The 102568-nt window shown below is 34.2% G+C and overlaps 3 protein-coding genes across 5 annotated transcripts; 2 read left to right on the top strand and 1 right to left on the bottom strand.

Moving 5' to 3' along the window:
• Positions 1-5832: 5832 nt before the first annotated feature.
• On the bottom strand, positions 5833-18472 carry LOC121371230 (centromere/kinetochore protein zw10 homolog). The gene is made up of 7 exons (XM_041496965.1): positions 18383-18472; positions 13844-14046; positions 11767-12887; positions 11116-11291; positions 9642-9842; positions 8557-8691; positions 5833-6311 (listed from the first exon to the last, which is right to left on the bottom strand). Exons 1-7 carry the CDS (start codon positions 18441-18443, stop codon positions 5938-5940), a joined length of 2271 nt encoding a protein of 756 aa, XP_041352899.1. The 5' UTR covers positions 18444-18472; the 3' UTR covers positions 5833-5937.
• Positions 18473-20074: 1602 nt separating this feature from the next.
• Positions 20075-30471, top strand: LOC121371229 (mitochondrial import receptor subunit TOM20 homolog). Its single transcript, XM_041496964.1, has 5 exons — positions 20075-20273; positions 22553-22599; positions 23519-23600; positions 26700-26842; positions 30052-30471. Exons 1-5 carry the CDS (start codon positions 20150-20152, stop codon positions 30118-30120), a joined length of 465 nt encoding a protein of 154 aa, XP_041352898.1. The 5' UTR covers positions 20075-20149; the 3' UTR covers positions 30121-30471.
• A 5130-nt stretch (positions 30472-35601) lies between these two features.
• On the top strand, positions 35602-96303 carry LOC121371227 (serine/threonine-protein phosphatase 2A 56 kDa regulatory subunit epsilon isoform-like). 3 transcript variants are annotated; one of them, XM_041496961.1, is made up of 12 exons: positions 35602-36059; positions 51984-52180; positions 65016-65117; positions 65926-66018; positions 66454-66584; positions 78703-78762; positions 86164-86272; positions 92215-92268; positions 92822-92872; positions 93752-93871; positions 94489-94718; positions 95953-96303. In XM_041496961.1, exons 1-12 carry the CDS (start codon positions 35918-35920, stop codon positions 96047-96049), a joined length of 1386 nt encoding a protein of 461 aa, XP_041352895.1. In that variant the 5' UTR covers positions 35602-35917; the 3' UTR covers positions 96050-96303. The 3 variants fall into 3 exon arrangements, with proteins under 3 accessions (XP_041352895.1, XP_041352896.1, XP_041352897.1); XM_041496962.1 differs by lacking the exon at positions 86164-86272 and adding an exon at positions 86007-86115; XM_041496963.1 differs by lacking the exon at positions 35602-36059 and adding an exon at positions 43663-43762.
• Positions 96304-102568: the final 6265 nt, after the last annotated feature.

Below are 102568 nucleotides of genomic sequence, written 5' to 3'. Positions count from 1 at the left end.
CCATGGCATTTGTTGAACCAGTTATGGATCACTGGTCGGTGCAAGTGGTTTACACCTACCCATTGAGCCTTGCGGAGCACTCACCTAGGGTTTGGGGTCTGTATCTGGATAAAAAATCCCATGCCTCGACTGGGATCCGAACCCAGTACCTACCAGCCTGTAGACCGATGGCCTAACCACGACGCCACCGAGGTCGGTCATAAGTAACAATGCTAGATAAATTTTTAAAAAAGTAAAAAAAAAAAAGAAGAAAAAAAAAGGTTTTGTTTAACAGCAACACTAGAGCACATTGATTAATTAATCATCGGCTATTGGATATAAAACATGGTAATTCCAACACGTAGTCATCAGAGGAAACCCGCTATTCTCGGAACCGGCGTGACGTCACACGGCCTAGTTACCGATCATCCGGGTCTTTGGGTGAAGCAAAGCCTTAGTGATTACTGGTTTACATAGAATAAAGTTATTATATTAACTTTTTACATGCCTTACATATTGTCATTTATTTTCTGTAGCTAACACATAGTTGCAATACGCCTTATGTGTATTATAACAGCTTGGGTTGCCATATAAGAGAAACGAACAACGGGAATCTGAATTAATATAATCTATATTTAGTACCGATGTGTTTCCGTGTACTTTGAATGTGGAGGGGACAGGGCAGGTTGGGCAGAATATAATTTTTGTTGATGCAATTTTCAGGTAATGTTAATTATAAATTTTAACAATTTTGAAATGATAAGATAATTATTAATATAATAATTATGATATGGGCTACAAAATATATAATTTGTATTTATAAAATTTGTATGCATGATTAACTTAATTATTTTTATGATTTAATAATTATTTTATTTCCAAGTAATATGTAATAATTAAACAATGGCAAAGTTGTTACTTTACAACTTCAAAATTACAATAGTATTAATTTATTATTAGTCATATCTTATATAGATGTATTGGCAATAGTATAATGTTCCACTGAATACATTCTTTTATTCTTAAAACAAAATACAGTTTCTTGAAATAATGAAATGCTTTTGTTTTTACAGATTGCAAAATTACCACATGATGTTGCCCTTCCTTACCGGTTGAATGCAGGCAACAAAAAATAGCAATAATAAAATATAGCCATCCTCAGACCTTGACATCTAGGGGGAACAATATCTCTCTACTTACCCATCACACCTGAGATTAGTTCAAGGAGAATGGACAGATTCGGCGGGGGGTATATATAGTTTCCTTTGGCATGTGAAGGGCTTTATATACATGTAGTATCAATATGGTAATACGGATTTTTCACAAACTGCTCCCCATAAACTACATTAGGGAGCAAATAATCAGTTCCCTCAGTTATTTTCATGTCGAGGTCTACAACCTAATAAAACATAAGTGTTACCTCGTCGAAAAAATATGCAAATGTTTTAATAATAGGGTTTAACCTGGTATATTTAGTAATAAAACACAAAAACTTACCTGAGTAAATAATGGTTTTATATATATATATATATATATATATATATATATATATATATATATATATATATATATATATATATCTTCAAAAAAAGAAACGCAAAAGGGTACAAATGGGTTATAACTCCGATTTTATGTTTCCTACCGGTTCATGCTTTGTGAATATAAGGTCATTGCATGTCCCAAACACATTCCCACGGTTACATTCGATAAAACGCAGCTACTGTACAATAAAGTTCCAAAATGTGAATATTCGCAAAAACGCAGCCACGTGCAAACCATGTCACCACTGCACGTGCGTTGTCTGCACGTGCAACATGAACACCGACAGTATAAAAGTGCAGGGTGTTCGCTTGCCTGGCCTCTGTATCTGGCCGACAGTTGACAATCCAGGACATGCCACGTCTCAGTGAACCGCAGAGAAACAATGCCATCGGCCGACTAGACGCAGGCGAATCCAGAACGGCCGTTGCCAGGGCATTCCATGTGTCCCCAAGCACCATCTCCAGACTGTGGGACCGTTACCAGCAACATGGATCAACACGTGACCTCCCTAGATCCGGTCGACCACGGGTCACTACCCCCGGGCAGGACCGCTACATCCGGGTACGCCACCTTCGGGAACGATTGACTACTGCCACCTCCACAGCCGCAGCAATACCAGGTTTGCGCAGGATATCCGACCAGACCGTACGGAACCGCCTACGTGAGGTAGGAATTCGTGCCAGACGTCCAGTTCGAGGTGTCATCTTAACACCACAACACCGTCGACTCCGACTGCAGTGGTGCCAGATTCATCGACAATGGCCTCAACTGCGATGGAGACAGGTGTGGTTCAGTGACGAGTCCCGATTTCTGCTCCGACGTCATGATGGAAGATGTCGCGTGTATAGGCGTCGTGGTGAACGTTATGCGGCAAACTGCGTGCAGGAAGTGGACAGATTCGGCGGGGGTAGTGTCATGGTGTGGGCAGCCATCTCACACACTGGCAGAACTGACCTGGTCCACGTGCAGGGCAACCTGAATGGCCAGGGCTACATCGACCAGATCCTCCGGCCACACATCGTTCCAGTTATGGCCAACGCCAACGCAGTGTTCCAACATGACAACGCCAGGCCTCACACAGCACATCTCACAACGGCTTTCCTACAGAACAACATAAATCACCTTCCTTGGCCATCGATATCACCGGATTTGAACCCAATTGAGCATCTATGGGACGAGTTGGACCGACGCCTCCGACAGCGACAACCACAGCCCCAGACCCTGCCCGAGCTGGCAGCAGCCTTGCAGGCTGAGTGGGCCACCATCCCCCGGGACGTCATCCGTACTCTGGTTGCTTCAATGGGCAGGCGGTGCCAGGCAGTTGTCAACACACACGGAGGCCACACCCGGTATTGACTCCAGATGACCTTGACCTTGGTGGTGTGTCCTATCACTTACTCACAATGGACTAGAGTGAATTGTGAACAATCCTGCAACATTTGGTAATTATCGGACTCACCATTCAATAATTAAATCAATTCTCCAAATGTTACGACAATGTGGTTTTGCGTTTCTTCTTTTGAAGAGTATATATATATATAAATATTGGTGTTGTTTTATATCTAGTCACAATGGATATTGCAGATATTTTCTTGTTCAATCTTGTGCTGTATTGGAATTGTTATTGCAGTTCAATTTAAGTAATATCTACAAAACTAATTTTTAATAGTATACAATGTACAGCTGGAGAATGGAGGCAAATATGGTTGTTAATAAACTGATCTATATCGGTATGCCTTCTACTAGACTACACATATTTAACCTAAGTTGCTTTTAACCCGGGTTAAATTACCTCCTGTAGATGCACTTATATAGCATATTCAAGGAAAATATATGAATGAGATGGTTAAATGCTATATTCTTCATGTCAAACAGTATTTTCAAAATGGAAAACAAATATCAGATATGGCAGTTGACCATTCATTTTATTGCAGGTAATTGCTAAAGCAGATTACACGCACACACTGAACTGTAGAATACCATGAAACTACATATATGTAAAAAGGTAAGTCCTCTAACTTGAACAAGCAAAATGTACCACAACCACCAAATTATATTGATCCACAATACAATAGATTTTTATGTATTTTTAGATTTATGTATATGTATGTGTGTGTGTGTGTGTATATATATATATATATATATATATATATATATATATGTATGTGTGTATGTGTGTATGTGTGTATGTGTGTATGTGTGTATGTATGTATGTATGTATACATATATATATTGTATGTATGTATATGTATACATATATATATATATAGATATATATATACCACAAAGGCAGAATGAGTATGAAGTATCACTTGACAATATTTCTTAAAATGATTTTATGTGTTACCAATATTAAACATTCACTATCCTGTAAACAGACCCAAACAGGACATTGGCTGTGCTATTAGTTGTGTTTGCGTTATATCAATGCTTGAATACAACACATAGAAGAAAGGAAAAAATAAATGTCTTATTTAACAATGCACTCAACACGTATCAGACATATGGTTACGGTCCAGTGATAATTTGAGGAAAGCTACTGCCACTACTCCTTTGTATTAATTAGCAGCTAGGGATTTTTTTACATGCACTATCCCACAGACAGGACGGTACACACCACAGTCAACGAGAACACATGCTAGGAGTACTGCCATTCAGCTATATAGGGTTGCAAACTAATCACTACACATTTTTACATGAATTACAACTAATTTTGAGGGTAGAATGATGGAAATACACGGTAAAAGATGTCTGGTTTTCACATTTTGCCCGAATTTGAGGTTTTGCTCCAGCACGGGGGGGGGGGGGGGGGGGGGGGTGGGGAGGGGCATTCCCCACTCCCGCACCCCTGCCTCTACACTTATGATTGCTTTACTGCTCAACACACTCCTTTTGGTAGACAGCATTATGGATTGGAATTCAGGTTGGGCAAAGAACTGATTTTGTTTTAATCAACAGCTATTAGGTGTTTAAAACTTTTGATTTTTTTATATTTTGAAAGGGGTCAGTAAAAAATGCTACAGATCTATTGAAAGGCTTATTTTTTATTATTAAAAAACCAGAAGAAATAGGGATGAGCTGCATCAGATTAGTTTGTTGTAGGTTGGATCGAATGTATGGTATAATATCATGAAATCACTGGTTTAACAAGTATTCGGAGAGTACTGCTAAAGCAATACATGAAAATTGGGTAAATCACCATTAAAGTCAAACTTAATCTGTAACAGTGTCGGAACTTAATAAAGCTATCAACAAAATTTCAGCTCAATATCTTGAGGCATTGAAGAAAAAAGTCCAGAAAATATCTCCTAGGTTCAACTATTTTAAAACATAATTTATTAGCTGTTGGATGGTACAGTGTACGACTGAAAACACATTTTGATACAATCTCAAATTTAACATTGTTTAAATACTTTAGTATACTGGGAAACACTGGATGAAGTTGGTATGCAATACAGGGTTCATACACCACATGAAGCAAATGTGATTACTACCTATTACAATCTTTGAAAACAACCAAGCAATTCTAAATAACGTACCAGGATTTCTCGTATTTAAGCCCTGGGTTTAAATACAGAAGATATCACCTTAAAGATAACATTTTATCTGTAATTAGGCCCAGGGCTTAAATTAAGAAGTTGACAAAAAATTGTACTATAATAAAAATAAAAGATGCAACTAGGATAGTATCCGAGTATAATAATTATCGTTCCATGACAACCTTAGTCACAAGCAAAATACATTTCAATATCAGAGGAGGTGGCAGTTATTAATTCTAATTTCAGTTAAGGTGGGGCAATGCATACATGCATTCTAATCACCTCAGTGAGAAGAGGGGAATGCTTCCAATGACTATTAATATGTTGTCGACTAACAGAGCCTTTTTAATGATTGTAATTACATATCAAATATAGTTTTCTGCATAAAACATTAGTGGCTGTACATTAAACATGTTTGTGATTGTTCTAATATTTTTACTGTTAAATTTCATTTTATTTCCTAAAATATAACTTTTTCGTATGTACGAAATTATTTGAAGACCGAATTCAGTTTGGTCTTCTTACAAATATTAAGACTACCAGAAACACATTGAATATACAGACACTAATATTCTAAACAAGAAAAGATATTTAATATGTAAGTTTAATCGCAGAAATATTTTATGAGCCAGAAACATCTTACAATGCAACAAACTCAGGATTGTCCCTTTAATATATATGTCATCTGGGGTTATTGAAAAACTATACCAAAAGGTCTTTGCAAGTCAGAAAATGTGCACATGAGATTAAAAGTAAATATCAAACACTGATAAACGTAATAATATATTTATTTCAGATGTTTTTCTTGTAACAAATGAGTTTAATCTGTGATAATATGCATAGTTATTTTATACATTCAGTGTCATTAGACATTAACTTATCGGATCTTGGCAAGTACTGCTGCTCTTCTGTCAGTGTTTTGGAACAGAGCCCTGATCAGTTGTTTCAGTTCATTGGCAGAAAACACATCTGCTAGTGGACCCTTCTTCTCAGCCCATCTATCAACAATTTCATGCAAACTGCCATTTATAACCAATTGCAGTTCCTTAAACTTTCTCCAGTTTGGTACATTCCTTTGGAGTTCAACATCAGCATTGCTGGCTTTTTCGTCAGTGGTATCAAACATCGGTCCGACTTTTCCTACCACACCAGAGAGAATAAGTGAGAGCTGTCTGGCATCATCAGATGAAATGTCTTCCAGGGCTATGATGCTTTCTGTGATTTCTTCAACAAAAACATTCACCAGCATACCTAAAATACAAATTTACTTACAAAAACATACAAATATACTTGCATACATATGCATGTACCTTCTTTACAAATAAACTTAAACAATCAAATGTAATTTGATTGTGTTGGCTCAAATAAATAAAAGAGGCCTACAAGTCTAAACGGTCACCTGAGTAAATTATTTACCCACCAACCATATTCATGGAGTATATAACACTTATTTTCCTGGAGAGTCAGAATGATTTAGTTTCTCAATGGGTTTAAGAGAGCTACCCTTAGACTAGTAATTGCGAACGAATTTCCATTTAAATGTAATTTCTCCATACAACTCTTGTAAAGTTCACCCTCCTTAGGCACAAACCCAGGACTTAACATTACTGAAATTCACTTCAATATACCATCTAATGACTTTTATATATGAAGACTACTCGGTTATCGCATTTTTTAAAGTATACCAAATTTTATTTTTATTTTTTTAAATTGCTTAATCTTTCTTTTGGGCCCTGCCACTCATAGGTGGGGGGGGGGGGGGGGGGGGGGGGGAAAGTGGGGAAGGGGAGTCAGAATTTGAAATTCAAACATTTATTTCTCCATGTGCCCATGTTAAGACATTTATGGAAGAAAAGAAGATTAAAAAAAATTGTCTTCGTTTTCCCCCTTTTGGGCCCCACCCTTTAGGTGCTTGGGGATCAGAAAGAAGTGTTTTATTTAACGACGCACTCAACACATTTTATTTACGGTTATATGGCATCAGACATATGGTTAAGGACCACACAGATTTTGAGAGGAAACCCGCTGTCGCTACTACATGGGCTACTCTTCGGATTGGCAGCAAGGGTTCTTTTATTTGCACTTCCCACAGGCAGGATAGCACAAACCATGGCCTTTGTTGAACCAGTTATGGATCACTGGTCGGTGCAAGTGGTTTACACCTACCCATTGAGCTTTGCGGAGCACTCAGGGTTTGGAATCGGTATCTGGATTAAAAATCCCATGCCTCGACTGGGATCCAAACCCAGTACCTAGCAGCCTGTAGACCGATGGCCTGCCACGAAGACACCAAGGCCGGTTTGGGGATCAGAATGACAAAATTCATAATTTGTTTTTCCATGGGTTAAGGAAGCTTCCCATCAAATGGTCTAGTACATCTGTGGTAATTTGAGCTCTGCCCCTTAGACCCGACCCCTGGGGGTCAGAATGACTAAATTCTTGTTTTCAACTTTCTCTACAGGAGGGAATTATTCTTCGGGAATTAAGTATGCAATCAAATCACAACTTCACAAATTTTGCATTAATGTTTTCCTGCTAACATATTTTCCATTATGGGATGTATTTATATTTCTACTAGGTCTACTACTAAAGCACCAATCATCTTGAGAAAACCACTACATGGATCTTCATGTTTGCAGTACACCATTTCACAATATTTAGTCACAAAAAACCCCACTTGATGATATAGTCTCATGGCTGGCTCTAACTTAAGATTTCGTCACCCACAGCATTTATTTTTTAATTGCCGTGGGTGAAACAGCACACGGGCGGCAATTTTGAGCCTGCCTATGGCAATTTTTATTTAAAAGTTACTTTTGCATCAAGTAAATATAACTGAAAGGTTAGTTTGTTGCAAGTAGACCTATTTCAATTGTACAAATGTCAAATACTGGCAGATATATACACCATTTTGCTTTCATTGAAGAGTTTTACTGACGGCAGTAAAGCACCATCAGTGATGTTCCCGACCCACAGCAATTTATGTCTTGACTACGGCAAATGCTGTCGGTGCCGTGTAGTCTTCGAGGCTTGAGTACTGTTTATGAGTTGCAGGGGCGTAGCGTGATCTGGACCGGGGGGCCGGGGGGGGGGGGGGTGGGTGGTGGTGGTGGTGGTGGTGTTTCGAATATGAACCAAGTGGACATTTTTCTATTTTGTTTTTGCACCACCAGAAACACCATATGTATAAACCTGTATGTTTTAATTCTGAAAGCGGACCATTTTATTCAGCGGGTATGTGTGTGTGTGTGTGTATGTGTGTGTGTGTGTGTATGTGTGTGGTCATCCGAACCTCCCGAACCCCCCTAGCCTACACCCTTGAGTTACTAGACAGATCTTATCAATGGCCTTTCTGTAGACACTGATGGGTAGCACATCTTGCCACACGTTCTGCAGGTGATTCAGCAGGTGTGTGTGTGTGTGTGTGTGTGTGGTCGTCCGAACCTCCCATACCCTCCTAGCCTACACCCCTGAGTTACTAGACAGGAGATCTTACCAATGGCCTTTCTGTAGACACTGATGGGTAGCACATCTTGCCACACGTTCTGCAGGTGATTCAGCAGATGTAAAACCTGCTTGATGGCCCTCTCCACCGCAAACAGACGTTCATTGTCAGCAACATTTGCGAAACCTACAGGAAAGAAATAAAGTATTTTCAGGGCTTTAGATTGCACCACAGCATAGGTGATAAAGGTGTGACAAAAATAAGCAAGCCCAAATTAAGTACAAACATGCTAACCTCAAAACATTGCATCTCAAAACCAATGGATAATCAGATTAAAATAACTTGAAATGCATTTCTGTTTATGTACTTTCTTTACCAGAAATTATTAACATTACTGCACTAAAAAAGACATTGGTGTGCTCAGAACAGACAAAAAACGTGTTGTGCTCAAATTAGTGTCATCTAAAGCCCTGGTTTTGGAGAAATAATTGATGCCATTGCAGAAATGTTTTCAACTAAATCTATTCATATCTTTGGCCATTTACCAAATTCAATGTAATGAATTAATTGCAGTATTTCCGTATGTTGAAAAAGGGTGTTAAAATACATTTCCTTTCCACTGGCCCAGAGTGAAAACCTTAGTCAAGCTGTTCAAAGGACCGATTTATTTTAATAGACTATGTTCTTATTCTAACGCTCCACAACTGGCATACATTTTTTTTAAATCAAAGGCACCCTTGCTCCTTATTGAAATCTTGAAGACTAGATTTTTGTGTGTCTTTCTCTCATACTCTACACTAGTGCATCTTTAACACAATACAAGTATATCGTACAAGAATAGCACATTGTGACAAGACATTACGATTTCATCAGTTGATATACAATCGGCTATTCTCATATGAGACACTTGTATCATGTGACATCATCGCCTGTATGGGTGCAGCCTTAAAACTACAGGGGAAATGAGACTACTTCAGTGAGACAGTGGTCAACAAAAACTGCAGGTATACAGAACAGAACTATGTAAAATGGTATAAAAACCAATACTCTAGACCATGTATCACAATGACAATGCTCGATTCACAATGGCCATCAATTAAAAAAAAAAATTGGTAGGTCACAAAACCCTTCCTTACCATCAGCACCATGAAGATATTCTAAGAGCTGTTCCTTCTGAAGGTTCATCTGGTGAATGAAACTCTCTGTGCCTATTCTTCGTATTTTCGGAACCATGTCAAGAAAGGTTGTGTTAAGCGCTGGAGGCAGCTTACTCTTGAACTGATGCCCCAGTGTCATCAAGTGGTGGGCTATGAACATGCAGTTGTTGTGATGGAGTGCTGAAAGTAATAAAAAATAATTAAATTTCCATTACATTCAGCCGTAGCAACAGGAATTTGTTAATTTCTCAATGATCGTAAACATTACGTTGTCAGGGAACGTCATATCTGATGTCACTTTATATTGGTACTTTGTTTTATATTTATTTATAAAAAATTTAATTTTTTTTTGTCCTGATTGTTATTGTTTATGGACACAAAATAATTCGAAATAAAATTTGAAATTTTAATGTTCTTATTAGTAAGTATGTTTTAAATTTAATTAAAAGTATTGTCTGTTATTTCTTTAACACTCATTGGAGTATGAACAAAAATAATCATCATAAAAATTATGTGAGAATGGCTGCACCAATTCACACAGTTGATGAATATTTTTTTTTCATACCCCAATAAAACGTAAAAGAAATAACAGACAATCCTCAAATGAATTTAATACATACAACTTAGCCAACATCAGACCTCGATATCAAACAAAATTGAGAGAAGTTATTGTGGGCCCACCAGTGCACCACGACTGGTATATCAAAGGCTGTGGTATGTGCTATCCTGTTTGTGGAATGGTGCATATAAAAGATCTCTTGCTACTAATAAAAAAAATGCTAATCCAGATTATCGGAAGCCATTTAAGATATTACCATATTGATACCCATATAAGTGTCCAATCCTTTTGTTATTTATGAAATAAAATATGTTTGCAATCAATTAAAAATTGTTCACAAACATTCTGTTATTTATTTATACACTGTTCTCATTATATTAATACAATAAGTTTGTATGTGTAGCTTATACTGGAATAAAACATAATTTATTAAGTTCACTGCTGTTTTTGTTTCATAATTTTTTTTATGAAGAATGTAGTATCTGACATGATCCTGGATACCTGAAGATCGATGGTGTTGGTAACTTAACAATTTCAGCTGGTCTGGCCCACGGCACTAACAACCGCTGGTAGTATAGTAGGTGGTTAACAATGCCAGAAGTCCATAGCTAAATCTGATGGGAATTGGAAGGTGTGTGGCACGGATAGCCACAAGAGACAAACATATGTCATAGCTGGAGAGACACGGACTGGGAGGTGGAGAGCAAAATAAGTTGAAAGATCATGAAGAAATGAGATGAAAGTCAAGAAAAAAGACGAAATGGGGCAATGGGATAAAAAAAATAAAAATTAAATTAAAAACAAACTTTTAGCAATTCTCGTATTAAAATTATTTTATCTATTTTCTTTACAGCATATCAGTAATTGTCATTATTTCTGTAGAAGAATCATTACCTGCAAGCTGTGGAAGGGTCTCCAAATTATGTTTGTGGTAGATTGGAAATACACTGCAGAAAATCTCAAACATGTTTCGCACAGCATAGAACAACTGTATAGCACATTGTACTGAACTGCCAGTAGCCTCATGCAGTGTTTCGTATGCCAGTTCCATCACTTTATTAATGGTCAAACTGTAAAAACAAAAGTAGAAAGCTTTTAACTACATGTTTTGCTTCCACAAGATTAATATAATCCTTATGGCTGTTTGTTTGGGTTTTTTGTAGCTAAAGTGATAAAAATTGGGTTATACCATTTTTTACTGGTTTTCTGTAAATTTTCAGGGCTTGAATTTAATGACGGCACTGACAGCAATTACATGCAAGTAGGTCAGGGGCCGCTGGGTAAAAATGATTGCTGGCCGTTGAAGGGATTAGGTTTGGTTTTTACATTTTTCTAATAAAAAACCCAAACATAAACATATACATATACATATACATATATATGACTAGTAAAACAATCAGTCATTATTACACAAAAAAATTCTTTAGTTGGTTGGTCTCACCAAGTTATTCTGGTCTCTTTAAATACATTTTAAAGCTGCAATTTCAAGTGTATTTTTTTTATTATTTAACTCTTTACAAGTGTCAAAATGGGTACAAAACAAACCTTATTCGGCATCTAGGTAACTTGAATGTTTCCTCACTCAGTTCCATTTCACAGCACATCTCTAAAGCAGTTTTCTTACTTTTTGGACCAGAGTCTAACTGCGGCAATTCACCATGTTGTTTTCCCTCTCCAAGTGCTATAGTATCATGAATTTCTGACGTCATCAATGCCCGTGCCTGCTCTATTATATCCTGACATTTTTTGTTGGCAAAAAGGACATTAACATTCTGTACGTAGCTAATTAACGCTGTGTTATCCTTCTGAAGAAAATTGCAATCAAGCAAAAGCTTCTGGAATCCTTCGGTTTTACAAACCACACTATCAAACTGGTCAAGATCTTTGCTGTTGCTTGGTATAGCCATGGAAAGACAATTCTTTACGACCATATCAACAACTGTAGCTGATATCTCCCTACCCAGCATCTCAAAAAGGGTGACTGACGATTTCTTGTCATTATCTGTTGACATATACATGAAACTGGATGACAGGAACTCCAGGACACTGTTTATGTTTTTAAATGCTGTTTCGTGATCAGCTGAATGGTGCTCACTGCCTTTGAGAGCAACGTGCAGAGTACTGGCTTGCTTGGAAGACTTCACTTTCAGCTCACAATCTTTCTGAAGTGCCGGTGTTATCAGATACTTCAAGACCTTTTCACTGAATGCCTTGATCTTAGGATCCAGTACACCCAAGATGTTCATGGCAGCAACAGCTTCTTGCAGTATGGTTGCATTATCCCCACAAGTCAACAGTTTCAACTCGGACCACTTGAGATCTGCCGGAGAAACATCAGACACAGCCCAGACGATGTCCTCTTTCCACAGATCGGACAACAGAGCTATCAGACTCTGTTGCTGAACCATGCACTCTGTACGCAGGGCTGAGATGATTTTTATTTCATGCTCTTTCGCATGCAAGGGTTGTGACAGCAGATCCTTCATGGAAAGCAGAGCTGCAGCAGCCTTGGAATATTGTTTATTCTCTATTGCCGAGGAGGCTTCGTCAAAGCAGTCTTGAAGTTTGACGAAAGCTTTCAGGACTGCCAACACGCTGGTGAGTTCCTGAAGGCTTTGTTTAAGAAACTGAAACTCTCCAGTCGACACATTCAGTTGTCCACGAATCTGAGAAAAACAAGTATTTAAACAAAATTTAACAAGAATTTTGAATATCATTTTTGAATGTCCTGCTTTGCAATGTCTTCTTTTGACTGTGACTTTCTAAATTAAATTAAATATTTTAACATGTTTGTTGACAGCTGTGAATTATTCTAGGGTTAAGATTCATAAATATCAAAACTTTAATCTAGGAATTGTTTATTATGAATATTTTGCTCAAATGAAACTTTTATCTTTTTTTCTTTACATAGGCCACAAATAAGACACAAATAATAAATTGCAAATATTAATTTAAGAGATTTATGGCAAACTGTCCAAACCAACAAAATAAACTTATAACTTCCAGGCTTTTAAAAAATATATACAGTGAACTGTCGAAACAAGCATCTGTGTAATGAATCCAGATTTTTTTGTAACCAGGCATGGTCAGATATTTCTGTCTAAAACCAGCATCTGTGTAATTAATCCACTTTTTTGTGTGTCTTATTCAGTGACAATAACTTGCTAGAAATCTATCTAACAGGGGTGGGAATTGGTGAACTGTAAAAAAAAGAGGAAATCTAGAGGGGTCCCGGAAATTTGTGAAATCCTAGGTTAAAATCTGTGCCATCTGACACATTTTTTGTTGGAAAGGACGATTAAAATGCGAGGAAACACAAGGTTCCATAAGAGGAAAACAACTGATCCGAGGAGAATTCCCACCCCTGATCTAATCAGGCACTCTGTATATACCAACAGTTTTTGCCAGTCTCTCTCTAATCTGGTCCAGTCTATAACAAAATGCATTCCAATTAAAAAGGTTGTCGGGGTGTCCAATGACAAAACTATATTGAAAAGAGCTGCATTTCCAAAATCAATCTCAACCAAACCAAAAGAATATTACTACCCAAGAACCTTATGAAAATTAATTACAAATTAGTGTACAGTATTCAGTAAAATGAAAAGTAAAATGAAATGTAAACCTCAGTTTCAATTCTCTCTTTAACAGCCTCTATTTCACTGGAAACCGTCTTTGATCTGAAGGTAAGGTCTCTGGTCATATCGTATGTTGGGCAAAAATCTACATATTTGTTAGCAGTCAACTCATAGATGTCCATCTTTGTCTGGTCAATTCTTTTAGCAAGAGCTTCAAGCTGACTACGGATTTCTTCTTTTTCCATTTGGCCTGTTAGAGGAGGAAAAATGAAATAATAATTTGGAAACATAAATACCAAGAGAAATCTAGTTTTTCTCTCAACATCTGTTATTGAAATTAATTGGACATAAATGCGCTGATGGACAAACCTAGTAATTATGACAAATCAGATTGATTTTCTGACTGATAAAAATTTATGATCAATTGTCTAAAAAAAAGTACTCATTTTATTTTAAAAAACATACAAGGCCCATTCCATGGTATCTGTCTTTTTCTGACTAATTATTATTACAGTTCAGAATGATGAAATACACAATTATACATGTATTGCATTGATAATAGATGACTTCAGAGTTCCAATCTGCGTCATCAGAACATTCCAGAAACAAATCCAGTCAAAGTTCAATACTTTCTAGAAATGGCTTGTTGAAAGTATGTTGCCAGTGTGTTTTAAATCAATTTTTCTGTTAAACACATGCGGGATGTCACTTGAATTTTGTAAATCTATAGGATTTTTTTTGTTTAAACTGCCTTTATCAGAATATTTTAAAATTTATTGATTAGTCAATCAAGGTTTTGATCATGATTTCGTTTGCCACATGATGTTGATCACTTACAAAATATTCTTTTAAATAATATTTTGGTCTTAATATATAATATATTGTTCTATAGGCTGGCAGACTAGTAGAAATTATGGTAGGCTAGTAAATTTTAGTTGGTTCTGGTCCAGGGGGCTAGTGAAATATTTTCCACTTCTGCACCCCTATGTAGAGTCACCGGCCTCGGTGGTGTCATGGTTAGGCCATCGGTCTACAGGCTGGCAGGTACTGGGTTCGGAACCCAGTGGAGGCATGGGATTTTTAATCCAGATACTGACTCCAAACCCCAAGTGAGTGTTCCGCAAGGCTCAATGGGTAGGTGTAAACCACTTGCACTGACCAGCGATCCATAACTGGTTCAACAAAGGCCATGGTTTGTGCTATCCTGCCTGTGGGAAGCGCAAATAAAAGATCCCTTGCTGCTAATCGGAAAGAGTAGCCCATGTAGTGGCGACAGCGGGTTTCCTCTCAAAATCTGTGTGGTCCTTAACAATATGTCTGACACCATATAACCGTAAATAAAATGTGTTGAGTGCGTCGTTAAATAAAACATTTCTTTCTTTTTTCCTATGTGGGGTCATTTCCCCCTATTTTTTATTTTGATAATAAATAAGATTTATTCTTTGATTTGTACTATATCTATTGATTTTTAAGAGCTCACTCATTGCCGGCAATAGCCCTTCTACCCATGTCACAGAGATCAGTCTAAATCGTGGAATAAATTAAGGTACTTATTTAATATGATACAAGTCAAAACCATTTTGTCTAGTATTATGAACAGAAAAAAAGAACATAAAATATAATAAATATCTTTTAATTTTACATCTGGGTGTCTAATGAACTCACTTTTAAGGCAAGTTGTTATGGGATTTATAGTCCGTCCCATCATACTATTAAATTGTTTTTGGCAACATTTCCGTTCGTTCCAGCATTCAGGCTTAGGGTTAACCTAGGGTTAGTGATAGTATTAGTGTAGCAGAATGTGTATATATAGTTTTTATAAACAACCTAGTTAGGTTTTAACATACAAACACCAAAGTTAGGTTTTTAACACTTTTATTGTCATAAAATATTATAAACTAATTCTAAATACAAGCCTAAATTTAAACTCAGTATCCAAGCTTTAAGTTTTAACTTATTTATTCTTCCGTTTCTTCTCAATCTGGCTATGATAGCTTGTCTTTCTATTGTTTTCTGCATCACCAAGATAAAAGCTGATCTGCGGGTGTCTTTCTTCTTACTGGTTGTTTCAGCTTGATAAAAGAGCCTTTATTTTATTTCAAACACCCAAACTGCTCGAACTCTTGAGTTCACTTATGATGAAGACGGACGTGTGTCTATGCTGTCTTGAGCTGCCCCCCACCCTCCACTTGGGGCACTAGTTGAGTACCAAGTCACGTACAACGGGTTACAGACTTCCATGATCTTGGTGTACGGCGAACATGTACAACAGAAGAAAGGAAGGATTAGGAAGAGGAAATGTGCGCCAAAGGCGGTACAGGGGGGAGGGCCAAAACCGGAGGCTAAACCACCAGCAGCGGCTCCTTCTGTGTCGGCTCCCCCAGCCCAGCCTGAAGCAGACCAGAAGAGGAAGGACAAGAGCCGACCAGACACTGCTCTGCTGACTACGCCTCTCTTGACAAAGCGATGTGCCAAGAACCAACAAAGACCTCCCCCCCCCCCATCCCGCTTCATCGGCTGCGACATTAATACCCATTACACAAGAACAGTATGTCGAGGCTATGGCCCATGTGGCCATTGGGAAGAGAAAGGCGAAGGCGCAGTCAGATACCATCACCAGCAGCAAACTGCCTCAGCCACCTCCGCCAGGCGGGCCTCACATGATTAGGGTTTGACCTGCCCAACGCTATTTTGATTCGCCATGGGCGATCGGCACATGTACTTAATAATATATTTGTTTCATTTATAGGGTTTTATAATAGTCTGGATCATCATATCCAAGACTGGGGCTAACAGTTCTGAATAAACGAATCCGGGTCGTTTCGCCCTTATTCCTATTCGACCCCGAGTCGTTTCGCCCGTATTCCCGTTCGCCCCGAGTCATTTCGCCCTTAGAATGAGTCGTTTCGTCCTCTATTATGAGTCGTTTCGCCCCTATGTATTGGGGTGGTACTAGTATATGCAAAATTTGGTATATAAAAATAATTTTGTTGTAATAGTCACCTAACAGGCAACAAGGTTGTAGACTTAAACGTAAAGTCCGAAACAAAATGTGGACAACTACAATAAATTGCTCCTACCTTTATTTTTCGTTAGATTTTACCCCCATTTTGTCCAGACAGAAATCTTAAAAAAACAATTACAATGGCATGGATTCCACATACTAGATGATAACCATGTCACCTGTATCGACTTCGCCGAGATCGCATAGGGCAAAAAATATGTAATTTTGTGCCAGCTGCCATTTTGACTTTTTATGGAATATTCTACAAGAGGGGTGAAAGGATATGACTTAATCTAACAACCGTTGAATGCAATAACATGTTATGATATAAATACAAATGTGATGACATCATATTATTTTATTATTAATATTATTTGATTGTTTACAATGTTTAAAGATACCACTAGAGATCATTGATTTTATATTAATATTTTAGAGTCTTTCACCCCACTTGAAGAGTATTCCATAAAAAAACAAAATGGCAGACAGCAGAAAACTGCATGTATTTAAATGTAAACTGAAGCAAATGCTCCTTTTAATATTTCATCATAAATCTTCTTCAGCATAGATATAAACATGACACGTCAATGGATATTAGAGGCCAATTTCGCAAATTTGCAGAAAAGCGCCCCCCCCCCCCCCCCCACACACACACACACACACACACCAAAACACTTTATAACTAGTATGTCCTATCGACAATATCATTGTGTAGGCTAGTCTTTGTACTTATTAATATAAAATACATCAGGCCCGTAGGAACTGGGATGGTGTGAGGGGAGGGGTTCTTTAAAATATTCCACATAATAACATATACATATAAATGGTGTTTATGGTTGATAAAGGGTTACAAATTGATAACCTATATCTGATTTGCAACTAGAGTCACGTAAACAAATTTATTCATCATTCACAAACATAAACATGAGGGCGAAACGACCCTGTATAGAGGGCGAAACGAACCGGGATGGGGGCGAAACGACACGGGGCGATCGGGAATAAGGGCGAAACGACCTGATACCGAATAAACATCTTTGAACCAAATCACAGACTTGTATTGCACAAGATAAAAAAAATACAACCTGCGTTACATTAGCATGCTGAACATTCGGAAGTCTTTGCAAAAGGCGTTCCCTGTAGGACGGACTATAGGGCATAACGACCCTGAGCAAATGGGGCAAAACTACTTTGGGTGTGAATTGGTATGACATGGCTCTGTGAATGGCAACAGTTCTTGGACGCCTTTCAGCCCCTTTGTCTAAAAGCTTTGGAAGTTTGGTTTTCATTTGATACAAGAAATAATAAAAAGTTAGCTATTTGCATAACTGTCTGTTCTGCTAGCACAATAGTTCATCAAGATTAACCTCGAATGCAAGCGCACTTGTCAGATTTGAGGTTAATCTTGAATCTTGATTAACAACCATTACAAATGTACTGCACTCGAACAGAGCCAGTAGCCTATCTATCGATTCATATATAGTTATCGGTTAGTAGTTGCAAACTAAAAACAATAAATTGGTTAATGCTGTTTTCTATTACCAGCAGCTTTAATTAAACAAACGATGTTCTGTTATTAATATACCTGCTGTGACCAAAATTTCAGTCACAAATGAAGTCATTGCGCCAAATTGGCAAACGTGCATGTATCAAAATTGTACTGCTAGGAGTTAATAGAAAACCGCAAACTGTGCTTGATCAAAGTTAGTAAACGAACGGTATATAATTACCACTGCGTACATCGTAAAACCGTAAACCGATCGTAATTTCCACTAAAGTTACTCAAATGTATACACACATGTATTTATTTTTTATATATTCAAGTATAATAAATATAGATTATTGCATGAGCGGGAGTGTGATACGGAATTTATAAAACGAGTTTAGGAATTTTTTATTTCCCCGAGTAAGAGCGAAGGGATTAAAACAATTTCCAAACGAGTTTCATAAATTTTATTATCCACAAACTGTGTTTTATAACAAACATTAAATGTGATTGTCACAGTTAAGGTTAATATAATTCAGCGATGTCCATTAGTGACGCGGAATGATGTCAATATCATAGTCGAGACCATCGTAAGTTTGCAGCTACTATGGCAATTTTAGTGACGTCAGAAGTGTGCTATAACAGTTTTTAATGTATTATTATAGCCCAGGCTATAAAAATAAAGTGGGGAAATACGATATTTATGTGACCGTTTATTATAGACCATATGGGTAATAAAACTGGCGAATAGCCCGAGTACTCTGACCGTAAGACAGACATGTGGACAGGTATAACGTTTTTACGCGGTCAGAGAAAACTATATCAAAAGTGCGCAATCTGTGCCTACCAAACGGTAGTCAAACATTCTTGCTTTAATACAACAACAATCCTATACCTGGATAATTTTTTAGTTCGCTGATAACAGATATTTGACATATTAATCACTAATATAGAAAATGTAAATATGAAATAAATCTTTACAGAGAGAGAAATATTCGGTCTAGAGAATTCTTAATTGTCTGTCTGTCTTTCTCTTTTTAAAATTTGTGTTAGGTAATTACGAATTCATCTGTCTGATTTTGAACAAAAGTTATAAGTTAAAGGTGCAGACCATAATTTCAGCCGGTGAAAATGAACACTAAGTTTAGTTAATCTGCAAACCTGCAACACACATTTTGGATGAGGTTATAACAGAGAGAAGCTATAAAGTCTGTGATGTTTAAACAGGGAAATGTCGTCTAAAAATAATTATAGCTTGTCTCGATAACCATTACTTCTCAGACCAATGTGCGTTTTTAGAATTATGAAAAAGTGCATTTTGGGTTATTGCAAAAATCAGGATGACCAGAACCACTTCAGGTGTACAAACATTAATGTTCTAAATAATAAAATGATCAAAACAGCTTTGAAAAATATGTTGTAGTGTTTAAAAACTAGGGTCATTTTAAATGTTGTACTATTTGCTAAAACATGGATCTGACATATAATAAAAAAAATATTTAAAATTGATTGTATTCGAAGCCAAAACGATGATGCCACGATGTCCTTGCATTCATTCTTTTCTTTGAGTCAATCTGTGAGATAATGACACACAGACGGACAAGCGGGCGGAACAGAGCTTGGGTGGTATGGGAAGACAGACAGAATACACAGGATTGGGGGGGGGGGGGGAGACAAATGAGATAGACAAAACTTCATACGTTCATACGTTCATCTCAGGACTATAACAAAGAGGAATTGGTTATGCTTATTATTACTAGTATGTGTATGTGATGTAAATTATCTCACGTTTGAAGAGTTAATTTCGTTACAAACAACTCGTGGTAGCATGTACAGTTCACCTAACCTTGTAAAATAACCTTAATTATGATTTCAAAATCAACATTTAGTATAGCAGCAGCGGGAGCTGGTCTCTGCTTCCTTGGCTATTGCATTTATTTTGATCATAAGAGAAGAAGTGATCCTAAGTTTAAACAAAAATTGCGGGAAAGTAAGTATAGTTTCCCAACCATAGGCATAGATATTTTCGATGGTCTGGTGTTGTTGGTTCTCCAGGAAGTGTATGCAGTAACAACAGTATTTAAGTCAAAAGTGCATACAATGTCAACTAAGCCAAATCTTCCTCAGTTCTGTAATATCTTTGGAGCTCATCAGACAGATTAATAACGTCTTTGCTGATTGGATGAATTTGACCTCCATCTATAGTCCACCCTAGCCGAGTACTCTGACTGTAAGAGAGCTAGACAGACATTTGGACATAAATACGCTCTCATTACAGTCGGAGACCAAGCTATGTATTTTTTTGGCAATTGCCGACAACCAAAAAGTTTGCAAAGATTTCCGCTCTAATACCACAACAATCCTATGTTTGATGACATGAAATACCTTTACATCGATAATTTTCGAGTTGATTGATTAAAAGAAATTCAGATATTAATCACTAATACACACACTACAGAAAGAAACCCGACAGCACTCATTCAGCTAAGCTTCGGCAAACTCCGGACAGCAGAATTCTAAGTTCGCCGACCTATATCGTGACGATGCGTCACATGATCGCCCACTCAGCCATTCTGTCTTCCAGGGGCCGTCTCAAAATGACAAGTGCCCGACAATCACCAAAAAAAGTTTGTTTTGTGTAACGACACCACTACAGCACATTGATTCATTAATCATCGGCTATTGGTAGTCAAATATTTGGTAATTTTATCACTGTGTTAGAGAGGAAACCATTAGCCAACTCTTCCATGTTATAACGTCGCTTGGTATGAGACGGCCCCTGTAACTGTTGCACAAGGCGGAATCGCCCAGTGGGCGATCACATGATCTACGTCACGAAATAGGTCACCGAGCTTTGTAATTCTTGCGACGGAGTGTCACGAAGCGTAGCTGAATGTGGGTGCTGTCGGATTTCTTTCTGTAGTAATACTAGTATGTGTATTAGTGATTAATGTGTGGATTTTTTTTAATCAGTTAACTCGAAAATGATCGATGTAAAGGTATTTGACGTCAAACATAGGATTGTTGTGGTATTAGAGCGGAAATCTTTGCCAACTTTTTGGTTGTCGGAAATTGCCAAAAAAATACATGAGTACCATGAGTGTATCAAGGGGGAATTCACTGCTACTTCCCAACTGCCAGGCCCCTTCATCCCCAAGAGTTGGAGACCAACACCATCTGGTATGGGGCAGTACCAGTTCCAGTACGTCGAGAAGAGTTTCACTTTCTACTTGACGTCTGAGCGGAACGGGGTGTATCGGCAAGGACTGCTTAAATCAGACATGGATAATCCAATCGTGCATATGATTATCAGGCTGATACTTCCAGAAGATTGCCCAGCCCTACTTCGGGGAGAGTGCTACATTGACCTGCCTCACTTCTTCCCGAGGTTCCGGGCCGATCACCCCAACATCTTGCCATGAGTTCCGCCAAACCTCTCCTAGGACAGAAACCTCCTTTTTGGGGCTTAGTTGGACTTTAAATCTTTTGGCCATGGTTCAAAATTTTATGTTTATTTTTTTGTAAACAGTCCGACACACTTTACTTAGGCAGACCCTCTTAATTGCTCAAATCACCCTAACAACTTTTTGGCCGATTACTCTAATATTATTTTTTGGATTTTAAATTTTATCCAGACATGAGTCGAATGTAGCAGCTCCTTTTGGTTTTAGGTCCCTTGACCTAACTACTAAATTCGTATTCCAAATTCCTCCCACCTTAAACTCACCCCCCTCCCCCCCCGGCCCAGACTATATATATATATAGATTGGACTTTAAACTTTTAGACCTCTGTTCAAAATTTTATGACAAAATTACTTCTTTTTTTTTTTAATACTATTAAATAGTCCGATCCTCTCTTCTTTCTCTTATTTATTTTGGGACTGTCCTAAAATACTCCAAATTATATAAATATTCGGCCGAGCGGTCAATTCTTTTTATTTTTGGCTTGTAACTTTTTATTTAATTTCTTTTTAATTCTGTTAACTTTTTTTACTAATTGCTATTTTTAAAATTCTGCCCATTTTCAATTTCATAGCGCCATATCCAAAAATGTCTTTCTGGCAGAAACATCATACAGATTTGTCCAGCGTCTGCCCCCAAGTCTGTTGAGGTTTTGATTAGGTAGTTCTCAAAATTAGCACGGATTCTTATGGGCAGTGTCTAGATTTTGTAAATTTAATTTTTAAATAAAATTTTAACCAATATAATATATATATATATATATATATATATATATATATATATATATATATTGATTTTTCATTATAGAACGCAAGAAGGCCAGAACAGAAAAGTCAACAAAATCTTCAACACCGGTAAATAACATATTGGAGGTTGTGAAAAGAAAAGAATATTTGTTTAGCGTTACTTCAGCATATTTTTATCTGTTATCTGTTATCTGTATGCTATTGTTTTGTACCTAACACAGGGCTTGAACAATATGCTATTCTGAAATTAGTGATTTTCCTAAAAACAAATCTTTCAGTATTTCATCATGAATAGTTGCAACAAACCACGGAAGAGCAGAATCCCCATGTGTCTATTCTGTCTTTGTGTTTTTGGCTCCAACAGTACTAGTATTCTGGCTCAACAAAAGCTTGGATCATTTGTACAATATGTACAGTAACATTAAGAACTTGGTGAACAAGACTTATGCTGTGTTCTGAATATTCTAGACTTAGCTATAGCGTGTATATCAATTAAGTATGCCCGTCTCTCCATAAACTAAATGAGGCCCCCCGCATCTCCAGATGGCACCAGCTGGCTATGGATCAGTTCCCAATTTCACAAAACATCGTAAACATAAATTTATGACTAAACCACAATTATTATTACTATTAAACTACAACAAATTTAATTAGAAGTACACATTTTTCATTTTCTTTTGTCCTTGAAAAGCTCCATCTTCCATAATGATGTAATTTTCTATGTGAAATAGATGCTATATATCACTGCTAGTGATAGACTTAAACATAAAATGTTTTGTGAAATTAGCCCCTGGGATTCTAGTTCCAAATATGTAGACTAGTAGATATGCTATTGCATCATATTATCCTTATATGCACATTCCCATAGGTAGGACAATACATCCAGGATTGAAATAATATATATATTCTATACCCCATTATTATTAATTCTTTATATATACTATTTTTTACATTGTGTATGTGTTTGACTGTAAAATCAGGTATGATGCTAAAATATTATAAATTGTGTTTTCGTTTACATTTTTAGTTTCCTGATTTGAGTAATCCAGAAGCAATGCAAAAGTTCTTTTTGCAAGAAGTACAGCAAGGGGAAGAACTCTTGGCAACAGGTTATTTCTGTGTATTGTTTTTAGAGAGAATATTGATAAGCCAGCATTAATTGTTAAAATGAGAAAATGTTACTTATTATTATTATTTTAATATTTTTGTCTACTTCCAGAAATGTTATGGCCAAATAGTCTTCTTATATGTAAAAGTCATTAGATGGTTCATCATAGTTATGAATTTCATTAATGTAGGGTCCTGGGTTTGTGCTTAGGGAGGGGTAAACTTTGTTGTATAGAGAATTATTTAAATTATAATTTCTTCACAACTACTAGTTTAAGACCATTTGAAGGCATTTCCAACTAAATTTGGAAGCATCCTTAACCCAATGAAAACAAAATCATGAATTTGGTAAATCTGAGCCAGCAGGAAAATGGGTGTTGTGCACTTCACTAGTATGGTAGGTTGGATCAGCAATTTATTCGCGTGACTGTGTAGGCTCATTATCCTCTTGTTGTGAAAAGGTACATAAAAGTAATGGAAATTTAACAAGTAAGTGTGAAGTAATCATTAATGAGGTTTTTTATTTTTTACAAACCCTCAGTTTTGAGTTCATTCTCCAACTTAATCCATTCTTCATTTAAAATGTAAAACTATTTTCCATATATCAAGACCATAACTATATGATTTAAAGCAAAATTTGTATGGAAACATTAGCTAGTGTCATAAAACTAATAATCCCAAACAACATTAAAAAAATCCACTCTTGGCCCTGAATTGAACAATTTAGCTGCTAATTCTATAGAAGTGAATATGCTCCTTAGAGCTTGTTCCAATTATATAAATGCATAGCACATATAAGGTGTTGCATCTTTTATGATGTACAAGTTCTGTTAGTTACCATTTTGAATCCACGGAAAGGGGGCGGGATGTAGCTCAGTGGTACAGCGCTCGTCTTCTGCGTGATCGATCTAGGATCGATCCCTGTCAGTGGGCCCATTGGGCTATTTCCCATTCCAGCCAGTGCTCCACAACTGGTGTAACAAAGGCTGTTGTATGTACTGTCCTGTCTGTGGGATGGTGCATATAAAAGGTCCATTGCTGTTAATCGAAAAGAGTAGCCCATGAAGTGGCAACAGCAGGTTTCCTCTGTCAGTATCTGTGTGGTCCTTAACCAAAATGTGTTAAGTGTGTCATTAAATAAAACATTTCCTTCTTCCTTCACAGAAAAATGTCCAGTCACATTGTTCATAAAATAATGTAAATTATAGTCACAGCAAAAATAATCTACAATTAACATGATGTTGTGACATCACAGTAATGGATTAAATTAAAAACTGCAATCAGGTTTAGTATATTTTTAGATCTCTCACAGAATAGATTTTTACTTCGTCAATTTGTGCAGTAGCAAACAATCTTTGGTTGACAAATTTTATTTTTGAAAGAAATGCTAGAAATTGAGACAGTTCTAATCCACACGTATTGATATAAACTTGTTTGTAATGATAACAAAAAACTGCTTGTGAACCTGATTATCAGAAAGGATATGTCAATTTCAAGCCTTGTTAATACAAAATGCTAGAGCACCTCAGCAATGTAATGTAGACTAGTATACAACTTGTGACAAGTGATTTCTTATTTTATAGGGGACATTGAAGGTGGCATAGAGCACTGCAGCAATGTAATGTAGACTAGTATACAACTTGTGACAAGTGATTTCTTATTTTATAGGGGACATGAAAGGTGGTATAGAGCACCTCAGTAATATATTGTAGATTGATGTACAACTTGTGACAAGTGATTTCTTATTTTATAGGGGACATTGAAGGTGGTGTAGAGCACCTCAGTAATGTAATGTAGACTAGTATACAACTTGTGACAAGTGATTTCTTATTTTATAGGGGACATTGAAGGTGGTGTAGAGCACCTCAGTAATGTAATGTAGACTAGTATACAACTTGTGACAAGTGATTTCTTATGTTATAGGAGACATTGAAGGTGGTGTAGAGCACCTCAGTAATGTATTGTAGATTGATGTATGACTTGTGACAAGTGATTTGTTATTTGATAGGGGACATTGAAGGTGGTGTACTTGCACCGACCAGTGATCCATAACTGGTTCAACAAAGGCCATGGTTTGTGCTATTTTGCCTGTGGGAAGCGCAAATAAAAGATCCCTTGCTGCTAATCAAAAAGAGTAGCCCATGTAGTGGCAACAGCGGGTTTCCTCTCAAAATCTGTGTGGTCCTTAACCATATGTCTGACACCATATAACCGTAAATAAAATGTGTTGAATGCGTCGTTAAATAAAACATTTCTTTCTTTCTTTTGAAGGTGGTGTAGAGCACCTCAGTAATGTAATGTAGACTAGTACACAACTTATGACAAGCGATTTCTTATTTTATAGGGGACATTAAAGGTGGTGTAGATCACCTCAGTAATGTATTGTAGATTGATGTATGACTTGTGACAAGTGATTTCATATTTTATAGGAGACATTGAAGGTGGTGTAGAGCACCTCAGCAATGTAATGTAGACTAGTATACAACTTGTGACAAGTGATTTTATAGGAGACATTGAAGGTGGTGTAGACCACCTCAGTAATGTAATGTAGACTAGTATACAACTTGTGACAAAGTGATTTCTTATTTTATAGGAGACATTGAAGGTGGTGTAGAGCACCTCAGTAATGTAATGTAGACTAGTATACGACTTGTGACAAAGTGATTTCTTATGTTATAAGGGACATTGAAGGTGGTGTAGAGCACCTCAGCATTGTAATGTAGACTAGTATACAACTTGTTGACAAATGATTTCATATTTTATAGGAGACATTGAAGGTGGTGTAGAGCACCTCAGCAATGTAATGTAGACTAGTATACAACTTGTGACAAGTGATTTTATAGGAGACATTGAAGGTGGTGTAGACCACCTCAGTAATGTAATGTAGACTAGTATACAACTTGTGACAAAGTGATTTCTTATTTTATAGGAGACATTGAAGGTGGTGTAGAGCACCTCAGTAATGTAATGTAGACTAGTATACGACTTGTGACAAAGTGATTTCTTATGTTATAAGGGACATTGAAGGTGGTGTAGAGCACCTCAGCATTGTAATGTAGACTAGTATACAACTTGTTGACAAATGATTTCTTATTTTATAGGAGACATTGAAGGTGGTGTAGAGCACCTCAGCAATGCTGTTGCTGTGTGTGGACAGCCGCAGCAGCTTCTACAAGTTCTACAGCAGACGTTACCCCCACAAGTGTTTCAGCTGCTTATACAGAAACTTCCGTCAGTCAGCCAGGTAATGAGCCGTACAGTTAACATATAATTTTAAATTTAGATACCTGTCTTCAAGGTGTGCACTTGGACTTGCCATTCGGGCGAGTTATGTCAGCACTTTGACTTGCCCGAGCAATGTTTGAGTAGCCCGAACTTTATTTTGTTTTTAAAAGTATTGTATTTGGCATAGGAGATCCGTTTCAATGAGTATACACAACTCAGTTCTAAAATATATTCATGTGTATAATGAGGCAGTTGTTATGCAAATAGCGTCAAGAATCACAGCATCAGCAATAAATATAGTTGGAAATCTGCAATTGCAGTATTTAACAGTATTGAGTAGAATGTCGAAATTATGTTTTCATTGCTCTACTGTGCATGTTCGTAAGTTCGTAAATTTCTGCTCCAGCTTTTTTACAAAAAAATATTAAAACATGAATGCATCGTATTGTATCGCAATACAGCTGTCCTGAATCAGTGTATCGTATCGTGGCCCTTGTGTTACAAAATGATACTGTATCGCTGTATCGTTACAACTGTATTGTAAACTGAATAGTTTTTCTGTGGAACTAATTGTATATTTGGTATTTATTTTTATAAATACCTGGCTACAATTTAACTGTAGACCCTTGAACCGTCAACTTAGCCTATTCCAATTGCTAATGATGTCACTTTTAATGACGTCATTAGCTTTCCGGGTGTTATTTTCTTTTGATCCAGGAAAAATAATGTAGTTAACCAATCACAATACAGAACACTCACCATCAGTTTACAATGGTATATACCCTCAACAGGCAACAGTGAATAGATACAGATTGTGGTATCGAAGTGAAAACAACATATCGCCAGACTTTTTCTGGTACCACTTGAATAGCCCGTGCCCAAATAATGAGTTCAAAAAGAGAAATGTACTACTGTATCGCTTAAAGATCATATTAATTTATTACCAGCAGAGTAATTTAATAAATGCAACATATGTTTCAATCTTTACAAAACGGTTTTTGTTTGTTCGAGGCATCATTTTGAACAGATACATAGCACCTTGACACCCTGAGTTGTCTCCCCTAGCCTTTAAGTAACATTGCAACAAGAAAAGCTTGGACTTGAAACTACATAAAAACCCATACTTTCAAGAATGGATAAAAAGACATTGAGTCCAACATTTGGTGAATTTGTTCCTGTAGTATATTCTTTTAATAACACTCTTCAGAGTTTAGGAAAATATATGTTAGTTGCGTAGATATTACAATGGACCCACAATGTTTTTTTAACATTTTTTTTTATTACTGTTACTGTGTCTACATGGGCTGTTTTAACCCAGATAAAAAAACTATTCTTGGAGTTCCATAATTATTTTTAAATCTTCTGTTTGTGAATATGGTAATTTTCAGATTCCACTGCTGTGAATGGCATTTCTGTACCTACAGAAAACCCACAATGTGACAAGCTGAAATAATAGGATAATTTAGTTTGATGGGTTTACATTTTTATACTTTAAGAAATTATCATATAACATACTTGAAAAGAAAGAAAAAAAGCACCAGTTGTTAATAATAATAATATGGGAAATCACTAATTTCATATTTTCATATCTATTATTATTATTATAATAACCAACATATTTATTCAACCAAAAATGGTCATGCTTCGTTAACTTTGACCATGATTTGATTAAATACAAATTTAAGTCCAGTTAGGGATCAGTTAGGAGCCAAAGGTGATTATCACTACTTTTTCTAGGCATCTACTTAAAAATGTGGTCGCCATTGACTACCAGGATACAAATTATTTCAAACCCTGGTTAATGACCTAGATGTTAATTTTAACCTGTGAAAGTTATTGCAACCTCCCGCAAGAACAGGATGAATCTTGTTTCGCTTCAGACCATGATATATATCAAACACAAAAAAAAAAGAAAAAAAAAGTTAAAGTTAAAAAAATAAAACTTAGTATTTGTTTATTACTTAAAATATCTTTATTTGATTAAATAGGAGGAAGTTCTTTTAGCTTCAAACCAATATATCAGTTTTTGTCGGAAATTAATTAAAAAAAACAAAAAAAATACGTAAAATTACATTTTGTTTATTAATTGCTTGAAATAATTTATTTTTTGGTTAAATGGGAGGAATCTGTTTTAGTTTCAAAGCATTATACCAATTACTTTTTAAAAAAACAAATGTTTTAAAACAGAAAAATTGGTATTTTGCTAATTACTGAAATCCACTGACCCTAGTTTGTGAAATACATAACAGTTTTTGTTTTATATAAAATTAATTTTGAGCTACTATAAACACCAAGACAACTAAAAACACATTGGGTCGATTTCATTTGTATGGGTTATTGGTGGGTTTTGGAAACCTATGGGTTAAACCTAGGTTAAACCCTGTGTCATCTTTACTGTGCATTTCACGTCTGGTTTTCAATAACTCTAGTTTAACACTGTGTTACAATTGTATTGCTGGTTTAAGCCTACCCTTGAGGTGGTTTTTCACTGGGTTTGCTCAAAGTAACATTTCTACATGGATCATTTCTGCAGCAAAATCGTGTTTTTCATCAGTATCGCAGAGCCATGAAATGTAAACATATTTTTAGAGACCATTTGAACCCACTAGATTGTAATTACGACGTGTATTTTGTAAAATGTTATATTACTGTTTTAGTCGTAAAACGGCCTTACAATTGAGGTCCATGACATGTGCATTTCTCTAGTCCGAATTGGACCTAGAAGATGGGGATTTCTAGTTTGGCTTTTTTGTCAGTCCTATTATAAACTATATAAACAACAACAAAATATTTGTACCTCCCCCCTCATACACACTTGGATGTGTTCCACCCCATCGCTTCACATAATGTTCCTACAGACCGGCGACATTGTTGTATAGACCGCTGACATTGTATATCATATTCACAATATTTCAAAATAAGAAACAAACAATATTATTTTATATATATAATGGATTAAACTGTGCTTATGATGTTAAATGTTTGCTGGATAGCCTTAGTCTTCGGGGGTTTGGTTGATTCAGTATTATGTTTTGTGTTGTTTACTATATACATGTATTAAATAACATATGCTGGACCAAGTTAACTTTAAATAGTAGTTGCTAATCAATTTTCAATTGATTAGAAATGTTACTAATCTAAAAAAAAAAAAAAAGTTCCCTGAGTTCTGTTTGAGATGACTAATCAAAGTTTTAACTACATATATTTTTTGTTTTTTATTTATTACAGAGACTAGTTGGATCAGCAGCACAATCAATGCCAACATCTGCCGGCCTTGCTGAGGATGACATAGAATAGTTCTACCAAAGTCACTGTTTATAAACAGTGGGTTCGGGGGTTGTTTTTTTTTGGGGGGGGGGGGTGTATTTCATTTCGAAACCATCTTGATTTACATAAGTTTTAATATATTTTAAATAAACATCATCCATTTCATTCAAAAGTCGAGCATTTACTAGTGGATCAGAAATGGGACTTCATCAGTATGCTTTATGTGCTAAAAGTATGTCAGTAATGTTTATGAATAAAATAATATTATTGCTGTGGCATTCGTTATTCATGATGAACAAGTGAACCTCTTTTAGAATGGCGTCATTTAAAGTATTTGTTATGTTGACACTCACTTGTCTTATTAAATATGTTTCCACTGCATTTTTGGTTCCATTATTATTGACACGGAATGGTATATTTCGTGTGATGTGTTATTTCGACACTTAGTTGAGACATTTAAAGAAAACCTGGCCTGGTGCTTATAAAACTTTTAGAGTCTAGACTTGAGACTAATAGTCTGAGACGTGAACGTCATGGCAATGCCATACAAATTGTATGCATGTGACATCATTAGAGATTGAGTCTGGACTAAAAGTTTTATAAGTAAGGGCCCTTGTGTTATCACATAAGCTAATTCTTTTTATCAAATGAACAGCAAGGGATATTTTATATATGCATTTTCTTATAGATAAAAGTAGGACAGTACACATAAAACAGCCTTTAATGTTTAGGTCATGGGGAAATTGATAACAAAAACACAAATTTATTAAAACTAGATTACAGCTTTAAAATGTTTAGAGTGTATCCATTTCCCACTCCAAAAATACACACAAAAAACCCTCCATATGAACAGAAACACCTTATGAGAATGTTTGGGGCCACAAAGCAAAATAATTTGAATGCACTTGACAACTATAAGCTGTGCTTATGACCGGTGGTACCAAGGGAGTGGGACATCCTCAAGTTTTCCAAATACCGAATATTATAACTTTTTGACACAACTAGTAGTCCATTTAACCACACTCTCTTGTGCAGGTTTAGATGTATTAAACCAGTCTTTTGGTATGTCAATTCTCCTACACAGTAGAAAGGACGTATTGTCCTGGGTAGTCATGGTATTCCTATAGGTGGTGTACCTTGTAGTGATTCATGGGAGCAAACATGGCTTTCACAAAGTGTCACTTAAGACTGTTTTGTGCAGAGATAGTGATTTTGTCATTTAGATAAGATTATTTGCAGTCGACAAACCTGTAAGCATAAAATATTTTCTGGAATAAATGAAAAAAGCAACAAGAGCCTAATAATTTTTCTGAATAAACTTAATCTTTCGTCATCCATTAATAGAAATTTAACACCACCAATATTTTGTGTACAGGGAATACCATCAAGAATATTTGAACCAATCTAAATGGAAAGTTTTAGATTCTAGAGTAATAGAATGGGACGTGAAGTGAACGTCATGGCAACGTCATACAAATTGTATGTGTGAGATGTTATTAGAGATTGATTCTGGACTCTTAAAAGTTTTATAAGCACGGGCCCTGAAGTGTTCAGATGGTTCTTATGCCAGTTATTAAGTGCAAAACAAGGTGTCATTATCTATTCTTTGATGTTTCAGATGTAGGATGATAAAACAAAGGTATTTTTTTATTGTTATTTGAAAATGCCACATGGACAAACAAATGCACATTCTGTGTGTATTTTTTGCCACCTCTTTGTAATACATTTTCAGATGTAACCACTGCTTTTAAAGCTAGTCACCCTTTCCTATTCTTTATTATAGGTTACAAATTATAAGACAAACAACAGTTTTAATAAAGTTGGTGTTTTCACTTTCAACAGACAAGTATCATTTTTTGGGGGTAATTGATGTTGACGTGGATAGGCCATTATGGACACAAAAATCAGGAACATTTTACAGGGACTTTGTAAAACAGATAGGTGTTTTTCATCAAGGAACAAGAACAAAAAGAAATTTCAGGTAGTACTAAAATCCATAATCCAAAAAAATCTGGAGAATTTTAACCAGTGGCATGTTTAGGAGGCAGAGCACACAAAAACAATTTTTTTATCATATGCACATGGGCACAATTCATCACTTCATTTTTGCATGACCATAGTTAGCCCAATAGCTGATGCATTTTTCATGCTGGGTTGTAGTTAAACATTCATTCATTAGGAACAAACACAAGTCTAGTGGGTGATTGCTCACCCTTCTGAATGGTGTGCTGACATATTGTCAATGGTCAAAATGTCTACCATTATTTAATGTGGTATCTGGTTCAAAATGTCAACCTCTGTGTGTGTGTTGTGTGTGTGTGTGTGTGTGTACATACTGTATTATGACGAGAGAGAGAGAGAGCAGTGTTTGATTGGTCAAATGAAAGGTTATACAACAATAGTAAGTTTTCTTAATTTTTTGGGGTGGGGTGTGGGGGGCATAGCCCAGTGGTAAAGAGTTCACTTGATGTGCGGTCGGTTTAGGATCAGTCCTTGTCGATTGGTCCATTGGATTATTTCTCGTTTTAGCCAGTGCGCCATGACTGGTATATCAAATGCTGTGGTATGTGCTATCTTGTCTGTGGGATGGTGTATATAAAAGATTCCTGGAAAAATGTGGCGGGTTTCCTCTAAGACTATATCAAGGAACAAATGGTGACCATTCAATAATTATGTAATGCCAAATTTTGCTGCTCTTTTTTTTTTTTTATACCCACTCCCCCATGTAATGCTTGGTAATACTGAGTTCACCCCCTCTAAAAATTATTTGATGTTTGTTAATGTGCCCCCCCCCCCCCATTTTCTTTTTATAATGACTTAATTTTACCAATACTAATTATATTTTCTGTGTGTATTGCATTTTCATTTAATTCAGGCTAAAATCAGTCTGTTCCCACAACAAAAACATAACCCTGTATGCCTATGAAGATATATATTATAAATTTAGTGTCTGCGTACTTATGTAGTCCCCTATATGTACCAGTATATATAAAAGATTACCTCTTTTTTTTTAAAGCATTTGATGAAAAGTATACAAAGATAAAAAAAATAATAACATTAGTAGCCTTTACAACTTATTGCTATCTTATCAGTTGCCTTAAAGAGACATACCCTAGTTTTTAAACACTACAGCATATTTTTCACTATTGGAGCTGTTTATGATCACTACAATCAAACATTACTTATATTTTATTCTTTAGATTATCCATTTCCATAGAACCGAAGTGTTTCTGGTCATCCTGGTGTTTGTAGTACCAAAAATTGCATTTTTTTATATTTGTAAAAATGCAATTTTTGGTGTCCGAGAAGTAGGGGTTTATTGATTCGAGTTCTAGTCTATTTTTAAGTATATTTCCTGTTTTAACATCACAGACTCTTCTTTCACTCTATTGTAACTTTATGCAAATGAGTTACAGATTTGTAAATTAATTAAACTTGGTGTCCTTTTTTTATGGCTTAAAACTAGGGTCTGCACTTTTAATGTAGGACTGTTAGTGTTGTCAATTTTTCTGAATATAATTTCATACCGGGCAATATGCCTTCAAGTAACTTTTAAATATTAAATCTTTAGTAACAACAAAAATTACATCAGTACAATAGTAAATCATTGTTTCTATTTAATCTAAGAACCAAAAGATTTCTTCACAAGAAATACAGGTGTAGTTATACCAGCTGATCTCACTGGTCTTGCCAGGATTTTATATTGGGGAGGCGTACCCACATTGGAGGGGTGGGGGCAACCACATTGTCGTGACATAAAAAATATATGGTGGTGGGAGGGGGGATGGGTATGATTGCCTTTCTATGCCCCTCCCCATCTATGTCAGTGGCTTAACTAAATTTAAGCCAAAACAGATTGTGTCACTGACCAACATAAATGAGTCATAATTCTTGATAAACATCCTCCCTCTCCTATGTTTCCTACACATCTGGTGATACACTACCAGTGTTTCTGCCAGAAAGACATTTTTGGGTATGGTGCTATGAAATTCAATACAACTGTATTTACAATGTGTGTGCTGAATGCAACCGAAGTCGATAGAGGGTATGGGGAGGGCCTCCCCCAGAAGGAAAATGGGTTAGGGTTAGGGTTAAGAAAATCATACAGTAATGATAAGAGTGATTAATTTTGTCAAAAGGTCAACTTAAACAAAATGTATTCTGCCAGAAAATTGGGGTATGTTGCCATACCCATATTATCCAGAAACCCTGACTACCTTGAGCATTATGTAATTGTTGAATGGCCAAAAATAATGGCTGTTTTTTTTGGTTTTTTGCATCCCTGTCCCGAGTCAGACTCCCGATCCTATCGGAGGCCGGACTCGGGATAGGCGTGTTCGAAACCTTAGTGGTATATGGACACGTTAAACAAGTTACTAAGCTAAGCTAAGCTGTTTTTGCTAATAAATTTAGCAATAGGATGTAGCAGACCAGACTCAAGCCCCCACCCCCCCCCCCCCCCCCCCCCACAATTCTGAATAAAAAATATTATTGGTAGTAAATCTTAAGTTAGAGATGAATTTTGCTTGTAGAATGCAGGAAATTGCATTTCGGGACATCTAGTTTTCAAACCTTTCCGAAGCAGCATACCACCAAATCCCCTAGAACTTTGCTTTGCATCTTCGATTTCAGTCTCTCCACCCCCACTGTGCTTGTGTAGCAGACTAAGAACTAAGAACAAGTTTGTTTTGTTTAACAAAACCACTAGAGCACACTGATTTATTAATCATCAGCTATATATCAAACTTTTGATATATAGTCTTAGAGAGAAAACCTGCTACATTAGTGGCAAGGGCTCTTTTATCTGCACCATCCCAAAGACAGGATAGCACATACCACGGTCTTTGATATAGCAGTTGTGGTGCACTGGCTGGAATGAGAAATAGCCCAATGTGCCCACTGATGGGGATTGATCCCAAACCGACACCTCAAGCAAGCATTTTACCACTGGCTACATTCCACTCCATGAAGACTACTTCAAAACTATCGTTGTAACTTTCTTCACATGGTTTACATGCATGTTATCTCAATTCTGAAGATACATTCCATTACGGGCTTGTGGTGTTCAGCCAGGTGTTGTCTATTTCACTAAATGTTCATTTAAATGTGACCTAATTTTTTTTAATGTTTAGATAAAATCGAAATACGAGGCATCAAAGGGAAAAAATGGATACTCTGTTGTAAATGCTTCATTTAAATAAAATACACAACACTGCAGGTTTTGGGTTTGGCAACTTCGGGGTTTTTTGTGGGGTGGGTGAGAATGAAGGTTAATACCTAAAATATGCAGGGTTCTTTAACATGTTCGTTCATAAATTATTTTTAGTTTTCTAGGTCAGGGTATATTTATAAATTTTAATAATCAGTTTTTTAAAAAGTTTTTACATAAATAGATTCATAATTAAGTACACTGATAGCTCGTGCATGTCTTCGTGACCTCGTGACCTCAAATCTAGATTGAGGTCGACAACATCTCGTTGAAATCTCACACACTTGCCACAGGACGAGATTTCAAGGAAACCATTAGTAGCAACCCTGTGATAATCTGTTTGTGAATGGAAAACGCCAAAAATAACACCGTTTCAGGATTTTCACTCTGGAGTATATATTCTGCTGTTAACTGATCGGAATAATTGTGTATGGAGTAGGGCAAAGGAATATTCGCGGCTAAACTTTTAAGCGATACGCGCTGTCAAGTGTATCTACGGATTTATCGATGACTGAGCTGGAGCCATGTTCGGACTTCAGAGATTGTATTTATGAAAAAAGAATCACAACAACTGTGTAAACACCGTGGCGAATTCGCCAACCATTTGTTGGGTGCACGATGTCGGCAAAAGTAACGGATCGAATCGATCCTTTCTCCACCAAAGCGTCCATTAAGTCTAAAAAGCAAAAACGTTCTCAGGGTTCATCACATTATCGGACTAAAAATGCACCAGAATTACAGGCTTTGCCTCATCTTAAAGGTATGTCAGTTATAAATATACCCCAGTGGGTAGTTAAAAAGATGCATACTTATAACATAATCTTATTATTAGCACCAGTTAAGCCCAACGAAAATGGGACATAACTGATCGCGATTGACGTAATGTAACAACCGGTGAAATTGGCATGGCTGGTTATAGTCTGTTCCAAAGTAGTTGTCCATATCTGGTGTTTATATTTTGCAACAAAAGTTTTAGTGAAAACGTAAATAATTGTTTATTACATTTATTTGTAAGATAGATTTAGTTGTAAAATAATGAAGCTTAGTTCATTAGAAAATCTTTTAAAACAAAAAAACCAACAAAAAGCTAGTGCTGTCTGTCAGTTTCACAGCACTGTCGGCTTTCATTCCATTGACACTGAATTAAATTTTCAAACAAGTTTTATTTACTAACACATTGCTTACTAACAAATATTTTTTAAACATTTCCTAAATTATATGAGTACTGACTTTATGGCACAGGTCACCTAGATATGAATGACATATGTTCATGTTAGATTTAACGAGACCAAGACAGAGTGACAACAAGATCTTATTTCAGTAAGATTGACCTGGAAATAATATACCATTGGGTTTCTTACTTATCAGTGTAAATTAATGATGTATTGTGGATCTTAAGACCTGATTCACAGAACAGTTAAATTATAATCAACAAATTTACTGTCATTGACAGTCACTTCCCGCACCATTAATTTATGTTTTTATTCACTTTGACAATAATTTTACTTAATATTTATATTTTGTAAATGGTACAATTTTTGTTAGGCCTCCTTATAGTATTAAAAAAACAAAAAAAACACTGAGATTTATCAATTATTTTCATACAAATTTAGTTTACAGGGTGTCAGATTTCGGGGTGGTAGGGATGGTGGTGGCCGCCCCAATAGTTTGTAATAATTTGATAATTTGTACTTAATTTTTAATTTTTTTATTAGGCCGGATTTTTTTTTTTACTTGTTTCCTATTACATGCTGGAAAAATATATGGTAGGTAGGTAGGAAAAACATTTTGTTTTGAAAAATAATTTTATTTATGGATATTAAATAAAGGTGTTGACTACCGGTACCCAAAATAACCTCTGCATTTATAGAAATGCATTATGCAAACCAACAATACCATTCATCACAGTGTTTTCCCTAGAAATGAAGTAAGGCATCGTAAAGTGACGTTTTGGGGGCATATTTTATGTGTAGTTTTAAATATAAGGTTTTTTTCCCCATTAAATACAATTTTCAAAAGGACAAAAACCTTATGGCCATTTTATTTTTTATATCTATTTCATAATTTAATTAAAAAAAAGAAATATGTAGTACTATCCACGTAGGTGTGTTTAAAGGCATCTTTTTACATGGGCAACTTATAAATTTATAAAAGGCTAGGCATTTTGATTTTGAAGGCAACATGGTGCTAACCTATCTGTGGGAGAGTACATACAAAAGACCCCTTGCTGTTTAATAATAGGCAGACGGTTTACTCTCATACTAACACTTAACTCAAAATTTTCCTTAAAACAAAAAAAACTTTCCCACTATTGCTAATTGTGGAAGTTTATTGGATATTGTGTTTTAGCTAGCTGCAAACATTAGTATAAAATATAGACAAGTTTGCAACAAGGAATTTCAACTTTTAGAAAAGTCTAGGTTTGCTAACTGCACCACAACTGGTACACCAAAGGCCGTGGTATGTGCTATCATGTCTATGGGTGTCTAAAAGATCCCTTGTTGCTAATTGAAAAGAGTAGCCCATGAAGTGGCGACAGTGGGTTTCCTCCATCAATATCTGTGTGGTCCTTAACGATATATGTCCGACGCCATATAACCATAAAATAAAATGTGTTGAGTGTGTCGTTAAATAAACCACTTCCTTTCCACTAGAGCAAATTTATTAATTAATTGTAGGCTATTGGATGTCAAGCGTTTTGGTAATTAAATGACATGTAGTCATCAGAGGAAACCCACTACATTTTTCCTAATGCAGCTAGGGATCTTTTATATGCACTTTCCCAGAGACTAGAAAGCACATACCACAGCCTTTACCATTTGTGGCACACTTTTTGGAGGCAAGGGTTCCTTATTTTCCCCCATAACAATTTTAAAGAAATATTTGTTAGAATTAGGTTAGGGTTAGCGATAGTTATATACAATACCTTTTAAAACAATTTGTTATATTTCGTAATCCAGTATTGCTATGTTTTACCTTTGAAAAATTAGACATTTTGACTATTCTGTGTAAAATTTCCTCCACAAGGGTGCTATTGATGGTGCTTTTGAAAGAAATATAGCACAGAAGACAGAATGAGGCATTATGGGACTAAATCTTTGTTTTATTCCGTAGACATTTGGTTCATTCCGTCAAAATACACCCTATGAGATTTATAAGTATTAACCTTTAGACTACTGGATTAATTTTTGACAAAAATCATGTTGAGTGAATACATGTTTATAATTTTTACTTACATATATTCATTTAAATGTTTTATAAATACATAAAATAAAGTTCATATTTTAATCGGTAAGTATTATCGTGTATTTTTCTAATTTTTATGTTATTTTAGATCAGTTATTGTTGCATTTACTTACGAGCAGTTGCGGCCAGCTGTCCAGTATTTATGTACATTATTCCCAATAACAGTGGCTTCCTGACCAGAATTAAAAAAAAAAAAAAACGAACTACGATTCATATCCCAATATATCGTGATTTTCGTTGTTGGTAAAACGATCAAATTTATTATCAAAATAGCTGTCACACTCAGCTATCGATCCCTGAAAATGACCGCGACATGCCGCCATTGCTGTTAAGATATCTCGCCTGCAGTACTCAGAAGGTTAAAATGCAGTTTCACTTGTTGATCCACTGCGTGGTCGAGTGGTTGGAGTACTCGACTACGTCATTTGTAGTGTTTAGTGCAATACCCAGTTGATATGGCTAATTCAATACCCCAAATAGGGGGAAAATACCGAGCACTCAAACATCTGAGCTAACTCCTGCTCCTCTTCTCCCCTCCCACCCCCCCCCCCCCCCCCCCCCCCCACATGAACGGTACATACTTATATACTTAATTCAGTGTTCTTTCTGTTTAAAATTAAGCAATAATGTGCATTAAATATTGTTGAATATGCATGTAATTAACTATACCAGTCCAAAAGCCTTGCCCAAGCATCCCTTTAAAATATGACAGAATCATGAGCTAAATACCAGATTAGTTAATTGTAAATACATAGATCTGTCTCTTAAAAAATTACCTGCAATATTTTTTGATTGTTTACCAGGTGAATTTTTATTTCATCTGCTAGGTCTAGTAAATGGACTACTTTTCACTGGCCAGTATTTTGTTTTTCGTACCATTTTTGTCAAATATATCATTTCAAAAAGTTATTGTTTAATATATGTTATATATTATACAAAGCGAAAATGATGGTTGCGGCCTGTGGTCGACCTCAGTTGATGCAGTTCATAGCACAATGGACACTGAGCTGAGATTGTGTCAGGTGGTGGAGTCAAATGTCAGCTTGTGATAATAAATGTGAATATAATTATATTGGATTAAACAGTATGATCAACAGTGCTAACATAATGTCCTTTCATGGTATAATGATACTTAGTTTAATTCTACAAAAATAGTTTGTATTACATAAGAGAAAGGCCTTCTGTACACTTAAATTTATTTTAAATTTTAATGTGAAAAACTAATATTTTAAAGGGACAGACCCTAGTTTTTAAACACTTACAGCATATTTTTCACTATTAAAGCCGTTTATGATCACTGAAATCAAACATTATTAAAGCCGTTTATGATCACTGAAATCAAACATTACTTATTCTTTAGATTATCCATTTCCGTAGAACTGTTTCTGGTCATCCTGGTGTTTGTAATACCAAAAATAGCATTTTTCATATATAAAAAAATGCATACATGTGTGTCTGAAAAGTAACGGTGTATTGATTCAAGTTCTGTGTCTATTTTTAAGGATATTTCCTGTTTTAACATCACAGACTCTTATTGTAACTTTATCCAAATGAGATACAGCTTTGTAAATTAACTAAACTTAGTGTCCATTTTTTACAGGTTAAAACTAGGGTCTGCACCTATAAAGGTGTAATTCTTAAATCTTAATTGACATTTTATGCCAATGTATGTGTGTAGATCTAGTACATGTATACAACTGCTAGACTACAGAAAATAGTTTATATGTGCACACACACGCGCCCTTAAAATGACAATTTTTTACCTCTTGCTGCTAATCGAAAAGTGTAGCCCATGAAGTGGCGACAGCAGATTTCCCCTCTCAATATCTTGTGTGGTCCTTAACCATATGTCTGCCGCCATATAACCGTAAATAAAATGTGTTGAGTGCGTCGTTAAATAAAACATTTCTTTCTCTTATAATCATTTGAAACAAAATTTCTGTTCCGTAATTTTACTGATACGGTACCAGAAACGATTGTTTCTGTGAAATCTGTGGGCCTGTAATATCCATTAATTTTAAATCATAGCCATCTCAAAATCCTTCAAAAATAGCCTTCTGAAAAGTGTTACTATATTAATGAATGATTTTTCCAGAAATTATATCAGTTTGTAGATTGCCTCAAGAGTAAAAAGGCTAGAGTGTCAAAAAGATTACAGTGACTGTGGCAGTGTTCTCGCTGGGTGAATATTAAAGGAGGGCGGCCGAGCGGCACCACACTCTTACCATATTGTTGTGTGTTGGTAGACTTTGTAGAAAGACATACTCCTTATTTTGCCTACAAAAAAGTGCACAAAAGTTTATACGAAATACAAACAGACTCGTCTTTTAATTGAACCAAACATGTTATCGGTCTGACATTCATGGGCAGTTCCGGTTTTGCTGAACCGATCAAAGTTTTAACATTATTTTAATAAAGATTTCAAGATATACAAAAAACAATAAAGATGTTTGTAAAGTGATCCCCTAATGTCGGATACATTTTTTGTTATTTCCATCTTCATTGAATGAATCGATCGCTGTGATAAAATATTAACGCCAGCTGATAAAAAGTAGTTTCGTTTTTGTAAAGGCGGTGTATATATTATTTGGCACCCAAGATAAATGATTTTAATGATAAACACTACCACTTCCGTCGTTTTTATAAGCGGTGGTATACCCCCAAAATGAAAAGTTTACAATATTTCATAAAGAACTGCTGAATAAACAGAAATGACAGGAAGTAAAAATCATCCATTACAACCAATTATATCTGCAATTGAGGACAAAATATCATACGATAGTTAGTGGAAACAAAAGACAGAATGACCGTTCTGATCACGTGACAAATTTGGCGCTAAATAAGTGGAGGGGTTTTTCAATCGGAGATTGCTGAATCCGTAAAAAGTAAAAATGTTTTCATTGTTCAAATAAAATATAACTTTTATTGTGTGTATTAAACATACAAATGGATACAGGTATCGGACAAAATAGAGGCTGTTAAAAATACTGTTAAATTACGTTAAGATAACTATCGTAAAATTTAATGTTTCGTCAATTGCTACTTTGTACACAACGCGGTTTGTTTTCTTTCATGTCCAGTGTGCAGACTGATCGTTGTGGGTTTTTTATGTGTGGAAAAAAGTGTGCATTTGGAAATAGCGGAGATAGGTGCTGGAAAATAAAGAGGGGCGCAGAAAAATAAAGGAGGGCTGAGAACATGAAAGGACGGGGTGGGCCGCCCATTTAAATGGACCAACGAGAACACTGTGTGGTACAAACTGGCTTTCCACAAATGTGGTACAATAAGACTATTACATGTGCAAAATTATTAAGATACGAAATGACTATGACTGGCCCATACGCAGGGGGATGCGTATGCACCCCCCATAGTCTGCCGAGGTCTGTCAGTGGATGTGTAAAAAAATAATAATAATAGTCCGACGATGTGAACTGAGGCAAAGAAACATTTCAAATTTACCTCCCAGAATGCAGGAAAATGCATCTCCTGCATTCTAGATTTTAAAAAATTGGGGGGGAGGGCATGTCCCCGGACCCCCCTAGCAACTCCAGCCCTTTGGGCCATCAATTACGCACCCTCCATAAAAATTTCTGCGTACGGGCCTGTATGATCTGATTACAGTATTTTGTTTAATACTGAGAGTAATTGTTCCATTTATGTATTAACCAGTCCAGCCAGTATTGTGTCATATAAGACTATTACTTTTGTACATGGACAAGGTGCATAATTTTTATGCAAGATCGGGGGCCCCTATACTTGCGAGTATCATGTTGGATTCTAACCTTTATTTAGAATTGACACCTGACTATTTGAATAAGGTAACATGTTATTATTATCTTTTAAATGTCTTGCAGGTGTATATATATGAAGAGTTTCATCGCAAAACGCGATAAATGCCATATTAAAAACCATTATGCGAACACCACTTAAACACTGTTCACATGTAGACAAACACACTTTTTATCAAAACGCGATACTATTGTCTAAGGATATATCGCAGATTGCAGAGAAACTGGCATAGTGTTTATAGTGGTTGGGAATTAAAAGTTTTTAGGATTGGGTGTGTATAGTGCTGTTTATCACATTTTGCGATGAAACTCTTTATATATATATATATATATATATATATATATATATATATATACTGTAGATACTGAAATTAATGCATCCCTAAATTAATGCAAGTGCCAGTGGGAAGACTAAAATGTGACACAGAAGTAATGCTAGTGCCCCCCCCCCCCTTGAAAGATTACTTTCCTAACAAGTCTTGTCATACATACAATAAAACCAAAAAACCCCACCCCAAAATGCTCACTGAATTACTGCTTTTTTCAGGGATGTAATTTTGATTTTTTGAATTTTCATTCATACATGTGACAAAATTGGAAAAATAGTTTGAATTGAAAGTCGGACATAAACATTTATAACTTTGGTTTTAAGATTGTTCTGTTAACTGGCAAAATTATACACCATATATACTAGGCTCATGTATTTAACAAAAAATGGGGGGGGGGGGGGGGGGAAGATGCAAAATTTGTGACATAAATTGTAATGACTTAAATTGAACAATAATACAAATATTTTTCAAAATGAAATTTTATTAATTAGTGAAATTTGGTAGGGTTCACTGGATTGGTGTTGTTGGACTCTTTGTATAGATCTATGAACATTGTGTCCTTTTAACACTTTAATATTTCATGTCCCTGAATCAAGTTTTTGTCATAAGCAAAATCAATGAAGGCTGAAGATCACTCTTCTTTAAAAATTATTCCAGGCTTGCAATCACATGACATTTCAAATAAAATTCATTAAACTTTTTATTGCAAAGCAATCAATTTGCAGCTCTCCTAAAACTTTCCAGGTGAGTGTGAAAGGGAGCAGGAGTGATCACTCGCCTTTCCAGACAATGAATTGTGCACTGTGAACTGTTCGTTATGTAAATTTGATTCATGTGCTATTCATATTTGAAGTTTAGAAACACGATTATACATATGCATACATGTACATCTTAAAATTGAATTATAAACAATGCAGTGCTACTGGGTATTACTAGCATGCAGTTGTAATATATTGTGTTTCTGGGTGGACATTTAGGCAGGGGAAGACAACCAATCTGCTGCAGTTCAAGCTCATTGACTTCTGGGTACCAGATGAAATAGGAAGTTTCTGAAAAGATGGCAAAGACGTCAAAGGCCCTTTCACCTCAGTTACTTAAAGGTACAGCTCACGCATGGCGGAGTGTGTTTACCTTTTGGATCAGTTTATTAAGAAAATTACAGTGGAACCCCGCTAAGCTGGACATGTATGGAATCAAATATAATGTTCAGTTTAAGAGGAGCTTGCAGTCAGTACTGGTACTATCAGCATTTAGTCAAGATATAGCTACACAATTTACATGTCTAATATTACATTTTAAGAAATAAACAATTACAGTAAAGTACAAAGCACTGATTTCTAGTAAAATGTGAGTTAGTAAAAAAATATTTCTTATTTGCCATTTTAATATTTACTTATTAATCATTATGCAAGTTTAGTCTTTATAATTTTGCCTATTAGTCCACCTGTAAGTTTACATTAGCTATACGTCAAATCCCTAATTTTTAGTTCTGAAAACAATGTTTTAATTAAAATGTTATCAAAATATGTGAATGCCATGAGCTGAAAAGGCCCCCACTTCTGTACATGTATATAATGTTGGTCATTACATACACTAGTTACATATATATATTTGAGGGAAGATTGCAAATTTTTGTCACTACCAATTAAAAAACTGCCAACTGTTCAAACAGTAAATTGTGTAACTACAGTAATTTTCATGATTTAGATTTTAAATATGACCTACTTGCAAAAGTATAATGCACATGTAAGTGCCAATTTACACTTTTTAAAAGAGATAAGAAATTCACATTAAAAATAAAACCTTTTTGTGAATAATATTGTCTGTTTTTATTGAGGAACTATGTTCAGTTATTAATACTCAGTGTTCATTATCTTTGAAAAGTAGGCGGCTACATCTTTCCAGTGTAGTGTTTTGCATAATAGTAAACAAAAAATACATCAAAATAATATTCACTTTCGGAAGGTAACAATGAAACAATTTTCAGCATCTACTATGAAACGTGTGTCTTGTGTATCCTATCTCAGTGTTAAATTATACTGCAATTGTACCCCCATCTCACCCGTGCATGCATTGACTTATAAGTACAGACAATAGAGACATTTAGATTGCTTGTTTGTATGGGGTACAGGTATGTATGACATCACATTACATGTACCCGTAATGAACTTATAGATTCGCTGTTTAGAAACGATGTTGTCCGCATGCGTACATGTAACATAAATACACTATGATTAGACCATTTATCTTGATAATCAATCAAAGTTTGACAGATGTTTACTTTTTCCAATATGGATGCAATTGATTTAAATTCCAGTATGACAATGTAAAAAAAAAAACCTACCGCCCAAACCCCCCCAACCTTTGTGTTTTATTTCTACTTCAAAAGGAGGTGGTACAAATTTATCATTACATGGTTGTTTTGCCCTTTTTTCTTCTTTTTTCTTAAAGTGGGAGGCTAGACGTAGCCCAGTGGTAAAGCGCTTGCTTAATGTGCTGTCGGTTTGGGATCGATCCACCTCATTGGTCCCATTGGGCTATTTCTCGCTCCAGCCAGTGCACCACAACTGGTACATCAAAGGCTGTGGTATGTGCTATCCTGTCTATGGGATGATGCATATAAAAGATCCTTTGCTGTTAATTGAAAAGATAACCATAAATAAAATGTGCGTCGTTAAATAAACCATTTTCTTCTTAAAGTGGGAGTGGGTGGGTCAGGAGCACTGTATCTGGATCCTCCACTGTTATGTAGGCCTATATATAGAATTCGTATTCTTACACAGTTTTTGTGTATAAAAATTTGACGTGTTAAAACACCAATACATACGATACAGTGACCTATAAATATATATTTAAACTGAACATATGGTTTTATAGATGAAAATTGACACATATTCATATGCAAATAAAAATTATTTTGAACATTTTTCTTACTAAAATCAGTGGAACAAAATTTAATATTTAATTTTCAATTTTTAAAAATATAATTTCATAGCAGAATAATACATTAAAAATTTAAGTTTTACAAGTTGGCAGATAAATCTTGCAACAGGTTTTTGCAAGTGCATTGCTGACTGCTGTTGAGTATTTCGATGGCTGCCTTTGTAAGGGAATACTTTGACATATACTGCAAGCTAGTATTAGGAATTCATGTTACATATCACTTGATAGTATATATGTATATAACAGTTAAAGTTTGTTTTGTTTAACAACATTGGAGCACATCAGCTATTGAATATCAAACATTAGGTAACTGTGACACATAGTCTTTAAAGGAAATGTTAGCAGCAAGAGATATTTTATATGCACTGTCCTACTGACAGGATAGCACATACCATGGCCTTTGATATACCAGTTTTGGGGCACTAGTTGGGAGGGAGGGAAAACCACAAACAGATTTGATACCGAGCGCTCTACTGACTGAGCTAGATATCAGGTGCCATTACTGCATTTATAAGTATTTTATGACAACACCAAATGCCATGTGGTACCAACAATTATTCTCTATAATTACACCGAAGCATATTCAACAGGTCTATCCAATCAGGTTTGTTTTTATACAACCACAAATTTATTCAGTGTATTTACATAAACTTAAAGTACCCATGTATATATGTATACTATAATTTGAAATACATTTGTTATTTTTTAAATGATAAAATGGTTATGACAAAACAAAACAAAAACGCAGAAAAGATATAAATAGTATCAAAGAAACTTCTGAAAGAAATATTTATCAGAAACATGAATCATTCACATATATTAACTATGTACCTTCAAGGTTATACCTGGATAAATTAATGTGCCAAGCAAAACCAAGGGAAGAGCTATTTTGTAACGGGAAATGCATATACATGTACTGTAGTACAAAATGGTTTTATTACATGAAAATAAAGAAGGAAGTGTTCCTTTGCAATGATTTAGGCAAGCTATATATGTTGACATCCAATTGCCAATAAATCAATGTGCTCTAGTGGTGTAGTAAAACAAAACAAACTTTACTGCAAGCTATAGAGGATTTGTTTTTTTCAATGACATCTTTGTACACAGAACATCAAAATTCACTACAGCCTTAATCAAGATGAACTTAAAGAGAAACATTGTTCCAAGCAGGGTCGGGTTTAAGGGGTTTCACTGTAAATACATTGAAATATTTGAAATATGAGTGTTTTTTATTGCATGACAGCATACATCCCATTCCACTTACTCATGCATTTAATTACCCATTGATAGGTAACTTTAACTAACTTAAATTGTGTACATGAAATCAAGTATTCTTACAGCATACTATGCACAAGTATGTACCTCTACAGTACATGTATGTTCTTTTGTAGCTACATGTAGGTGCATATATATATATATCCATACACAAATATTTTTTTTTTTTAAATCTGCTGACAAATTGTATTATTGTTTGAATTGATGTTTTTCATTCAATATAAAATTTGATCCGAAAAAGCAATGTATACGACATTATTTTGGTTTTGTAAAAAAAAAATATTTAATGTGTACCATATTTGCAGACCTCACCATAAAAGAAAAAATTAGGGAAATGGTTGATTACTTCACTAACTTTGATTATGAGGAGCCATTTAAGATATTTCCATATTGATACTATATAAATTGATATGCTATGGGGAGCTAAGAATTACTCTTCTTGAACAAGTCTCAGGTCATGATGGGAAGTGAGAGAGATGGCTCCCCTTGATAAAACAAGCAGACATTTACAAATATTATACATATTAATTTAAGGAAATGATGTTGAACAATTCTGGCCTCTCCCTAAATTAACAAAATGCATGTGTAGCTGTTAAAAAAGATTATTAGTAGTAGTAGTTTTTTAAAATTTGTTTTTATTAATTTTTTAAATTTATTTAAACTTGCTTGAATTGATATGAACTTTTTTTTAATGGAATACCAATTATGCAAGATTCTTTTGTTCTTAATATATGCCTGCATGTCATATGGCTTTTACATTGTCACACATGTACATGGTCTAGCCTCTCTTATGCAGCCACCCATTAAAGTAAAGAAAAGTTGTCACATTAGAAACAAAGGTGGCCAAATTAGACAGATGATGGATTCATTCAGGTTGCTGCTTTTTATGATTTTTTTTTTTTTTTTTTTAAATTGTTGTAATTACTGCATGTCATAATGTAATTTTTAAAAACAGTTATATATGCTTAGTACCCGGTATATATCATCTTGGAAAATGTGTATACCATTTCTTGTAACTGACAAGAAATATTTATCAGTTTACTTTCCCATTATTTAAACTTAAACAATAAAGATAATACATTCCATTGCCTTTTTAAACTTTTCTTTGCTATACAGTTAAAAAACAAAATGTTTTCACCATTGGTATCAAATTGGATTATTTCCCAAATTGTCATTCCTGGAAACATTTTTAACTAGTAAATTTCAGAATGTTTCTTCTACAATGTTTACAATAAATATATTGATATCTTTTTGCGTAATTGCTTTTAATTATGATGTAATGTCACCTTAAATGAAATGCAGATTGCAAATATAACTTACTCGGAATCATTTGGATGCATTCCCTAAGCTTGCTAACTTACAGCAACTTGAATAATTGGTTTATGAATTAATATATTCTGTAATAATGTTTTACAAACAATTAAGCAAATGCTATCAAGTTCTTTAAAGAATACTTAATTAAAAACCAAAAATGTTTTCATACCTATTGATACACCTATTGATTATAATCCATGAAAAAAGTGTACACTATAATATTACAGATGATATTGATAATCACAATGCAGACTACCTTGCTGTAGCGTTTTTTTTGTTTTTTTTCTCGTGCAGTGTCAGTTATGCTGTGAGGCAGTTATACCATGGACAGTTTCTATAAATAGCACAGGTCTTTTTGTGGTACCACAGGAATGTATAATATGATGAAGATGATGCTAATAATAATAATAATGATGTTAAATGCTCTTTTTTATCGAGGATAAGACTGCAAATTTATGTTAATGTTCCCAGAGGCCCTTAGGTGATAAATTGATTCATATTTTATACTACAAGTTAATTGATCCCACATGTAATCTTTATATAAATAACTCGGGAATAACAAAATTGTACTGTGCTTCCTAAGCATGTAAACAGTTGCATATAGTATTATTAGCTTTATCACAACAAATATGAAACCGTGAATCCACAAATACTGACATATTAATGACTGTCAATTTAGCTAGATGGGGCTGTCAGAGGCAGAACAGTTGCACACAAACAGCAAACTAGTAATATATATATATATATATATATATATATATATATATATATATATATATATATATATTTATTTCAACGATTGATGAGTGAAAACCTTATTTTCACGAAATTGTGAAGCATTGAGTTAAAAAATATTTTTCACACATCACAAGTTGACATAAAAATTGTATTCGAAAACCCCCACATGAAATGGTCTATTTAGTATATACATGTTACCGGTTTTTTTGACAATGTTTTTAGCTTTTTGTTATTAATTAATTTCACTTATCCTATTGAAAATGCGTAACACCATGATATATTTGTTCCATTTGAAGTTTTCAAGAAAATGGACTTTTTAAACGAAGTATGGATAAAAATTATCTTGCGTAATAATTGTTTAATAATGCTGTGCAAACATACGTGACAAAGCAATCCACCAAAAAACCCTACAAAAACAAAACATGAATTGAACTAGAAGTTCAATTTTTAACTTGCACTCGACAATAGGACATTGTGTCATCATTAGTTAACATCATACTCAATAATTTTTAGATATTTTATCGTAATTTCACTTCATATTCATAGTTTTTTTGGTACAATTGTTTAAATTACTCTCCTTTTTTTTTTCAAATACAATTATCAAATTAAAAAACAATGAATTGACACTGACCTAAAACATAATTTACAAGGGAGATAATTGAATTATGAATTTGTTCATGTAGCGTATAAATATATGCAACCATATTGTGGTCAACATCTGTGGAATCTTCTTTTATTTGGGTTATTTATAGTACATGTAAATTGTCAGGACAACTACACATGTATACTATTAGCTATGGAATGTCACAAAATTGTGGAACAGACTTTATAATCAGTATATATAGTCAGTGTTGGGAAGTTGCAACATTGTTTTTTGATGTTTGTGCACATTTTATACTTAATACTACTGCTTCATAACAGTTTTGACTGGCCTGCAGTTACATATTGTGTTACGATCTTTTATATACTAACATAGTTTTGGCTTTGCTACTCTATAATTACTTATTTTTTTGTTTGTGCATGTTTTGTTTTACTTAATTATTCAAATGTTTATTTCATTTAACCATTAGCATTGTTTAGTTTTATTGGTTTTATGTAGATTTTTTAGTTGTTTTTGTTTTTAAAAAATTGTTTAGCATGAAGTTCACTTTGTTTATTATTATTATTTTTTTTGTTTTAAAGAAGCTACCCATATTTCTGTTAACTTATAACAAACATACATGAACATGTATGCAGGTTTACACATTAAACCACTAATGGTGGTGGGCAGATTAAAACGAATTTGTTTAATTGTTTTGCTGTGCTAAATGTGTAACTCAAAATTATTTTGACAGGTGAAGATCAGAAGGGCATTTTTTAAAAATAAGATGGCAAAACATAGTTAATAATAATAGCTATTTTTATAATTTAAATGACGTCAATTTCCATCCCCTTTCCTACTTTCCATTCCAGTAACAATAAAACTAGTACATCATAACACTGGGTCATTCAATGCCACCTTAACCACAGAGGTCCCCGGGTCACCGTCTCCAGTTTTTATAAAATTTCACCCATTTGTACATCAATATAAATAATGGATGCATGCACAATTTTAGGGCCAAATTCCAATTAGTTTTGAAATTATGGTTGATCAAATGCAGGGCCCATTGTCCCATTTTTTGCTTCCTTTTGTTTTCTCGTTGGATTTGAAGGAAAAAAGAAATGATGTAGTTCTGATTTGCCATGCGAGTAAAGATGATAGACTAATGTTGTTGTTTTAATGTAGCTCAATTTAGGTTATAACTACATTTGTATATGTATTCATAATGTTTGTCCAAACCAGCATTCTCAAAAGCATGGTTTGGCCGCATTTGCAATAATGGTAAATGTATTATTTTTTATCCCATGAAAGGAATTTAACACATTATGACCCCAAGTGCCATGTGTAACTGCACAAACAACTGGGTACCAGTTATTAAAATATGGAAAACATTTGATATCTGTCACTATCACTGTTCATCAAGTACAAAATAAAATTATTAAGAACATCAATATTAACACAATAATGTACCAATTTTATACACATTCATGTAAAGGTATTATGTACAGATAGCAACATTTGTTTCTTGAATGTAAGTCAGTACTGAACATTGAACATTATATTTTAGTTTGTTTCTAAAATATATATATAAATAAAATTGTATTAATTTTGTTTATGTACATGTGTGCCCCAACTAAATTTGTGTAAACATATATCATGTGTATTGCTGAAGTGATGACTCAAAGTTACAGCAAACAAGGATGTTTTTAGGATGGCCTCATACACTGTGAGTATTAAACGGAAGATCACATGATAGTTGACCTGCTGAAGGCAGTGTGACACTGATTACAAGATTTAAAATATACATGCTGTACCATGGTTTGACAGATCCACTGGCCCTTGGTCCTGGGTAGAGAATTTTTTGTTTGGGCTAGTAGAAATTATCAGTTGTATTACTATAAACCACAGGGCACTAGCCAAAACTTAGGGTTAGTGTCTTTGTCAAACATTTGTTGAACACTGAAAGCACTTGGTATATGATGGCTATGTTGCTGGTCAAATAAAACACATGTACATTTTGGGATAGATTAAATGAGGGATAATTTCATGCAGTATTTTGTTTTCCATTGCAGTTTTTGCCAGGAAAGATGAGTGATCACTCCCACTCCCGTCCCACACTGACCTGAACAGTTTTAGAATAGCAAATTGATCACATTGCAATAAAAGTTTTAAATTTTATTTTAAACTTCATGGATTTCTCACCTAGCACCATTTAGGGAGTGTGATCCTCAGTTAGCTTTGATTTTGCAAATGTTGAAGACTGCATCCAGTGGGTTAACTGCCATTCAGCCCTGCCTTTATGCATATATATATATATGTATGTGCATTTAAAGAAAATAAATGTGAATATGCTTTTATCCTTTTCAGCATTGAATTTATTTATCTATCTGTATGGGTTTTTTTTTATATGTATACAGTGTACACACACATACAGATATCCATGTTCACAGTTTGCATATTTGTTGTTTCAGATACACCTCCGAGTGATCAACAAGATTTGTTTATCAGAAAGCTTCAACAATGTTGTGTTGTGTTTGATTTTATGGACCCGGTATCCGATTTAAAGAGTAAGGAAATAAAACGGGCTTGCTTGAATGAACTAGTAGACTACATCACAGCAACACGCAATGTTCTTTCAGAACCAACGTATCCTGAGATTGTTCGAATGGTAAGTGCATAGTATATATATATATAATATACAGCATTTGTATCGTAAAGCTCATAAATGGCTTTTTGTCATAGCTGTTCAAAGGACATGCATGTATATATGTAAATATAATTGAAACTTCGGCGATGACATAGGTACAATATATACATTCTACTTGTGCATTGATTTATTGATAATGTAGCATTCTATGGAACCTGTACAAATTGGACTGGATGTTCAATACTCCATTATGAAGTGTGTCTGTATGGAATATTAACCCCATTCAGTTCAAATTGCAGTATTCATTACTGGGTAGATACTTTAATCTTATTAGAAGGTGAGATTTAGGTGTTACTTTTTCAATGTCAATGTTGACTTTACACTAACCTCTGCATTAAAGGTACATGTGCCTTAAATTACAATATTGTATTTGACATTTCTGGCTAAAACATAGTGTCTTGCTAAAAATAATAAAACAATTTTTTACATCTGTCATGAATGTGAAATATATTTCCAAAAGTAAAGTCCTGACAAATTCACCCTTCATCACAAAATGAGTAAATGTTTTTGTTCTGATAATTTGAAGTATTCTGAATTTCACATATTAGGAAGATCACTAGTACATAATTAAAAAACATACTTTAAAAAAAATACACCAAAACAAAACAGTATTCTAAAATTCTGGCATTCACCAAATCATTGACATTGTCTTGAGTTTTTATAAACATTAGGACAACCAAGAACATACCAGATGTACAGAAATTAATATTCCTACTAGAAACTGTATGTCTCAGTCGGAAGTGTGTAAGGAGATCATGCACCTTTAAGCTTGTGGTTTAGCTCAGTTTCTCACAAAATCTTAGATCAGTGACACTTGGTCATGGTTATATCTTTAGATGTTCATTTCGTTGCATGTTAAAATGTTTAACACTTTGTTACATTGAATTTGTGTAATTTGTTTTTAATTTATTCTTGCTCTGTTTTTGTTGGGTTTTTTAACATTTTAAATTGAATAGATTAATTAATAATAAATTTCATTTCTAGTGTTTTTCAACTTTTCTGAAACCATGTTGGTATAATGGCTGAACATGAAGACATACAGTCAAAGTTTGTTTTGTTTAACGACACCATTAGAGCACATTGATTTATTGATTGTTGGCTATTGGATGTCAAACATTTGATAATTTCGACATGTAGACTTAAAGAGGAAATCTGCTACTTTTTTCCATTAGTAGCAAGGAATCTTTTATATTCACCATCCCACACACAGTCTTTGATATATTAGTCGTTGGTACAAGAAATAGTGGCTGGGTCAGTGGGCCCACTAACAGGGATCGATCCTAGACCAACTGCATCAGGCGAACACTTTACCACTGTGTTCTGTTACATCCCACCCATGAGGACGTGCATGTTTGTAGCTTTGTATGGGGGGGGGGGGGGGGGGGGGGGGGGGGGGGGGGCATCCCCTAGGACATTTTGAAATTGCATACATGTATCTCTAAATATAATTTGATGAAACAGTGTGATGTGTGTATCTGTGAGATGTGTTACCGTTTATGTTGGAAGGGAAATAACAGATTTAAAAAATCTTGAGGATGGTGCCACGCTAAGTCATACCAACATGATGAGATCCTTCAAGAATTTTGCATACAAAGAAAGAAGAAGAAAAATAAGATAAGATAGGGTCAGGGCTTATTTTCAGATGTAGTGAGCCTGAAACCAATCTAAACATGTGCCACTAATAAAACACCATAAATAGAAAATGTCATTGTGCTCACTCTGTATTACTTGCATCATTTTTAACAGATCAGTAGTGATAAACTTGCCAATTATCACTTGAAACCTTTTGGCTGATTCTGTGATATGTATCGAACCTTAAAATGACATGCCATACATCACTGTGTATTAGCCGACTCTGGGTAGGCACACTCTTCTTTTTCTTTTATGTAGTTGGATCAAATGCAGGCATGCACAAATTCAAAATTTGCATAACCGGATTATAGGTTATGCCAAACATAATTGCATAACCTATTATGATTAGCATAACCAGTTTTCTAAAAATCATTGGCATGTGTTTTAGTGAACTGATAAAAGTACAAATACTATATTGATAAGGATTTCAACATAGTTGATAAAGAATAAAGATTTTTGAAAGTAATTACCTAATTTTCTGCTGTTCTTTTGTTTCTATCTTCTTCAAAGAAAATGTCGTTAAATGATTGCATCGACATTACTAGCCGATAAATGTAGTTTCGTTTTTATAAAAGTGGTGTAAATCTCAAAGAAAATGATAGCATCGATATCACTCTCCGATAAATATACTTTTCTTATAAATAGAGAATACTACATGATTGGCCGTTAGATACCATTTATCTTATAACGAGTTGTTTAAAAAAGTGTCTTAAGAAGAAAAAGCACTTTGGATATGTTTTTTAAACAAAGAGTTGAAAGATAAATGGTATCTAACAGAGATGAATGTAGTTTCAAATAAATTTAAATGTTTCTTCCAAATTAAAAAATATTTACTGTTGTCACACGGCTGTTAACTTACGCATCACACATTAATCAGGTTAACCTACACGTCACAGAACAGTAAATTTTGGTTGTCCTTGTTTTTTGGGATGGTATGGCACTAGTGACTGGTTCATCACCATGGACCCACCAATCACAAGCCTCAAAAGTGACCAACATATGTTAAATACGATATTTACAATAGGTCTTCTCTTACACCGGTGTGTAATAAATATTATTTAGTATGCAAGACAAATAATTGTAATTATGAACACTTCAGTTGTTTTTATATACAGCAAAATGAAGTTTCTTATCTTTTGTTATGTATATATCAGAATAAATAAATGCAGGCCCTAATGATGCCAGGCGAAATGAAAGTTTTTTTCACAGAAAGTCAACTTAAGTCGCCCAGTTATTAGTAGTAGTGAGAAGTCGAAGTCGTAATATTTTGGACCTAATCCAATTTCATAAATGAAATCACACAACAGACGGCAAGACCCCAACTTGTTTAGTGTCATACCTCACTTGGCACCTTGTCGGTCCATATTTTTACTTTGGCGCAGTGACCAGTCAAGCTTTGTTAATCCTCAGCCCCATTCATTTCAATAATGCCAGAAAATACTAATTATTATTTTCATTTTAACATAACGACACATTATTACCCATATGGTTAAAAATATCTTGGTACATATCAAAGTGATACGTCCTATTAGAATGCCAAATGGGACATAACACTTTTGATGTCACATCATTTGGCACACTACAACCATACACCAAGTTTTACAGGAACATCAATGAAACGAGGTGAGTGATATAAATTAAGATCGATTATGGGTAATAAATAGGATATTAAACTTGCTACCATTTCGTGTCATGTCTATTCGGTAAAGCTTGTGACAATTGAAAATTATTTCACTCGGGACATAAACATGATATGAAATGAAAGCTCATTTAATATCCTATAATTATAAACTACTTAATAATATCACGTTTTTGATTAAATATACAGTTGTTTAATTTAAATTATTTTATATCAAACTTCTCCCTTTTATTCTAGGAAGGGAGAAGTCACTTCTACTTTTTAACTTCTAGATTAGGGCCTGTAAATGATGATAGTTTAGAGACTTAAAATGTTGGCTCTCATATACAGTAATCTGTTAAACCTTTTGACTACTGGATTAATTTTTTTTTTAAATCATGTTGAGTGGGTACAAGTTTATAATTTTTACTCATATATATTCACTTAAATGTTTTATAAATACATGAAATAAAGTTCATATATGAATCGGTAAGTATTATTTTCATGTCTTTTTTGTAATTTTTATTATTTTTAGATCGGCTAATGGTGATTAAAATTAGGCAAAAAATAGAAAAAGTTGCGTTTACTTACGGGCATTTGTGACCAGCTGTCAATTATTCCCGATAACAGTGATTTTCTGACCAGAATTTTTTTTTAAACCCGAACTACGATTCATATTGCAATATTTGGTAATTTTCGTTGTTGGTAAAACGATCAAATTTATTATCAAATTAGCTGTCACAATCAGCTATCGATCCCTGAAAATGACTGCGACATGCCGCCATTGTTGTCAAGTGAAAATACTTGCCGAAAAATTTCAAGGTATTTTAAATTGAAAAAATCAAAACAAAAGCCACCATTTTGAAAAAAAAATCTTTCTTTTTTTATTATATTTTCGTTTCCGGTGAGTGTCATGTGCAAAACGGCGGGAAATATGAATTGGGGAATGCACTGTATACAGTGTACAGTATATCGACTGACGTGACGTCGGGCGAGATATCTCGCCTGCAGTACTCAGATGGTTAATAAAAAAAACCCAATTTATGACTCTTTAAAATCAAAAATGCAATTAATGTATTTTCATATGACATATAAGAAACTGTCGGACTCAAATGCTATAAAACTAGAGTCCGACATGATTTTTGAAGTATCAGGCTCGTTTTGCCTAAATATTGTGCACTGGGTGGTGAAAACCAAGAATAATTTTGTAAATAAATATTTATTGTCCTAGATCATATAGCACTTTCGGGTCCTGAATCACTGCTTTAAAATTACATACATATTCATGTTCTAAACAACAACAAAAATAGTTTTTACAAAACTAACAGAAACTCATTCACACTCAAGTTCAACACATGCATTTGCATACATAGGGTCAGAATATACAATCAGAACACACTTGACTAATGCTAGATGCAGACTACCAACTGCCAGCACAAAGTTTGTCAACTTTCTGCTGTCATGACTTGTATGACTGTCCATTTGCTAGTCTGAGTGCTCTTACAACTCGATTCTCATCGTATAACTCATTAGTTGTTAATCTGAGTACGCCTGTTGTAAGTTGGGAGTTGTGAAACTTAGAATGCAACCATCAAGTTAGCCAACTTCATCGTAACAGTTGACAGTCTGAGTCTATCATTACATGAACGCACATTTTGAAACAAATTATTTAGACGTCCATAAAAAGGACAAACTGGCAGTTAGACATGAACACTGATGTATAATATAAATAGATAATTTTATGATCCAGAATTTAAATGCGAACAGAAAAAATAGCAAAGAAGAGGGCTAAGAATCAGAAGGAAGAAGATTTTGAAGAATATAATGTGTTTTCTTTACATTCATTATGTACAGTATTAAAATCATTTTAATTTTAAATAATTTATATATTTTTTTTATCATAGGCTATAATTCTATTCTGCTAGAAATCTGGTCTCACTGGTGACTAGGCAAACAACTAATTCAATCCGTATAATTATCTGTATTGCAAGAATAGTTTGCATCAGGTTACTTGTGTACCGGTAGATTGCCTTTCACTAAATCAGGGGCTGTTTGAGATGCACCATCAAATATCTAAGGAGTAAAAGCACATCTAGCTCTGACAGGTAGTAATATGTCACAATGATTGTGCAAATACTATTATTTATTCCCAGTAAATCAATATGCATTTATTTAGTGTACACTGTATGTGAAGTACACAAGAGACTGAAACTAGCACAGACTACATTTAATATAAAGCTTCAGTAATGAGGATACTAATGTATATATAAAAACAAATATTTATGATAAACAGTCAAATTCAAGGTGTTACATTATATATGTACTGGTGGGGTGGAGGTGGTGATATAATACCTAATACCAGTTTTATTGATACCTAATACCAGTTTTATTGAAAAGTGTTAACATTGTGAGCACTGGGAATTGATTTGGTGTTAAAGAACCTGTAATGCATATTGCACAGCCATTAAATCTATACCAACTTTCTTGGAACAGACCATAGGTGGAATTCCTTGACCTTCATTGCATGCTAGTAACTGTTGCTACTGTTACTAGAAACATCATTTTCTCTTTGTTTGTGATTTAATAAAATAGATTTAGTTTTGTGGATTATTTACTAGGCATTATGTATTATTTCAATGTATTGCTTTTATAAATACACACTATTCACAACAGTTACATATGGCATTCATCACAATATTAGGTCCAGTGTAGTATGTAGGCCTATCTGAAAACTAGTTTCAAAAAAAATAAAATTATTACATCTTTATATTTTATTAATTTAAATAACCATCTACAAATATTGAAATACATGTGCATAAATATATATATAACATGAATAAATTTGCATGTACTTACACATTTGCTACCCATATAGTTTACAATGAATGGAAACAACACATTCTATCTTTATGGCATGTGTCATTACAAATTTTTACGACACTAGTGACATCTCTAGTCTACGTAGACTGCAAGTTTGTGGCATCTGTGGTTTATGAAATTGACATTAAGAATGTAGCTAATAATGCATCTTAATTCAGTAACAAGAACATAAAATTTAAATAAATAAATGCAATTAAATTAAATAATAAAATTAAATATTAATATAAATAAATAAACAAATGTGATTTTGTGCAGGTACATTGTATTTAATGTGATTGAACTTGGCCATAACATACAATGTTTTACATTCATGAGTCTTTTGTCTTTCACAGGGATTAAATTAACACACATATTCAGGACCTAGTCTTGGATGTTTTTTTACTTGACATGTAAATTTACATTTGTTTTGCAGACCTCTGCCTATTTTGAGCAAATTCCTAGAGTTCACAAAACAGTGTAAGCACTGTACAGTGCTAAAGATGATGACATCACGATTTGACAAACTCTCAAAATTATATCACATAATTTATGTTTTCATTGTTCATTTTTTGGAATGAAATATTATTTTAATGAAATTTATTATAGATTTTTTCACAGAATAATTAGAACTTTGCTTTCTGAAAATTAACTGTGAACATGATTAAAATACAAAGTTATAGCAATACTCAGAACAGAGTGTAAAGTGATTTACATCATTATCACCAATAAAAGGCTTTTATAGAAAGAAAAAAAAATAGCTGGGTATAAATAGAAAAACAAACTCTGCAGCAATTATTATTAAATTTATGTCACTTGATAAAGCTTGTGACAAGTGAAAATGATTTTACTCGGGGACGTGAGTTTGATAATAACTGGTAATTCATTTATTATCCTATAATTTTACTTAATATCTGTATTTTGTAATTGGTACAATTTTTATAATACTGGTACTGTACAATATTTCCTTCAAAAAGTGAAAATTCATCTGATGCTATAATTACTTGTACGTAAAAATCAATTTTTCAAGTACTGTATTTGAGTAAATTTTAAGTCAGCTTTAAATCGTTAATACCAATGATTTGTACTGGTGTTTACAAATCATGAATAGGTTTGTACCATAGATTTGAATAAATTCAGGGTTAATAGACTAGTTATCAAAGATAACAATTCAAAATATTGTGTTTATTGGCTGAATTGGCCACGGCTTAATTTAAGGTTACCACCCGAAAATAGGGCATTTGGGCAACCCAAATATAAATAAATGGACACAAATAGATAAATAGATAAATTGAGCAACAGTGTACACTGGAACCAGATATACACATGTCAAAAATATGCAAATAAATCATCAATGAAAATATAGCAAAATCCAATTCAAATAAAATTCAAATAAATAAATACATAAATAAATAAACGGTACTGTTGTTGAGCGAGAAACTGCCGATTCGTGATATAGTAAATATGATTAAAAACTCTCATCCTCTTAATATAAAACAACACTCCAAAATGCCTTGTAGGCTGACCGAGAAACTACATGGAACTGGCTTCTTTTGGGTTTTTTCTCTTTTTTTTTGTACATCATAAATATACAAATCTTCATAAATTCCATAAGCATTCCACTCCTAACAAATGCAATCTATTTTCATATAACAAGTTTACTTCCAGGTTAAAAAACCAGAGAAAAAACTTGTTGAGAAAAAGACTCTGAAAAACCATTGGAAAATATATATTTATGTAAATAATTAAATCATGAATATCTGGCTGTTACTGGTTCAGACGCAAGCTTGAATGAACTATGCACACACGTGCTTCTCCTTACAGACATATATAGCACGTGCAGCCTCAATTTGCTCATAAATATTCATGTCCACTCTTATTCGAGTACGAACCTAGCAAACATATTTTCCTGATTTACTGTGTACCGCAGGAAAATGTCATTATTAAAAATTATCTTTTGTGCGCAATATTCAGTATTGTCTAGATTTAATCATGCGAGTGATCATACATTTAGCTGTGACGATTTCGATTTGAACAGTCTTCATACAGTACACTAGAATATCCAATCTGAAATTATAAAATAACACACCAGCAGCAAAACAGCAAACAATTTAAACGTAGAGGGTTATAGGGTGGGAGGGTTTCATTTGTTTGTAAATACTCGGCCAACACTTGAAATGTTTTACGTTTAAAACTTTAAACAACTAACTTACGTCATACCTCAATATGACGTCACTTATAAAAGTGTGATGTAACATCACAATTGACAGCACACAAACCTTAATAATTTGTTATTTTAAGCCTCTGAATATGCATTTATTACAATAACTAAGAGTTTAATTGGCAAATAATTATATGTTTTTACTTTGATAACTTCATTTAATAGAAAGATTAAATGTTATGATTTGACACTAGATTTTATTGCATGCACATTTAATATATAAAAATATAGAGTGGGTTTAATAATCATCCCCAAGTACACATGTATGTAGATTTAAAATGAACACACATACATGTAACCTTTTTATTCACATGCTGCAATCGGTGAAAAATTCAATAATTTAGGTTTGGTGACCTGTCTGCATGGAACCACAAGATTCTCTTTGCAATATACTTGGACACACAATCCTGGACACACAATCCAATAATTGCTCAACAAAGCAAAATCTTTGAGTGACATTTAGAATACATCGAGATAATGACTATACATCAGTGTGTTGGTGGGGCAGTTAACTGTTCATTTTACAGTCGGTAATGGTGGAAACAGGGAGTGCTTCATAACAATACCAACCAATAATATCCAGTCACGATAACTTAGGATACAGTGACATACAATATCTTAAGAAATCCTACGGTACTCTAATATATTAATCTTGCTTGCTTGTGGCATTTTTTTACCAATCTTAAGTTGGTATGTTGGTTTATTAATTCAGCATTGTTTATTGGTTATTTCTTCTAGCATTTTATATAACTAGCATGTCTGTGGAATCGTTATCCTGCTTGAAGGTGCAATCTGCTATTTTGTGGCTGCCTCAAGCAGAATGGAATAAGCTGTCTGGCTAGAACATTCCTTTCAGAGCTGTATTGATTACCTTTCATTCACCAGTATCTATCTCACATTACATGTGTATATAGTTCTTGCAGTGTTTTAGCACTTCGGCAAGTGGTGGTTCTGTACTAAAACTTTACATTCAAAGTTCACATGCCTCCAACCCATCCTCAGAAGCATATTAAATCTTAGAAATCTCATCACACATCATGTATACTCTAAGGTTGGATAATGGATGTAGATTTATTCTTAGAGGTTTATTTTTGGATGTATTGAGGTTGTGTGAATTGGCAGGTGTTCATCCATGTCTGCAAGATGTAATATTGGATTTTGTTTAAAGTGAGAACAAATGTTTTGGATGTAAAAATAAGATATCAGTATAATATCACAGTGTGTCGTCAGATGTTATTAGATTAGAATTTAATAAGAAATAAATTATCACCTGCGCCTTAATTTTGATTGTCTTTTTGTATTGTTTTTGTTTCTACATACATGTATGTTAAGTACACTGTTTATGCTTAGAAGATTTAATCTGAATATATTGGATTTGTTTTAAGTTATTTTTTAAAATGTATTTTAAACATGTACAGATCATCCTGCAGTTGTAAATTTTATTGTAATTATCAAAATTATCAGGTGGACCTTCAAATACTGAAACAGCCCATGAAATAAGGTCCTGTATCAGTATGTCTTCTTCTTTTCATGTAACCGGTTAAGTTTTAGTTCTCAGTTCGTGGTTTTCACCATTTTCTAAAGCAATGGTATTTCCTGTAAAACAAAAATAGCTTTACATCCAAATGAAATAATTGATGTTTTTAACTATGGTAATGCTTATATGGCAGTTAAACGTTATTGGTGCCAGTTTAGTCTTTTTGATGTCTCACAGGATTTCCTCTTATGAGAATTGAATGGATTGTATGTATATACCATATGTATGTGCAGACAGGCAGAGAGAAACATACAAAGTGTATGTACATACAGTACCTCTTTTGCAACTGAGCAACATCACATAACCTATTAATAGGTAACGCTGACTGCTGCTTATTTTGAGAGCTGTGAAATAGAAAAAATTGTAACTTTGTAACACATTGATTCATAGATTGTAATGGAAATAATTTTATAATGTAATTAAAATAATTTTATAATGCTAACACTTGTATATGTATTGTATTTATGTTAAGCTTCCTAAAAACAAATCAGATTAAAACAAAAAACACTTAAGATTGATATGACAGTCATGTTTAAGTTTTTATTTTTAGCATTTTCTTCTTAGGTTAGGTAATATTGTTACCGTATTTGACCGGAAATAAGCCCATGTCTTTGAATAAGCCCCCCTCCGTTTTGATAGCATTTAAGAAATTAGGCCCTCATTCGTAAATAAGCCCACCCCCAACTTCGTCACCTTATAAATAACACGAAATTGCAAGTTTGCTCAAAGTTCGTTTAAAAGGTTATACCTCCTGCAGATAATTAAACACAAATGTAACACAATATTTTACCACCAGTGTTTCTGATAATTAGATACTAGTAAAAAACCCACAATTTAATTAATAAACAATTATTATTTATTAATAACAAATGGAACACTAATTAATGGATATGCTACTGAACGTTTTTTGTTTTCTTCCTAGTTCATTTAATTATTATTATTTATTTTAATTATTATCATTTTTTTCCCCCAACAAAACTGGCCCCTTGTCTGGGAATAAGCCCACCCCATGCTAAGCTCACAATGAGTTGTCTTGGCCCCCTGGGCTTATTTCCAGTCAAATACGGTAGTGACACAGTGAAAACTGAGCCATAAATGTAAATTAAATGTAAAATGAACATGCTATCAAATTTAGTCTGGTGTTCATTAGTCCAGTTATGAATTACATTTGTTATCTTTGTAATTTGAATAATTACTGTCAGATTCTATTTTCATCTCTCTAAATACAATAAATATCACAGAAAATAAAAATGTTTTAAGTAATTTTTTTGTTTAGCTGTAGTGCAATTTATGATAAAGAAACTACATACAATTTATTATTGGAGGTATTTATCAAATAAATTATTCTTTTGTCAATATATTATAATTTTTAGTTGACTTGTCTGGTTAGACAAGTTTAAGTAATTAACAAGTTCAGCATACAAAATCACTTGTCCCGGGCAAACAGTTAAAATAGAACCCTGATGCCTATACATATATGTAATATATGATATGCACCATTGAAAAAATGCCTTATTGGTGTATTATATTTCATGTATCATGTTATATACATATGGTTTTTGCCAGAGGGTACAGATGGTAAAATCTTGGAAATTAATTTATAGATTACTGTATACACAAATATGTTCGCGAATAAAATATAGCGCGAAAATCGCGAACACGTTGATAGCACCGCGAATTTAATTATGCGCGTACTTATAATATTATTTACCTTATAATATATAGTCTTATCTCTACATGTCCAACCCATATCAGAATCAAGCAGTCAGAGGTCCGCATGGTCACGTGAATCTGTTAACCTGCCTGGTCATGTGGATTTGATCCAAATGACACACATTTGGGTGCAAGTCTGTTACGTAATCTCAGTTTTGTTTGTTTTCTTTGTAACCTTAAATGGAAGTTTGTGAGTATCACCAATAATTAAAAGTTATTTCTTATGATATTTGAGTTTTTCAATGTTCTGTATCGCATGTGCGTGTTCCATCGATAACATGACAATAGTCTTATCAGACATACATACAACATTGACGTCTTGCTGACAGCATGGTGAACATGTCCAAGTATGTGCGTGAAATCGTCATTGAAAAGAGTTTGGCAAATGAAATATGGGTAATTTTTATTTTATTATCGGGGGACACAGTCGCGAAAATAATTCCTTGCGAAAATGTAAAATGAAAGCCCAATCGCGAATTATTTTAGCCGCGAAAATATTTGCATATACGGTATCATTTTTAGAAAAACTGCTGTTTAAATTTTGTGTAATTACATTGAATTCAGTGTCCAATTTGGGGCGAGGCGTAGCCAGTGGTACAGCACTCGCTTGATGCGCGGTCGGTTTGGGATCAATCCCCATCAGTGGGCCTATTGTGCTATTTCTCGTTCCAGCCAGTGCACCACAACTGGTACATCAAAGGCCGTGGTATGTGCTATCCTGTATGGGATGGTGCATATAAAAAATCCCTTGATGCTAATCGAAAAGAGTATCCCATTAAGTGGCGACAGTGGGTTTCCTCTCTCAATATCTGTGTGGTCCTTAACCATATGTCTGATGCCATATAACCGTAAATAAAATGTGTTGAGTGCGTCGTTAAATCAAATATTCCCTTCCTTCCTTCTGTGTCCAGTTTAAAAAGATTTTTAACCCATAACCAATTAATATGGGTAATTATTATCTGTTTTATTTTTATTACATACCCTGAAATTATTTCCTGGCAGACAGCCTGATATATAAATACATTTTTATGTTGTCTTGTCATTTCTTAGTTACACTTTGATTACAGAAAGACCATAGATCTGCTGTACTTTCATGGGCAAATTAATGTAAACAATTTGACAGATTGTCATCTGTACTCTTTTGTCTTTTTATACATTTATTAAATGCATTGCATTTTAAACTTACATGTTGTATACCATATTGATTTCCACATTGCAGATCGCATGTAATATTTTTCGGACCCTTCCACCTAATGACAATCCTGACTTTGATCCTGAGGAAGATGATCCGACACTTGAAGCATCTTGGCCTCACTTACAGGTGAGATCCTTAGGGTCTTTAAATTGTATTTACTACTTTTGTCAGGCTTTTGATTTATGTATATATACAAATAATTAAATTTCCATTACATTCATTACAATGTAACGTCATCCCATTGGTCCAAATGTAACAATGGGAGTTTGTTCATTTCTCAATGAATGTAAAAATTATGTTGTCGGGGGAACGTCATATCTGATGACATTATTTTATTTGGGCAAGATGCCTTATTGAGCATTATTGTTTATGGACCAAAAATAATTCAAAATAAAGTATGAACTTTTAATATTGTTATTATTAACAAGTATGATTTAAATTTAATTATAAGTATTGTCTGTTATTTTTTTTATGTTCATCTGGGTATGAAAACAAAAAAAAATCTGCAAACTTATGCGAGAATGGCTTCACCGATTCACACAGTTTGCAGATGATATTTTTTGTTCATACCCCGATGAACGTAAAAGAAATAATGGACAATCCTTAAATGAATATATGCAACAAAGTCGGGCTAAGATTTGATTTATGTTCAGCTTAACATTTGAATCCTATGGCTAATATTTTAGTATTAAGTGAATACCAGTAACTGTTGGTTGAGTTAATATTCATTATTTTAATTTCTTATAGAAAAGTTTTACTATTGCCTTGATCAACCACTGAAATAAAATATATTTTAATCAAATTTTTATACAATTATTTCCGTTTAGGTAAAAAAAAATTGCTTCTTTTAAGATAAGTTAATGGAAAGTTGATTAGCATTTAATAATGATGTTGCCAGTACAATTTTATACCTATATTTTAAATTTATTTTCAGATTGTTTATGAATTTTTTCTACGGTTTCTTGAATCTCCAGACTTCCAGCCCAGTTTGGCTAAGAAATACATAGACCAAAAATTTGTTCTTCAAGTATGTTGCACTGTTTTATGCATTGTCTTTACATTTCGTTTCTAATAACTGCGAAGGTCATTGATTTATTTCTGATATATTTTGGGAATATATATATTCTGTTCTGACATTAATGCAGATTTTAAGTTCACAAATTGAATTTGGCTGATGATATATATATATTTAAAAAAAAAAAAAAGATATTGGATGGTTTGGAAAAAACTGTAAGCAGGTCTTATAATTAAGATGACTGCTTAATATAATTGATATTGTGGTAGCAAATTTGATACATTTATTTTAACTATGCCATGTTCTTAGTTTTGCCAAATTGGTCACCTACAGACTAATAAATGCTGTCACATGTATCAAATAAAAGTTGATTTTATATTATGTATGCCATACTGTTTCTTGCTACAGATTGCAATTATCTCTTATCAAAACATTTTCTATTTCCAGTTATTAGAATTGTTTGACAGTGAAGATCCACGGGAACGTGACTTTCTCAAAACAGTCTTGCACCGAATTTATGGCAAATTCTTAGGACTTCGAGCTTTTATTAGGAAACAGATCAATAATATTTTCCTCAGGTGAGTTTTTAGCATTTATACAGTTAATAATTGATTATGGCTCTGTGTCTGGATGCATCTGTCATTTGTGGACACTACATTTCCAGCTCATCTTCGAAGAAAGAGTAGACAATGTAACAACAATGTTAGGTTTCCAGCCCATTTAAAATAGCAGTTATTAAGCCTGATTGGTTCTAACAAAGTGAATAAGACCTATATCCTAGCTAGTCATTAAGCCACTAATGGTCTACTATTTCCTGTATGATTTCCCAACTGTCTGCTTCCTTGCTATTATTGAAACATGATATCAGTTAAACCAATGAGGAATTAATTCTTGTAGTTGTAAATAAGACAGCATTTCATCTTTCCAGATTTTGACTTTTGTTAATACAAATTTATGATAAATAAGACTTAAATTTTGTTTTTTAATTATATTTTTTCAATATATTTTTCAAATTCTGCTGATCAAATTAAGGTTCTAACAGGATTCTGTTAGCAGAAGACTTCATTGGCATATGACATAAAATCAAAGACTAGATGATCAATTCCGTATGTTGTAGTACTTATTAATACTTATTACCAATGTGCCTGATATCTAACATTACTGCTTTAATATAGATTAAAATTCATTATATTTATACTTTTTAACTTCATTTGCTTTGTGAATGTATAGGTCACAAGATGCTTAGATTACACAATAGCATCCTTACTAAACTCAGCCAAGAAAAGATTACTAGTAATATCCTTTAGGTGTATAGATTAATCTCGTTTTCAACAGCCAATGTGTTTTGTGGGTGTCTGTAAACTTTGAAAGGTGCTAATTACTGTCAGCTATTTATATAAAGATAGCTGGCAATATTTGCCTAGCAACTGCTATTTTAGTTTATATTTATTTTATTTTTGCAGTATATTACAACTATTAGGGAGATTCTGTCCAGGCCTCACACGAGGTCAAAATCATAGAGCGAAGACACTTCTCTCTCAAACTGTAGAGAGGGCAACGTTTTTAACAACAGGGAGACTTTTGAATTTTTAATCCAAAAAATAAAATATGCAAAAAGAAGTTTTACAATCTGTATTTTATATAAAAAAAAAACATTTTTTTTTTTTTTTTTTTTTTACTGTCTGTACTGTTAATTGATGGATAGTTGGGGTTTTTTGGGGTGGTTTTTTTAAATCACTTTTCCACATGTCGCCTTCTTTAAAAATAATGAAATGTAATTGAAAAGCACTATTGTAAACTGATGGCGAGTGTGTTTTGTATTGTGATTGGTTAATTACATTCTTTTTCCGGGATCAAATAGACAATAACACCCGGAAAGCTAATGGCGTCATTAGAAAGTGACATCATTAGCAATTGGAACAGCCGAAGTTGACTATTCAAGAGTCTACAGTTAGATTGTAGCCAGGTATTTTTTTCAAGAAATAACAAATATACAGTTCCGTTGAAAAACGATCTAGTTTACAATGGACATAACCATATTGAGTTTTTATATTTGCGGGCATCAAATGGACAATAACACCCGCAAATCTAAAAACTCCATATGGTTATCTCCTAAATTTAACTGTTTAGAATTCATTCTTTCACACATTTGTCTTCTCATTTCATTCAATACCTACTCCCTGCAGAGTATTGTCCTAGTAGATTAATTTACCACGGTCAAGCTTAGATTACCCAGAGGCAATTAAATGCATTTCACAGTCACAGTTTCTTAATTAATATATTGTCAGACTGAATGGGTACTAGTATCCGTGAAGGTGTAACAATTGCTTATCTGCTGCACCATGTCACTGTTGTTTGCAATACAAAAACATTTAAAGAATTTACAGTGGCCGCTTAACACGGGCACTTTATCGGCTTGGGGATCCAGTTTGAAGTGGCCGCTGGGTGTGTAGGACAGGTCACTGCATATACATTAAAAATCTGCTACGAGAGGTTTGCCTGTACTATATATTTTATATTTTCGCATCTGTTTTGTATGTTGAATTTATTCATTATGACAAAGTCTACGTAAAACTAGTTAATTACACCCTGGATTTTTTCACGTCGAGGTATCAATGTATTTTCCGGTGGAGAATGACCCAAACTCCCTAAAACATGCACTCGTCAGTCTAGATCCTCATCCTTGTACAGTTTCCAGCACATTCGCCTGACAATATGCTTCGACAGTCAGTAGCACGTTTAGGCCAACTATTAGTGCCAGACACGGGTGTTGTCTGAGTTAGACCGTCTATCTTTGAGCCTGTCACATGATTTTGTGGCGCCAGTCTCTCTTCAAACTCTCAGACACTTCACACTTAAGTATTATTGTTCCTCAAGTTATTCACCATTGATCCGTGATTGTGTACATTGCAAGTGATGGCTATTTTTTAAAAAGGCGACACAGATTTCGCCTTACGATGACTAGCACGGCGAAGTCAGGCTGGTCAGAGCAAAGTTTGGGCTCACTTCGCCCTGTCGCGTGAGCCCTGCTATCAATAGCCTGACTTCCTTTCACTTGAGCCTTGTCAAATTTTAAATCCACATTTTTGTTGAATGGTCATCTTGTACAGTTCTGCATTTAGTTATGAACTGCTATAATTTCACTATCCCATAGTGGTGGAACATTTTATCTGTGCATACTTCCACTTAAGGTTCATGGACAGTCATCATTGGTTCTGTTTCTGGATTCGGAGTGAATGTGGGAGGTGAGATTGAGGTGGGCAGAATTTGGAATAGGATTTAGTAAGAACTCAAACTATAATCTGTATAGACCAGAGGGGTGGGACTTTGCTTAGTCTCTCGCCTGTTGCATGGTCTGGGATTGATCCCTGTCGGTGGGCCCATTGGGCTATTTATCGTTCCAGGCTGGTATTTCAAAGGCTGTGGTATATGCTATTCTGTCTGTGGGATGATGCATATAAAAGATCTTTTGCTAATGGAAATATGTAGCAGGTTTTTAAGACTATATGTCAAAATTAGCAAATGTTTGACATCCAATAGCTGATGATTAATAAATCAATGTGCTCTAGTGGTGTTGTAAAACATAAACTTTTTTTGACTCTAGAGTTGATTTGGTTAATTTTGTACGGTAGGCTAATAGGAAACAATCAGAGACTTTCTGACAGATGGCGCTTGTGCACTATACACAATTCTGGTTAAACAGAATGCAATGTTATAGTCATAAAAGGATTCCCTTTTAATTTCTGAGTATTTTTAGCTTCATTTAACACTAGTAATTAATATTGATTTAAAAAAAAAATCTGCATATATGAACTACTGTTGATTTACATAGGTTAATAATTTTCAATTTCATTCTTGACATTAAACTTACTTTTTGTGACCAGTACAAACTCTTCAAGAAGAAACCAGATATCCATTACCATTAATGGTAGGGGTGCCTGGTTTCTTCTTAAACAGTTTGTACTGGTCACAAAATGTAAGATCTCATATATAAACAAAGTAGGGATATAATCTAATTGGAATTTGATTAAATTATAACTGTGTGAAATAACTGAAGAAAAAGGATATTAGCCAGCTTCAGTATAGACTGGAAAAACTATTGCCGTGAAGTATGAAATGGAGCATATGTTGAAAACACACCTTCTTCGGTTTGAAAAAGGGAGATCATTCTGACAGGCTACATGTCGGGTGTGCCAGGCAAAAGCTGTATGTCGTGTACAAGCCAAAGGTGTTAAAAAATGTACCCAAGTTGACTCTATAGACGAGAAAGCAAAAAATAAAATTAGACTCCTCAGCCAAAATGTTGAAGGTGATTTGCATAATTTAAATGAGCTGCTAAACTAAAAGATTTCAGACTATTTAAAAAAAAGTATAAAACTCAACATCTGTCCTCATTGCTCAACTGTTTGGAGTGAGTAGAATTTGGATTAACAAGTTTTAAACAGCAGTTATAATGCCATTGTTAACAAAATGTTCTTTCCCACAACTCCACTTTCAATTCAGGAAATAGATAAAAATATTGGGACAGATTTGGATGTTTTGATTATTTGACCATGTCCAGTTTAGTGCCGGCAAGCAATAAAAAATTCTTGCTTGCTTTTTAAATACCTTAAAAGGCTCTATTGATCGAAAACTTGTTACAAACTGAGTTAGATAAAATGTTGTTTTTTTTAAAACATTAGTACATGGCAAAATTTATTTGAAAATGTGTAGCCAAATTCAGTTTGTCTTAGCATAACAAATTGCATCGAAATAACGACACTGAACAAAAGGTTGAGGTGTCGTTAAGCATTCATTCATTTATTCCTGGAGTTGCTTCCCCTTGGCTGACAGTTCTACATAGCAGGTTGTAGTTCATTTGATCCATGTTACTGTTTTAAAGGAAACATGACACGTGACCATATTATAGCTCATTTTAAAAGAAAAATGATATAAAAATAATATACAAATAACTTTATAACAATAAAATACGTGTAGTTAACTTAAAATGAAGAAATTACGCTAATCAGTATCAAAGTACGATTTATGCATATTTCTTCGTGAGCGTTCGGAAAAAAAGGGAAGTGACGTCAGAGCCGCTGTACTCTTCCATTGTTGTTAACTGTTTATATATGGAGTAAGGGGCTTCCGATCTTTTCAGTCCAATAGTGCCGTACTGTGCGGCCTTTGGGTGTAAAAATAAACAGTTTAAACGATCGGGATTGTCTTTTTATGGTTTTCCAAAGGATTGTATCCGAAGAAAGACGCGTGTATTTTATCGCAAAAGAAATGATTGGACACCAACACCGCATAGTACTTTGGTGTCAGCCTGTTTACAGCCCGGAGCCCGAACGTTACCCGGAGACAAAAACAGTACTCTGTTGCGAATGCCGAGGTGTACATTGTACATATTTGGCACAAAGATACACCTCAGCATGATGTATTTATATATGTTAAAACAAAAATGTAGAATTTTTTATTTATTTATTTTTTTGGAAAAAAAAAGATTTTTCATGTATGGGCTGTAGGCCTACATAACAAAATCTGTATTCGCCGTCCGAAGAAGGAAACGTCAATAAGTAATTAAATATGGCATATACAAACATGGGATTTGGCATGAGGATACATCTCAGTACGATGTATTTAAATATGTTTTTAAAAAATGTGTAGAAAACAATAATAATTTTAAATAATGTTTTTAATCTTCGGGCGGAATACGTCACAAAGACGTTCCTCATCGCCCGAAGCCCCAAAGCAACACGAAGTTCAATACAAAATAAACCACTACTGTCGGTGTCGAAATAACTATTATGTTTCATCCACGGGCTGACTTGAGAATCGGAGTGTTGTTTTAGTTAATTGGTCCTTTCTTTCCGTGGCCTGCACATGTGATTCCTGATTGGCAGGTGTAAATTGCAGGGTATCGACCAGGTAAGTGATTACCACGGTCTAGACATACGCACAAAATACGTGCCAGTTTTTTTAAGATCACAGGGTATTGTGGCGTAACCTGTCGCGACTACAGTACAATGTTAATGGACATTATCAGCCGCCCTGCTTCATTACTGTAAATAATGCTGTAAAACCCTTGATTAAGTAGACTTTCCCATCTAAAATTACAAAACTGACCAATTACGTAGTACCAAAGAAAAGAAAATTATCACTTGGGTATCGTGAGTGGTCGTTTTTACTCTAACGCACCCTACCAATAGGCCTAATAATATGCTACTTTTTTTTATGAGAGAAAAATACTATAACCCCATTTCGTTCTATTGATGCAAATAGAAATATATTTAGTTTAAAAGTTGATTATACTCTCAAGTCTTTTATGTTGTTTTACAAGCCAGGTTAATGAAAGTGAAGCGCCTTGTCGTAAATTAGAGCGTTTGTTTACACTGTGCATACAGATTTCATTATGTACAGCCCGAACATAAAAAAAATGCGATATTTTCTAAAAAAAAAAAAAACAATTTTTTTTTGTCCTACATTTATATTTTTTTTACATATTTAAATACATCATATCGAGGTGTATCTTTATGCTAAATATGAACAGTATACACCTCGGCATTAGCATCCGAGTTTTGGTTTTGTCTCCGGGCTGTAAATTGGTCGACCGGTCTGGTCTGGCACCATCAGTTTCTCCACCCTCCGACTCGCTATCCGTTTTTTCTTCAGTATCACTGTTGTAAGTAAATGTGTGTCTTTCTTCATTTACTAACAGCTCATATTGATACGGCAAAACGTTTTGCGAACGAACACTCATTGTTTTGGTAAGCTGTGCAAGTCTTAGATTCTTTATGAGTGGTACGGACTAATGCTTTTAAGTGTAAGGCGTCAGATCAAGCGACGCGTCTCTGACGTCACGGACCTCGTGATTGCCCTGCTCATTAAAGATCGGCAATTTCCGCTAAGAGCTCGTATCTGGGGTTCTTTTATGGAGATATTTTAAGTAATTAATTTTTTATAATTTGTTTTTTTAGGTGGTTCAATTTATAATTAATTGTACATGGTTGGTGCCAAATATGGTTTACGTGACATGTTTCCTTTAAGCCTTTTAATATCAGGAAGAGTATTATCAATTAAGAACTATGGAATTTATAATCATAGGGGGAGGGATTTAGCTCAGTCGGATTCAACTCGCTTGAGGTGCTAGGATCGAACTACCTTGGTGGATCCATTCAACTGATTGACTGGTTGGAATGAGAAAAAAACCCAAAGGCTGTGGTTTGTGCTTTCCTGTATGTGGGAAAGTGCATATAAAAGATCCCTTGCTGCATTAGGAAACATGTAGCGGGTTTCCTCTGATGACTGTGTCAGAAGTACCAAATGTTTGACATCCAATAGCCGATGATTAATTAATCGATGTGCTCTCATGGTGTCGTTAAACAAAGCAAACTTTAACTTTTAACTTTATAATCACTGTTTTTAGAATACAAGTACCTCTTGAAAATATTTAGATGACCAAATAAAAATATGAATTAACCAAAAAAAATTTGAACACAATAAATAACTGTTTAATGCACTGGCCATCATAGCAGTCCAATGATTGTAATACAAATTGGTACTTAATTATGACATATAATTCTCATATTTGATATTTTGATACATATCCTCTTTTCTAAATATATCAAACTTATTAAAATATATAGACTTGTTTTGCAAAACAGTATGTATCAGGGCTGTACCTAGCCTGTTATAAGGTCGACAACAGAACATTTGTTTTCACTTCATACACAATAAATACAGCAAATATAACTAATTTAATAGATAGTACAATTTACATATTTTAAAATTTGAACTTAATCCTTCTCTACATTATAGTAAATAAAAGCATAGTAACATACAAACGACATTGTCACTCCAAAATTACTCATAACAATTATTTTGATAGGAGTTAACATAATCTAAAATACTTCAACCCATAGCTCACATAAGTGTTGTTAAACTTGAAATTATATTTGTATTCAAATGACATAACTGCATATCCGAACAACAATAATACACTCATATGTACCACTTCTGTTTTTGTAAATAAAAAGTTGCATAAGAAACATTTTATTAGTGAATTTTGATAGGTCAGTCAAGATACGAGGCCCAGAGCAAATGATCTCTCTACTCTTATTAGAACCCATCACTGGATTAAAGGTTATTTGTAGTCTGTAACTGCCGGCAGTGTCATACTGATCATGTGAAAACATTTAAATAAGAATACCAGAAGTAGAGTTGAACCTAATCATGAGTGCCACCTATTGTTTTAGTTCTACACTGATGAATGTCTTTCATTCTTGAATTAGCTTGATGAAATCTTGTCATGGCTAGTTCAGAATTAGTGACAGAGGGAGGTGGGAGGAGTTTTATATTGTAGATCCTGAAATATTAATGCAAAAAATGTGTTTGTTGTATTCACATTAATAATATTACGCATTTATTTCTATGTTTTGTATATTTGTCCCACGTTATTAAAACATAAGGCCCCCCAGAAAAAACACCAAAACCCCCCAAAAACACATTCTAATATATTTATGAAACAGAACTGCAAAACAATTCATTGTAGGCAAGAGAGACTAATTGTCAAATAGTCCAGCAAGTTATGTGTTACATGCTATAAAAACAAAGATTAAAATTCTAATACATTTATAAAACAAGTGGAGCACAATTCATCGACTAATTGTCCAATAGTCCAGCAAGCTGCCAGCCACCCTGTCAAAAACCGACACGATCCATCACGCGTGAATGGGTTTTAGCATGCTAATATTGCGGTCCATGTTTTCTTTGTCTTTATTGTTCAAGTTCCCTGCAACTATGTTGACATAGAGATGTAATGGTACATGTGTGCTAATATTTAGCCACGTTACTTAAATGATTGCCGCAAAAATATACTTTGAGTTGATCTCATCGAAAATAATAGGGACTAAACAGGTTAACTGATGTGTACACAGACATGTTAGTGAGTTGATATCATTGAAGACACCTGTAACTTGGATTTAACCAAAATGTTTGCAGACGTGTGGTGATATATACTCACAGAAAAAAGTTCCTGTGCATCATTAACATTTCAGTGAGACTTATATTTTTAAAATGTACAAATGTTGTGTTTTACATAGATGTACTATTTATCTGTTAAAAGTACAGTGATTCTCCTATTTTCTGTACCTGAAGTGCGGTCTACACAATGCTTGGTGCGCCGTCAGTGACGATGTAACAGAACAACATATTGATGTACTGTCATGGTCGTACTTTGTGATCACCTACAGTTCTTCTACTGATTGGCCTTAACTCAGGGATGTTAAACTTGTCATTTCCAAATGATTCCATATGTGTACCCGCTTGATATTGACGATTTGTTAACGTGACGTGACGTGTCAACTGCATAAACATGAAAGATCTCTAGTATCCCTAAACTGCTTCAGGGGTTCTAGAATATTGTTAAAATTCACTTGCCATAGGGCCAGAGGATTTGAAAATTCACTGGCCATTGTGACAAATTCACTTGCCCAATTTTAACTGTTGATAAAACAAAACAAAAACAGAAAATTAAAATAATTAACTTTTTAATGTCCATTTTTCATACTGAGATCATGTTTAATCAATTTGTCAATTTACACAACAGATAGTCTCATTGGGCATGTTTTATGGTTTATTTAGAAAAATATGTAAATAATTTTCATCAGTTTAGAATAAAGTTACCGTACCTATTAAAATTTTAAACTAATTGTTTCCATGCACTAAAACCACCTAAGTTATAAAACATCCATGTTACCGAGATATTATAACAATTAACAGCATTATTTATTTACTGATGAATGGGAACTCACCCCCCACCCACCCTCCAAAAATCAAAGAGAAAATAAACAATTAATTCAAGAACCTTTATTAGCATAAAGTATGCATGTATTGCCGTTTAAGGCTTACCCCTCAATCCCCCCCCCCCCCCCCACCAACACACACACACACACACACACCATATTAGTAATTTGAGTACTTTGTTTAATTTATCTATTTCATGATATTGTGTTCCTAAGCTTTTTAAAAAAACCTTTTTGCAATTTATATGTCATATTTTATAAATTAAATTAATCATTTACACATTTAAATTATTTGTATATAGTGACATGCAACCTTTAAAACTAATAAAAGACTGGTTACCGTTTTGCATATTATTAGTATTAGAGTAGCAAATCTTTGGATTCCAGTGTAAAAAACAAAATGGCGGCAAAACAATGAACTTTTGTTTTTCCAATGTTTACACTTTATTACTTTAATAAAGTTATATCAGTAGGTATATTGGTGTCATGGATGGGTCAGAGATTATTGGTGGCCAACTATTTTGTTAGTAAAATAGTTCATGTGATAGCAAATCGAAAGAAGTGACTTGTAGATGTTGTTTGTTTTTTTGTATGATCGTAGGACGTAGCGTTGTAGATATTTTTTTTTTTTTTGTACCACTTGCCATCGGGATTGCACAAAGTAAATTTTACTGGCCCGAATCCAAAAAACACTGGCCTCGGGCATCGGGCCACCGTATTCTAGAAGGCCTGCTGCTTAGAACATCTCCGCAGACACTGCATAGTTTTCTGATAAACACCAATGGACACCAAAATTACTAGCAACAACGTTTGTGTCATTCTAACCTCAATCATACCCATCGTTCATAGAAGTTAATTTTCTTGGAGACGTGGCATCACACTGTCAACAATTAGATACCAACACACATATTTTTCTGAGTGATGAGAATCCATAGAATAGTTTTAGAGTCCAATGATAAGAAAAACGACATTAAACAGGAGCACGTGACCAAGAACCCTAGTAATGCAAGTTGTGATCACAAAGTATGACTAGTTCGTGCAATTAACAGGAAACCGCTAGAGTATCGAAGGGAGTGGTTACACGTTCATTTACTGAAATTTTTATGATCAGATTTCGAGTAAATTATATTATATATGCAATTATTAGGTGCACAGGAACCTTTTTCCGCGAGTATATTTTTATCTGTCATGTGATATACATTGTGCATAAACTGTTCACATGTTTTACTTAAATCTTTTCTGATTGAGAGTTGACATCTAGCTCAGTTGATACAACACTTCCTGAGAGTTACCATCTAGCTCAGTTGATAGAACATTTCCTGAGAGTTGGCATCTAGCTCAGTTGGTAGAACACTTCCTGAGAGTTGGCATCTAGCTCAGTTGGTAGAACACTTCCTGAGAGTTGGCATCTAGCTCAGTTGATAGAACACTTCCTAAGAGTTACCATCTAGCTCAGTTGATACAACATTTCCTGAGAGTTGCCATCTAGCTCAGTGGGTAGAACACTTCCTGAGAGTTGGCATCTAGCTCAGTTGATAGAACACTTCCTGAGAGTTACCATCTAGCTCAGTTGGTAGAACACTTCCTGAGAGTTACCATCTAGCTCAGTTGATAGAACACTTCCTGAGAGTTGGCATCTAGCTTAGTTGGTAGAACACTTCCTGAGAGTTGGCATCTAGCTCAGTTGGTAGAACACTTCTTGAGAGTTACCATCTAGCTCAGTTGGTAGAACACTTCCTGTGAGTTGGAATCTAGCTCAGTTGGTAGAACACTTCCTGAGAGTTGGCATCTAGCTCAGTTGATAGAACACTTCCTTAGAGTTGGCATCTAGCTCAGTTGGTAGAACACTTCCTGAGAGTTGGCATCTAGCTCAGTTGGTAGAACACTTCTTGAGAGTTACCATCTAGCTCAGTTGGTAGAACACTTCTTGAGAGTTACCATCTAGCTCATTTGGTAGAACACTTCCTGTGAGTTGGAATCTAGCTCAGTTGGTAGAACACTTCCTGAGAGTTGGCATCTAGCTCAGTTGATAGAACACTTCCTTAGAGTTACCATCTAGCTCAGTTGGTAGAACACTTCCTGAGAGTTGGCATCTAGCTCAGTTGGTAGAACACTTCCTGAGAGTTGGAATCTAGCTCAGTGGGTAGAACACTTCCTGAGAGTTGGCATCTAGCTCAGTTGATACAACACTTCCTGAGAGTTACCATCTAGCTCAGTTGATAGAACATTTCCTGAGAGTTGGCATCTAGCTCAGTTGGTAGAACACTTCCTGAGAGTTGGCATCTAGCTCAGTTGGTAGAACACTTCCTGAGAGTTACCATCTAGCTCAGTTGGTAGAACACTTCCTGAGAGTTGGCATCTAGCTCAGTTGGTAGAACATTTCCTGAGAGTTGGCATCTAGCTCAGTTGGTAGAACACTTCCTGAGAGTTGGCATCTAGCTCAGTTGATAGAACACTTCCTGAGAGTTACCATCTAGCTCAGTTGATACAACACTTCCTGAGAGTTACCATCTAGCTCAGTGGGTAGAACACTTCCTGAGAGTTGGCATCTAGCTTAGTTGGTAGAACACTTCCTGAGAGTTGGCATCTAGCTCAGTTGGTAGAACACTTCCCTGAGGTGCTTCGTTCATAGGATCAAATCCATCGGTCGACCCATTCTGTGACTGAGTGTTTTACCCATCTCAACCAGTGCCCCACAATTGAAGTTGACCATGGTATGGGCTGTCCTGTCTGGGAAAGTGCATGGAAAAGATCCCTTGCTGGAATAATATAGCTGGTTTCCTCTAAGTTTAAGTGTTTGACATCCATTAGACCAATGTGCTCTAGTGGTGTCATATAACAAAACAAACTTTTAAACAACTTTCTGATATTTGTGCTATTTTAATCTGGAGATTTCTTGCTTGATTTTCAGGTTTATTTTTGAAACGGAGCAGTTTAATGGTATTGGAGAACTTCTAGAAATACTAGGCAGGTTAGTGACTTTTGATTTCATATATTCATGATTTCTGAAGGGTACATTATACTAGTTATGGCTAGCCAAGCAGTGTGTGTGTGTGTGTGTGTGTGTGTGTGTGTGTGTGTGTGTGTGTGTGTGTGTGTGTGTGTGTGTGTGTGTGTGTGTGTGTGTGTGTGTGTGTGTGATTAAATAACCCATTGAAGATTTATGTTGTTGGCTTGTTAAATTTTTATTTTGTTGGTTTTGACAGTTCCAGTGATATTCGTTTATTAACGTAGCTAATAGAATTTCTCTTTTTGTTTCTGATTTAGGCATTTATTCTCCAGAGTTTAAAAAACCCCAGAAGTAAAGGCTTAAACATGATAAATTATCATTAAATATGTGACATTTTGAACTGAGGTACCTTTTCTCAGCCATAGAAAAAAAAAGTTTGATGCTCATTGGGCAATAAAGAAAGTTAAATTTCAGTATTTTAAAATTCAGATTAAAAAAAGTAGAATTTTGGACTCTCCAGTTTAAAAAACAACATTTTTTAAAATTAATAATATATGTATTTAATTAAGTTTCAAATGTAAAATTATTAATAAAGTAGTTGGGGTTTTTTGTAAGTAATTAAAGGTAAACATAATACTTTCAATTGGTTTTTAATCTTAATTCATAGTAATATATTAAAGGCATGTTTTTGTGTTTCATTAATGTATGATTTTCATTGGCTGAATGATTTAGTAGGCAGCTAACACTGTCATTTATTCTTAGTAAGCTACAAACCTGTCTTAAGTCAAGGTGGGGGGGGGGGGGTCTGTGTGTGTGTGTGTGTGTGTGTAATTAAATGTGACGTCTTAACACACACAGTCTTAAAATAGGTGATGACAGATCACTTTGGTATTTTTCAAAAAGCCTGCTTTACAGTTTATATTATTTTTATATTTTGGTTTCTAATTCTTTACCAAGTACTCTAAGTTGTTGTTTTGAAGTTGTCAGTTTTTTCTTAATACTAAAGTTTGGGTTTTTGTTTTTTGTTGACATTTTTTATTAGCAATAAATGTTTGTTTAATTACTGTTACTTAAGATTTATTATCATCTTAGTTCAGCTACAAATACCAAATGTAAGTTTCTCGGAGGCATTTTCAGCCCTTGAAATTCAGATCATCCTGCAATGGCAATTTAGTACAGATGATAGCAAAATGAATACCTGATAATGATAAAAACTACCTACATTCCAAACTTTGTCCGAAAACAAGGACCCCTCATATTAATGTTTCAGTACCGTATATCACTGTGTATTAACAGACTTTTCAAGCCTCTAAATACCATCATTAGAAGAAGAGTTGACCAATACATGGAGTCAAAAAATGTAAAAAAAAATACAACAAAATATTGGCGAGTACGGAAATACGATATTAATTAAAACTTGTCGCTTATTCTAGGCTTCAAAATCTTACTGTTGCGTTATTTAACCATTATTTTTAACAGACTCTATTATTAAGTCCCATATCAGTGTCCATTTGTTTGTTTGATACACAATAAAAATTATATTTTTGAGAAATGAAATCTAATTTATTTAAGTTTCATCATGTCGACAATTTTCGACAAAAGCCACTGACAAGTAGTACCAGTATTTGGGGCCAATGTGTACACTGGTCAGTCTTTGCCATAAGCAAAATCAAGGCGAGCTGTAGAACGTTCTCCTAAAATGGTGCTACGTGAGCAATCATATGAAGCTTTAAATAAAATGTATTAATAATTTAACTGCTAGTTGAGCAATTTTCTGCTTTACTAAAATTTTCCAGGAAAGTGATCATTCGCCTTTCCTGGTGAATACTATACACTATAGAAATCAAACAAATTACATCACTATTCAAGAGAGTTAAATCTTAGTCTTTTTTTTATGCCCATCTATGATGGGTCGTATTATGGTATGACGTTGTCCTTGTAAATCCATGTCCAGATCATATCTTGCATGCAGATGCATATTGATTTGATTGCAAACATATTTTATTGTACAAAGAACAAAAGAATTGGGCACAATGACAACTTGCGAGGCCCTCTTCTATATTCATACAATATACATGGCGACCTATATTACATAGCTGTAAATATAAACTACATGTATACATTCAATGATAAATAGTGTAAGGAAATGTATTGTATACAAAAGAATGTAAAGGAAAGAAAAACAAATATGATACAAAAGATTACACAAATAGTACATCACGTGCAGTTAAATTTGCTATCACATTTACAAATAATCATTTTGGTAATTTAAATAATACTTTATTAATCAAAACGATGAGGTTTTTTTTATATATATTTGAACATAAGTAAATATTTCTTTATTATTGGCATCGCTTAATGTGCTTCAACTGTAAATCTATTGATTGAAAAAGCTGTAAGGAATTACATAGAATCAGTCTCTGTTGTTCATATTGTTTACATTGTAAGAAAAAATGGATATTGTTTTCTAATCTGTATCCACAGATACATGAAGGGTCTGTGGTAAGTCCACATCTGTACAAATCGGCGTTCAAAGGGCTACATCCATGTCGTAATCTAGTATGCAATATATTTTCTATTCTTTTTCCACAGGAAAAATAATATGGAACTTTATTTATCACTGGTGTTACAGCTTTTTTGAAAGACGATATTGTTTCACACTTTTTAATTGCTGGGCTTAAATTATTCCATAAATCAATTGCTGATGCAGATGCATACAGGACCATCAAACCACATGTAGGAATAACTTGGAATAGTGGTTGGTCCAAAACAAACTGTCCATCCATCCCATTGCAAACATTTCACATAATTAGACTTTAATCATACCCGTAACATATTCATTAATATAGATATGGTTTTTCATCAAACTCCTAATGGGCGTATCATGTACCTCACCGGTATTCTTGTTTTTTCATTTTAGCCAAAAAGCTATTTTAATACAGGGTTTTAATAAAAAAATTTTTTATAAAATTGGACTAGTCTTTATTGAAAATGAAAACTAACATAACAGCATCTCCTGATATTTGACTACAACTTGTGAAAACATGTTTTTGTCTGGTTTTAACTTTATTATAAAGTTAACCTTAAAAGGGACATTCCTGAGTTTGCTGCATTGTAAGATGTTTCTGACTAATAAAATATTTCTACAATTAAACTTACATATTACATATATTTTCTTGTTTAAAATATCTGTGTCTGTATATTCAATGTCTTTCTGGTCATCTTAATATTTGTAAGAAACCCAAACTGGATTTTGTCTTCAAATAATTTTGTACGTATGAAAAAATAATATTTTAGGAAATAAAACGAAATTTAACGTACCATATATCTTCACCTATAAGTCAAATTTTTTTCACCCAAAAATTATTTTATAACTTGGGGGGTCGACTTCTAAGAGGGTAAAAAAATTTCACCAAAAAATATTACTGTTTTGGGGATTATTTTACAAGTTTTATTGTTGAAGTATGCCCAGTATTTATACTCAAATATGTTAATTTGACACATTTATTTTTTATAACCTATTTTTTTTGGCATTTGGTTATGCGAAAAGGCGTGCGATCTCACTCACATGCCAAGACAACAGTCCACTTAGTTAAATTAACAGTCATCACTAATAGCAAAAATGTAAACAATACTAACTACCTGTTGCCTGATGATGATGATGATGATGATAACTAGTTTAACGTGCCCATATACCACACTAGGGTTTCGAACACGCCCATCCCGAGTCCGACCTCCGATAAGATCGGTGGCCTGACTCGGGATGAAAGGGGGGGTGGTGGTGAAAATGGGCAGAATTTTGAAAATAGCAATTAGTAAAAAAGTTAATAGAATAAAGAAAAAAAAGAAAAAGGTTACAAGCCAAAAATAAAAAGAATTGACTGCTCGGCCGAATATTTATATAATTTGGAGCATTTTAGAAGGACAGTCCAAAATTAAATAAGAGAAAGAAGAGAGGATCGGACTATTTAATAATATTTTTTAAAAAGAAATAATTTCGACAGATCTAAAAGTTTAAAGTCCGATCGATATGTCCACGCCAGTGGCCTCGTTAAGGCCGTTTGGGTGCACAGCTTAAAGGGACGAGATGGGTTGCATCCCGTCAAGAAAACCCCTAGATTGACAGTTGACAGTCGATAGACGTTGAAGGTGTAGTGCTGTGCTGAAATACAGATCTTGAGAAGCCGGATCGTCTGAACGAGAGAGAATATCAGACTAGGGTATAGTCCAGTTGTTATGGTTTGGTATAGTGGTGCGGACGGGCCCGACTCCGGAGGATACGAGATGGTATCACTATAAAGCAAGGTAAAGTCTAGAAAAAGAGTAGATGGGGCCGACCCCGCTTCCTATTTCTTCTTAGAGTGGGGCGGTCAATCTTCCAGTGCTGCTAGGACAGGCTCGAACATGTAGAGACTAAACGCGAACAACCGTGGCGTTCTGCAGAATGGCTGTCATACGAGTCACGAAAAAAACCAAGTCGACAGTCAGACGGAGGAAATGAAATGACGTGGAGGCAAGGAATCTCGCTAAAAAAGAATCCAACCTGGTGGTGCAGGCTGTCGAAACGAGAAGCATTCCAGCGTTCAATCAGTTCCAATGGCTGCATACATCCCAGTCCAGTTTATTTTGAAATGTGGTCACTGGCATTAATGGTTGTTCAAACAATGTTTTGTCGGTGATTAACTTCATGAATATTACTGAGCTTTCCCTTAAAATAGACTGATCTCTGCAGTTCACTAGAGCAATAGGGACACACATCATTTGGTACAAAAACCAGTACTTTCCAGAGTTATCCTCCTTACATGTATTAATATGGCGGCAAAACGTGATACTTTCAGTTTTATCGTAGTGATCTGTTGTCAGTGTTTATAAATAAAGTGGTTGTCTGTGCCCAAAACCATCTGTACAGTGCCAGTAACAGTCAAACAGCTTTCACTCTCTACTAATGGGGCGATCACACTGGCCCGAATGAGCTTCCGTTTGTTTTCCTAATACGAAAGTGGTGTGATTTTTTAAACTGGCCGAATGTTCCTCCGAATGTGTTTTCCCCAATGTATCACCGAATGCTTTCCATTTGTTTTCCGAATGTTTTCAGTATGGGTTCAGAATGCTTTCAGAATAGACCGAATACTTCCCGCATGTTGACTTCGAAAGGTTTCCTTTCCGAATGCTTTCCGTATGCTTTCCGAATGCTTTCAGAACACGGCGAATCGACCTAGAATGGACCGAACTCTTTCCGCATGCTTTCAGCAAGGGTTCGGAAAGGGTTCGTCATGTTCTATGTCCATTCGGGGTGTTCGGAAAGCATACGGAACATACTGTGCATTCTGGAAGTGTACGAGCAGTTCGGAAAATGTTCGGAAAGAATACTGGAAGGGTTCTGGCTATTCGTTATACATTCGGCGGCATAAATGAAAAAAAATCCGGAAAGGATACTGAAAACGTTCGGAAAGCATTTGTCATGTTCTAGGTCCATTCGGGGTGTTCGGAAAGCATACGGAACCCAGCACCTCCAAATTTTCATTCCGAATTCACCAAGAACTAGACGCATGCTTCCCGAACGTTTTCCGTACATGCCGTATGCTCCTAGAATGCTTCCTGAATACTTCCCGAATACACATGGACGCCACATTCGGATTGGTCGATGAAAATTATTTTGAACATGCACAACATGCACAATTTTTGGAGCTACCGAATGCCCTTCCGTATGCATCCGTATGGAGCCGAACAGCCACTATGCTCCTAGAACACACCGAATACTTCCCGAATATGACCCGTTCACTCCCCAAACACCCGAATTCCTATTCGGTAACCAAACGGAATGGCATTCGGGCCAGTGTGATCGGGCCATAAGGGAATATTTTGTTTTGATGTTATGTAATAATGTAGTTTGATTGGAATAGTCTGATTATATTGCGATGTACAAATCAAAACGTGAAAACCGAAGTTTGTAAAATAATTTTCTTTTGTTCAAATATTGTACATTATTGTTCTCATGTGCTGAAAATAAGAAATATTTCAATATTTATAAGTTGTTTTTCATGGGTCGACTTATAAACGGGTCAATAAAAAAATAAGTTTTCAGGGCTTGAAATTAGGGACTCGACTTATAGCCGAGATCAACTTATACAGGCGAAGATATACGGTAGTACAAATATTATAACGATCAGAAACACATTTAATATACAGCCACTAATATTTTATACAGAAAAATATATTTGATATGTAATTAACAATCGTTAAAAATTCTGTTAGTTGATAACATCTTAAAAATTGCAGCAAACTCAGGAATGTCCCTTTAAGAGAAATATTCCCGTATTGTATGGCCTTGCTAAATTTGTTAACATTCCTGATTTACAGTAACTGTTTAAAAATATTTATGAAAATAGTTAGGGTTGGCCACTTTGTTTGGCTTTACATGTAGGATTTTGCACAATGAATCACTAAGATTTTATTCAAGCTGTTCATATATGTCAAGCTATATATATGTGTGTGTGTATGTCTAAGTCATGTAAGTGTATAAATTGTAATATTTCTGCATTATTGACATATTGTTACAAATGTTATGGAAATATTAGTCAGTAATGTAAGTAACAGCTGACATGCAGCAAAGGATCAACTGAGATCCCAGTAAGAAAAAGCTTGTCAACATTTCTGCACATATTCCATCTGATTAAAATATAACGCAGGGCTAGCTCTGCCACTCGCCAAATTCGCCAATTGTGAATTTTGACAAGAATTGGCGAATTTTATTTTAATTTGGCGAAAAAATATAGTTATAATTTATATTTTGTTGGAAAATAGCTCTAGGTTTTGCATTTTTTAGTTAATTTGGCGAAAAAATATTGTTATAATTTATATTTTGTTGGAAAATAGCTCTAGGTTTTGCATTTTTTAGTTAATTTGGCGAAATTTTCTGATCACCCAGAGCTAGCCCTGATAACGTGTGTACATAAACAGTTTGAAACTTATTGCTGAATTAATGGGTACAGTTTGAGTTCATAGTTGCAAGGCATTGACACTTTTGATTTCCACAAAGGATTCTAACGAAATATACCGTAGTTTGTTTTTATGTAGCTGTTTCCTACTAATCAAAGATTTTAGTTAGTGGTTATTTTATTTTAATATTCTACTAATAACTTGAATTATATTTCACTTGACCATGGTGAAGAATCATCGCATGTCTGTCACTAGGATGCTGCATGGCTATTGGAACAACAGTATTAATAAAACTTGCTATAATCTTACAACCTGCTAAATTTCAGCATTATCAATGGGTTCGCGTTACCTCTGAAAGCAGAGCATCGCAAGTTTCTCCTCAAAGTGCTCATTCCTCTTCACAAGGCCAAAAGCCTCAGTCTGTTTCATGCCCAGGTATGTTAGCATGCTTCTTTGCACTACATTTTAAAATCTCATTTTCAGCATTATCAACGGATTTGCATTACCTCTAAAGATTGAGCACAAGCAGTTTCTGACCAAAGTGCTGATTCCGCTGCATAAGGCACGCAGCCTCAGCCTCTATCATGCCCAGGTGAGAATTGGCATGCTTGTTGCTATCAATGTATCATTCATATTGACTGCATTGGTGACTTAATGATTATTTTCAGGTGAGAAGATATAATTAATGCCCTACAAGATGCATGGTATATTTGTTCACCTTGTTTTGAAGTAGGAAGTATTCTGATAAGTAAATCATGGAACATGTTGTTTTAAATTTTTTAGGGATCTCTGATACTTGCATAGCGACACCATACTGAACACAATGTTTCATGTAAATAGTACATAAGACCTACCTGTTAATGATTATTCATTTTCAGTTTTCTCAGACTGAAATTGATTAAATTTTAAATGAAAACTTTCAAAAGTATTTAACATTTCTCATCCCTTCCTCTAAATCTTATACTCTGGTGGTAAATCCAAACTAGGTTCAGGGTAGAATACTTAACTAATCCATATTTCGTAATACATGAATCATTCTCGGTCTCATCTCAATGCTACTGACAAAACATACATGTTTGTGGTTTTGCTGTTTGTTTTTCGTAAATTATTGTTGACTTAGTGTTTGAATTATTGTTGACTTTGTGTTAAAGTGGAAGACAAGTCAAATGTGAGCCTTATGTGTTGAAAAGATGCATACCCGGACCACCAACACATACTGACACATTTACAAAACGAATCAATGCGTTTGGATACGGATAGGATACGGGTCGTTATAAACCAAATACTGTGTCGATCTGTTTTGGTCTCAATTTACATATGTATGTGGATTGAGCAGCAAGCTTACGTGTCAGTACAGTGTTGGATTCTGGTGTGTCAATAATACATTGGTAATTACAGGGTTTTGGATTCTGGTGTGTCAATGATACATTGGTAATTACAGGGTGTTGGATTCTGGTGTGTCAATGATACATTGGTAATTACAGGGTTTTGGATTCTGGTGTGTCAATGATACATTGGTAATTACAGGGTTTTGGATTCTGGTGTGTCAATGATACATTGGTAATTACAGGGTTTTGGATTCTGGTGTGTCAATGATACATTGGTAATTACAGGGTTTTGGATTCTGGTGTGTCAATGATACATTGGTAATTACAGGGTTTTGGATTCTGGTGTGTCAATGATACATTGGTAATTACAGGGTTTTGGATTCTGGTGTGTCAATGATACATTGGTAATTACGGTTCAGTTCGGGTCATTAAGATCAAATGGCGCAAGTCATGTGATATTTCATTTGCAAAATGGCGGCGCTGTATAAAGTGGAAAATGACTCTTTGTTTTTTACATAATAATGCCACAAGGATTCGATACATTGAGCATATTAAAAAAAAAAACTTTAGAAAACATGATGAAGGCTAGTGTTGTTCATAATGATGCAACTTTTATCAACACGCACGATTTGGATAGTGTCTCATCACTCGTTATGTTTTTAGCTTGAGAAGCAACTTCCTTCCCCACAACATGACCTCTCACAAGCGTATTTGGTGTGTCAAGGTCTAAAACGAATTGATTTGTATTGATCTGTATTGAGCGGTGATATGTCAACGGCAATACCTAATGCAGATCAGTAAGCATTGATACACATTGGTCAGAACCGTATTTGGTGTGTCAACAGTATTTAAGAAATGAAAAACGCATAATTTTAGAATTAAGAAAAAAAAACATGATTATTCCTGCTAACTGGGAACAGCCATTTTGTTTCTTTATCGTTGCGTCCGGTACTCTAGCTTGGGAGGAAGTGACATTAGCTCCTACCAACTTCTGCATGCACAGTGTAAACAACTGCAGTAATTTATGACAAGGCACTTCGCTTTGATCAACCAGACTTGTAAAACAACATAAATGACTTGATAATATAATAAACTATTTAACTAAATATATTTCAATTTGCATTAACAGAACGAAATGGGGTTATAGTATTTTTATTTGTAAATTTTTTTAGGCATGTTGGTACGTAGGAGCTAAAACGACCAGTTACAAGTGATACTTTTCTTTTCTTTGGGACTACTTAATTGGTCAGTTCTGTAATTTTTCAATGGGAAAGTACTTAATCAAGTGTTTTACAGAATTATTTACAGTAAAAACCATGTCGGCTGATAATGTCCATTACTATTTTAGGGGTGGCAGGTTATTTGTTCGAGAACGTTTTAATTTTCTACAGAAATATGGTGACTGCATGCTAATAACATAATTGTCTATATTTTCTCCATACCATTGAACAAAGACTGATATTAGGACATGTCATGATGCATTAGATTGGTAACACATATGCTACATCATAATGCTCTATGATGTTAATAATACCGGAACGCCCTACATCTGATGCTATGTCTGGTTACCTACCAAATGTACACCTTCCATTCAGGAATCAGTAGTAGAAGCAACTAAAAGAATAGACCAATTAAATAAGAAATCACTCCGTTTATTATTTCAGTACATAGTTTAATGCATGATAGTTATTTCGACTTGTTTTGTAGCCACTTTGACAGTGATGATTTATTTTGTATATTTAAATAATATATACTTATTGCTGGCTTACTGGGATGGATATTATTACAAAACATTGCTATGTATGCCTGTTTCATTATCCCACAAAAATCAGGTACATTTGTTTCTTCAGTCCTAAGACGCGTTAAGTATTATGTAATCACCAGCTTGCCAGAGGGTGGATTCACTGGGGTGAAACAAAATGGCTGCACCTGTTATATATAATAACCATTATATTTAACTGTTTTATTAATTAAATATACCAAAATACTTGTTGATATTAAGCAATAATGTGAATTATATATCACTGAATTATGACTACCAGTCCAAAAGCCTTGCACGTGCATTCTTTTAAGATGGTTTGTTGTTTTGTACAACTTAAGCTTTAAGCTTTTTGTGATGAAATTTTATTTTCTGAATGATCAGCACTACTTATGCTGTCTTATAGTAATAAAATTGTTACATTAGTTTAATTCTATGAAACATTTTAATTTTTGTCTTGCATGACTCATTTTTATGTTATTTTATTTTTTAATATGTTGTTAGTAGGTGTTTATATATGTCAGATTTAGCTTGCTTATTCTGCTTTTATTTTAACAGTTGTGTCTTTAAGGATACAAACCTTTTTGTATGGCAGTCTATGATGGGCCATATTATGGTATGGTGTTGTACGTCTGTTTAACTTTTTGTTGTCCGAACCATATCTTGCATACAGGACCATTAAACCTCACATGCAGGAACAACTTGGGTTAGCGGTGTGTCGCATACTATTAGGTCACTGTGACCTACTTTTTACGGTCTACTGCACATAACAGTAAATCCTTTTCCGGATCATATCTTGCATACATATGCATACAGGACCATCAAACCTCACATGTAGGAACAACTTGGGATGGTGGTGTGTCACATACAATTACTAGGTCACTGCGGTGATACAAATAAATCACAATACATGTGATGTCTTGGCAGTTCTGTATAGTTAACATTACATACATAAACTATTTCTCTGCCAATATAAATGTGTCACCAGAGTACCCATGCTAAACAAAATTTCCCTTTCTAATAAAGAACAATAACTTCATTAATCAGACAGCACCTTCTCCAATGGATACAGTGTCATCGGTAGTTGGTCCAAAACAAACTGTTAATCAACCCCATTGTAAAAAATTTACATAATTAGAATTGAATCATACACGTAACATATTAATTAATATCTATGATTTTCCATCAAACTCGTGATGGACATATCAGTTACCTCACCGGTACTCTTTCTCTGCCTACTAAGAGTTGGAAGTTGTTAGTACAGGTACTGACAGGTAAGCATCAGTGAACAATCATGGTGTCACATCAGTTCAGTCCTTTTCACAGTGGAATTCTACACTTTTATTACTGATTCTCTTCTTCCAATGGTCAAACTTTAATCACATTGTACAGTCATTTTTTTATTAGTCCGGGGGAAGAGAGATAACTCAGTGTACAGCATTTGTCTGAGGTGCAGTGGGTTGCAGGATTAATTACACTCTATTTTTTCCCCCATTCCCAAACAGTGCCTCAACTGGTATATCAAAGGCTGTGTTATGTACTGTCCTGTTTATGAGAAGTTGCATATGAAAGATCCTTTACTTCTTTTTGAGCCTGTGTGTTACCAGCGTGTTTCCAAACTCTTGACCAAGTGTCAAAATAACAATATGTTACGTACCCAGATAGCTGAAGTATAAAATGTACTAAGATGTCATTAAACAGTTAAAGTTTGTTTTGCTTAACAATACCACTAGAGCACATTGATTTATTAATCATCGGCTATTGGATGTTAAACATTTGGTACTTTTTTTACATATAATTTTTAAAAGGATACCTCCTACATTTTTCCATTAATAGAGTCGTTAAAACAATGTTCCTTGCATTTAGATTTTCAGTCTTTTGTTAACCATGAACATATGCCATTATCAAAATACATTTTTGTACAATATCTTAACTAGTAATGATATAATTAACAAGCTGTATGTGCCTAAGCTTTCATGGTCAATGTTTATTATACTATTATATAAAACAACTTATGAAAATTATATTTTTACCATTATGAAAAAGCAAATCATAATTAGTTACAGAGTTATTGTAGGTAAAAAAAGATTTTTTTTTTTTAATGACTTAACAAAATCACTTCCTAGGTTGGTGGGCCATTTGGCGTAGTCATGATTTTATATTTGAAAAGGGGAGGGAGCCTGCACACTGCCTACAAGTTATGTTATGGGGTAACAGGCAGATTAAAGGTGGTAGGAAAAATACATATTTAAAAATGGTCAAATGTGCTAAGTTTCATGCTTTTATTTTAAAAAGTACACAATTCTTAAATTATCTCAGATTTTATGGTTCAAATTTATTATCTTTGGTTATTAAACTGTATGTGGATACAGTTACTTAAATGAACATTTAGTGCATGGTGTGGTGTGGTGTGTGGGTATGTGTGTGTGTGCCCTTTTGTTCATTTCTTCTCTCTGTTTTTTTTTCTCCATAACTCTCTTGGATACCTTTCCTGCATGATAGTCTGCCAAAATTCTACATGACAACCATATCCAGTTAAGATGAGATTTACTCAGCTCTGCTAAGTTTTAATGCTACATGTTAAGATACTGCCTTGCCATAACTGCAATGTGAAGTTCTCCAGTAAACTGTCCCCACTACAGAGACATCTGAAGAAATTTGTGTATATCAAGGATTCTATAATGCATCATGTCATTTATGTATTGTCATGTGGTTATTTATTACATGTTGAGCAATACGTCACCACAACACATGCCATAGCCTACAATGGTTTTTACGAAAATATACGCCCAGATATTGAATATGCTAATGGAAGATGTTACGGCTTCTATTACATACTTTTAGAAATATTTTTTGTTGTATTACAGGCGAGTGCATTAATACATTTTATTGTCAATTTCCATAGAATAAAAAACATTCCTTTGAGGGCAAAGTGCCTTTAATACTTTTTTTCTGGTAAAATCCTTGCACTTAATTTTGTTTGTGGTAAAACCTTTGGGATTGATTGTGGACAATATTTTATTGGAATGTTCATTTGTTGTATCCTCTCTGGTTCATCGGTCTCTCCAATGATATAAACTTGTTTGGGGGAATAGCATGGGAAGTTGTTGGCAGCCATTTCTAAAGTATTAAAAGTTAATTCTTCAGTTGACAGTTTGATCAAGATACAGTGGCCTGCTTTTTGTCTTCCAGTTTGGATCTTTGTTTTAAAAATGTCACTATGTTAAATTCAAAACAATAACCTTTTGTAACGTGTGTAACTACCACTATTCTACTTCGGATACTATAAAAGAAGGATAAAATAGGATAATTTAAGTGGATGTCACCTTGATATTTTATCATGTAAATATATATATATATATATATATTAAAAAGAAAATGTGTTTAGAATACAGTAACCAAGATATGACCTTTTCAGTTCGCATTTTTATTGTTGTATTTTTTCAGCTTGCATACTGTGTTGTTCAGTTTTTGGAAAAGGATGCTGCTTTGACAGAAGATGTAAGTTTGAATAACTATTTTGTCACAATTATTAGCATTGTCTATCATACTAGTAACCATTATTGTGATGTGTCACTTATATAAATATAAAGCACTTAATATATATGAATGCATCTTTGTATTTTAACTAGAGAAAAGTGCATTTTGAAATGGATATTTTTACAAAATAATAATAATAATTTAATTATGTTTTATATTATACAGCAGTTTTTAGATTGAAAAAAAAATGTTGTATACTTTAAAAACTTTTAAACTTTAAACAACATACCAGTACATGTTATAAATTTATACTTTAGATGGCACTATTTTCATAACATAAGTTACAGAATTTTGGTCTTCAATTTGACTTGTTCTGTTTGGTTTATTTGTTTTCAGCTCAAGTTCTTCGTCAGTTTTGTTTATTCCATTCATGACAGTATTATCTTTTTTACAGTTAAGCAAAACAATCTTCCCATAAATAAAAGCCACTAATAACCCCAAATATTTATCTAATTTTTATCTGGATTGTTTTTTGTACGTTTTGTTTGAAATTCATTTTGATCTTGTTTTTCAGGTCATCAAAGGACTGCTGCACTTTTGGCCAAAAACGTGTAGTCAGAAAGAGGTTGGTTACATAAAAAGTCATAGAAATAATAAACTGAATTCTGATGGATGCATTACATCGACTCATTTAAAGATATGTATCTTCCCATTACAGTTTAACACTGGATACCTGCCTAAAGTAGTAATCTAAGTAATTTTTATAATGCAAAGAGTATTTTTTTTCCAAAGTAGGTTGAACTTAATACTATAGAGATATTTGCATCAACGATAAAATTTTAAAATATTAATCACAAACATGAGAATCACATTTCTGACATTCTTTATTATTAGAAAGTTAACATGAATCTGAAGGTTATGTATTCAACTGAATGTTCATGGAAAGGATTACTTCCATCTTGGAATATTACCCAATTGAACATTGACTTAATTAACACAGATATGGAGGATAAAATAGAAAGCCTTGGAATTTTAAGGAAATTGTTTCTGTTAGCATGTTTGTAGTATATCATTAAAACCATAAAACCATTTGTCTGTTACTCATTATCAAATAACATAATCCACTATTTTCATGTTTACCAAAAAAAAACCAGATTCTGATAGGTTCCAATCATCATTGGGCAAACATTAAACTATCATAGTGGTCAATATTAAGGTTGCACATTACCATTCACTTTTACATGCATTTCAAGGAATAACTTTGTCAGAATAAAATGTTAAAAAAAAATATATCAGTGTATCAAGTGAAACAACAATCATCCCTGATTGAGAATGCTTGGTTGTGATTTATCAGTTGTCTGACCGATAACTATAATGATTGTAGATACAACCAGGTTGCCTGTTTGAATATTAGGCTTTTCTGGGTGACCAGATAACTGATAAAACATAGAGGTGGGGGGGAGGAGCAGGTAATTTTCAACTGTTTTTGTTTGTTGTACTTCAGGTGATGTTCCTTGGTGAGATTGAGGAGATTCTTGATGTGATAGAGCCTACCCAGTTCCAGAAGGTGATGGAACCTCTGTTCAAACAAATATCAAAGTGTGTGTCCAGTCCTCACTTCCAGGTATGTTCCAGAGACTTACATTTGATGCTTCTATGAGTGTATAAACATGATGCTTTTCCTACATTTCATATTAATGTTAAAATATGTCTTTTTGGACTGTTTTTGTTTTTAGATGGATCAATTTTTTAAAATCCATATTCCAACCTTTTTTGTTGTTTCAAGAACTCATTGCATCAGTGACGCTTTCATTAGCTTTAGTTGTATGTTGCAGTGTACTGACCAGTGAACAAGATTAATTTTTTCTTGTTATTTGCACACTTTGTGGACACCACCATTTTGTTTATGTCATTTCCTAGTAACGGTAACTCATTGTCGTAAAGTAAATAAATTCATGAAACAAGTAAGAGTTACCATTCTTATCAGTGACTGATAAAAACACACTCACATACAATAAACCATTAAAAAAACATGTTTGAGTCTCAGCAATCCTAAAACAACATAGATATTGCTTTCCCTGTAAAACAGTCAGCAACATAAATGTCATTCTCCACATTAAAGTGTTAAATATCTAGCTTAAATAAAAGTGTTTGAAAATACTGGAGCATTTCATGTCTGAATGTCAATGTGAAATGAAGGTTTTCCTCACAAATTAACGTTTTGTTTTATAATCATTTTAGGTGGCAGAACGTGCCCTTTACTACTGGAACAACGAGTACATCATGAGTTTGATTGAGGAGAACTCGAACACGGTGTTGCCGATCATGTTTCCAGCCTTGTACAAGATATCCAAGGAGCATTGGAACCAGACCATTGTGGCGCTTGTCTACAATGTCCTCAAGACGTTCATGGAAATGAATAGTAAACTCTTTGACGAACTCACAGCTAATTACAAAGCAGAAAGGCAAAAGTAAGTTTTTAACTTGTAAACATTTGTTTTTTTAAAGATACAACCTAGAGTACATTTTGTATGTTAAGTATTAAATAGCATTGTTATTCCTTCTAGTTTCTGCTTCTATGATAAACAGTTGGAAACTAACTTTTGGAAATTACTTTTGAAAACTTCAAGTTATAACAATAATATGCTTTGTCTGGTAGATATTTAAAAGATAACAAAGTTAATATACATTTTTGTTGTTGAAGTAAATGATAACTGATGAAAATAATGTAAACAACTTATTTTAATTGTTCCTTCCTGTTGTGTAATATTTTATTACTTATTTTGTTTTGAGCTTTGTATTGTTCTAGGTATGGCTCTTAAGTAAAAAGCACACTTGTGAAACCTGATTTTGGATTTTGCTTTGATAGGTACAAGATAGTAAAATGAACTGCCAACCATTATTGTAGTAATCACCTTTGTGTTTGTACTCCTATATTGTTATTATTTTAGGACAACAATTAATCTCACCCTTTTGATTCTGTTGATTTAAGGTGAATTTATATTTTACAAACATGTTGCTGTGTTATTTCTGTCAGTTATGGTCTTTGGATAATAGATTTCTAGTCCTGTTTATGGCTTGACAAAAATTACAAACAGATTTGTTGTGTGAAGTTGATCATTTTGTATTTCCAACATATTGGTATTTTATAACCAGTTAAATTGTTTTTAGATTGATACTTATTTTAAAAGTTAATTTTGTTTTTCTATTATACACTTCATGGCAATATGATTGGTTGAACAGTCCTTTGCTTTCACCATTTATATATTGATGTGCCAGGGAAAAGCTAATGCCCTCCTCGCACTAGTTTTCTGCAACTGGTGGATTATTTAGGAATTTACACAAAAGGTTACATGCAATATAAGATACAAATGAATAATAAATAAACTACCACTTAATAGTACTCTTCTTCTTTTTTTTCTTTCTTTCTTTTTTATATGTAGAAGAATATATCTAGTATGTAGAAATAACATTGATCAGAAGATTTTCATAGAGGAAATGGCACTATTAAACAGTGGTGAACAGAAATATAGCAAGGTTCCTGCTAGAAACGTCCAAGGCTTAGCATGATAGCAGTCAACATGCTAATTACTAAATACATGTGGATGTAACAATTAGTTTGATTATCATGATATGGGATGATAAATTGTGTATTCCGATTATAAATATTTTCATTTGTTAATGATGTTCCTTTGTTATTTACAGAGAGAAAAAGAAGGAGAAGGACCGAGAAGAGTTATGGAGGAAGCTAGACAGGCTCGAGGTCAACCATAGAGCAAAAAAAATGATAAAAACTTCCTAACACACCAGCTTGGCTTTACGTCTGTGTATTGTGTGTGCAGCAGTGCGATACTGTCACTCTGGTTCTGGCATTCTGCTGTAGATAACATTACCCTGTGTGCCAAAGCAGATTGCTGTTATTGCTAGATTGTCCTCCGCCTGTCAGTCTCTGCTGTGCACCCAAAACCATCGCAGCCGAGCGGTGCGGACATGTCATATTGTGGGTAGATGTTTCCCAGATTGGGAGTAACCAAAAAATAAAAACGTGCATTGTGACGGCTGTTATTTATTTCAGACTATATAGTTGATGGATGCTTGGGTGCATTTCAGTTACTACAAGATCTGAATGTTTTCTGCAATACACGTTACATGGTTTTAAATCCTTTTTGTGAGTCCAGTACCAACACCAGTAAATTTAACCCATTTTGCTTTCATAATGTCACATTAACATGTACAGCTAGTGTTTCATGAGCAAGTGCAGACATTACGGCAGTTCCGGATCATTTCACCAAAACATGTCAGTTGTATCAACCTGAGTGTGTGTGAATCAGATCACAAGCAATATTAGTAATAAAGACAGTCAACCAAATAAATGGATACTAGTGTATATTGGAATATTTTCAAAATAAATGTTGCTAATATTGTGCAAGTTGACACATTACGGTAGTTGTGGATAACTCTCGTTAGTAGCGGATTGTACCACTTAGTGACGATAAATACACATACAACACCCATTAAATTTGACAAAAGGCATCAGAAATACTTTAACATCGTATAACATATTATTTGTTTGCATTCCCTGAGGCCCCTCCTCCCCTATTGGCACACCTGACATCATGTTTACAAAAATGGCTTCCATGTCAGATAGGTTAGGAGTTTGCCGAGAAAATACTATTATAGCCGTTTTGGATTCATATTGTTGAGATCTTTCTACTAACAACGGGTTCAAATTTCACATGGTATAGGCGACTTGACAAAAATAAACAAAACACATCACTTTCGTTCACTAGGTGATTTGCAACTACCGTAACATATGTATCTCATTTCTGGAGCAAGTGTCATTTGTAGTATTTATTATTGTAAAATTTGTCATGCACATTACACGTATTTTACACTTCCAGAAACTATACAGTTTGGAAGGAAATGACTAAAAACCCACACAATTTATGGTACTTGACTTTTTATGAGATTTAAAACGTTTTTTCTCATCTCCTACAGTCTGAACTAATACCGTTCACATGTAGTCACACTCAAACAAGACCGTCAAACTGTACTAATTTCAGTTTTAATTTTTGCAGACACATTTGATTTGGTATCCTATGAAAAATAATTGTAAAATTTAAGGTAAAACTGTCTTAAATGCACAGACCCTAGTGTTGGCATATGAAAATGGACAATACATTTAGTTAATCTACAAACCTGCAACACATCAGGATAAGGTTATAAAAAAGAGAAGCTAAAGTCTGTGATGTTTAAACAGGAAAATACGGTCTAAAATAACTAAAGCTTGTCTTGATAATCATTAGGCCTACTTCTCAGATGAATGTTTTTTTAGAATTATGACAAATGTATTGCAAAAACTTGGGATGACCAGAACCACATCAGGTGTACGAAAATTAATATTCCAAATAATAATATGTAAGTACCTCTAATTTAAATTATCAAAAACGGCTTTAATAGTAAAAAAATATGTTGTAGTGTTTAAAAAAAATTGTTTTGTTTAACGACACCACTAGAGCACATTGATTTATTAATCATCAGCTATTGGATGTCAAACATTTGGTAATTTTTACATATAGTCTTACAGAGGTAACCCGATACATTTTTTCCATTAGTAGCAAGGGATCTTTTATATGCACCTTCCCACAGACAGGATAGCACATACCACGGCCTTTGATATACCAGTCATGGTGCACTGGCTGTGACGAGAAATAGCCCAATGGACTCACCGACGGGGATATTGTTTAAAAACTAGGCTCTGTCACTTTAAAATGTGGGAAACTGATGAAGTGATCCAAAACTACCAATGATCCGGAACTAAAGTAAAAACTGTATTAATTAATAACTAGGGTTGTTTTATTACTAGTCACTTAGGCTTTTGTTCTTTTACAACCAATAAAAGACTGTTTCTGTCATGAAGTCAATGTTATTTACCTATGTGAAACCCTGAGTAATATTTCCAGTTAACATGAATGCATGTGTTCAATATCTTCAATATGTCTTTGGATAAATAATGAATTTCTTTCTCTTTAGTAATCACTTGCTCACCACACTTCCCTCTGGGGTGTAGCATTTTAATAGTACATTAGTTCATATGTTTAATTTTATCCATTATCAGTGTTGCATATCAGTTGCATATCTTGGATCCTTAACTTTAATGTCTTAAATGTGTGGTGGTGTGTTACGCAGCACTTCACCATGAAGCCAAAAATAGGTCATGGCATTCTACATTTTAACATGTTTGTCTGAATCTGTCACTCGCTATTAATTTAACATGTTCATTTGATTAAAAGGTGTTTCTTGATAGGTATAGTACCAAATAGGTCACTGACCTACTTTTGAGGTTTTGTTGACTGTTAGTATTAATATCCAGATCATTCTCTTGTAGTGGAGCTCTTCATCTTTTTGCTGTAGTGATGTCTGTAAAAGATGCAATGCAATGTTCCAAACTGTCCATCTGAGTTATCGAAAAGTTCTTATTCTTCATCTGATTGTTCAGCAACTGTGTTCCAAAAATTAAATTGATTTTAAAAGAATTCTTATTGCTTTATGGTGATGTTTCATAAACCAAGCATTTTACCATGGTAGACATCATTCGTTCATCTGTCACTCCTATATTATTACCCTGTTCAGATAATCTCATGTTATCACCTGTGTACTTATTTTGTGATGAAAGTTTGTGTATGGCAACCAAAGCTCATACCCATTAATGATATTCTGTTTATGTTCAGATTATGACTGGATTTCTGTTAGTTAACTTGATGACCAGTTAACTTGATGACCTACAATAGTGTGTAAATATAAGTGCATTTGTTGGAATGGTTCTTTGAAGGAAATTCAGCATAATATTTATTCTATCTTATAAAACCAGGTGTGTTGGCGTGCTGATTGTGTGATTCTTGGATTTCATTTTCATTTTCTTAGTCATGCAGATGTTTATGCAGTTAGTATTACTCTCTGCATATGGTACTTTGATATGCTTGTTAGTTTGACTTTGTAATAAGATAACGTTCTTAAAATTACTACTGCTTGAATGAGCTTTGTACTAATTGTAATAATACACTACTTGTTTGATCTAACATGTTACTGGGTTCATTAAAATATGTGACTAAATTTAAAGTATCATTTTATGGATGTCAACAGATTTCTTGCACGCCATCTAAATGTGTAACAACACAGTGTGACGTTTTTACTACTCTATCCTTGAAACAGTCCAAGATTTTCTGTTTTGATTGCAAAGTTTGTGTTAAATAATTTAAAATAAAATGTAGTATAAATCTAATAATTAAAAATCAATAATTAAATTTTGTATTTGAAAAATAATTAGTAATTTTGTCAATTAATTTACTTCGTTGTTAATGTTTCAAATGAATTGAGATGAGATTTGCTATCAAAATGGAAAATAACGGAGTGTTTGTCATTTATCATTAACTCATTTACACCTAGGTATTTGTATCTAGCTGTTTTCTCAGCAAATGTTATTTTGAGAAAAATAGTCCAAAAAGTCAGTACAACTCAATAGTTGATTCATTAATCTTGTTTTGTTTGACATTTTTTGTGCTTGCAAGATATCTTAGTGATTGTCCGTCCATCCGGTAGCCCTTGTAAACCAGAGTTGACAGTTGTGCCATTCTGTTGTGCTGTAAAAACAAATAACACTTAAATTTTATGTTTAAGCATTTAGAAACTTTGTTGTACATTTTTGTATCCCTGGAATTTTATTTATCTTTTTGTGTATGTTTTTTGACTGTTTCTTGAATGCTTTGCAGTTCATTATGATCTGTTGGTAGAACATAAGAAAGATATTTTCTAATATGCCTATTTTAGTATTCATTGACATAATTGCATCATAATGTATGCCATATTAAAACACAAAAGTGTTAATTGGGAAAGAGAGAGGAAACCAAATATTTGGCACTTAGTCTAATATATGAAGCAATTTTATTACAACAATGGGATATTTTGTTATCAGTGTACAATTTCCGTACTAAAATGTCATCTTTGTTTTAAGAGTAATAAGATATATGACTAATTACACTGCATGACTTGATGTGTAATTTATTTGTTGATAATTAATGTTCTGGGCCCAATTTCACAAAACATCGTAAGCCTAGTTTTGCACATAAATGTAAATCTACAACTAAAACACAATCCTTTTTACTGCTATCAATACAACTAATATAGTTTGAAGAATACATATTTTATTTTATTTTGTCTTTAAAATGCTCCCTCTTCCTTAATGATATAATTTTCTGTGTGAAATAGATTCCAAACACATGTTAACGTATGGCAGACACATGTTAACGTATGGCAGACACATGTTAACGTATGGCAGACGTAAACTTACAATGTTTTGTGAAATGGGCTCTGTTGTTGGAGTGAAAACATTTGTATTTAGAATATTAACTTAAAATTCAGTCTTGGTTAAAACTGATACTTTGAGCCAAAGCAATTAATTGGTTGTTTTTTTAAAACTTAACACTGAATTTAAACCAGAGATGGTAGATGTGTTACAAAACTATTGTGAGGTGTTAATTCTTTGACCTGATGAATGCTACTTTCCTTTTTAAAAAATTAGCCAAAAATACATTGTATTTTATTTTTAACTACCAGTATATTTTGCTAAAATATTTTGGTTTAGAGTAATACATTTTGCAATAGAATCATTTAATTAGGAATAAAAGACAGTGTAATTATATTTATTCTAATACAACAGCTTTAATGACAATCTTGGGGTAATTTCTTTATAAAACAACAAGTCTACTTTCCTAAGTTAGGAGAATAAAATCGCATGTTACTATGGGCTAGTAAAACAAGTAAAAATCTTGCATTACATCATCAAGACGCAACGGTTTTGGCACATTCAATAAAGACTGTATGAAATCAAGGTTTTCAACACTAGATGCTGAGGTACAGCATTTCATAAACATTCATTATTTAATTCTTCATTTTCAGTGGGAAATATACATTGTATTTGTTACAATTAAGTGGTTCAAATTGTAGCATTTTATCTGTGACTATATTTCAAAATTACCATACATTTGACATCTAATAGTTGATGATTAATAAATCAATGTGCTCTAGTGTTGTCATTAATCGAAAAAAAACTCTTTCATCTGTGGTATACGTTTGATAAAAATGAAAAAGTAGTTCACAGTGATGATAAATTGTTTTTAGTGATATACGACATGTCTTGAGATGAAATGATTCAGTTCATTGGTATCCACTAAATTGTACATTACTGTTTAATACTAAATATATTCATTGAAGAAATAAAAAAATATACATGTATCTCAATTGTATTAGAATTGCACTTTAAAAAGTACTGTACAATTAATAATGGACTTCCCAATTATACCCTGGAATGTTAAAATTAACACCAATTGACTAATTTACATTATTTATTTAACTACATATGACATATGTAATTATTTACCTGAAATTAACAACTTTAATAGCTGTCTTATTTTCTTTGAATGCATTATCTTAGACATGGCTGTCAATGTGGAAATGCTATAGATTAGAATCTAAATAAAAATAAAAACATCATAATTGTTGTATCCTAGCAATTATCATAGGACTTTAGATGGGTACTAAATCATTATGTATTTTTTTGTTAGCAATCACCAAGACCGAGAACAGAACATAAATTTTATTAAATTCACGACTGATGATAAGAAATAATTTGCATCTCTGTACTGTACAAATTGTTTTAATGAAAAATTTAGTTGAACGAATGAGCCAGTTTAGTGATGGTTTTTTTTTTCTTCTTGGAAGTGGAGTTGATTACTGTACATGATATGAATAAGGACAGTAGTATATATTATGGTAGCATCGATATTGTTCCAGTTATTAGGAATCATTATTGTTACATGTTTCTCTTGTTTCCCAGTTTACTGTGATACGAGCATCACAAAGTTCTTAAGGCTTATGATTTTAGAAACAAAATTTATGTTTTTGTTGTTTTTCTTTTTTAGTGTTTCAGAGATCAACATTACTGTTGAAAATACTTTTAAATTTATGAATTCTGTTGCTAAAAATGACAACTGGAAACAAGATCATACCGTTGATTACATTCAGTAATATTGAGCATTGAATGTAATATATTTTTCTGTTTACATATGTATATGAGTGTGCATGCATGTGTTCTGAACTCACCCTGTTTAAACTGACATACCCAAGGATCTATATTGGATGCTGAGGAATCTTTGTTATTATATAACCGTATCACCCATGGATTTCCACACCTAACTTTCTAATCTGTTGATGGTGACCCAACAGAAGTGGTTTGTAGTGACACGAGACGGCAGATTCAATGCAT

The sequence above is a fragment of the Gigantopelta aegis genome, chromosome 4, assembly GCF_016097555.1.
Source record: "Gigantopelta aegis isolate Gae_Host chromosome 4, Gae_host_genome, whole genome shotgun sequence".
NCBI classification, from domain to species: Eukaryota; Metazoa; Mollusca; class Gastropoda; order Neomphalida; family Peltospiridae; genus Gigantopelta; species Gigantopelta aegis.
Note: the sequence above shows the minus strand (reverse complement) of the source record. Positions and strands in the feature narration are given on the sequence as shown.

Coding starts and splice junctions, on each gene's coding strand:
- LOC121371230 (XM_041496965.1), bottom strand. CDS start 18,443: ATGCACGTTTGCCAATTTGGCGCAATGACTTCATTTGTGACTGAAATT. Junction 12,888..13,843: donor AAGAGAGAATTGAAACTGAG/GTTTACATTTCA, acceptor TGTTTTTCTCAG/ATTCGTGGACAACTGAATGT. Junction 8,692..9,641: donor ATATCTTCATGGTGCTGATG/GTAAGGAAGGGT, acceptor TCTTTCCTGTAG/GTTTCGCAAATGTTGCTGAC.
- LOC121371229 (XM_041496964.1), top strand. CDS start 20,150: ATGATTTCAAAATCAACATTTAGTATAGCAGCAGCGGGAGCTGGTCTC. Junction 22,600..23,518: donor CAACAAAATCTTCAACACCG/GTAAATAACATA, acceptor TTACATTTTTAG/TTTCCTGATTTGAGTAATCC. Junction 23,601..26,699: donor GGAAGAACTCTTGGCAACAG/GTTATTTCTGTG, acceptor CTTATTTTATAG/GAGACATTGAAGGTGGTGTA.
- LOC121371227 (XM_041496961.1), top strand. CDS start 35,918: ATGTCGGCAAAAGTAACGGATCGAATCGATCCTTTCTCCACCAAAGCG. Junction 36,060..51,983: donor GGCTTTGCCTCATCTTAAAG/GTATGTCAGTTA, acceptor TTGTTGTTTCAG/ATACACCTCCGAGTGATCAA. Junction 92,269..92,821: donor ATGCTGCTTTGACAGAAGAT/GTAAGTTTGAAT, acceptor CTTGTTTTTCAG/GTCATCAAAGGACTGCTGCA.